Source organism: Suncus etruscus, chromosome X (genome assembly GCF_024139225.1).
Source record: "Suncus etruscus isolate mSunEtr1 chromosome X, mSunEtr1.pri.cur, whole genome shotgun sequence".
Classification (NCBI taxonomy): domain Eukaryota; kingdom Metazoa; phylum Chordata; class Mammalia; order Eulipotyphla; family Soricidae; genus Suncus; species Suncus etruscus.
Genome location: NC_064868.1, coordinates 55630526 through 55760722, shown reverse-complemented (window position 1 = coordinate 55760722; position 130197 = coordinate 55630526). Strand labels below are relative to the sequence as shown.

Here is a 130197-nt window from a genome sequence, read left to right as displayed (position 1 = left end):
CTTACCGGGTTTGAGTCCTAAAGGAATGATGGCCCTTGGTGTCTCTAGCTTGGCTCAGCAGAAAAAAGGCAGACAGCATGGCCACCATCCTTTTTAAGTCTCTGGGTGCCCAATCACACGGCAGGAATAGGCCATCCATTCGTTGGGTGAGGACATCTTCCCAGGTATAGGTCTTGGAGGGAACTATGGTCCTTGCTGTCTCTAGGCTGGCTCAGCAGGAAAGAGGCAGAGAGCATGGCCGCCATCCTTTTTAAGTCTCTGGGTGCCCAATCACATGGAGGAATCGGCCCCACATTCATTGGGTGGGGACATCTTATCGGTGTGGGTCCTGAAGGGATATATGGCCCTTGGTGTCTCTAGGTTGCCTCAGCAGGAAAAAGGGAGGAAGCATGGCCGCTGTCCTTTTAAAAGACTCTGGGTACCCAATCACACAGCAGGAATCGGCCCCACATTCATTTGGTGGGGACATCTTACGGGGTCTGGATCCTGGAGGGATTATGGCCCTTGGTGTTTCTAGGCTGTCTCAGCAGGAAAAATGCAGAGAGCATGGCCTCCGTCCTTTTTAATTCTCTTGGTGCCCAGTCACACGGCAGGCATCTTATCAGGACATCTTATCGGGTGGGGGTCCTGGTGGGATTATGGTCCTTGGTGTCTCTAGGCTGGCTCAGCAGGAAAAAGGCATAGAACATGGCCGCCGTCGCTTTTAAGTCTCTGGGTGCCCAATCACATGGCAGGAATTGGCCCCACATTCGTTGGGTGGGGACGTCTATTGGGTGTGGGTCCTGGAGGGATTATGGTCCTTGGTGTTTCTAGGCTGGCTCAGCAGGAAAGAGGCAGAGAACATGGCCGTTGTCCTTTTTAGGTAACCTTATTTCTACATGTGATCCCGATTGCTTTCAGGGATGACTCCTGAGAACAGTAAACCCAGAGCATCACCAAGTGTCAACCTCAAAGTAAGTCAAGAATATTTAAAAGATGCAAAATGTTCAGTGCTTTAAGAGCTTTGCCTAGGGCCCGGAGAGATAGCACAGTGGCGTTTTCCTTGCAAGCAGCCGATCCAAGACCAAAGGTGGTTAGTTCGAATCCCGGTGTCCCATATGGTCCCCCGTGCCTGCCAGGAGCTATTTCTGAGCAGACAGCCAGGAGTAACCCCTGAGCACTGCCGGGTGTGACCCAAAAACCAAAAAAAAAAAAAAAGAGCTTTGCCTAAAGGGAGTCCAGAATCGAGTCCAGGACTGCTAGAAGCAACCCCCAAAAGCTAGAGCAATACTGGCTATGGTCCCAAAACAGTTGCTAGGACAGAGAAATAGTGCAGAAAGTATATAGAGAACACTTGTCTTGCTATACAGCCAACACCACCACAGAAGGTCCCCCAAAGCACTGTCAAGAGAAGCAAAATTCCCTGCCCCCAAATAGTTGCAAAATTACCCATACAATAAGAAAGTATGAGACCCCTATGTATGAGTTTGGTACTGGATAATATTCAAGATATGCTGGGGAGCAGAAAAGGGATGCATTTGAGAAGTCACAGGCTTTAAACATCATGTTTTATAAGCTGGATAATGCTAGTACATGGGAATTCCTAACAGGTACAGGCACACTTGGGAGACACTACAGGTGTAGTTTCAGTAGGTCACTTTTGGGGGGAGGGTTTCAGGTAGAAAGGTTACATTCCATAATTTTTAAGTATGCAATAGCTTTATGTCGTGCAATGTACATAATTAAATGTGCACAGTCTTATCAAAATGACATTGAGGGGCCAAAGCGATAGCACAGTGGTAGTGCATTTTTCTTGTATGTGACTAACCAGAGATGGACCCAGTTCACTGAGTCTGCCAGGAATATCCCCTGAGTGCCACAAGATGTGACCCAAAAACCAAAACCAGAAAAAAGTGACATTGATGTTTTGTTTTGGTTTGATTTTTGGATCACACCCGGCAGTGCTCAGGGGTTACTCCTGGCTCTACACTCAGACATTGCTCCTGGAAGGCTCGGGAGACCATATGGGATGCCGGGATTCAAACCACCGTCCTTCTGCATGCAAGGCAAACACCCTACCTCCATGCTATGTCTCGGCCCCTGTTCAAGGTATTTTAATATTGGACCAGAGGGGCCCACAAGGTCACATACATCAACTGCAAGTCCAGAAACCAGGCTACGGCTGGGTAGGCAGAGGACTCAACCATAACAGCCTCAACACCGGCTGCAGCTCGAATAACTTGCCATTGCTGCTTAACTGGTTGGTGCTGTGCGGGGGTGGGGGGTGGCACTAGGCAGCAGCTGGGTAAAAAAATATTTTAAAATCCAGCAAATTTGGGGCCGGCGAGGTGGCGCTAGAGGTAAGGTGTCTGCCTTACAAGCGCTAGCCAAGGAAAGGACCACGGTTCGATCCCCCGGTGTCCCATATGGTCCCCCCAAGCCAGGGGCAATTTCTGAGCGTGTAGCCAGGAGTAACCCCTGAGCATCTAACGGGTGTGGCCCAAAAAACCAAAAAAAAAAAAAAAATCCAGCAAATTTTCATGCTGCAAGAGAAAAGAAAAGCTAACCTCAGGTTGGATTAACCTGCGTCGAGTTATCATTATCATTATTTTTACTATATACATGTTTGGTATTTCTGGCTGGGACTCAAATGGGTCTAGGTCTAGGTGTTGTGGGAACACACAGTCAAAACCATGGCCTGCTGACAACAGAGGATCTGGACCGCTCCATTCTCCTAATTCTGGGTTCTTCCAACAGGCCATCACTTGGAGCTTGACTGATTCCTTTTTACAATGTAAGGCAAAGGTCAACAACCCATTCTCCTTACTGTAAATTGAGTCAGCTAAATGTACAGGGGATCCTTATCATTCTGCACCTTGAGGAGAGAAGCTCTTCATGATACACCTATATATATATATATATCCTTGGCAAAAGGTAATGAAAAGCTTTCAGTTGGATGGCAGTAAATACAAAAGCTAATTAGACAAAACATGTCTAATTATGCCCAACAATTATTCACTTTGCTTACAGTTTATTCTCTTAGAACATATCCTTATGCTCTCTCTATCCTCTCTTGAGCTGGAGGCTAGTTCTAGCCGCATGGGGTTTGGTGAGACCCCATGTGGAAGGCCTTCTCCTTAACTTGGGTGCAATGGGAGCCTTGATAGGCCCCCAACCTTCCCCTCTTCTGACCCCGGCCTCCAGGTCTTCTGGGGTGGCAGCCCAGGCGGCCAGACAAGGTGGGTGTCGGGGGGTTCCCTCCTGGATGTGGTCCCAAGCTTTCCCCGACCTTCCCTCAGCTCTAGGGTGGGAAGGGCACAGGGTGTAGGGCGGGCAGATCCTGGCTTCTGGCTCTCCATCTTCTCTTGAGCTGGAGGCTAGCTTAGCCACATGGGGTTTCGGGAGACCCCATGTGGAAGGCCTTCTCCCTAACTTGGGTGTGCTGGGAGCCTTGATAGGCCCCCAGCCTTCCCCTCTTCTGCCCCCGGCCTCCAGGTCTTCTGGGTTGGCAACCCAGGCGGCCAGACAAGGTGGGTGTCGGCGGTGTCCCTCTTGGATGGGTTCCCAAGCTTTCCCCGCTCTCTCCAGCTCTTGGGTGGGAAGGGCACAGGGTGTAGGGCGGGCAGATCCTGGCTTCCGGCTCTCTCTCCATCCTCTCTTGAACTGGAGGCTAGCTCTACCCGCATGGGGTTTGGGAGACCCCATGTGGAAGGCCTTCTCCCTAACTTGGGTGCGCTGGGAGCCTTGAAAGGCCCCCAGCCTTCCCCTCTTCTGCCCCGGCCTCTGGGCCTTCTGGGGTTCCAGCCCAGGAGGCCAGAAATGGTGGGTCTTAACTTGGGGTGTGCTGAGATTGCTCGGTTGCGCTAAGTTTGTCACTGGCAATTTCTGACTAGTCCACATATGGAAAACCGTGCGGGGGGCCTATTGCATGTATTAAGAGTATCCCTTATCTTGTTTGTTGTGCGTATCCAGAATGTCCATTTTGTATTCTTCCCTTTCCCACACCCCTACAAAGCTCATTTTTACTCCTTAACTCTCTCACTCCCCCAAACAACACTAACCCACATTACTCTTTTTACCTTCAGTACTGCACAATCCTAATCACAGACCAAAGCCGTGCATTGTGTGTGGCAACCGAAACTGTTTCAAAAGACATAAAATGGACACGTATTTCTTTTGAATATGTTATGTGTTTTTTCTTTGACAGCTATAAGTCTTACTAAATATTCTATTATACAGTGACGATTCTAACCACTTTTTATCTTCTCTTTATGAGCTGTTCAACAAGGAATTTTGTTGAAATAGTCCGCCAGTTTAATGCTTATGATTGAACCATGTCATGGGGATTGTAGGACTTGTTCTTATGGCCCCCATATGCGCCAATAACGCCACGTGGCATTGCTCCTTTTTTTGCATAGGCACATTAAAATGGGAAATTACTATACATACAAATAAGATCCTATCTAATAGAGATTGGAACACACAAATCTTGTAGTGCAAAGGGACCTTACACCCTGAACATTGACATAACGACCTGGCACAGGCCTCAGAAGAAAGGGCACTTTCCATTCACCCCTGAACCAGAGAAGCCATCCATGAAACATCTAGGTTTGTTTATAACATCACCTGGAAGCGATTCTCTACCACGGAAGACCCTACCACTGCTCAGACATCAAACTGCTCCAAAGAGACTTCCCTTAAGACTGAGAAGACTTAACAACAACAACGACCTGCTTACAGGACAGGGATCTCTGCATTGCCCTTTAATGATGAGGTGAAACGAGAGGACGCTCCACATCCTGACTTCAATGTAGGATATGCAGATTCCAGGATATTTAATACAGAAACATGATACCAACAACAGAGACTGTGTGAAAAATAAAAGTGTGCTGGCACTACAGACAATGGACGATCTAGCTTGCCTGGAGCCTAGAGTTGGTCTTTTTTTTTTTTTTGGTTTTTGGGCCACACCCAGCATTGCTTAGGGGTTACTCCTGGCTGTCTGCTCAGAAATAGCTCCTGGCAGGCACGGGGGACCATATGGGACACCGGGATTTGAACCAACCACCTTTGGTCCTGTATTGGCTGCTTGCAAGGCAAACGCCGCTGTGCTATCTCTCCGGGCCCTAGAGTTGGTCTTATGCCAGGAAACTTCAGGGGTCGGGTCTCTTTGTATCTAGGACAAGGTTATTCCTTTCCATGCCCCTCATATTTTGGTGGGCTTATGCAAACAACAATTGCCACTCTAACACCGTTTTTACTGTGCTCCTTTAACTCTAATCCTTAAAAAAAAAAACCCACTTAAAATTTGAGGTTAACTTAAGCTAATATGCATGTACATGGAAATGTAAAAAATACTATGCCTCTAATGATTAAGGAGTTACGTAAGTTTTATGACTTTAGATTGCCTTGTGTGCTGTTAAGAAATATTATAATGTGGGCCCGGAGAGATAGCACAGTGGTGTTTGCCTTGCAAGCAGCCGATCCAGGACCAAAGGTGGTTGGTTCGAATCCTGATGTCCCATATGGTCCCCTGTGCCTGCCAGGAGCTATTTCTGAGCAGACAGCCAGGAGTAACCCCTGAGCACCACCGGGTGTGGCCCCCCCCAAAAAAAAGAAATATTATAATGTGTTACAATCTGGGGACTTGAGGAACAAAGTAATTGTACATGGATTCTGTTTTATTTATCTTAATGTTCTTTGGCTGAAAGTTCAAAGTTAAGATATCAGCAAGGGGACTTCTTCTGAGAATTATGTTATGAGTGATTGTCCTTCCACTGTAACTTTACCTTGTCCTCTTTCTTTGCATCTTTGTTCTCATAGTTAAAAATAAAAAAAAATTTAAAAAAAGAACATATCCTCATATCTTTCTGCACATTTCCTTTAAATTCACTCTACAAGCAAATGTTTCTACTTTTGGAGACATCAAGTTAATAATTTGTAAATTCCAATGAATTTAATTTTTGTTCTTTTTTTTTTTTTTTTTTGGTTTTTGGGCCACACTCGGTGATGCTCAGGGGTTACTCCTGGCTATGCGCTCAGAAGTCGCTCCTGGCTTGGGGGACCATATGGGACACCGTGGGATCAAACCGTGGTCCATCCAAGGCTAGCGCAGGCAAGGCAGGCACCTTACCTCTAGCGCCACCGCCCGGCCCTATTTTTGTTCTTTTAAGGCAAGTTTAGCCTATTTTAAATGCCTAAAAATAATGAGTATTCCTTTTTTAATTTGTGTTACATTTGAAAAGAAGACTTCTAGTTAAAACATTGAACCAAAATTAAATAAATTTAGAAGCTAAGGTCTCTTATTGTGCTTATAAGTAATTCATGTTAAACTTTAAGATGTCATATTAACAAAAATTTTAGACCATTATAAAATATAAATTATCTTAAAAGAATTCTCAAGATTTGTAATCCAGAGGAATTACAATTTTCAAGGTATGACCTCACCATACACATTATTAGTTACTTTGCTTTTTTTCAATAACTTAGTACATCATTCAAAATAGTTCTTTTTCTCTGTTTCATGCATATTATTTTGCAGTTTTTAAGACTATATCTTATTATTCCAAACAAAGGTCAAATACAAATAGATTAAAGATGGTATCAAACCTGAAACCATAAGGTATATAGAACAACACATAGGTAAAACACTTCATGACACAGAGTCTAAAGATCTTCAAAAAGGAAACAGCACTCTTCAAACAAGTGGAAGAAGACATAAACAGATGAAAATATATTAAGCTGAGAAGCTTCTGCACCTCAAAGGAAATAGTGCCTAGGATACAAAAGTCACCCACAGAATGGGAGAAACTATTCATCCAATACCCATCAGACAAGGGGCTAATATAGAAAATATACAAGGTACTGACAGAACTTAATAAGAAAAAAACATATAGCCCCATCAAAAATGGGGAGAAGAAATGAACAGACTTCCTTAAAGAAGAAATACAAATGAATACAAATGGCCAAAAGACACATTAAAAATGCTCCACATCACTAATCATCAGGGAGATGCAAATCAGAACAACAATGAGGTACCACAGAGACTGGCACACATCACAAAGAACAACAACGATCAGTAGTACTGGCGGAGATGTGGAGATAAAGAAACTCTCATTCACTGCTGGTGGGAATGCCATCTAGTCGGGCCTTTATTGAAAACAATATGGAGATTCCTCAAAAAACTGGAAATTGAGCTCCCATTTGATCCAGCTACACCACTCCTAGGAATATACCCTAGCAACATAAAAATAAATTCAAAAATCCTTTCCTTACACCCATATTCATTGCAGTGCTATTTACAATAACAGACTCTGAAAACAACCAAGACGCACTTCAACAGATGAATGGCTAAAGAAACCATTGGTACATATGCACAATGGAATATTATGCAGCCATCAGGAGAGATGAAGTGAAATTTTCCTATATTTGGATGTACATGAAATCTATTATGGTGAGTGAAATAAGTCAGAGGGAGAGAGATAGACACAGAAATAGTCTCACTCATCTATGAATTTTAAGAAAAATTAAAGACATTATTGTAATAAGGCCCAGAGATAATAGAGTTAAGCGCCAGAATGGCCCAAAGGACCAGCTCACAATTTGAAGCTCACCACAAAGAGTGGTGAACTATGTTAGGGAAATAACTACACTAACGACTAGCATGACAATGTTAAAGTAAGAGAGAAGTAGAATGCCTGTCTCGAATACAGACAGGGGTGGTTAGGGGGGCATTGTTGATGGAAATGTTGCACTGGTGGAGGGGGGTATTCTGTTTATGACTGAAAATCAACTACAATCATTCTTGTAATCATGGTGCTTAAATAAAGATTTTATACTGTATTAAAAATAAATAATGGCAATGAAAATAAAAACTCAGATTAATGGAATAGACTTGAGTATTCAGAAAATGAACTCCAGATGTACAATATAGTAATCTTCAATAATGGGGCAAAACACAAAATGGAGCAAGGAAAACCTCTTCAACAAATTGTATTGGGACAATTGCACATGCAAAAAAGTTAACAGACTCCTATCGAATGCCTTGCGCAAAGTTCAATTCAAAATGGATTAAATATCTTAATATCAGACCTGAAACTATAATGTATATAGAAATAAATGTAGGCAAAGCACTCCATGACACTGAGACTAAAGCCATCTTCAAGTAGGAAATAACCACTGTCCAAACAAGTGAAAGTAGAGATAAACAAATGGGACTACATTTAATGTGAAGCTTTTGCATCTCAAAGGAAACAGTGACTAGGATACAAAGGCCACCCATAGAATGGTAGAAACTACTCACCCAAAACCCTTCTAATAAGATATACAAGGTATTGGGGCCAGAGAGATAGCATGGGGGTAGGGCATTTGCCTTGCATGCAGAAAGACGGTGGTTCGAATCCCAGCATCCCATATTGTTCTTCAAGCCTACCAGGAGCGATTTTTTTTTGCTTTTTGGTTTTTGGGTCACACCCGGCAATGCTCAGGGGTTACTCCTGGCTCTAAGCTCAGAAATCGCTCCTGGCAGGTTCGAGGGACCATATAGGATGCCGGGATTCGAACCATCGACCTTCTGCGTGCAAGGCAAATGCTTTACCTCCATGCTATCTCTCAGCCCCCCAGCCAGGAGCGAATTCTGAGCATAGAGCTGAGAATAACCCCTGGGCGCTGCTGGGTGTGACCCAAAAACATAAAAAAAAGATATACAAGGTACTGACAGTAGTTAACAAGAAAAAGAAAATATAACCCCATCAAAAAGTGGGGAGAAGAAACCAACAGAGAGCGATAGCACAGCAGTAGGACGTTTGCCTTGCAAGCTGCTGGCTGATCCATGTGCTAACAACCTAGGACAAACTGTGGTTCAATCCCCAATATCCCATATGGTCCCCCAAGCCAGGAGCGATTTCTGAGCACATAGCCAGGAGTTACCCCTGAGTGTCACTGAGTATGACCCCAAACAAACAAACAAACAAACAACAACAAAAAGAAGAAGAAATACAGATGGCCAAAAGGCACAAGGAAACATGTTTCACATCACTAATCATCAGGGAGATGCAAATCAAAGCAACAATGAGATACCATCTCATGCCACAGAGACTGTTACACATCATAAAGAACAAGAACAACCTGTGTGAGGGAGATGTGGGGAGAAAGGAACTCTCACTGCTGATGGGAATGCCATCTAGTCCAGCCTTTCTGGAAAACAATATTCCTCAAAAAGCTGGAATTTAATCTCCCATATTATCCTGCAATACCACTCCTAGGGATATACCCTAGGAACACACACACACACACACACACAAACTCAATACAAAAAAATGCCTCTTCATTCCTATGTTTATCGCAGCATATTTACAATAGCCAGAATCTGTAAACTATCCAGATGCCCCAACAACAGATAAGTGGCTAAAGAAACTGTGGTATATTTACACAATGGAATCCTATTTAGCTATTAGGGAAAATGAAGTCATAAAATTTGCCTGTACATGGATAAACATGTAGAGTATTATGCTGAGGTAAATGAGGCTGAGAAATAGACAGAATAGTCTGAATCATCCGTGGGATATAAGAAAAATAAAATACAGTATGACAGTAATATCCAGAGCCAGTAAAGCTCAATGCCAGGAAGACCAGCTCATGACATGGAATTTGCCACAAAGAGCAGTTAGTTCAGCTATAGCACTAACTACAGTGACAACTACCATAACAATTATAGTGTGGGAGAGAGCAGAATTCCTGTTTGAGACAGGCAAGGGTTTGGGGTGGGAAGAGTAATGGGACATTGGTGGTGGGAAGATTGCACTGGTAAAGGGTCGTGCACATTCTATGACTAAAATTCAGTTAGAAAATTTTGGTAAATATGGTAATTATACAAAAAAAGATTCTGCATTTGATCTTATTTGGGAGAGAGGAGAATTGTCAGAGAAACTAGGTACACACTGGAGAGCTGGGAAACCCAAACCCTAGATATCTATCAGCTTTTGACCATGAACATAAAAGTAAGGGCCTAACTGATGCCTCGTTGTTCTGGATCGAGAACAATGTTTCATCAGCTTTGGTTGCGCTCCCCTCCTCCTGGCCCCCTACTGGAACAGCTGTCACTCATTGTGGTTCCAGCTGCATTCCAGATTTTCACATTAATTTTGTTTTATTTTGGAACCACATCTGGGGTTGCACAGGAGTCACTCCATAGCCTGCACTCAGGAATTACTCCTGCAGGTGCTCAGGGGGCCATATGGAATGTCGAAGATTGAACCCTAGTTGCCAGCATTCAAGCAAGTTCCCTAACTGCTGTACTATAGCTCCAGCCCCTCACCTTCATTCTTTTATTCAGCGGGTGAAAGGGTGCTGCTCAGGGATTACTTCTGGCTCTACATTCAGGAATAAATCTTTTCAGTGTTCAGGGATGCTGAGGGCGAATAAGCAGGACACTGACAAGATAAGGTTTTTCTGGAGACCAGGTTTAATAGGGGAAAGGCAAAGTAGGAAAGGTAGGGGCCTGACAGATCTAAGGTTGGGACCAAGGTGAAGGGTCAGTCAGAGAGAGGACCAAAGGAAAGAGCAACACAAGAGAAGCTATAGGGCAACAAAAGTAGGGAGTCCAGCCAACAGTTTTTCCAGTACACTGGAGGCAACCTTCCTTCCAGTGAAGCAGGCAGGGAAAAGCAGCCACCTGTGTTCTCAAGCCTTATATACCTCTGCTCCCCAGGCAACTTTCCCTAAAGGACAGTTATAAAGAGTCCCTCCAAACTGATTTCTCAGCCTTTAAAAGGAGAGACCCCGTGCATAGCTGTCCAAGTGCCATAGAAATCTGTGTAACTCAAGACTGAGGACAGAAATGAGTTAGCCCTGTGCAACGTGTTTCTCCATTCCTAGCTTATATCTTAGTGGCTTTTCACATTCAGTATTTCTGTGATCCTTGTGAGAGTGTTCCTTTTTTATTAATCACTGCCTCAACATATTTCTTTTTAAAAAGTATATAATTTTGGAGAGATAGCACAGCGGTAGGGCCTTTGCCTTGCACGCAGCCGACCCAGAACTGACGGTGGTTCGAATTCCGGTATCCCATGTGGTCCCCCGTGCCTGCCAGGGGCGATTTCTGAGCACAGAGCCAGGAGGAACCCCTGAGCGACGCTGGGTGTGACCCGCCCCCTCAAAAAGTATATCATTTTTATGTTTTATTTAAAAAAATAATCTTAGTGATTATTTTGGGGTCACACTTGGCGGCGCTCAAGAGGATATCTGGGGTGCCAGGGATATTATCTGGGTTCATTCAACCGTATTTCTCTTTATATGGTTCTCAGATTTTCTCCATCTCTTTCCTTCTTTTACTTTGTGTTTGTTCCCTCTCTGTCTTCCTCCCTCCCTTTCTCCCCTCCTCCACCCACGCTCTCCTCTCTTCTCCAGTCGTCTCCCCATTTCATCCAGCAATGTGCAGGGGGCAACCCGGTGGGCTCTGCCGCCTTGTACTATCGCTCTGGCCCCTGCTTATCTTTTCTCTCCCTTGTACTGTGCCCTCTGGGAAAACAGGAATCTTGTTATTTTCTGAGTATCTCCAGAGCCACTCACAGAACCTGATATAGATGTAGCTCTCAGGGAAGTCTAAAATACAGATACGCTTTTTTTTCCTGAGTAAACGTTGTTTCCCTTCAACCTGCCTCGTAGCGAGCAGCTTGGCCAAAGTTCACTGTATGGCGAAGAGCGCTCTTGTGATTCATTGTGCTGTCGCCTTTGGCTTATTTCCTGCGGGGAAATAATTGCGCTGTGCACTTCCGGTCAGGAGACTGTAGCCGGACCAGCGACCCTTACGCCCCTCCCACTTCCACAAGCCTCCTCCATCTTGGCCAATCAGAGAGCGCCCAGAAGCTGTGTTTGCGGCTGTGCTGTGGCAAGATGGCTTCCGCGTGTCGGAGCGTGAAGGTAGGTCTCTAGGTCTTTGCCTCTTCAGATCACCGAGCTCAGCGACCTGGACGGCATGGCCATGGAATTAAGGGAAAGAGGTCGGTTCTTGGAGACAGGTTCACTCTTTATATTGCAGGCATGGGATTGTGCTGCTTGGACTCGGGACATGAAGGTCAACTCGGCCACGCTTGCTTGTAGGGTAGCCGGGCTGGCTGCAAGTGGGTAACTGGGCGGACTGACAGAGGGCGAGACACCTAGTAAGGAAAGGAGTAGCACCACTGGGCCGTACCGCAGGCGCGACCGGAGCCTCTTTAGAAGAAGCCGGAGCGGGGCCGGAGCGGTGGCGCAAGCGGTAGGGCCGTTTGCCTTGCATGCGTCTGACCTAGGACGGAGCCCGGTTCGATCCCCCGGCGTCCCATATGGTTCCCCAAGCCAGGAGCGACTTCTGAGCGCAGAGCCAGAAGTGACCCCTGAGCGGCACTGGGTGTGGCCCAAAATAAAAATAAAAACGCTGGAGGAAAGGTGGAAGTGTTTTTTCTTCCTAATTATGCCCCTCCTAACAGGGCCTGGTGGCTGTAATAACGGGAGGATCTTCAGGCCTAGGTCTGGCCACTGCAGAGCGGCTGGTGAGGCAAGGCGCCTCTGCTGTGCTTCTGGACTTGCCCAGCTCAGATGGGGAGACTCAAGCCAAGAAATTAGGCAAGAGCTGTGCCTTTGCACCAACCGACGTAAGTGGGTCATCTCTCCTCTCCCGGAGTGTAAGAAGTCCCAGGCACATGTCTTGGAATCAATGAGACCCCAACAATATCTGTGCCATTTTTGTGGGGCAGGGAATGGAATCATCTCCTTGTCCATGTGGCCTGTCTTCATTTTTCAGCTTTGTCCTATTCTTGATTTTCCCCCCTTAACTTACAGTTACATTGTCTTTCAAAGCCTGCCTTTCCTCCCCCAGAATAATTGGCAGTGTGTATGTGTTCTGAAAGATGAGTATCTACTTTACCCTTTAAAGGTGACCTCAGAGAAGGACGTGCAAGCAGCTCTGACTCTAGCAAAAGAAAAATTTGGCAACGTGGATGTGGCAGTCAATTGTGCAGGCATTGCAGTCGCCATCAAGACATACAATTCAAAGAGAAGCCAGGCTCATACTTTGGAGGACTTCCAGCGAGTTCTCAATGTAAGCCTTGGAGGAGGTATATTAAGATTGGAGTAAAATTTGTATGATTGTGTATCTCCAGAGCCTTTAGGAGACAAAAGAATAGTAATCCCTGGGGCCATAGAGATAGCATGGAGGTAGGACCTTTGCTTTTCATGCAGGTCATTGGTTCTAATCCCGGCATCCAGGAGCGATTTCTGAGCATAGAGCCAGGAGTAACCCCTGAGCGCTCCCGGGTGTGAACCAAAAAAAAAAAAAAAAAAAAAAAAAAAAAAGAATAGTAATCCCTGACTTCAGTCTTCAAGTACTATACCATGTTTCTCCTGGTCTTCCAGGTAAATCTCATAGGCACTTTCAATGTGATCCGGTTGGTGGCTGGTGAGATGAGTCAGAATGAACCAGACGAGGGAGGACAACGTGGGGTCATCATCAATACTGCCAGTGTGGCTGCCTTCGAGGGCCAGGTGATTAGGTAGAAACAAGCGTTATGCCTCCTGTAGTGATTTGTTGGGGTTCTCCTACCTAAGATCTCTACTTTTGCAGGTTGGACAAGCTGCATATTCTGCTTCCAAGGGGGGCATAGTGGGAATGACACTGCCTATTGCTCGAGATTTGGCTCCCTTGGGCATCCGAGTAATGACTATTGCTCCAGGTACAGATATTTGCTCCATGGTATTACTGGGATTGCATGGAGGCCATGGGCAATTGAGTGGGGGAGGGGACTATTCACCTTCTCATAGAGGTAGTCCTTTATCTCTAAGCCATAGGGAAGCTTCAAGACTAGGGCTATGGTGAGACCAGGTAAATATAAAAAGCAAGGCTGGGACTCTAACTCTAGCTATTTTGTTTAGGCTTATTTGGCACTCCACTGCTCACCAGCCTCCCAGAGAAAGTACGCAACTTTCTGGCCAGCCAGGTGCCTTTCCCCAGTCGACTGGGCAACCCTGATGAATATGCTCATATGGTACAGTCCATCATCGAGAACCCATTCATTAATGGAGAAGTCATTCGTCTAGATGGGGCCATCCGAATGCAGCCTTGAAAGGAGAAGGCAGAGAAAAACCAATGATCCTCCTCTGTCCCTTTCCATGGGCTACTGTACTCCAGCTTGGGAGGAGGCTCAAGCCTCACCAGTTACCCTCTGTGCCTAATAAAGTTTCTGTTTGTCACAGGATGTAGGCAATTTTGTGTGTGGGGAATGAAAGTGAATTTTGAAGACTAAAGGGCTGGGTGCCCAGATGCCCTGGTTTGGGTGGGAAAGACTACACTTTGCTTCTTCTGTGTTCTGTTACAGTACATATACTTGATTTTATTGAATAGCTTTATTGTTAGGTTCAAAAGTAGGGTTATGGACTCAACTTTCTCCAATTGGGAAATGGATTCAGGAATAGATGTGTACTGTTTTTGCCTGATGCTTCACACTTTATATGAGCTCATCGTGAAAGAAAGGTATCCAAGCTTAATTATTTTCTCATGTGAGACTGTAGGAAGTACTGGGTTGCAGGCTTTTTGGTGTGGATTGTTGATTTAAAGTACTTGTGCCTGTGAAAGAAGTTTAGAGGTTTTAGTTGATGAGCTCTCTCTCTGGACCCTCACTGTCCTCCCACACCCTCCCCTTTTCATTCGACTCTACTGCCACCAACGCCCTAAGACTCACTGGACTTTTTGTTCCTTAGCCAAATGCTGGTTGAAGGAGCCTATGCCTCTCTGAAATTCATCACGTAGCTCCTTCTCCTGCTCTTCTAGCTTCAGTGCTGCCTGAGCCAAACATACAGCCTGCCTATCCCAATCTCTCTCCCTTGCATGGTCAACATGGCGCTGCATCTCCTTTTCATGGCGTTGTCTTTCCTGGACTTTCCTGATGACAGCAAGCTGCTCTGGAGTCATGCCCTTCCAGCAATAAGTCAGGACCCGATTGGGATCTGTAGGATGCCGGGCAACCTGTGTGTTCTCGGTTAGAAGATCACTGGTGACATGATTTTGGATATCCCAGAGGTTGGCAATCTGTTGGAGCTTATGCTCATGGTGCTGCCTCTCAGCTACCTCAGCTGCCTGATGTAGCAACCAAATGTCCAATATTAGTTACAGGAGGAGGGAGGGAGAGACATGTCCCTATTCTCTACTTCAGGGAAAGAGGAAAAGACCTAATGTGGGTGGAGATATTGTTCCACTCTCTTGAAGTCCATAGACTCAATCTGGGGGAGGGAGGGCTATGTTCTGTTTCCAAGATAGCCTGAGTCTGGAGGTAGGGAGAGACTTCTGTCCGAAGAGGGACCTTAATGAGGCTCAGAGGCCTCAGGTATATGAAAAGACTGGTGTTGATTTAGGAAGGGGTACAAGGATTTAAGATACAGCTAAATTTACTCTAAGGCTTGTTCAAGGGATGTGAGAAAACTACCTGGGCTTTGTTGGCATTGGCCAAGGTAGCCATCTTGGCTCTGTGACAGGACTCTTCCAGCCTGGCCATGTGGGTGTCCTGTATGTCCATGGCTAGGCGCACCTGATCATGGAGCATATCTACATAGAGAAATACAAACCAGAATACTGCTAGCCATTCACCCATTTGCTCAAGCTTTGTGGCTGTGTGTGCATATATGTTTGTGGGGGTAGGATTGCCTAATGTCTTAGTTGTATGGATGTGGAAGGAACTCCTCTTTGGGGCTAATAGCAGCAACAATTATTTAAGAGCTTGAGGGTCTGGAGTCATAATACAGCAGGTAGGATGTTTGCCTTGGATGCAGCAGACTGGGTTCAGTCCGGGGAACCCCATATGGTTTCCCAAGCCTGGCAGGAGTAATTCCTGAGTGCAGAGCCAGTAGTAAACCCTGAGCTCCACTAGGTGTCAATTAAGAACAAAAAAAGTCCAACTAAAAGATAGATACATCCAGTGGTTGTGGGTCCCAGTGATGACAGTTGCTTCAGAGCTAGGCGAACCTTATTTTCAGGGACATATATTAAAATTTTTATTTTTGGGCCACACCAGTGATGTTGGGGTAAGTCCTGGCTCTGTACTCAGGGATCACTCCCTGGTGGTGCACAGATCATATGAGATGCCTTGAACCAGATCCGGTACCTGCTGTACTATTGCTCTGACCAATGTGTCAGTTTCTGAGGATACAACTGAAGTAGATCCTGGCTTGAGGGATAGTGCAGTGGTAAGGCTTTGCCTTGCATGCACCTGATCCAGATAGTCCTTGGTTTGATCCCCAGCATCCCATATGGTCCCCCAAGTCAGGAGAGATTTCTGGGTGCATAACTGTGGCCCAAAAACCAAATAAAACAAAACAACTGAAGTAGATCCTTCCTCAGACATCTTCCTGTCTAGTGAAGAGATAGTTAAGTTTAATCATGCCACAATGTAGTAAATGTCATGTGTACAAAGAGTTAAAAAATTTTGTTTTTTTGGGCCACAGATAGTGATGCTCAGGCAGTGACTCATGGCTCTGTAGTTGGAAATCACTCCTGGAAATGCTAAGGGGACCATATGGGATGCTAAAGTTGAGTCAACTGCATAAAAGGCAAGCAAGTACTTTACCCCCTATACTATCTCTGGATTTCTCTGGCTCTAAAGCATTGAGAACTTGGGCAGCGAATATAAAAATGCTCCCCAGGAGTTGGTATACACAGACCAAAGAGCAAATGATGTTTAGGCTGATGGCGCAGCAAGAGCAAAGGTATTGGCAATTGCAATCTTTGTTTTGCGTTTGTTTTGGGGCTACAGCCAGTTGTACTCAGGGCTGACTCCTGGCTCTGTGCTTAGGTATCACTCCTGGTGATGCCCAGGGAAAATATGGAGTGCCAGAATTCAAACCCAGCCCCTCCCTATATATTTTAATATATATTTTTCCTTTTATTTAAACACTGATTACAAAGTTCTTCATGATTGAGTTTCAGACATGAACACCATCCTTCACCCCTGAAAATGTTCACCAATGTCTAGCACCAATGCCCCCAGTTTTCTTCCCACCCTCTCCTCTATCTGCCTCTGGGGCTGACATTTTACTTCTGTCTCCTCTCTCGCTCTTTCTCTCTCTATATTTGTATCTCTGTCTCTGTCTCTCTCCCTTTTGACACTGTGGTTTGCACTCTGCTTTGCCCAGGGCAAAGGTATTCCTTAATTTCCTCTTTCTTTTCACCAAGCACTTCGACTTGTAAAAGTCCACCTGTATCTCACTTGACCCTCCTCCTCTTGATTGAATTGGTACTGCTAGAATAAAGAGAACTTGGTTTGTCACCCAGCCCATATTCTTTGTCCTTTAAAAAATAAGTATGAGGAAACAAACATAGAGAGGAAAATTCAATTGTCCCAGGAAAAGCCATTCAGTCTATCTTCATTGTGCTGGCTTCAGGAAATGGAGTTCTAAAATGATGAGGGGGCCAGAGGCTCATTCAGTTACTGAAGGTCAAAGAAATTGGAGCATGCAATTTCAGCATGCACATACGGTTAACTGCAACTCTCCATCCACATGGTTTTGACCTATTTGTTATGCCTATTCCAGACCACTCCCACTAGGGTACAGGTTTCTGAGACTAAACCACCTGGCTGCTCACCTGCATACTTCTCCTGAGCTCTGGCTTGGTGTTGCTCTTGCAGCTGCCTCTGTAGGTCGCCTCTCAGCTGCTCCTTTTGCATTCTCAGACGTGTGGCCCTGTTCAGGTCCTCTCCAGAGAAACACTGAAGACTAGACGGACCGCAACGGGGATCATAGTCACCTACACGTGCTGGAAACTCCTTTTTGAGACGGTTTGGATCCCAGATGTCAAATTCACGCCGGTTCCTAAGCTGCTGCTTCTGCTCCCGAAATTCCTGGACTTGCTTGGCCAGTCGGTATTTTTGTTCAGCTTCTTTCTTGTCTAGCATCTGGGCTACCATATCATACTGCACCTGGTTGTTAGCTGGGAGTGTTGGGAAGGGTCTTTGAGAAAGCACCTGACATGGTTTCTGCTATTCGGTTCATCCTATATCATATGCTAGGCTTTGGGTGCCACTCTGAGGCACACAATCCTCCCTCAGCCCTTCAAGCCCTTCCCCCCTTGTTGGCCCCTTGACTTGAGCCTCTTTTACCAAAAGCTGCCTCCTTGCTTTGCTCCTTTTTCTTCTGAAGCTTTTTCTCCTCCACCTGTTTATTCAGGGCATTAATGTCCACCTGATCCCAAAGAAAGGAGTTAAGTTATGGTAGAAATACTGCAGAAAGCTTTGAGTTTCCCTGATTCAAAATTCTCTTCCAGATCACACATACTTAATTAGCAATGCTCCATCATCCCAGCTTTGTTTAGCCCCTCAGTGGTCTAGCCCGGTGTTTTCAAAAGTGATATTCCTCCCAGGGGTGGTGGAATGATCTACATTGGTGATAGTGGCCTCTGCTGCAACTGGTAGGGGTAGGGGCACTTTCTTTTTGTTTACTTATGGAACCTAGATTTTCAAAGGGGTGCTAATTTTGTTTTTGAAAAGGGGTTGGTTGGCCAGGGTCTGGAGAGATATTTCAGTGGTTAAAGCATATGCTTTGCATGCTGAGGCTTGATTTCATTCTCTGTTGTTCAGAGGAGTAGCCTCTGAATAGCTCCAGATGCAACCCAAAAACCAAAAAAAGGTAAGTAGGCCAAAATAAATCAGTGAATATTTAGTTTAATCTCTGCTTCTTTCTTCAACTCACCAGTACCCTTTCTGTTCCACCCTTAGGAGATGTAGGTTTACAGTATCCATACAGTTTTGACTTCTTTGAAGTGACAGAAGTTGCTCTGGCTTCTTTTTTTTTTTTTTGGTTTTTGGGCCACACCCGGCGGTGCTCAGGGGTTACTCCTGGCTGTCTGCTCAGAAATAGCTCCTGGCAGGCACGGGGGACCATATGGGACACCGGGATTCGAACCAACCACCTTTGGTCCTGGATCGGCTACTTGCAAGGCAAACGCCACTGTGCTATCTCTCCGGGCCCTCTGGCTTCTCCTTTTACTTGACACTTAGGTGAGTGCTACTCCCATATAAGTTACACACACACACACACACACACTCGGTTTTGGGCCACACCCAGTGGTGCTTAGAGCCTACTCCTGGCTCTGAATTTAAGGATCATGTCTTGCAGGGCTCTAGAGGCCATATGCCGGGGATTGAACTCAAGTTAGCTGCTTGCAAAGCAAGTGCCCTACCCTCTGTATTATTGCTCTGGCTTCTATATTTTATAATAAAGTTTATCTCTATCAATTATCTCCTATACCAGACTGTTAATACATTGTGGACAGAAATTGGCCTTAGTCAGCTTTGTATCTATTCCTACTGCCAAACCCATGCTTGGCACAAAACAGACCCTAAGGAAATGCTTGCTAGTTGGATCTCATTTACCCACTTATTCCTCAGTCACCTACTTACTTGTGCCAGGCACTATCCTCTGGTTTTCCATGATATGTTAATAATCATGTCAATACTTGCCTTATTTTTTTTTTTTTGGGCCACACCCTGTGACGCTCAGGGGTTACTCCTGGCTATGCGCTCAGAAGTTGCTCCTGGCTTCTTGGGGGACCATATGGGACGCCAGGGGATCGAACCGCGGTCCGTCCTAGGTTAGCGCAGGCAAGGCAGGCACCTTACCTCCAGCGCCACCGCCCGGCCCCTACTTGCCTTATTTTGCCTGCTTTTACAGGAAGTATGGAACTTAGAGATGACAAATTACTTTCTATAAAATGACAAAGTAATTACATTGTTGGGGAGCTTCTTCTAGAGCTCATTATCCAGTAGTGCTCAGGAGGCTATTCAGGGCTGTGGAGGAAGCTGAGGGCCCTGTGTCTGACAGGAATGCAACCCAGCCTCTAACCCTTGCTTAGAAATCTAATTTTATTCAGCCATCCATATAGTCTTTATTTGGATTATAATTCATTTAAATATCTCAAAATAATGCAAAGGAAATACAGTTGAGTAAGTATAGTCCCAATTTTTGTCATAGTTCTGTTAATAGGGTTATTTTTTTTTTTTGGCTTTTGGGCCACACCCAGTGGCACTAGGGGTTACTCCTGGCTCTGCACTTAGAAATAACTCCTGTCAGGCTCGGGGGTACCATATGGGATGTTGGGGATTGAACTCGGGTCTGTCCCAGGTCTACCACATGCAAGGCAAACGCCCCGTCACTGTGCTATCGCTCCAGCCCTGTTAATAGTTTTTTATGTTGCTTTTCAGAGAAAACATAGGCACCTGAAATACAAGTATTCCTAAGACTTCTTTTGGCTCCATGTTATCTGTCTATTAAGAACCAGGCCATTTTGGGGCTGGAGCGCTAGTACAGTGGTAGAACATTTGCCTTACACACGACTAACCAAGGTTTGATTCCTGGCATTACTTATGGTCCCTGGAGCCTTTTAGGAATAATTTCTGAGTATATAGCCAGGAGTAACCTGAGAGCCACCAGGTATGACCCAAAAACTAAGAAAAAGAACCAGCCCTTTCTAAGCTGGGAAGATAGTGGTCCATAGTGCAAAGGACTGGAGTACATGCTTTGCATGTGGGATCTCTTGATTGACACCATACTGACCCAAGAGAGCTAAAAGGGAGTATCCTCCAGGAATTGTCTAGTAGAGCCTAAACCTCTCCCCTAAAGAGTCAAGGACTGGAGTGATTTATATCCCAAAATTATCACCACAATTTAATTAAATTTTATAGGAACCATAAAGATCTATTTTTTTTGTTTGTTTTTGGGTCATACCCTGCAGTGGTCAGGGTTACTCCTGGCTCTATGCTCAGAAATCGCTCCTGGCAGGCTTGGGGAACCACATAGGATGTCGGGATTTGAATCACTGTCCTGCATGCAAGGCAATGCCCTACCTCCATGCTATCTCTCTAGCCCCTAAAGATCTATATTTTTTTTTGGGCCACACCTGGCGGTGCTCAGGGGTTACTCCTGGCTGTCTGCTCAGAAATAGCTCCTGGCAGGTACGGGGGACCATATGGGACACAGGGATTCGAACCAACCACCTTTGGTCCTGGATTGGCTGCTTGCAAGGCAAACGCCGCTGTGCTATCTCTCTGGGCCCTAAAGATCTATTTTTGAACTGGAGAAATAGCTCAAAGGGCTGGACGTATGTTTTGCATATAAGAGGCTTATAGTCTTCGGAACATCACCCAAAGCACTGAGCACAGCTGGGTGTAGATCCAAATCCTCTTGCCCCAAATATACCTTCTTAGCAACTTTCAAATTTACAACATAATATTAACCTCCAACCAACCACTATATAAGTAACTGCCATTCCATGTCACTTTCACAAAAACTTGTCTAAGTTTCAACATAGTAGAAATGACAATCAAAAGTTCTCTTCTTTTCTCCTTTTGCCTTTCACCTTTCACCTCTGGAATGTTTCTTAAGAGCAAGAACCATGTTCTTGCTCTTTCTTAAGAGCAAGAGCCATGTTTCCAAGAACATGGCTTGAGGCTATTCTCTGTAGTTTTTATGATACCTTGAATAACTCCTTATAAAATAGCATTCAACAAATTTGGTGAGCAAATGAGTTGTTGTTTTTTTCCAGTGGTCAGAAAGGATGAACTGGAGGCACCCCCTACCTCTGAGGAGAGTGAAGAGTCAGACACTCCAGAGACTCAAGCAGTCTCAAGTTCAAAAGTGTCACCCCCCCAACAGACAAATTTAAAAAAAAATAAAAAATTTGGAATGTACAAATGCAAAACTAGAGGAGGTGCTGGGCTTAGTCTGAAGTATACCAGTATGAACCAGAGGCTACAGGAAGACATGTAGTCACCCCACATCTGAAGGACTGAAACAAGTAGGGCAAGCAAGATGCAGGTGGCTGGGTAGGAAACTGCATGACCAGCAGCACAGGCTGACCCAGGTTTGATCCCTAGCACCCCATATTGCCCTCAAATTAATACCAGGAATGATTCCTGAGTTTAGAGCCAAGAGTAAGCCTGAGTACCACCAGGTGTTCAAAAACAAAACAAAAAAGAATCAGGCCACTTAGGTCATACCTGACTGGAAAAGAGTAAACTGTGATTATTTTTCCCTGTATCCTCTGTCGCTTCTCATGTCTCAGGTGCCTTCTCCTTTTTAGCCCTAGTGCCTGCCCAAATTAGGGATAAGTACTATAACACACACTGTTATGTTCCTCTCCAGGTGCAAGAGCGAAGTGGTCCTAAGAAAATCTCTGCAGCTCACTCACCCCTATGACTCGATTTCGCACATTGAGGAATCGGGTCTGTCGCTCCTTTTCTCGTTTTCTTCTAGCTTCAATGGCTGCCGCCTCTTTGGGATCTTGTGGCAGATTTAGCTTGTACATCTGGAGCCAGTGTGAAGTGGAGTAGACATTATTATCATCCCACTGTTAAGTTACACCTTATTTTACACCAAAACAAAAATCATTCCCATTTTCTTTGTATGTTTGTTTACAACTTGGATTTACCCCCAAACAGAGAGTGTCTTACTTGTAAACCTGAGGGGGACTGGCTCAGGATAGACTGAGCTATCTGTCCTTACTGCCTGACTCAGGGGTGGTCTATGTACTCAATAAAAACATAGTTCTGGCAAGAAGCTTGTTCTTGATACAAGGTAGAAGATTGCCAGACTATACATGTTTCACACTCAGCCTGTTTTGGATTATTTCATGCGTGACCCTGATTCAGACTTGTTCACCTGGGCTTGGAGATAAGGTGCATGGGGTTATTTTACAACCCACTCTATTCAATTTTCTCTTTCAATAATGTCTCACTACTTATTAATTCCCCTTTTTACTGTCATATATATATCTATATATATTTTTGTTTGCTTTTTGGGCCACACCGTTTGATGCTCAGGGGTTACTCCTGGCTAAGCACTCAGAAATTGCTCCTGGCTTGGGACCATATGGGACGCTGGGGGATCGAACCGCGGTCCTTCCTTGGCTAGTGCTTGCAAGGCAGGCACCTTACCTCTAGCACCACCTTACTGGCTCCCTTTCTTATATATTTTATGTTTGTGTATTCCAATCTCTGCCATCACTACCCTAATTCAGGCCTCACAATTAGGTGCCAGATAATATTCTCCTGGGTATCATTGGTCTTTCTCCCATGTTACCTTCTCTAATTCTTTCTCTAGTTACTAGAGTGATCATTCTGAAAGCTTAAAACATTTGAAATAAGCTTTAAGGACTGAAAAGATAGTAATATTTAGATTAAGGCATATACCTTGCATGTAGTTCACCAGGTTTGATCCCTGGCACCACATGGCCCCTGAGCATTGAACTATTGGTCCAGTAAGAAATGTGGGAGGCTCCTCTCCAAATAAACTCTTTTTTTGTTTTTGTTTTGTTTTGTTTTGTTTTGGCCTTTGGATCATACCTATCAGTGCTCAGGGCTCACTTTTGGCAGATCATGCAATGTTGGGAGATTGAATCAGGGTAGGGTCAAATACCCTACCAGCTCTACTATCATTCTGGTTTCTAAACTCAGTTTAAATTGAATGACTCATGGTGTTTATAAGTATAAGCCCCAGGGTTGATCCCCAGCATTGCATGGTCCAAGAAACACCTCCAAGGAGTGACTACCAAGTACCTTGCTAGGAGTAGCTCCTAATAAAGCCATTATGTACCCCCAAAATAAAATAAGAAAAAAGTACTCCCAGCTATCTAGGAGACACTAGGCAGAGGAAACAATAAATGCAGTGGCCTTAAGGGGATCACACAAACTATGCAGTCTATACACATCACTTCTTGATTATTCTTTTTTAGGGTGGGCTCTATTTTTGTGTGGCTAATATGGGCAGATATCAGGAGACCATTTATAGTGCAGGGGATCATATCAGGGTCTACCATAGGGAAATAAAATACTTCAATTTCTATATTATTTCTCTGGCCTCTTTTCTTTTTTCTTTTGTTTTAGTTTTTGGGCCACACCTGGTGACACTCAGGGGTTACTCCTGGCTATGCCTTCAGAAATCGTTCCTGGCTTGGGGGACAATATGGGATGCCAAGGGATCGAACCGCGGCCCGTCCTAGGGTATCGCATGCAAGGCAGACACCATACCGCTAGCATATGACAAACAGGGCCTGAGCAATAGCACAGCAGTGGGGTGTTTGCCTTGCACGCAGACAGTATGGGACAGACCCGGGTTCAATCCCCGGCATTCCATATGGTCCCCTGAGCCTGTCAGGATTGATTTCTGAGCGCAGAGCCAGGAGTAACACCTGAGCGCCACAAGGCGTGGCTCCCACCCACCCCCAAAGTGACACAGGCTGGAGAAATAGTACTATGGGTAGAGTACTTGTCTTGTGCTTGCACATGGGCAACCTGATTCTATCCTCAGTATTATATATAACCCCCAAAGCCCTGCCAGGAGTGACCCCCTTAGTGCAGAGCCCATAGCACTGGAAGGTGTGCCCCCAAAACAAACAAAAAATGTGGCAAACAGTGGGAATGTAAGTCAGTGGAAAAGCTGAAGCCTAAATTAAAAAATGTAACAAACTTCCAAATTTGAATTGTCTTTTCATGTTAATAATATTTTGTTAACGAATGATACATGCAAAAAAATAAACACATGTATGCTATAAAGCACAACAAATAAATGCCACAAGAAAAAAAAACAGAAAATAGATGATTGTCAGTGCATCTTTGTTTTGGGGCCATACTCAGCAAGCAGTACAGTGTTAACCCAAGATCACACCCCTGTGTTATATAAGGTCTCTGGGAACTCCCAGGAATGATACCTGAAAATAGAGCCACGTAAGCTATCTCTCAAGCCCCCAACATTGCCATCCTTTGATCATTTTATCTTTTGCTTCTCCTAATTAAATTTTATTTATGGCTTCGACATTATATTCCATCAACCACAGTTCCATGATTTGTCCTAAACCTTTAAAAGACTCTTCCCAGTGTACAAACACTATTTAAAAATAATTACAGGATAATTGGAGAGATAATTCCGTGGGTATGGCACTTGCTTTACATGCAGCCAACCTGGGCTCAATCCCTAGCACCCCTTATGGTCCCCCAAGCACTGCTGAGAGTGATCTGAGCACAAACCTAGTAGTAAGCCCTGAGCTGGGTGTGGCCCCCCAAAAACAACATGATTGAATAACTATGTCAATAATCAAACCTTTTCTAAGTTTAAGCACCTACCCTGGTTTACCCAATCCATGTTTTATACAAATATAAGATTGCTGAGAGAGGGGGCCGGGCGGTGGCGCTGGAGGTAAGGTGCCTGCCTTGCCTGCGCTAGCCTAGGACGGACCGCGGTTCGATCCCCCGGTGTCCCATATGGTCCCCCAAGCCAGGAGCGACTTCTGAGCGCATAGCCAGGAGTAACCCCTGAGCGTCAAATGGGTGTGGCCCAAAAACCAAAAAAAAAAAAAAAAAAGATTGCTGAGAGAAAGGTTTGGCAGATATTATAGCCTCTTAGACTTATATAGTCATTGATTTAGCAAATGTAAGGTAGGGGGCTGACAGTATGGACACAGGTGTAGAAAAGATGAGAAAAAGTAGGAAAAGGAGGAAGGGTGGAGGATAGATGATAGCAAGAGACGATACTGAGGAGGAAGGAATGGAGCTGAATGTGATGGAGGAGAGACATTGGGATGGAGATTAGGCATGAAGTGAGAAAGAGAAGAGAGCGAGAATAAAAAAAACAGGTAGGTCCTAATTTTTTGAGTCAGGAGCCGTAGCACAACGGGAAGGGCGTTTGCCTTGCACTTGCAGACCTGAGTTCAATCCCTGGCATCCCATATGGTCCCCATGCCTGCTAGGAGTAATTTAAGCACGGAGCCAGGAGTAATCCCTGAGCGCTGCCGGGTATGACCCCCCCAAAAAAACAAAGCAAAACAAAAAGGGTCCTAATTTTGAAGCCCCAGGATTAAAGAAGTGAACAAAGGACCGGAGATGAAGACGTCTTCCAGGGTATTATCTTGCACGCTGCCTAACCAGGTTTGATTCTCCAGCATCCCATATGGTTTCCTGAGCCCGTCAGGAATAATTTCCTGAGTGCAGAGCCGGGAGTACGCCCTGGGCACCACCGGGTGTGGCCCAAAAACAAAACAAAAGGAACAAACAAGAAAGTCACAAGTGGCGAAGATCCATGCTAGAGTTACAGAGACAGTCTGAATTGTTTGGTGGAACTGGTAGGAGAGAGGGGTTTGGACCAGTTCTAAACCCTTATCAATAGCACTTGAGTACCTTAATCTCACTTCACACTTTCTGCTAAGTGCAAACCCACAATAGCACTCCACCCTCAACAAGGTCTCCCAACTGGCTCCATCCCGTAGCCCTCAGCTCCACTTGTTCTTCCCATTCAACCCTCCCCCGCCCTTTTCGTTGGAGTCTTAAAACCTGCAGTTTGCATCGGAGTTCCTACCTTTTTGCCCAAGAGGACATCCCAGTCCTGTGACTTTTGACACAAGGGTGGGATCAGTCCCACTCTATTTCTCGACTTCGAACGCTGCAGAGTCGTCCGGCGCCGCCTTTCCCCAGATCGGGCCTGAGAGTGCCGTCGCGTTGCCAGGCGACCGGAAAGGCGGGCGAGGTCAAAGGACGGTCGAGTCCTGGCACCTTGGCGACGAATCAACGGTTCAAAGGCCCCGCCCTGGTCCCAGCTCGCGCCGGAAGTTGGGAGAAGCCGTGCCTCTGGCTTTAGGCTCGCGAGACTTGCGACCAGCCCGGCCTGCTTTGCGGTGTTTCCCGCGCGGGTGGCTCCAGTTCTGGGTTGCGCGGCGCGGCCTTTCGCACCGCCGCCGGCTCCTCAGCCATCATGGGCTTCCTGAAGCTGATCGAGATCGAGAACTTTAAGTCTTACAAGGGTCGACAGATTATCGGGCCATTTCAGAGGTTCACCGCCATCATCGGACCCAATGGTTCTGGTGAGAGAAACTCGGCTGCGGCCTTCCTCACGACTAGCCCGGACTGGCGTGTCGTCCCGGCAGCGCCTCGAACCCTAACCTTCCCTCGCCCCCCTCTGACGGGGTTTGCCCCAACCGCCTTGCCCGTGAGGCGGCTCTGCCTGGAGAGCCTCTCCTTCCGGGCTCCGCCGTCTTCTCTGGGCGCTGCCCCCCTCAGGCCCGAGTGGCCCCGGCCGAAGGGTCCCGATGCTGCTCACTGATCGGCCCGCCAAAAGCGGCGCGTGCCACGGGCGCCAGCCTTTGGTCGCGCCGCTGCCCACCTGCCGGCTGCGTCCGTTTTGCCCTGCTTTCAGCCCGCCGGGAGCTGTGGGCTTGGCTACGGGCGTCTGAGCGAGCCCTCCGCCTCCTCCAGCGGCGCGGCGGTACAGCCCTAGGGCTTTCTCAAGAGCAGGCTGCTGGGGGTGGCGGCACGTTGGAAGTTGGGACCCTCAGCTGCTGGCGTTTCCCATCCCATCTCCGGTCAGGGTGCTTCCTTTCCCACCACTGAAAAATCAACTCATTTGCTCACCAAATTTGTGGTGTGCTGTTTCATAAGGAGTTCTTCAAGGTATTCTAGGGACCACAGAGAATAGCCTTAAGCCATATTCTTGGGGAATATGCTCTTAAGGCGCAGTCAGAGGCGAAAAGAAAATAATTTTCCACTGTCCTAAGTAACATGTAGAAACTTAGACAAGTTGTTGTGAGAGTGACTGGGATGGCAGTTTCCTAGAAAGTGGTTTTTTGGAGTTTAAGATTATATTGTATGTTTGAAAGTTGCTAAGTGGGTAGATTTGGGGCTGGAGAGAGGTTTGGATCTCCACCCAGCTGTACTCAGTGAATGCTTTGGGTTGTGTTCTGCAGACCATAAACCTCTTGCATACAAAGCATCTGTCCAGCCCTTTCAGCTATTTTTCCAGTCCAAGAACAGATCTTTATAGTTCCCATCATGAGAAAGATTCAATTAAATTGTAGTGATCATTTTGGTGTATAAGTACATCAGATTATAAACTAGTACATGTTATATGTCAATTATTAGGATATTCCTTAGAGTCTATTAGTTAATATATATATATATAAATATATGTATTTACATATATACATACATATGTGTAAGTTATAGTGGTTTGGGGCTACAGTCAGCGGTGCTCAGGGTTTATTTCTGACTGCGCTCAGGGGTCATTTCTGGCTGGGCTCAGTGGACCATATGGGGGTGCCAGGGATTGAACTCTAGTTGACTGCATGCCACGCAAGTGCTCTATCTCCAGGTACAGGAGGGTTTTTTTTGCTTGTTTGTTTGGTTGGTTTTGGGCAACACCTGGTGGTGTTCAGGCCTTACTCCTTGCTCTATGCTCAGTCATCTTCTCTGTTTTATTGTTTGCTTGTTTTTTTTTTTGGGGGGGGGGTTTGGGTCATACCTGGCTGTACACTCGGAAATCGCTCTTGGCAGGCTGGGTGGGGGAACCATATGGGACTCCAGAATTCGAACCACCGCCCTTCTGCATGCAAGGCAAATGCCTTACCTCCATGCTATCTCTCTGGCCCCCCATATTGTGTTTCTTTTTTCTTTCCTTTTCTTTTTTTTGCATTTTGGGCTACACCCGGGTTACTCCTGGCTATACGCTCAGAAATCTCCCCTGGCTTGGGGGACCATATGGGATGCTAGAGGATCAAACCACGGTCTGACCTAGGCTAGCAAAGCAAGGCAGATGCCTTACCACTTGCACCACTGCTCTGGCCCTGTATTGTGTTTCTTGAAGAAAAAAGTGACAAGTAGGAAACATTTAAGAAATCCTGGTCTAATGGACTAATGTATAGGGTTCCACTTCAGTTTCTTTGGATTTGGTGTGTGTCGGCTCTTTTTTTTTTTTTTTTTTTTTTGGTTTTTGGGCCACACCCGTCAGCTCTTTTCTGTTTGTTTTTCTGTTTGTTTTTGGTTTTTGGGCCACACCCAGTGACGCTCAGGGGTTACTCCTGGCTATGCGCTCAGAAGTTGCTCCTGGCTTGGGGGACCATATGGGGCGTCGGGGATCGAACCCAGGTCTGTCCTGGGTCAGCCACGTGCAAGGCAAATGCCCTACCGCTGCGCTATCATGCCAGTCCCAGAGGTTCCAATCTTATTTGCCTATTTTATCCTTAAAAAATGGGGCCATTTTGTTTGGGGACTGCGAGCGGGAAGTCAGGGAAGGAAGGGGCACAAGCCAGGCAAAGCGGCAAGGCAGTCTGCAACCATGAACTTACCAGGCAATCTAGAGAGAGCTCACACATCTAACCAACTGTCCACTGGAAGCCCCTACAAAAAAATGGGTCCAGGGGGCGGAACAATAGTACAGTGGTTAAGGTGTTTGCCTTGCACATGGTCAACTGGGTTTGATCCCCAGCATCCCATAGGGTCCCCCAAGCCTGCCAGGGGCGATTTCTGAGTGCAGAGCCAGGAGTAACCCCTGAGCGCCACCGATTGTGACCTCTCCCAAAAACACCCCAAAAATGGGGCCAGACCAAGAGTACAGTGGTTAGAGTGGTTGCCTAGCATGTGGCTGACCAGGATTCGATCCCCAATACCACATTTGGCCGGTCCCCCTAGCTGAACACAAAGCCAGGAATAACCCCAGGGGTTGCCCAAAGACTAAAGCAATTACTCAATACCCTTCCCTGAAAATATAACTTCTTTAAGCAAATAACACCCCCAGTTGCACTGTAGGATGTTTCTTCCTACATCCTTGTCTGAGCCACACCTGGCCATACTAAGGCCATACTCCTCATTTTGTACTCAGGAAGCATTGCTGGCAGGGCTCCAGGAACCTTATGTGGTGCTGGGGATTAAACCTGGGTTGACTTAATGTAAGGCAACCTGGGTTGACTTTATGTAAGGCAAGCCCCTCAATTTTTCTAGTCTATGGATTTTTTCTAGGCCTTTTTTGGTGCTGGGTATAGGAGTTGCTCTTGGCAATATATTGTGGAGTACTCCCATGAGTACTCTAGGAACCATGAGATGCTAGGAAACAAAACAACCTTCCACATGCAGAACATGTTCTTAGGGGGCTGGCGAGGTGGCGCTAGAGGTAAGGTGTCTGCCTTGCAAGTGCTAGCCAAGGAAGGACTGCAGTTCGATCCCCCGGTGTCCCATATGGTCCCCCCAAGCCAGGGGCAATTTCTGAGCACTTAGCCAGGAGTAACCCCTGAGCATCAAATGGGTGTGGCCCGAAAAACCAAAAAAAAAAAAAAACCCAAAAAAACACATGTTCTTAGCCCACTGAACTATCTTGCTGACCCTGTTTCCAGCTTTTCCAAGTGAGACTATGAAAGCTCTGTTAAGAAGTAATGAAACATTTGAACCTGGTCTTTAGGACAAGTGCTCAAGCTCTTAATTAGTCATCTTTTTTTTTGTTTGGGGCCACACCTGAAGTGCTCAGGGTCTACTCCCAGAGATACTCAAGAGTTGTTAGGACCATGTGTTTAGGGGGTTAAACTTGAGTTCCTGCATGTAAAGCACCTTGCCTCTGAATTACACTTTTATTTTTAAATTTCTTTTTGGTTTTGGTCTACATTCAACAGTGCTCAGGGGGGTTACTCCTGACTCTGTACTCAGGAAATTAATTCTGGTGGGTTTAGGGATGCAAGGGATTGAACCTAGGTTGGACTTGTGCTATCTCTCTGGCCCTTTCTGTCAAAAATGTATAAAAGTTCTTTTTATTTATTTGACGCTTAGGGGCTACTTCTGGCTATGCGCTCAGAAATCGCTCCTGGCTTGGGGGACCTTATGGGATGCCGGGGGATCAGACCACTTGCACCACCGCTCTGGCCCCCAGAATTATTTTATTTATTATTATTTTTTTTGGTTTTTGGGCCACACCCGGTGACGCTCAGGGGTTACTCCTGGCTATGAGCTCAGAAGTCACTCCTGGCTTGGGGGACCATATGGGATGCCGGGGGATCGAACCGCGGTCCGTCCAAGGCTAGCGCAGGCAAGGCAGGCACCTTACCTCTAGCACCACCTCCCGGCCCCCAGAATTATTTCTTATTGAATGAAATACACTTAGGTTTGAGAGGAGAGACAGAAGAAATATGTGTTCAAGAGAAAATATGGGGGAAAAGAGCACATGTGCTTCTCTGGGGTAGGAAAAAACTGTAAGACTTAGTGACAGGCTAGTGCAATACATATTCAAGTGAAAACAGACATGAAGCAAGTCAGATTATACCTTTTTAAATTTTTTTAATTTGTTTTTATTTTTGGGCCACACCCGGTGACGCTCAGGAGTTACTCCTGGCTATGCACCCCGAAATCACTCCTGGCTTGGGGGACCATATGGGACACGTGGAAATCAAACTGCGGTCCGTCCTGGGTCAGCCGCATGCAAGGCAAGCGCCCTATTCCTACGCCATCACTCCGGCCCCTACCTTTTTTTTTTAAATGTGGTAAAGTAAATGTTGATTTTTTTTGGTTTGGTTTGGTTGGTTTTATTCTTTGAGCCATACCTGGTGGCGCTACAGGGTAACTCTTGGGTCTGTGCTCAGAAATCATTCCTGGCAGATTCTGGGGACCATATGGGATGTTGGGGATTGAACCTGGGTAGGCTGTGTGCAAGGCAAATGTCCTAACCGCTGTGGCATCTCTCTTACTGGTTAAGTTTTACAATCTTAATTATTTTAACTAGTTAGCTCAGTAATGCGAATTATTTGTTTTCCAGGTGAGAGATCGAAAGATCAGCTCATTGTTGTGCAACTGATCTTCTGAAACTTTTTTTTTTTTGGTTTTTGGGCCACACCCAGCGGTGCTCAGGGGTTACTCCTGGCTGTCTGCTCAGAAATAGCTCCTGGCAGGCACGCGGGACCATATGGGACACCGGGATTCGAACCAACCACCTTTGGTCCTGGATCGGCTGCTTGCAAGGCAAATGCCGCTGTGCTATCTCTCTGGGCCCCTTCTGAAACTTTTTATTACGCAAAACTGAAACTAGGGACTGGAGAAATTGTACAGGGGTTAAAGCATTCACCTTGCATATGACTGCAGTTTGCTCCCCAGTGCCACATATGGTGGTCCCCTGAACACTGCCAGGGAATGGTTCAAACTCCATCAAACAACAAAATCTCTGAAATTCTTTGTATATTAAGCAATAACTCCTTATTCCCTCTGCTCAGTTCCCTTTTGGGTGTGACCTAGTGACCCCCATCAGCTATGTGGTACCAGAAATTCAACTCTAGTTGGTTAGGTTATGCTAGGCAGGTCCCTAACTGCCTATCTCCCAAATCCAAAACATTTTTTTTTGGTTTTTGGGTCACACCTGCTGGCGCTCAGGGTTTTCTCCTGGTTTGGCGCTCAGAAATCTCTTCTGGCAGGCACAGGGGACCATATGGGATGCCGGGATTCGAACCACAGTCTGTGTGCAAGGCAAACACCCTACTGCTGTTCTATCACTTCGGCCCCCGAACCTCTTATTTATTCTATAACTTGGTTGAATTCTGTAATGAATTTTTTTATCTTGCCTGTTTCTTCTGTTTTGGGTAATTTCCCAGGTCATTAAATGATGTAGAATAACCCAGTTTGTGAATATGGTAATTGCCTAAAGGCACTCATTTGTTTTGGTTTTGTTTTTGCTCCTGGCCTTTACTATTTGTTGAACAAACTGATGAATAAAAAGATGATGGTTATATTGTAGGTGACTCGTGTGAAGTTTGGAGAGGTAGGTAGCATGGAGAAAACTGTTTTCATCTCTATTTGATTCACCTAGTAAGGCCATCCTTGGAAATACCTGGCTTAAGTCTGCTTCAAGCACCTACACAGCATGGACATTAGGCAGCTTCCAAGCTGTACCTGAAGTCTATTGGGTTTGTACAGTATAGGGACTGGTCCCCATCACTTGGGTAGCTGTGGATTTAGGCTGGAGTGAAGAATTGGTCTTTGCAAGATAAGGAAAGTTAATCCTAACCTCTATTCTGGTTTTCCAGAAATGCCACTTTTCCTTGCAGAAAATATTTAGGAGGAGTAAGAGTAACATAAGAGTTTTATTGATTGATTGATTGATTGATTGATTAATTGCTTTTTGGGCCACACCCTATGATGCTCAGGGGTTTACTCCTGGCTATGCACTCAGAAACTGCTCCTGGCTCAGGGCCCCATCTGGGATGCGGGTGATCAAATCAAGGTCCTTCCTGGATCAGCCGCATGCAACGCAAACACCCTACCACTGTGCTATCACTCTGGTACCTAAAAGACTTTTATTTTTAAAAATTTGGTTAGAGGGGCTGGAGCTATAGCATAGCTGGTGGGGCATTTGCCTTTCTTGTGGCCAACCCCTGCATCCCATATGGTTCCCTGAGCCTGCCAAGAATAATTTTTGAATGGGAGAGCCAGGAGTAACCTTGAGCACTGCTGGGTGTGCCTCTCCTCCCCCCCAAAAAAACCAAATATTTGCTTAGACAAAGAGGACAAAGGTACATGTTCAAGAGAGAATGTATTCTTTAGATTTCAGGTTGAGATATGGGCCAATCTCTAGGATGGAGAATAACAGGGCATTTTTTTTAAAACTGCTATAGTAATAACTGAAAAAGGGACTGCTTTTCTATTTACATTTGTTTCTTTTGGGGCCACACCTGGCAGTTCTTAGGGATTTCTTTCTGTTCAATGTGTCAATTGCTCCTGGGACTTGGGAATCCATGTGGTGCTCGGAGGGGAACATTACAAATGAATCTTACAATTCATGTGCTTAGGCATTGAGCTATCCCTCTGGCCCTTTTAAAATGTTTTCTTCTCCCCCCTTTGATTGTTGTTATAATGATGGGGAGGAGTTGTTGGAATACATGTTTGACTATGATTGCTCATTTTTCATTGTGATGCTCACGGAGGTCACATCTTGGGTTGTGGTACACATATGTGGCTTGCCAAGACTTGTACTCTAGTTGAGACATGCAAGGTCTGATTGTCCTCTGTCAGTGAGAAACTTTGCTGCTCACGCATGTGCTCTCTCTTTCTGTGGCATTCATATCTTTTTAGTTGTGGTGCTGGACATTGCAGACAGCAGAAATGCTATAAGCTCAACCAGCAGAGTCACCAGGGTATTTGTGGCAACACCAGGGATTTGAATATTGGCTTGCAGAGTAGGCTTGTTAAACCACTGCACTTTTCCTCTGGGCTTTGGTCCAGTCATTATGGGACCAAAGAAGTATTTTCTCCTATTAATCTGAGCACTGGCTACTTAGGAAAGATTTTGTTCTCATTGTCTCCTTATTTTTTCTTTTCATTTTTCCCTTCCTGACTTCTCTACTCTGTCCCTTCTTAGGTAAGTCAAATCTCATGGATGCCATCAGCTTTGTGTTGGGTGAAAAAACCAGCAACTTGCGGGTGAAGACTCTGAGGGACCTAATCCATGGAGCTCCTGTGGGCAAACCAGCTGCCAACCGGGCCTTTGTCAGCATGGTTTACTCTGAAGAGGGCACTGAGGATCGTACCTTTGCCCGCGTTATTGTTGGTGGGTGAGGTTGTTTGGAAGGGTCTTGTTGGGTGTTGAAAGGTGGGATAGGACAGACTTGACCCTTGACTGACTTATGTTTTGTCTTATAGGGGGTTCTTCTGAGTATAAGATCAACAACAAAGTGGTTCAGCTACACGAGTACAGTGAGGAATTAGAGAAATTGGGCATTCTCATCAAGGCTCGTAACTTCCTCGTATTTCAGGTGGGTTTTATTCTTTTTTTTTTTTTTTTTGGCTTTTTGGGCCACACCTGGTGATGCTCAGGAATTACTCCTGGCTATGCACTCAGAAATCTCTCCTGGCTTGGGGGACCATATAGGACGTTGGGGGGATCGAACTGCGGTCTGTCTGAGGTTAGCGAGCAACAGGCAAACGCCCTACTGCTTGCACCACCACTCCAACCACTCCTTTTTTAAAAAAAATCTTTTATTTATTTATTAATTTATTAATTGGTTGTTAGGCCACATCCAGCGGTGCTCAGGGGTTTCTCCTGGCTCTGCACTCAGAAATAGCCCCTGGCAGGCTGGATGACCATATAGGATGCTGGGAATCGAACTGGGTCCTTTCCCAGTCGGCTGTATGCAGGGCAAACGCCCTACCTCTGTGCTATCACTTTGGCCCCAGGTTTTATTCTTATTGGTTTATAATAACATGGACTTTCAGGGGTTTCACTGCATACCTCTCTATTTATGTGTAATACCACACCCACCACCAAAATTCGAGTCCTATTTCATCACCAAAAAGACTTCATCCCACCCATTACTTTTGATAAATACTGTAAATTTTTCCATGTGGGCATTTTATTTTAATTGTTTTGGGTTTTAGATAATACCCAATGGTGTTCAGGTCCTCTTTGCAACTCAGTACTCAGGACTGAATCCTGGGTTTCCCACATGCCAAGTATGTACTCCAGCCTATTGAAATATCTCTCTGGCCTCAGGTGGGAATTTTGTTTTATTGCTTATTTTGGATTTTGGGGCCATGCCCAGTAGTGCTCAGGACTTTCTCCTGGCTCTATGCTCAAGAACTATTCCTCATAAGGCTCAGAAGACCATTTGGGTTTGTGGATTGAACCTGAATCAGACAAGTGCAAGGCAAGTGCTCTACCTGCTGTACTGTCTCTCTGCCCCAACTTCATTGGCTGGGATTTTAAACAAGTTTTGTCTATCTCCTTTTTGCCAACTCTTTTCCATTTTTCCACTAGTCTTGTTCTATCCCTTGGCTTCTTACTCTGCAACCTAAATAATGTAGCAGCTTTCTCTTCAACTTCCTGATTTCAGTCTGGCCCCTTCCAGTTTCTGTACTCTATCTATGAGAACATAAATCTGATTCTTTTTTTAAAACATTTACTTATTTATTTAGGTTTTGGGCCACACCCGGCAGTGCTCAGGGGTACTCCCGGCTCTGTGCTCAGAAATCGTTCCTGGCAGGTTTTTGGGCCACATCCGGCGGTGCTCAGGGGTTACTCTTGGCTGTCTGCTCAGAAATAGCTCCTGGCAGGCACGGAGGACCATATGGGGCACCAGGATTCGAACCAACCACCTTTGATCCTGGATCGGCTGCTTGCAAGGCAAACGCCGCTGTGCTATCTCTCTGGGCCCGTTCCTGGCAGGTTTGGGGGACCACGTGGGATGCTGGGGAATTGAACCTGGGTTCGTTCTGGGTCGGGCACGTGCAAGGCAAATGCCCTACCCACTTTGCTATTGCTCCAGCCTCTTATAAATCTGATTCTTTCTGTCATCATGTTATATGTTTCAAAGCTGAGAGCTGGCTTAGCAGGCTGGAGCACATAATTTGCATGCAGGAGGCTGGGGTTTGATCACTGAAGGGTCGCCTTACAACTAACCAGGTGTGGCACCAAAGCAAAAGCATTTCAGTGATTTCTCACTGCCTTATAATGATGATTCTCATCTTGTTGTCTCCACATCAGTATTACCTGAGAAGTTAAATTTCTTAGAAAGACACATTCTCTTCTTTTTAAAAAGGTATTGTTAACTAGTAGAATAATTTATCTCTTTTTTGTTTGTTTTTGGACCACACTTGGTGCTCAGTACTTACTTCTGCATTTGTGATCAGGGCTTACTCTTGACAGTACTCTGGGGACCATATGGGGTATCACGGATTGAACTAGGATTGGCTACATGAAATGAAAGCACTTTACCCACAGTACTCGCTAATCCTAGTCTCAATTCTTTAGACCTGTAGACTCAGATTGGAATGGAACAGCAGTTTTTCTTTTACTAAGATCTCAAGGTTGTATACTGGGCAGGGTTGGGCCACAACCAGTCTTTTTTTTTTTTTTTTTTTTTGGTTTTTGGGCCACACCCATTTGATGCTCAGGGGTTACTCCTGGCTATGCGCTCAGAAGTCGCTCCTGGCTTGGGGGGACCATATGGGACGCCGGGGGATCGAACCGCGGTCCGTCCTACGCTAACGCTTGCAAGGCAGACACCTTACCTCTAGCGCCACCTTCCCGGCCCCCCACAACCAGTCTTGATCAGGGCTTATTCCTAGTGTAGTGCTTAAGGGAACATAAGCAGTGCTGGGATTGAACCCTAGCTACGCAGGTTAAGTGCCCTACCACTGTCTCTCCAGCTCCTGAAGTGTGAAAACCATTGTTTTAGCATAAAATTTAGATTTATATCATTCAGGAAACACCTACTTTGTTTCTGTGGTTTTTTTAACCATACCCTGCAGTGATCAGGGCTTACTCTGGCTCTGTGCTCCTGATTCACGCCTAGTGATTGGTACTCAAGGACCATTTGCTGTGTCAGGCATTAGAACCAGGATCAGCCATGTGCAAGTTAACTTTCTTACCCACTGTATTATCTCACCAGGCTTTGTTATCTTATTCTCACTTCTTATATGCTCCCCTTTCACTACTTCCACTCTCCTGGCTAATAAAATAATTTACATTTTTATAGATTTACCTGATTTATGTGGCTTGCTGATCTTTCCATAGTAATTTTTATCTATATTGAAGGAACTCTTCTCTCTTCTTGGTTCCTTCTTTCCCATCTTACAAATTCAGCTTACCGTATATACTCGAGTATAAGCTTAGTTTTTCCGGCACAAATTTTGTGCCGGAAAAACCCGAACTCGTCTTATTCTTGGGTCATACAGGTTACTTGATTCAGTGTGCGTGCGCTGAGTCTCCAGTCATCTTCTGCCATCTGCTGGAGGGGGGCGGTGCTTCAGCTCAGTCCACAAGTAGCAGCTGAGCTGAAGAGATAGGCGGCTGAACTGAACTCTATGCCACTGAACTACTTAACCCACAATATTCTGCGCTTTGTATGAGACCGGCAGCAGTGATGATGACCATGTCTATGCTGATAGCCTCACATCAGATGCAGCTGAAGCTCTCTGTTTGGGCATACAGATAATGATGAGGAGGAGGAATTCAGTTTTGAAGGATTTTAACCTTTGTGATTAAGCTTGATTACCTCTTAAGCTACAGTTTCTGCACTTTAAAGTTTTAAAGTTATTGTTGCTAGTTTAACAGTTTTTTTTAGCAGTAATATATATACGTTGTTGCTAGTTTACAGTTTTTCTTTAATAGTAATATATACATTTTAACAGTAATATATATACATTCTTTTTCTTTAGCAGTAATATATTTTATATATATATATATACATTGTTGCTAGTTTACAGTTTTTCTTTCTTTCTTTCTTTCTTTCTTTCTTTCTTTCTTTCTTTCTTTCTTTCTTTCTTTCTTTCTTTCTTTCTTTCTTTCTTTCTTTCTTTCTTTCTTTCTTTCTTTCTTTCTTTCTTTCTTTCTTTCTTTCTTTCTTTCTTTCTTTCTTTCTTTCTTTCTTTCTTTCTTTCTTTCCTTTTCTTTCTTTTTTTTTTGGTTTTTGGGCCACACCCGGCGGTGCTCAGGGGTTACTCCTGGCTGTCTGCTCAGAAATAGCTCCTGGCAGGCACGGGGGACCATATGGGGCACCAGGATTCGAACCAACCACCTTTGGTCCTGGATCGGCTGTAATACATATATATGCATTCTTTTTCTTTAGCAGTAATATATATATATACATTGTTGCTAGTTTACAGTTTTTCTTTAATAGTAATAGTAACATTTTAACAGTAATATATATACATTCTTTAGCAGTAATATATATATATACATTGTTGCTAGTTTACAGTTTTTCTTCAGCAATAATATATATTGGTTTTTGGGGTCACATGGCAGCACTCAGGAGTTTTTCCTGGCTCTGTACTCAGAAGTCGCTCCTGGCAGGCTCATGGGACCATATGGGATGCCGGGATTCAAACCAGGGTCCATCCTGTGTTGGACGATTGCAAGGCAAATGCCTTACCGCTGTGCTATTGCTCTGGCGCCTTGGGTATATATTTTTATTTTTGAAATTTACCAGTGGCTGCTGCATATTCCACCTCGGCTTATACTCAAGTCACTAATTTTTCCCCAGTTTTTAGGGTAAAATTAGGGAGGTCGGCTTATACTTGAGTGTATACAGTAATTTTCATCCTTAGGCTCCTTTCCTAGATAAATATTCTTACTATTCTTTTCTTTTTTTTTTTTTTTTTGAATTTTGGGCCATAACCAGCGGCGCTCAGGAGGGTTACTGCTGGCTCTGCACTCAGAAATCGCTCCTGGCAGGCTTCGTGAGACCATATGGGATGATGGGGATCAAATTCAGGTCTTTCTCAGTTAGCCACTTGCAAGGCAAAGCCCTACCACTGTGCTATCTCTCTGGCCCCTATTACTCTTCTACCCCTAAGCTTCATTTAGTTCTTTTCCTGCAATTAACACATTTCATTGCCTTTTCTTTTCTTTCTTTTTTTTTTTTTTTTTTTGGTTTCTGGGTCACACCCGGCACTGCTCAGGAGTTACTCCTGGCTCTACGCTCAGAAATCGCTCCTGGCAGGCTCGGGGGACCATATGGGACGTCGGGATTCGAACCGATGACCTTCTGCATGAAAGGCAAACTCCTTACCCTCCATGCTATCTCTCCGGCCCCATTCATTGTCTTTTCTTTTGTCTTTTTTTCTCACTGTGTGCCTCAAGAAACAAGGAATGTGTCCTCAGACTTCACTGTGAAAAGTGGTTACTGAGAAGAAGGGTTAGTGAGTTTATTTCTTAGTTAATGAATGGGAATGGATAGATGGAACTAGGCTGGGTAGAGTCTAAATGAGGAGAGTTTTTTGATATTTACTAGGGTGCTGTTGAGTCTATTGCCATGAAGAACCCCAAAGAGAGAACAGCTCTGTTTGAGGAAATCAGTCGCTCTGGTGAACTGGCCCAGGAGTATGACAAACGAAAAAAGGAAATGGTGAAGGCTGAAGAGGACACACAATTTAATTACCATCGCAAAAAGAACATTGCTGCTGAACGTAAGGAGGCCAAACAGGAGAAAGAAGAGGTAGGTATCCAGGCTACCTCTAGACTGTGAAGGGTTAGGATGGAGTCAGTACTTTACTGATGTAACTGCCTCCTTTTCTCCATTTGCACAGGCTGACCGCTACCAGCGCCTAAAGGATGAGGTAGTTCGAGCTCAGGTACAGCTGCAGCTTTTTAAGCTTTACCATAATGAAGTGGAAATTGAAAAGCTCAATAAAGAACTGGCCTCTAAGAACAAGGAGATTGAGAAGGACAAGAAGCGTATGGACAAGGTAGAGGATGAGCTGAAGGAGAAAAAGAAGGAACTGGGCAAAATGATGCGAGAGCAGCAGCAGATTGAAAAGGAGATCAAGTAAGAGCATGAGTGAGCCTTGAACTTGTGGGAAATAAAGAGATTGTAATGTTCTCTAGGACTTTTCTGTGCCTAGAGTTTAGTCTCTACTAGTTTATCTTTACCTTATTGTGCTTTGACCACAACCATGTACATCACTTGATTTTCATTTTAGACAAGTAGAACTTGAGAGTAGAAAGTGTCCTCACAAGAGAAGTGATAGGAGACCCCAACTACTAGAATTGCTAAGAACTTTTTTGAGGGGTTGAGGCCATATTGGGTGGCGTTCAGGGATCAAAACTTGGGTTGGCTATTTGCAAGGAAAGCAGAGATCTCTTTTTTTTTTTTTTTTTTTTTTTTGGTTTTTGGGTCACACCTGGCAGTGCTCAGGGGTTATTCCTGGCTCCAGGCTCAGAAATTGCTCCTGGCAGGCACAGGGGACCATATGGGGCGCCGGGATTCGAACCGATGACCTCCTGCATGAAAGGCAAACGCCTTACCTCCATGCTATCTCTCCGGCCCCAGAGATCTCTTTTTTAGAAGAAGAAAAGTAGAGCTCTAAGACTAAAGGAGAGAAATATGAAAAGGTTACTTCAGATGGGGAAAAAACTAAGTGAATATATGATGTTCTTTGGATTTGTTACTTTGGGGTCTGGCCTGACTAGGGTTGAAGTGTGTTGGGGAGCAGTAGCATTATTTTATGAAGTGGCTAAATGTCAATTCCAACTAATTATGTCCAGGGAATAGTTAGGCTTCCCATTTTGTGAATCTGTGGACTTTAAATAAATTATAGGCAGTTCAGTGAGACTGACTAGGGTGCTCGGACTGCTTCCCTTTCTTGGGGTGAAAACCATGGGAACCTTGTGTTTTTCCCCATTCTGTACAAAGAGAGAAGGATTCAGAATTGAACCAGAAGCGACCTCAGTACATCAAAGCCAAGGAAAATACCTCTCACAAAATCAAGAAGTTAGAAGCAGCCAAAAAGTCCCTACAGAATGCTCAGAAGCATTTTAAGAAACGTAAAGGTGACATGGATGAATTGGAAAAGGAAATGCTCTCAGTAGAAAAAGCTCGTCAAGAATTTGAAGAACGGATGGAAGAAGAAAGCCAGAGTCAGGGTAGAGACTTGACTTTGGAGGAGAACCAGGTATGCTTTAGGAGAGTTGGTGGTGGTGGTGGTGGTGGTGGTGGTGATGATGAGAGGGGAGGATTAGTATGTAGAGACCACTGGGCTGACATGGGTTGATTTGGTCAACTTTGTATTCCTACTCTGTCCTTAATACAGGTAAAGAAATACCACCGGTTGAAAGAAGAAGCCAGTAAGAGAGCAGCTACCCTGGCTCAGGAACTGGAGAAGTTCAATCGAGACCAGAAAGCAGATCAGGACCGGCTGGATCTGGAAGAGAGGAAAAAAGTAGAGACAGAGGTAGGCAGAGAAAAGGCAGTAATAATAGTTTTAACAATTATAATAACCAAAAGAAGTTTTTAATTGTAAAATATGGAATGCCTCATGAATATCCAAGTCATTGTTGCTCAGGTACTATGCTAATCCAAGCCAGGAGTGATTTCTGAATGTATAGCTAGGAGTATCCTCTGATTGTCATTGTGTGTGCCCCCCCCAGATGTTTTATTTAGAGAAATGTGAGAGAGGGAAAAAGAAAAACTTTGGACTTCTCCAGAGGGAAAAAAGGCAGACATAATAGCTTTTGTGCATTTATTTATTTATTTTTGGACCATTCCTGGCTATGCTCAAGGTTTATTCCTGGCTCTGTGCTCAAAGTTCATTCCCCAGCAGGGCTTGGGGACCATTTGGGGTGCAGGGGATTGAATTTGCATGCAAGACAGTACCTCTGTCCACTATATTTTCTCTCCAGTGTCTGTGCTGTACATTTAATGTAAATTTTGACGGTTATTTGGCTTTCCCAAACTAATAAAACTTTTCAACTCCTTTCAGAAATAAAACACTCAACTCTATTCCCTGAAAAATATACTTCTTTAAGCAAACAAACAGAAAGTACCCCTTCAGGGAGCTAGCTCACTGAGCAAGTATATGCTTTGAAATTTGGGTTAGATCTCCACACCTCATGGTCAGCTAGGAACACAATCTTAGAACTAGCACCCCCTTCTACCCCCAGACCGCCATTGTGGCGCATAAAACAAAAAGATGGCAGCTGTTACCTCAATTGCACCCATTATAGCTACTTCCCTACTGGGTCATACCAGCAATCACCTGGGGATTGTATCACTCACTTTGGAAACATTATTCTTTGATTTGGAGTTTGTTTTATAGATGAAAAAACAGGTCCAGATAGAATTGTGAGACTTTATTTGGCTTGATTTAAACTTCCCTGATTGAGAAAGATGATAGCCTCAGTTAGAACACCAGTGAGAGTGTCTTTGGGAATCTGAGAAGCATCACCAGTTACAGAGCTACAGTGAACACTGTGTGTGTGTGTGTGTGTGTGTGTGTGTGTGTGTGTGTGTGTGTGTGTGTGTGTGTGTGTGTGTGTGTGTGTGTGTAAGAGGAGGGATTGCTGGGAATCAAACACGAGCCATGTGCTCTCTACCACTGAGTCACATCTCCTGCCCTATGTGTCTATTTTTAGTAGGCCTCCTGCATTACTGACAGATTGTCTTGGACTGCTGGGCTCTTGGATGAGTGGGCTTGTAGGGAAAATGTAAGCCAAATCTTGTAATTAACTTGCTCATCTTTGGGTAATGAAATATATTTGCCTCTATGCTAGGCTAAGATCAAGCAAAAACTGCGGGAGATCGAAGAGAACCAGAAGCGAATTGAGAAACTAGAAGAATACATCACAACTAGCAAGTATGCAGTTCTACAACCTTCTTTTAGCCTGTTTTCATGAACCTTTTTTCCCTGGCCTTTGTAGGCAGGACCCCAGAGTCCTTCTCAACCAGGAATATTTTCTCAATAGCCAGGATAAATCCAGGATAAATCTATGTATTCTCTCACTATGTAGGCAGTCCCTAGAGGAGCAGAAGAAACTAGAAGGGGAACTGACAGAGGAGGTGGAGATGGCCAAGCGGCGTATTGATGAGATCAATAAGGAGCTGAACCAGGTTATGGAGCAGCTGGGGGATGCTCGAATCGACCGCCAGGAGAGCAGCCGCCAGCAGCGAAAAGCAGAGATTATGGAAAGCATCAAGCGCCTGTATCCTGGTTCTGTGGTATGAGTAGAGATGAATTTAATTTCCTAACCAGTTTCCTTTTTAAAACATTGATTTACTGGCCAGAGAGATAGCACAGTGGTAGGGCATTTGCCTTGCATGCAGGTGATCCAGGATGGACAGTGGTTCAAATCCTGGTATCCCATATCATCCCTCGTGCCTGCCAGGAGCAATTTCTGAGTGCAGAGCCAGGAGTAACCCTTGAGCACTGCCAGGTGTGACTCAAAAACAAAAAAAAAAAACAAAAAAAAATAGATTTACCGGGGCCTGAGTGATAGCACAGTGGTAGGGTGTTTGCCTTGCACACAGCTGAACCAGGATGGTCCCAGGTTCAATGCCCAGCACTCCATATGGCCTTCCAAGCCTGTCAAGAGCCATCTGAGCACAGATCCAGGAGTAACCCCTGAGTGCCTCCAGGTGTGTCCCAGAAACCAAAAAAAAATTGATTTAACAACACAATAGAACTTCAAGGCTATAGTTTATGTATGTAAGGTCATCATTACACCACTTTCAGTGCCACTCCATTTCCCCCACCAGAAAGACCACTTTACCCATTCTGCATTTCTCCCTTCCCTCTAATAACCACTATAGTTTTCACCAAGTCTTGGAGATAGTTCAGTTGCTTTTATGCTTGTTGATTTGCTTATTAATTTGTAATTCATATTCCTTGAGTGCAACTGTGGTAATTGTCCTTCACTTCTTTTCTTTTTTTTTTTTTTTTGGTTTTTGGGTCACACCCAGAGGTGCTCAGGGGTTACTCCTGGCTCTACGCTCAGAAATCGCCCAATGCAGGCTCAGGAGACTATATGGGATGCCAGGGATTCGAACCACTGTCCTGGATGCAAGACAAATGCCTTACCCCCATGTTACCTCTCTGGCCCTTTGTTCACTTCTTATTTAACTTATTTCACTTAGTTTAGTCACTTTAGGTTTCATTTATTTATTTTTTCTAAAAGGTTTTATTTATTTTTTTTCTTTAATGCCCCTACCCATATCTTCCTTTTCCGTTGTTGTTGTGGTTTGTGGGGCTAACATTTTTAGCTGTGCTTGCCTGGGCTTATTTATTTGGTTGTGGTGCATGCTTGCTTGGCTGTGGATGTTCCTTGTATGTTGTCTGCCATCCTTTAGTTGTGGTGCTTGCAAATGTGCTTGCTGGGGGTTACATTCTTTAGTTGGGGCTTACATACTCTGATTATGGTTGTGGTACTAATCACTGTTGTGGTCAACGCCAGCGATTGTTGAAGTTGCATTTCCTGGCTCACTCATTTCTATTTGTGGTACCCACACATCAGAATGTGGTACTAGCTCATCTCTTAATTTCAGAACTCACCAAAGGGTTGCACACATTTTTGTGTTGTTTACCCCATACCTTGCTATAGTGTGACTGAAAATAGTTTTGGGGGTTGTGAAGCTCAAACAGCAGGCTTAGACAGGAGAGCTGTGTGGACCATGCTTAGCACATGTTGGACACCAGGGTTTGAAACCATGACTATATACTTTCAGGGCAGGCACTTTAATTCTCTAGACCTTATTCTTATTTTGTCCTGTTGTGTTCACTCTTCCTTTTCTTTTCTTTTTTTTTTTTTTTTTTTTTTGGTTTTTGGGCCACACCCGGTGACGCTCAGGGGTTACTCCTGGCTATGCGCTCAGAAGTCACTCCTGGGGTGGGGGACCATATGGGACGCCAGGGGATCGAACCGCGGTCCATCCTAGGCTAGCGCAGGCAAGGCAGGCACCTTACCTCTTGCGCCACCGCCCGGCCCCACTCTTCCTTTTCTTTTCTTTTCTTTCTTTTTTTTTTTTTTGCTTTTTGGGCCACACCCAGTGACGCTCTATGGCTATGCGCTAAGAAATAGCTCCTGGCTTGGGGGACCATCTGGGACGCTGGTGGATTGAACCACTGTCCATCCTAGGTTAGCACGTGCAAGGCAGATGTCCTACAGCTTGCGCCACAGCTCCGGCCCCTGTGTTCACTCTCTGTAGTAGATGGGGAGGCCTGTGGACATGAGTGGTCTTTGGGGACAGTAAATATATCTCCCAGGAAGTAATTTTGTGTAGACTTTGATATGAGATCTCCTACCATGTCTCAACTGGCTCATTTTTGGGGGGATTGCTTAGATTTTTATCTTGAAATAAGTCTAGAGTTCTGAAGTTCCTCTTAACTCTCTATTTTTGGTAATCTCCCTGGATTTAGCTTCATTTGGTTCCACAAATATTTCCTGATACTTCTAGATTCTTCTGAGTTTATAAGGATGAATATTAGGCTCAGTCTCCCTGTCCTAAGGCTCAGTCTTAATCCCTTTTTTGTTTGTTGGACCATACTCAGAGGTGCTTGTGGGGTGGGGCTGTAGCTATTCCTTGATCTTTGCTCAGGGCTTGATCCAATGCTTGGGAGTTCTGCAATGACAAAGATTGAATTGGAGTCGACTTGGATTAAAGCAACACAAGTGCTTTAACCTCTGTACTATCTTCCCATCACTGTCCTTGAAGATCTTAATGTTTATATGATAAATAGTAAGGAACTATGGTTGATATGTGTATTGGGGTATGGGAAAATAAACTAGAGAATGAGAAATATATTCTTTGGCTTATGAGAATTTGACGTAATACATTTAAGGTATCTGGTATAGAAGCTGGAGGCAGTAATCTGGGAAAGGTGAAAGGGAGATTTAGAAAAATGATTTTGGATTAAAACATGATGGCCTGATGTCATTTAGGGCTTTTTGTTTGCTTTTTGGGTCATACCAAGTAAAGCTCAGGAGTTACCCTTGGCGGTGCGCAGGAGACCATATATGGGATTCCAGGAATCAAACCCATTTTGGCTCTGTGCAAGGCAAGCACCTTACCTGCTGTACTATCTCTGTAGTTCCTGATGCCATTTTTGTTTGGGGGCAGAGTATGCTTTTCTTCCATAGAATGGTGGTTGTGTTGTGTTCCTGATTCTATATCAGAATAAAAATACTTTTCCTTGGGGCCGAAGAGATAGCAAGGAGGTAAGGCATTTGCCTTTCATGCAGAAGGTCATTGGTTCGAATCCTGGCATCCGATATGGTCCCCCAAGCCTGCCAGGAGCAATTTCTGAGCGTGGAGCCAGGAGTAACCCCTGAGCACTGCTGGGTGTGACTCCCCCAAAAATAAAAAAAATACTTTTCCTTTTTTCCATACTGAGGATTGGTTTTTCTCAGCTGGCTTTCCAAGGCCTAATGCTTCATTTTTCTGTTCTTCTTTACTCAGTATGGGCGTCTTATTGACCTCTGTCAGCCCACACAAAAGAAATACCAGATTGCTGTAACCAAGGTCTTGGGCAAGAACATGGATGCCATTATCGTGGATTCAGAGAAGACAGGCCGGGACTGTATTCAGTATATCAAGGAACAGCGTGGGGAGCCTGAGACTTTCTTGCCTCTTGACTATCTGGAGGTAAGCCTGGTGGGAAATGGAGACATTGTGAGAGGGTAGTTCCCCTTTTCCTAACCCACCAAGTTCTGCCACTTACTAAACTTTTCCCATAGGTGAAACCTACAGATGAGAAACTTCGGGAGCTAAAGGGAGCTAAGCTGGTGATTGATGTCATTCGCTATGAACCACCTCACATCAAAAAGGCCCTGCAGTATGCTTGTGGCAATGCCCTTGTCTGTGATAATGTGGAGGATGCCCGCCGCATTGCTTTTGGAGGTCACCAGCGCCACAAGGTATGGTTTCTTTTGCCGGGATTGGGATTAGTATTGAATATTCTTCTGTTTATTTTCTTCCTCTCTCCTCTATTCTCTTATTTATTTATAGACAGTGGCCCTAGATGGTACACTGTTCCAGAAATCTGGTGTGATCTCTGGTGGGGCCAGTGACCTGAAGGCCAAGGCAAGACGTTGGGATGAGAAAGCAGTAGACAAATTGAAAGAGAAGAAGGAGCGGTTGACAGAGGAGCTAAAAGTAAGTCTTAGACAACACTGAATCTAGGAGTAGGACTCCTAAATCTGGGCCAGCTACTTTCTTACAACTGATCTCCTTTTTCTTATCTACTTCAGGAACAAATGAAGGCAAAGCGAAAAGAAGCAGAACTGCGTCAGGTGCAGTCTCAGGCCCATGGACTGCAGATGCGACTCAAGTATTCACAGAGTGACTTGGAACAGACCAAGACACGTCATTTAGCCCTTAATCTACAGGTGGGGCCTGGCCATCAACCCTACTCTCCAAACATTCCTCTATAGATTCCTGGTTTGGATTTCTCTGTACATGGGGAACTTACCCCAATTCCTATTCTTTTTCAACTTGCTTCAAGGAATGAGTCCTGGCATAGCCAGGAGTTCATATCTGTGCTTCTTATAGCTTTTAAAAAAATTTCTATTTCAAACCTCTTCTTTTAGTTCTTTTTTTTCCTTTTTGGTTCACACCTGGCAGTGCTCAGGAGTTACTCCTGGCTCTATGCTCAGAAGTTGCTCTTGGCAGCCTTGGGGGACCATATGGGATGCCGGGATTCAAACTGGGGTCCATCCTGTGTTGGCCACGTGCAAGGCAAACGCCTTACCACTGTGCTATCACTCTGACCCCCCTTTTTATTATTTTTGTTGATTTTGCAATTTCTAGAGTTTCTACACATACTGTCTGCAGTGCTTACCAAGGTATGCACTTCTTAAATTGAGGTATTTAAACATGTGCTGAAAGGGGAATACAGTTCTTGTTTTGTTTTTGGTTCATATCCAGCTATACTCAGGAGTTACTCCTGGCTATTTACCTAGAAATTACTCCAGGCAGGTTCAAGCAACCGTACGGAGTGCTGGGGATCAAGCTTGGTTCAGCCATGTGCAAGGGAAATGCTCTTTCTGCTATACTATCGCCTTGATCTCAAGAGTTAGTTTTTATTTGAGGCAAATATGTTGTAGTGCTTTCAGTGAGTCACTGTGGTGCTCAAACATATTTTTTTTTTGTTTTGTCTTTGGGTCACACCCGGCGGTGCTCAGAAATAGCCCCTGGCTGGCTAGGGGGACCATATTGGATGCCGGGATTTGAACCATAGTTCGTCCTGGGTCGGCTGTGTGCAAGGCAAACATCCTACTGCTGTGCTATCTCTCCAGCCCTACAAACATATTTTCACTAGGGATAGAGCTCACTTATTAGTTGTAGTGCTTGGGCAGGTGGTATCCCAATGCAGTGCTTATACTCATCTAACTGTGTACAGCTGGAAATCACTTATGGTGTCAGTGAGTGCTGCCAGCAGAGCTGCCAGGACTGCATTCTGTGCATGTGGGACACTTGAGAATTTGACCTAGTGACCATGGACTATTGCTGTTCATCTGACCCTGGGGTTCAAATTTTGGCAATGAATGTAACAAGTTTCTTTTTCTTTTTCTTTTTTTGGGGGGGTCATACTCAGCACCGCTCAGGGGTTACTTCTGGCTCTACACTCAGAAATCGCTCCTGGGGGCCGGGCGGTGGCGCTAAAGGTAAGGTGCCTACCTTGCCTGCGCTAGCCTTGGACGGACCACGGTTCGATCACCCGGTGTCCCATATGGTCCCCCAAGCCAGGAGCAACTTCTGAGCAGACAGCCAGGAGTAACCCCTGAGCATTACCGGGTGTGGCCCAAAAACCAAAAAAAAAAAAAAAAAAAAAAAGAAATCGCTCCTGGCAGGCTTCAGGGACCATATGGGATGCCGGGATTCAAACCACTGTCCTTCTGCATGCAAGGCAAACACTTTTCCTCCATGTTATTTCTTTGGCCCCGTAACAAGTTTCTTGACCTTTCTCTATCAGTGTTTTCATCTTTATCTGTAAATGGGTGTCAGACTTGCTTTATAGGGTCATTGTGAAGACTGAGTAAGTACAGTGCTTAGATTGAGTCTTTGAGTAAATATTAAGTACAGTTAGCTTAATTTATCTGACAAATATTTGAGCTTCTTCTGAATTAAAAGTTTATTCTAGGTATTTCAGTTCCTGTTGGTTGGGTACTTTACTAGTTAGATGCTACTTCCCAAGATTATCTTGCAGGTGTGACATAAAATATTACAGTATATATGTGTGTGTGTGTGGTGTGTGTATAACCTTTTTTCTAAAATTAAACCAGAATTAGAAATCTGACCCCGGGCCTGGAGAGATAGCACAGCGGCGTTTGCCTTGCAAGCAGCCGATCCAGGACCAAAGGTGGTTGGTTCGAATCCCGGTGTCCCATATGGTCCCCCGTGCCTGCCAGGAGCTATTTCTGAGCAGACAGCCAGGAGTAACCCCTGAGCACCGCCAGGTGTGGCCCAAAAACCAAAAAAAAAAAAAAAAGAAATCTGACCCCAAGGATTTTGGATAAGAGATCATAATCTGTAAGTAATGTTGTTTAATATGTTTTTAGTCTATGGATGGAAGCTTGCTGACCTGGAAATTAAGGAGGTCATGTGAGGTTTCAAATGAGAGAAGATGAAAAATTGATGGGGCATTGCTAAGTCAGGTGCTTTAAGGCTACTCATGGGATTAGTGGTCTTGGATTAACTCCAAAGAATGGATTTTCTCCGAAAAGCTTCATTTCACAATGTATTATAGACACTTGAACTCCTATGTTAGTTGTAGTACTATTCACAAATAAGCAAAATCTGGAAACTGTCTGAGTGCTTGAGAACAGATGAATGGATAAAGAAACTATGGTGTATCTACACAGTGGAATTCTATTTTTTTTTTGGTTTTTGGGCCACACCCATTTGACGCTCAGGGGTTACTCCTGGCTATGTGCTCAGAAATTGTCCCTGGCTTGGGGGGGACCATATGGGATGCCAGGGGATCGAACCACTGTCCGTCCTATGCTAGTGCTTGCAAGGCAGACACCTTACTTCTAGCACCACCTTCCCGGCCCCCACAGTGGAATTCTATATAGCTGTTAGGGAAAAATTAAGTCATGAAATGTGCTAATACATGGCTAGACTTTGGACAGTATCATGCTGAAAGAAATGAGTCTTAGGGAAAGGGACAGACAAAATGATCATACTTATTTGCGGGATATAAATATATTGTATGAGAATATAGTCAAAAACAATAGAAATGAGGACCAGGAGTACAGGTCCACTTTAGGATGCTTGCCACAGAAGGGGGTAGTGCAGTAAGACAGAAGAGACCATTATGATAGTAGTTGGAAATAATCACTTTGGACAAGAACTGAAAGCTGAAAGAGGTAAGCTGATGATGCACTTGATACCCTTTCAGAAATACTATTTAGGGAAAGTAGCAACAGTTTCTAAAAGGGAGAGGAAGGCAGTGAAGAAGGGATACAGAGAGCAAGAGATGTAGGTAGTAGCAGGCTGTGGGGATGTTAACGGGGTGGGGGAGAGCTTTGGTGGAAGTGAACATTGATGAAGGGATGGGTGTTGGAACATTGTATGAATAAAGCTTAATTTAAGAAAATTTTAAAGAGAATTTGGTTTCTTTTGTCCCCACAATTGCATTCTACAGGAAAAGTCGAAGCTGGAGAGTGAACTAGCCAACTTTGGTCCTCGCATCAATGATATTAAGAGGATTATCCAGAGCCGAGAGAGGGAAATGAAAGATTTGAAGGAAAAGATGAACCAGGTTGGTAATTGATTAGTCAGAATTAGAAACAGGTGCAGTAGACCTTTGCTAACTCACTCACATTTTCACTTCTTGCAGGTAGAAGATGAAGTTTTTGAAGAGTTTTGTCGAGAGATAGGTGTGCGCAACATCCGAGAGTTTGAGGAAGAAAAAGTGAAGCGTCAGAATGAAATTGCTAAAAAGCGGTAGGTTGAACTGTGGGTAGGAAATTGGAATTCCCTTGTATTTTTAGCTTGATATTGTAAAAAAGTCAGTTATCATCATAGGGACTATATTGTAGAATAATGTGTATTTATTGTACTTCTGCCTATAATAGGGAGAATTTTGGAATACTATAGTGGTTGAGAATGTCAGTTTGAAAGTGGTTTACCTGGATTAAAATCAGAGCTCCATAATTCATCTTGTACAGTGACAACCTCTACCAAAGCTCCAGTTTTCTTCCTCTTCTTTTCCTTTTTGACTACACTTGGCAGGGCTAGGAAATACTCCCAGCTTGTTGCTCAGGTGTTGCATCTAAAGTACTGGGGGATCATATGTGTTGCCAGAAATCAAACTCAGGTTTTGCACCCAGGCAAAGCATGCTCTCAGCCCACTGAACTGTCTGTCTCTATGAGTTACTTCTATTTTATTTTCTTATTGTGATCCCACTGAGCAAGGTTGGGTAGGAGAAAAATTCTAGATTGGAAGAATAATAAGTAATAGAAAAGTAATACTTCTCCTCTCATCCTGAATAAATCTTTTGTGCCAAGTTGTAATTTGCTGGATATTATAGGGGTAAGGTTCATCTATCTATATCAAATAGATGAACACAAAGTCACCCCACACCCAGGGCCTTAGTCAGAACTTCATGTAGCCCATTACTCATGTTTATTGTTCTATCCTTAGTCAGGCTCAAGGGATATAGAAATCGCAAAAAAATGTTACAGAAATGGAATCAAGGACTCTCACTCTCTGAATTTGTGGAGTAGTCGGAGAGATAAACAAGTAAATCAACAATTTCAGTACAGTAAGTGATGTTATATTTGAGGTATACACAGAGGACATGTTCAAGGAACTGCAAATCAATAAGAGGGAAAAAGAAAACAAAAGATTCAATAGGAAAATCAGATGAAATGATAGTATTCCATGAAATGAAAAGCTCAAAAAACTGACAGCTACGTGAATTGAGGCTCCATCTCATTCCTATTCAGAGATAGGTAAACTAAAACTATCTAGCGATATTTGGTGAAAACAGAAGCACTATGGGATAGTGTCAATGCTAGATTTATATAGGAAGTCTTGCCTTCGGGGTTGCATGGAGAAATATTCAGTGTTCATCTTTTTTTATTTGTTTTAGGGCTACACCCAGAGATGCTCAAGGGTTATTCTTGGCTCTGTGCCCAGAAATCACTCCTGGCAGGCTCAGGGGACCATATGAGATGCTAGGGTTCGAACCTGTGTCCATCCCGGGTCTATTGTGTGCAAGGCAAACACTCTACTTCTGTGCTATCACTCCCACCCTCAGTGTTCAGCTTGACATACATTTGGTAGTGGATATTGGTAACATAATGTTATCACTAGGAGAACATATCACTTACCGTATATACTCGAGAATAAGCCAAATTTTCCAGCACAAAATTTGTGCCCCCAAAACCCGAACTTGGCTTATACTCTTGGTCATACTGGTTATTTGATTTGGTGTGTGCACACCGAATCAAATGCACGTAGTCTTCAGTTGTCTTCTGCCATCTCCAGAGAGGCCAGTGCTTCAGCTCAGTCCACATGTCGCAGCTGAGCTGAAGAGGTAGGCGGCTGTCGTGCACTGTATGCCACTGAACTATTTTTTTTTGGTTTTTGGGCCACACCCGGCAGTGCTCAGGGGTTACTCCTGGCTGTCTGCTCAGAAGTAGCTCCTGGCAGGCACGGGGGACCATAGGGGACACCGGGATTCGAACCAACCACCTTTGGTCCTGGATCGGCTGCTTGCAAGGCAAACGCCGCTGTGCTATCTCTCCGGGCCCTTCCACTGAACTATTTAACCGATAATATTCAATGGCACATTTAATTGAATGCAAACCCCATTTAAGGCAGTAAAGTTGTGTAAATAAATGTTTATAAATCCTGAATCCTTATAATCAGGGGTTTGGAGTATAAGGATTCAGGATTTTTTTTGGGCCACACCCGGCAGTGCTCAGGGGTCATTCCTGGCTGTCTGCTCAGAAATAGCTCCTGGCAGGCACGGGGGACCATATGGGACACCGGGATTCAAACCAACCACCTTTGGTCCTGGATCAGCTGCTTGCAAGGTAAACGCCGCTGTGCTATCTCTCTGGGCCCAGGATTCAGGATTTTTAACCATTTATTTACAATGCCTTACTGTCTTAAATGGTTTATTCATTTTTATTAAAGTTGCCGTTGAATACTATGGGTAAATGTGGTATGTTAATAGTATATAGTATATCAAACAATCGTGTATTGTAAATTTTATTATTGTTTTTGGGTCACACCCGGCAGTGCTTAGGGTTTACTCCTGGCTCTGTGTTCAGAAATCGCTCCTGGCAGGCTCAGGGGACCATATGGGATGCCGGGATTCGAACCACAGTCCTTCTGCATGCGAGGCAAACACTGTACCTCCATGCTATCTCTCCGGCCCCTGGAGTATGCTTATTTTAAGGAAGTTAAAATCTTGCTTTGAAATAAAGTAGCAAGGGAAGGATCTTACATTAGACAGTGCTCTTTTTTTTTTTCCTTTGGTTTTTGGGCCACACCCGGTGACGCTCAGGGATTACTCCTGGCTATGCGCTCAGAAGTCGCTCCTGGCTTCTTGGGGGACCATATGGGATGCCGGGGGGTCAAACCACGGTCCGTCCAAGGCTAGCGCAGGCAAGGCAGGCATCTTACCTCTAGCGCCACCGCCCGGCCCCATAGACAGTGCTCTTAAGTGTGTTTTCTTTTTAATTTTTATAGTCTGGTTGGAAATTGAGAAATGCTTTCTATCCAGTCATTTCCCCTAGTTCATGTTTTAATGTCCCAAAGTTTAATAATAATCAGAATAGTGAAGCAGCCATGACTGAACTAGACTCAGCACTTATTGTATTACATCTTTGTGTGTGTATATAGTTGAACTCAGGAAGCCAACAAAGTAATAGAAACCAAAAAATTTTTCTTTTTTTTTCTTCTTTTTTTTTTTTTTGGTTTTTGGGCCACACCCGGCGTTGCTCAGGGGTTACTACTGGCTGTCTACTCAGAAATAGCTCCTGGCAGGCACGGGGGACCATATGGGACACCGGGATTCAAACCAACCACCTTTGGTCCTGGATCGGCTGCTTGCAAGGCAAACACCGCTGTGCTATCTCTCCGGGCCCCCAAAAAACTTTTCACAACCACCAGAATAGGTTTTATAGAAAAAACAGTAATGATGGGGGCCGGGCGGTGGCGCTGGAGGTAAGGTGCCTGCCTTACCTGCGCTAGCCTAGGAGACGGACCGCGGTTCGATCCCCCGGCGTCCCATATGGTCCCCCAAGCCAGGAGCGACTTCTGAGCGCATAGCCAGGAGTAACCCCTGAGCGTTACCGGGTGTGGCCCAAAAACCAAAAACCAAAAAAAAAAAAAAAAAAGAAAAAAAAAGAAAAAACAGTAATGAACTGAGCTGGAGACCTATAGAGTGAGTAGGATTTATCTTACCAGGCAGCAGACAGAAGAGTTCCAGGCAGTGACAACAGCATGTTTGGACGTTTTAGAGAATATGCCTTGTTCTGGAAACTTAAGTAATTTTGAATGTCAAGCATAAAAATGGGGTCAGGAAGAAAGTTGGGTGATAGGAAGGTCAGCAGGAGCTAAATCACAAAGGGCTTTATGCTTCATAATTAGGAGATTAAACCTAAAATTACTTACTATAAAGTTATGGCATTAATTAATTTGTATTATAGTGACTATTAGGTTTTAGCTATTGCTGTGATATCTGGCTGCAACTGTTATATCATTGAATGTAAGAGGACCTATTACTGGTCTGCTACTCCCTATATATAAAGAGACTTTGTACTCTAGTTTATTTTTTGGGCCACAGCTGATGGTACACAGGTTACTCCTGGCTCTGTACCCAGGAACCAGATCTGCCGGGTTCAGGGAAAGCACATGGGATGCTGAAGATCGAACCTGAGTTAGCAGTGTGCAAGACAAAGCTATGTATTCTTGAATTTCTGAAGAAATGGAGAGGAGGGCAATAATAAGAATTTAGTATTTTCTCTACATTTCTGTATTACCCAAGTTCTGCTCCTTAGAGATTCTGGAATCTCAGGGTGAGTTTGGGTGTGAGATGGGGGTAGTTGGGAAAAATTAAAGCCCATAGACAAGTATGAGCTAAACATAACTAGTGTTTCTGGTAAAGATGATAACAATAGTGAGATTATGATGACAATTAGAATTTGAGTACTTACTGTGTGCCTTGTATGATTCTAAGAACATATATAAAGTGCTGTTACTAATTTCCATTTAAAGATGAGAAAATGGAGGCCTGTAGACTGTAATTAACTTGTTTGAGATGACACTACTAGCAAATGGCAAGGTTGGGATACCTGTGTTTTTAATTCATTATAGGAGCCCAGGCTTTGGTGTTGGACTTTTGGGTTCCAGTCTCTTATGTACCTTTTACTAGCTGTGTAACTGAGCAAGGCCTTTTACTGGATTAAGTTTTCTCATTTGTAAAATTAGGATAATAACACCTACCTATGGAGCTGTTGATTAGAGGATTAGAGGTATTGTATACTAAGAATCTAAGAGCTTAATAAGTAGGAATTATTGTCGCTGGTGGATTCAGGTGGGCCTTTTTGTGCTTCATTCTAGGAAGTTTTGAAATTTGCCTGTGCTTACCAGGGGATTATGGTGTCGGCCTTCCCGCCCCTGTCTTGTGCCATATATACAAAATTGGACTGAAAACAGTTCTCCAAGTTTCAGGGGACAGTTTTATGTGGATCGAGGAAGGGGGATGAGCTGAGTAGTGATTGATAAAGTATTGGGCTTCTGTGCCCTGGACCTTTTTATTCTTTCTTTCTGTAGTTTGGAGTTTGAAAATCAAAAAACTCGCTTGGGTATCCAGTTGGATTTTGAAAAGAACCAGTTAAAAGAAGACCAGGATAAAGTACACATGTGGGAACAGACAGTGAAAAAGGATGAAAATGAGATAGAGAAGCTCAAGAAGGTAAGTAAGGAAGAACAACATAAAAAGATAGTCTAAAACCTGAGAGGCAAAAGGTCAGATAGAGTGATTGATGTGTATGTGTGTATGTGTGTGCATGACATAGTATAGTAGCCATAATTTATAAATATCTTTTTTTTTTTGGTTTTTGGGCCACACCTGGCAATGCTCAGGGGTTACTCCTGGCTCTCTGTTCAGAAATCACTCCTGGCAGGCACGGGGGACCACGGGGGACCAAATGGGATGCCGGGATTCAAACCACCATTGGTCCTGGGTCAGCGCTTACAAGGCAAATGTGCTACCACTATGCTATCTCTCCGGCCCCCAATTTATAAATATCTTATCAAAATAATAAAAAATATGGATCTAAAGGAGGGAAAGAGGCACAAAGAGTTTAAGAGTTTAAAATAACACAACGAATAAATAATTCAGCCTTACAAGAAATCAGAATTTTTTGGTATGTGGTGCCAGTGTTCAACCTAGGGCCACACACATGCAAGATGTGCTCACCTAAGCAACCAGGATTCTTGCACTGTATAAAACTGTTCACTGAGTTTTCAGTATAGCTGATGTTTATTCAGATAACTCTTTGAGGATGGAATTTACCAATTTATGCTACATTTTACGAATATTTATATAACTTATTGGTTCTTAAATTATAGTAATATACAAACCATGTCTTTTTTGTATTTTGATTTTGGTCCACAAATGGCCGTGCTTGGCATGCTGTGTGTGGGATCTAAGTATTGTAAGCTAGTATCATTGCTTACAAAGCTAGTACTCCAGATCTTTGAGCTATATTCCTGGTCCTTGAACTCTATTTTTGCTTTTACTTACTTACTTACTTACTTACTTACTTTTTTTTTTTTTTTTTGGTTTTTGGGCCATACCCGGTGACTCAGGGGTTACTCCTGGCTAGGCATTCAGAAATCGCTCCTGGATTGGGAGACCATTTGGGACACCAGGGGATTGAACCGCAGTCCGTCCTAGGTTAGCCACATGTAAGGCAAACACCCTACCTCTTGCACCACAGCTCCGGCCTCTACTTACTTTTTTTTTTTTTACTTAAATTTAGAGGTGCTCAGGACTTATTCCTGGCTCTGTGGTCAGGGATCACTCCTGGAAGGGTTGAAGGGAATATGGGATGCCAGGGATTGATTATGGGTTGGATCAATGCAAGGATCCTGGGATTATTCAAGGCAAGGCAAAAGCATCTACCTGTATATCACTCTGGGCCCCTGAATCCTTTATCTGTTTATTGTTTTGGGGCCATACTAAACTGTGCACAGGGCTTACTCCTGGCCCCAACCACTGACCTGAACCCTTTTTAAAGAAAATATTCCTGGGGCTGAAAAAAAATTCTTGGGGCTAAAGTGACAGTATAGCAGGTAGGATATTTGCCTTGCATGTGTCTGACCTGGTTTGATCCATGTTATATGGTTCCCTGAACTTCACCAGGAGTGACCCCTGAATACAGAGTAGGAAATAAGCTATGAACATCTGTGGTTGTGGCCCAAACACACACACACACACACACACACACACACACACACACACACTTAAGATCTCTTGTGTTTGGGGCTAGAGAGATAGCATGGAGATAGAGCGTTTGCCTTACATCCAGGACAGTGGTTCGAATCCTGGCATCCCATATGGTCCCCCATGCCTGCCAGGGGCAATTTCTGAGTGCAAGGCAGGAGTAACCCCTGAGCCCTGCTGGGTGTGACCCAAAAACCAAAAAAAAAAATCTCCTGTGTTTAAAGAATTCTTATCTTGGGGCCAGAGCGATAGCACAGCGGTAGGGCTTTTGCCTTGCAAGTGGCCGATCTAGGATGGACCATGGTTCAATCCCCCAGCATCCCATATGGTATCCTGAGCCAGGAGCGATTTCTGAGCTAGTAGCCAGGAGTAACTTACCCCTGTGCATCACAGGGTGTGGCCCAAAAGTAAACAAATAAAATTCTGGGGCCGGAGAGATAGAACAGCGGCTTTTGCTTTTTGCAAGCAGCCGATCCAGGACCTAAGGTAGTTGGTTCTAATCCCGGCGTCCCATATGGTCCCCCGTGCCTACCAGGAGCTATATCTGAACAGATAGCCAGGAGTAACCCCTGACCACTGCCGGGTGTGGCCCCAAAACAAAAAAAATAAAATAAAATAAAATGCTTAGCCTGGCATATACAAATGTGTACTATGAAATCAAAAAGCCAAAAAACAGTTACAAATTGAAATTTATAAAATTCAGTGCAATAGATCATGGTAATTTTTTTTTAATAGAAGAAGGGTCATATCCTGTAATTCTCAGCTCAGTGTTCTGAAGAATCATGTATATTGGGGTTTAACTTGGGCATCCTGAATATTCAGTGTGTTCCAGACCCATTTGAGCAATCTCTCTAGCCCTAGACCATAGCATTTTGCTGAAATTAATTTCACAGTGTACCTGTTTTTTTTTTAATTTGGTATTGTTTTTGGATCACATCTATCTATGGTCAGTTTTTACAGCTGCGGATCAAACCCAGGTCATCTGGGTACAAGCTATGTTGTACTATCTCTCAGGCCCTGAATCTGTTTTATTGACTGTTTTGGCTTCGAGTCAGATACACCTGTGCTAATGGCTAATGTTTAATGATATAGGTGTCCCACAACCCTTTTCTTCTGATGCCAGTGAAATTTGTGTTTTTCATAGCATCACCTCCTGAGGTGATTGGTCTTGGTTTATTTATTTACTTATTTTAGTTTGGGGCCCACACCCAGTGATGCTCAGGAGTTATTTCTGACTATGCGCTTAGAAATCGCTCCTGCTTGGGGGACCTGTCTGTCCTGGATCAGCTGCGTGTAAGGCAAATGCCCTACTGCTGCGCTATCGGCTCTGGCCCCTGGTCTTGGTTTAAACATGGGATTTCATTTATATATCTGCTTATATTATTGATTTGTATGAGTATTTTTCCATTAGGCCCTGATGATTAAAGTGTCACTGGGAGCTTAAATGTAAATGTAGATCATGTTGGGTATTGCTTATGGATACATAGAATGCAGAATCATGTATTTTTCTGATTTTCCCCTTTTTAAAAATTATCTTAAACAGCACAAAGTTGCAAGAGCAGTACTAAGAATTTCTCTCTGCCTATCACTAAAATTAATCATGTTGGTTTTTTTCTTTTCTTTTTTTTGGGGGGCGGGGGGGACACACACCTGGCAATGCTCAGATCTTACTCCTGGTTCTGCACTCAGGAACTATGACAGCAGTACTTGGCGACCATAATGGATACTGAGGATTGAACCCATGTTGGCCATGTGCAAGGCAGTTGCCCGTTCTATCTCTCTGACTATTCATGTTGATATTTTTGATTTCTTATTCTTTAGGCACTTTTGTTTCGCTTTTTTGAACCACACCTGACAATGCCCAGGGATGTTTTTTCCTGGTTTTACATCCAGGAGTTACTCTTGGAGACTATATAGGATGTCAGGAATTGAACTTTGGTCAGCTACAGGCAAGGCAGTCTCCCTATCTACCGTACTATCTCTTCAGCCCCACTTTATGTATATTTTGAAGAAGAGGCATGCTTTGGTGGTGGCTAGGGGCTGTTCCTGGCAGTGGGGACCTTGAATATTGAACTCATAATCTTTGACACATAAGCATAAACTTCAATCTTTTGAGCAGTCTCCTTGGTCCTGTATTTCTTTTGAGTTGCAAGGCATATCCCCTGTACAGTATTTTAAAAACAAAATGAAAGAATTCTTAACAAGTTAGAATGTTAAAAATAAGACTACAACTGCCTTTGAGTAATCACTTTTCGTTTTAGTTCTTTTCTGTTTTTTGGGGGGGGGTTTGGGGCTGCACTTGGCAGCGCTTAGGGGTTACTCCGGGCTTGGGCTCAGAATTCAAAAATTGCTCCTGTCAGGCTCTGGGGGACCATATGGGATGCCAGGAATCAAACTCAGGTCAGTCCCGGGTCGGCCGCCTTCAAGGCAAATGCCCTACCGCTGTGTTATCTCTTCAAACCAGTTTTAGTTCTCTTTTTTTCTTGCACCAACCTCATATATTTTTCCAGATCTTGTAGATAGAATTAAATGCTTTAATACTTTCTATATTTACTCTGTATTCCTAGAAAATAAACAGTAGTGTTTGTGTTGTTTTGATTTTATCTGAAGCATGTGGTGCTGGGCATCAAACCTATGCCCTTGTGCATCTAATCTTCTGAGTTACTTCCCCAGTATTGTGAGTTAAACTTTGTTTTTTGAAGTGTCAGGGATCATACTCAAATTTTATGTTTTCAGTGGTCTGAGGCACATCACCTGCCCTCTAATTTTTAAATTATACTCCTTATGACAGTAGATTCAACATGGAAAATTGCTCTAATACAACATTAAGTCATAATGTAGACTTTGTGTGTGTGTGTTCAGCATTGAGCACGGGACCTCACATATGCAAGGAAAATGCTTTACCACTAAGCTACATGTTTAACTATATTATTATTATTATTATTATTTTGGTTTTTTGGCCACTCCTGGCAGTGCTCAGGGGTTACTTCTGGCTATCTGCTCAGAAATAGCTCCTGGCAGGCATGGGGGACCATATGGGATGCCGGGATTCGAACCAAACACTTTAGGTCCTGGGTCAGCTGCTTGCAAGGCAAACACCGCTGTGCTATCTCTCCGGCCCCTTAACTATATTATTTTTATTGTTGTTATTAAGGTAACAATTTATAATAGTGTTAATGTTTATGCTTTGGGTAAACAATGTTACAGTACCACAGATATCACCAAAGTGCCAGTATCCCTTCACAGAATCTAGTTTCCAGTCTAGTCTTCCATTTATAGAACTATTAATAGTTGTATTAGGAGAAAATAGGCTGAAATGTTAACTCTTAATCTCTGATGAAATTATACGTGATTTTGCCCCACTACTGTCGGCTTTGTACATTTTCTATGCTTAGAACTTTTCTACAGTTAACAACTTGTCTTTTTCGGTTTGGGGGCCACATGTAGTGGTACTCAGGGTTTATTCTTGACTCTGCATTCAGAATCAAACCTGGAGATTGAACCCGGGACTGACACATGTAATGCAGATACCCTACTTGTATGTACTACCTCTTCAACTCTGGCAAACAAGTTTTGTTTTGGAAGCCATACCCAGAAGTGCCTAGGGGTTACTCCTGGCTCTATTCTTAGAAATTAGTTTTGCTTCACAAAAGCAAATTGGGAATAATAATAACTGGGGTGGGAATGTTGCACTGGTGAAGGGGGGTGTTCTGTTTGTGACGGAAACCCAACTATAGTCATGTTTGTAATCATGGTGCTTAAATAAAAAATAAAAAAAATTACTTTTGGCAGGATTGGGGGACCATATGGAATGCTGGGGATTGAATCTGAGTCAGCCACAAAATAAGGCAAATGTCCTACCTGCTGTGCTATCTCTCTGGCCCCTCAGCAAATAACTTTCATAATGGGTATGTGGTAGAGGACAATCACATAATTTTGAAAAGTTTGAATGAATCTTGAAGGGTGATGGAGATTTGTGAAAGTAGGTTTATTTAAGAAAGGCTCCAACAAACCTCTGTGTGGAAAGGGTGGTGATGTAAGTGGACGTCAAAGGGAAGATGGGCAAAGTCTTCACCTCTTATCCTGTTCCCCTGGATGCTCCTCCCCAGGAGGAACAAAGGCACATGAAGATCATAGATGAGACCATGGCCCAGCTCCAAGATCTGAAGAATCAGCATTTAGCCAAGAAGTCAGAGGTGAATGACAAGAATCATGAGATGGAGGAGATTCGGAAGAAACTGGGAGGTGCCAACAAGTGAGTGGGCTCAAGCCTAGGGTTGGGGAAAGTAGGTACAATAGGCAACCTTTTAGATTTGTGTCTCACTTGATTTCTTGCATCTTAGGGAAATGACCCATTTACAGAAGGAGGTGACAGCTATTGAGACCAAGCTTGAACAGAAACGCAGTGACCGCCACAACCTTCTACAAGCCTGCAAGATGCAAGACATTAAGTTGCCACTGTCTAAGGGTACCATGGATGATATTAGTCAGGAAGAAGTGAGTATTAAGCCTGGTGTTGGGAATGAGCTGGAAAGAATTGGAATCAGAGATGGGATTAAATTGTTTAGAAAGGAAAGAGTTTTGGCGAGGGGTAGTGAGGGACCTAAAGGATACAGTAAAGGTAAGGCAGATAAGATGAAAGGTAATAAATATCCTTGTTGTAAGAAGGAAATTGAATTTTGGATAGAGCTGCATGTTATTAGGTGGGGGCAGATGTAAACCAGAATAGGAAATCATTGACTAAGCTCAGGGATTTGAATTATGTTGACTCTAACAGGTGATGGCAGCTTTTGGTAGGAATGAGAATTAAGGGATATTAGAAAATGAAGACAGGAACTGGGATACTGAAGGAATGATAGCTGTAATGAAATTGGTTGGCCAGGAGAAGATTGTGCAATACAGTAATAAGAGAGGGACACTGACCAATAGAGGAGTCAAGATGTTTTATCCACTGCATGGAGATTGGTTTGTGATTATCTTTTTTTTTTTTTTTTTTTTTTTGGTTTTTTTTTTTTTGGGCCACACCCTGTGACGCTCAGGGGTTACTCCTGGCTATGCGCTCAGAAGTTGCTCCTGGCTTCTTGGGGGACCATATGGGACGCCGGGGGATCGAACCGCGGTCCGCCCTAGGCTAGCGCAGGTAAGGCAGGCACCTTACCTCCAGCGCCACCGCCCGGCCCCCCGTTTGTGATTATCTTAATTCACATATCTGACTTCCTCTTCCCTGAATAGTAAGTACTTCAGTTTAATTTAGCAAAAATATCTTGAACAGCAAGATAGCTTGATTATTTCTAAACCTGACCACAGTCTTGTCACGCAGGCATCATCTCATGTTACAGATAGGGAAACTCCGGATCTGACAACCTGTCTTGCCGAGGACCATGCCATTAGTGAATGGTAGAATCCAGTTTTATCTCAATATTTTTGCCTTCACAGCCACTGCTCTGCAATAATTGTTTTCTTTAAGTGATTTTCTTCAAAGATACTGAAGGTTATAAAGCAGCCTGCAATCCCTTCTTAGAGGGGTACTGCCATAACTAGGCTGCTTCCTTAGACTCTTCCTCTTGCCACTGCAGGGTAGTTCCCAGGGAGAAGATTCAGTGAGTGGATCCCAGCGAACATCAAGTATCTATGCACGAGAGGCCCTCATTGAGATAGACTATGGTGACCTGTGTGAGGATCTGAAGGTGAGAATCAGCTACTGAGGGGATGGTGAGGTGGGAAAATCTTCCTAATTGACTTGAAATGGTCAGCTATTGGGGACTCTGGATACCAAGGTTAGAATTGGGGAGAGTGGCATGTGACAAGCTGTTGAGTTGTAATCCAGGGTTTTCTTTCATAGGCACACAGACATAGCACAACTTCCACCTCTAGTCCTAGTTGCACATGTCTCATCCCAGATACAAGGGGAAAATGGGCTCATTTTTCCATTTTTTAAATATTTTATTTAAATCATTGTGATTTACAAAGTTATTCATAATTGGATTTTAGAAATATAATGTTTTAGCACCAATCACACCACCAATGTCAACTTCCCTCCACCAGTATTTTCAGAGTCCACCCTCAGGCATTTTTTTAAGTTTGGTTTAACTTTAATGTTTGGGTCTCATGATTTCAGTGTTGTTGACTCTATGGTTTGGAATTTAGTTCTGTCCTTCCTTAACACCACTAATGTACCTGAATCCCCGTGAACCTTCTTCCCTCATTGTTTCACATCTGTCATTCTCCCTCTCAATTATATTTCTTTCCTTATTCTTTCTTTCTTTTTTTTTTTTTGGTTTTTGGGTCACACCCGGCGGTGCTCAGGGGTTACTCCTGGCTGTCTGCTCAGAAATAGCTCCTGGCAGGCATGGGGGACCATATGGGACACCGGGTTTCAAACCAACCACCTTTGGTCCTGGATCGGCTGCTTGCAAGGCAAACGCTGCTGTGCTGTCTCTCCGGGCCCTCCTTATTTCTATACATGGGGCCCAGGAGTGTTTTAAGCAACCCACACTTAAATCTTTGCATTTCCTTATGCAGTTATTCTAAATATACATATAAATTATTTTTTATTTATCTTCCTTCTGGAGTACTTTATTTAACATGATATCTTCCAGTTCCATCCATGTTGCAGCAAATTGCATGATTGGGTCATTTGTTAGAACTTTGTAGTATTCCATCATATTATCTTTATGATCTGTTGTACATGTAGGTTTATTCCAACTCTTAGCTATTTTGCTGAGTGCTGCAATGAATAGTGGTATGTACACATCCTTTTGAATGAGTGTATTTTTGTTCTGGGGATAGATTTCCAAAATTGGAATTTCTGCGTTATATGTCAACTCAATTCTGAGTTTACTGAGAATCTTCTATACTATTTTCCATAGGGGTTGAACCCAGACAACATTCCCACCAGAGTGGATAAGAGTTCCTTTTATACCACCGCCAACACAAACTGTTCTTAGTATTTTTGTCTGTGCCATTGTCAGTGTTGTAAAATGATATCTTATCATCTTTATTTGGATTTCCCTAATGCCAGGCATTGCCTCAAAACCAAAAATAAAATGACACATGCTCAGTCTTATTTTCATGCCCTTCCCTCTCCCCACTGAACTATTTTATTTCTATATATCTCTCACAAATAGACAATTCCTTGTTTTTGGTGGTTTTTTTGGGGGGCCACATCTGGTGGTGCTCAGGGGTTAGTCTTGGCACTGCACTCAGAAATCACTACTAGCAGGCTTGGGGGACTGTATGGCATGCCAGAGATTGAAATTGGGCCAACTGCATGCAAGGCAAATGACCTTCCACTGTGCTCTTGCTCTGGCCCCACACTTAACTATTTTAAATAAAATTCTATTCAAATTTCAAATGAACCTTACCATATATATCTCTAGGATATAGAATTAAATTTTTGTTTGGGGTCAAATCCAGATCTGTTCATCACTTTACCACTGAGCCACATCCCTAGTCTTGACTATAAGGACTCAAAAAAAGGTATGGTATCATACCTCCTACATTTTCATAGTTACTATATTATAAGGTATCCAGAAAATTTTTGGATTTTAATGACTATACCAGAAGTTACTGAAATTCAGTAAAATTATAACTTAGTTATTGAAAAAATAATTTTCAAAAACTATTTAGTAATGTAAATTTGAACAATAATAATTTGAATGATCCTATACATTTAAAAATTAACATGAAGTAGATAAATCCTACAAATATACAATTTCATCTGTAGGCTACTTGCCTTGTACATTACAGACTCAGGTTCAATATCCTGTACCCATTTGGTCCCCAGAACATCAGTAATAGGAAGAGAGAGGAATTAAGGAAATTTTAAGGAAAAATACTAGTGGCGTTCTTCTGTTCATAATGCAACTTGGCTTCTTATTTGTTTTGTTTTGGGGCCACATCTGCTGGTGCTTAGGGATTACTCCAGGCTATGCGTTCAGAAATCACTCCTGGCTTGGGGGACCATATGGGTCGCCAGGGTCATCTGCAAGCAAGGCAAATATCCTACTGCTACACTATTGCTCCTCCCCACAATTATCATTCTTACCAGTTTCAACTACCATTGTAGAAGAGCCTTCTCTGCTCTAACTGCACTCACCACATTTTTTAGGAAGCGTCCTACCATGAACTGATCCTTCTGGCCCTCAACTCTATTGTATATTGTCTCTGGATATTATTACCACACTATTTTTTATTTTCCTTAAAGCCCACAAATGAATAAGATTATTCTATGTTTAGCCCTCTCCCTCTGATTCATTTCACTCAGCATAATACTCTCCATGTCCATTCATGTATAAGCAAATATGAATTCCTAACAGCTGATGCATTGTGTAGATATATCACAACTTCTTTAGCACTCATCTGTTTTTGGACACTTGGGTTGTTTCCAGATTTTTGCTATTGTAAGTAGTGCTGTGACAAAAATAGGAATGCAGGGGCATTTTCTGGTGTTCCTAAGTTATGCCCTATGATCATATGGAAGTTCAATGTCTAATTATTTTGAAGAATATCCATATTGTTTTCCAAAAAGGCTGAACTAGTTTGCATTTCCACCAGCAATGAAGGAGAATCCCTTTTTCGTTGCATCTGTATCAGCACTGGTTGTCATTTTTCCTTTTTTTTAATTTAATTTAATTTAATTTAATTTTTTTGGTTTTTGGGTCACACCCGGCGATGCTCAGGGATTACTCCTGGCTGTCTGCTCAAAAATAGCTCCTGGCAGGCACGGGGGACCATGTGGGACACCGGGATTTGAACCAACCACCTTTGGTCCTGGATCGGCTTCTTGCAAGGCAAACGCTGCTGTGCTATCTCTTCGGGCCCAGTTGTTATTTTTCTATCTTTTTTATTTGTTAGTTTTTTGGAGGACACACTTAGTGGTGCTCAGGGGTTATACCTGGCTTTGCACTAAGAAATTGTTCCTGGCAGGTTTGGGGGACTACATAGAATGCCAGGAATCGAACTCTGGTCTGTCCCAGGTTGGCCACATGCAAGGCAAACACTCTACGGCTGTGCTATCGCTCCAGTCCCTGGTTGTTATTTTTCTTTGTTATGTTTGCAGGTTTTTGGTGTGAAATGATATCTTATTGTTGATTTGATTTGAAGCACCCTGATGATTAGTGATGTGGAACTTTTTTTTTTCCTGTGCCTTTTGACAGTCTATATTTCTTTGAGGAAAATGCCTGTTAATTTCTTCTCTTCATTTTAGGATGGGGTTAGATTTTCTTCTTGTTAAATTCTATCAGTGCCTTGTATATCTTAGATCTTAACCCCTTATCTGATGGATATGGGATGAATAGTTTCTCCCATTTTGTGGATAGTCTTTGTATTCTAATCACTATTTCCTTTGAAATGCAGAAGCTTCTTAGTTTAATGTAGTCCCATTTGTTTACCTTTGCTTCCACTTGCTTGACCAATGGTGTTTCATCCTTGAAGATGCCTTTAGGTTCAGTGTCATGGAGTGTTCTGCCTAATTGTACTTCTATGTACCTTATGTTTTCAGGTATGATATCATGTTCTTTCATTTATTTTGATTTAACCTTTGTGCAGTGTTAAAAGAAAGGTCTGAGTTGACTTTTTTTGCATGTAATTGATCAGTTTTCTCAGTGGTTGGGTTTTTCTCTCTTTGTGAGTTTTGGTTATAGTATATTGATCTTGTTTAGTTTTTTTCAAAGAACCAGTGCGTACTTTCTTTGATCTTTTAGATTGTTTTTTTGGATTACTTTCTGCTCTAAGTTTTATTTTCTTCTGTCTGAATAATTATATTTGTCATTTTCAATTTGTTTTCTTTTTTTTCCTTTTTTTTTTTGGTTTTTGGGTCACACCCGGCAGTGTTCAAGGGTTACTCCTGGCTCTGCGCTCAGAAATTGCTACTGGCAAGCATGGGGGACCATATGGGATGTCAGGATTCGATCTACCGTTTGTCCTGGATCAGTTGCGTGCAAGGCAAAAGCCCTACCACTCCGGCCTATTTTCCAACATATTTTTGGGGGGTCACACCAGTAGGACTCAGGGGTTATTCCTGACTCTATGCTCAGAAATCGGTCCTAGCTGGCTTGGGGGACCATATGGGATGCCAGGATTCGAACCACCAACCTTCTGCAAGGAAAACGCTTTACCTCCATGCTATCTCTCCAGCCCCTATTTTCCAACTTTTTAAGTTGTGCCATTAAGTTATTTCTGTGCCTTTTCCTTCCTGATGAATGTTTGCAAAGGTATAAATTTTCTGCATACTTCTCTTACTGTGTCCCACTAATTTTGATAAGTCATATCTCATTCTCATTTGTTTTCAGGAATCATTTGATTTTCTCTCTAATGCAGTGGGTATTCAGTAATGAGCTATTGAATTTCCAGGTATTAAGGTTATTTCTTTGTATCTGTTTGTAATTCACTTCTAATTTCAGTGCATCATAGTCTGAGAAGATAGTTGATAGATTTTCTATCCTCTTGATTTTATGAAGGTGTATTTTATGGCCTGGTATGTGGTCTATCTTGGAGAAAGTCCCATATGCATTGGAGAAGAATGTATATTCAGCTTAGTGGTCATGAAAGGCCATATATACATATAGTTTTATATAATATGTAAACTTTTATATAATATATAAAATCTGTCTACCATACTACTCTTCCATTTCTTCCTTCAAAGCCAATATATCCTTATTGAGTTTTAACCTGGTTGATTTTTGAAGAGGTAACAAGGCAGTGTGAAGTTTCACACTATTATTGTGTTGCTATTGATATCTTTCGTTAAGCCTATTAGCAGTTTTAAATATTTTGCTGGCCCCTCATTGGGTGCATATATGTTTAAGAGTGTGATTTCTTTTTTTTTTTTTTTTTTTTTTTTTGGTTTTTGGGTCACACCCAGTAACGCTCAGGGGTTACTCCTGGCTATGTGCTCAGAAGTTGCTCCTGGCTTGGGGGACCATATGGGACACCGGGGGATCGAACCACGGTCCGTCCAAGGTTAGCGCAGGCAAAGCAGGCACCTTACCTTTAGCGCCACCGCCCGGCCCCTAAGAGTGTGATTTCTTCCTGATGTACACATCCCTTGATTACCATATACACTCAAGTATAAGCCGACCCTCCCTCTCAAATTTTACCCTAAAAATTGGGAAAACTTAGTGACTCGAGTATAAGCCGAGGTGGAAAATGCAGCAGCCACTGGTAAATTTCAAAAATAAAAAATATCCTCAAAACAATGACGATAATTGAGGAATCAGTAGGTCAAATATTTTTCAATATTTATTGCTAAAGAAAAATGTAAACTAGCAAAAATAACTTAAAAAATTTAAATGAAGTGCAGAAAACCATAGCTTAATAGGTAATCAATCTAAATCACAAAGGTTAAAATCCATCAAAACTGGATTCCTCCTCCTCATCTGTATGTCCAGACAGAGTTTCAGCTGTATCTGATGTGAGGTTATTAGCACAGACATTGTCATCATCACTGAGTCAAAGATATCATAATTGCTGTCTGTCTCATGCAAAGCGCAGAATATTGTGTGTTAAATAGTTCAGTCGCATACAGTTTAGTTCAGCAGCTTACCTCTTCAGCTCAGCTGCGACTTGTAGGCTGAGCTGAAGCACCACCCCCTCCAGCAGATGGCAGAAGACGACTGGAGATTACATGCATTTGATTTGGTGTGCGTTCACCGAATTAAATAACCTGTATGACCCGAGTATATAGGGTATTAAGAAATGTCCTTCCCTCTCTCTCATAACCTTTTTTGAGCTTAAAGTCTGTATTGTCTTATATTAGTATGGCCACCTCAGCCTTTTTTGTTTTTATTTTTGGGCCACACCCCGCGACACTCGGGAGTTACTCCCAACTCTGTGTTCAGAAATTGCGCCTGACAGGCTTGGGGGACCATATGAGATGCCAGGAAACAGCAAACGCCCTTCTGCTGTGTTATTACTCCAGCCCCCACACTCCAGCCTTTTTAAAGCAAGTTGTTTGCTTGAAATATTGTCTGTCAGCCTTTGACTTTGAATCTACTTCTGGTTCCAAAAAGGCTCCAGAGATGTCAGCCTCCTAGAGGGTTGGAGGTGCCAGCCAAGATTCAGGAGATATGGAGGTAATCTGCTGAGAAGATCGTAGAAGAGGTCAGGTGTTTTTCAGTAGCTGAATAGCCTCTATTGGTTGCTCAGAATTATTTTGTGGATAAAACTATTATCTTTTTATTTTTTTGATGTTGTTGCTGTTATTGTTTTGAGCCACACCTGGATGTACTCAGGGCTTACTCCTGGTTCTGTACTTATGAATCATTCCTGATGGGACTTGGGGCACCAATTGGGATACCAGGAATTGAACCATGTCAGCCTTGTGCAAGGCATGTACCCTACCCACTGTGCTATCATTCTGGCCCTATTATCTTTTTAAATAGTTTCTAGGAGAGTTGCTGTTAGAAAATATTTTTAATTTATCTTTTGAGGTGGCACTCCCAGTGGCACTCGGGTTACTCCTGACTTTGTACTCAGAAATTGCTCCTGGGAGACTCGGGGGACCATATGGGATGCTGGGGAGCAAACCAGGTCCATTCCTGTTTGTCTGAGAAATTTAATGGCTTTTGTTTTGTGACCAAGGGGCCTGCTACAACCTATAAATAATAGCTCTTTTCAAAAGCATATGTCTGCAGAATATCTTTTTATACTTGGGCCACAGCTGGAGGTGCCCAGGGCTTGCTTCTAGCTCTGCACCCAGCAATCACTCCTGGTGGGATCTGTATGAGATGCTGGGGATCAAACCTGGAATGTTTGCATGCAAGGAAAGCACCCTACTATCTATCTCTGGCCCCTGAAGAATATATTTTTGTTTGTTTGTTTTGAGCCACACCCAGTGACACTCAGGGGTTACTCTAGGATATGCGCTCAGAAATCGCTCCTGGCTTTGGGGACCATATGGGATGCCAGGGATCAAAATGAGGTCCATTCTGGAATCAGCCGTGTGCAAAGCAAATGCACTACCACTGTGCTATTGCTCCAGCCCCAGAACATCTTTTTAGTGGGTCTAACAAGGATCTCAAAAGTCCAGATGATTATCATTGGATATAGACAAAAACCCCAATTATCACAAGATGTCAGGATAGAAAGATTATTTTTTTTTTTTTTTTGCTTTTTGGGTCACACCCGGCGGCGCTCAGGGGTTACTCTTGGCTCTGTGCTCAGAACTCACTCCTGGCAAGCTCGGGGGACCATATGTGATGCTGGGATTTGAACCACCATCGGTCTTGGGTCGGCTGTGTGCAAGGCAAACACCCTACCACTGTGCTATCTCTCCAGCCCCAGGATAGAAAGATTTATTACCTTCTGTCAACCAAACTTAAAGTCTCAGCCAAACAGGTGCAGAACCTAATAGGAAATAGTCTTCTTTGAATATTTATGGTCTTGTGTATTCAATTTTTAAAAAAAAATTTGTGTGGGAACCACCCCCATACCTGGCAGCTATTTCAGGACTACCATCGATGGTATGCGGGGGTAGTGCATGCAGTACAAGGATGGAACCCAAGGTCTAACACATATAAGGCATTTGCTGCATCACTCAAGCACATCCCCCGACCCCAAATTGGTGTTTTTAAATCAGGATTCTATTGAGGTCCTTATGTTAAAATCAGTCTCTTCTAATCAGTAGCATTATCTTATCTTTTTTAAATTTCTTTCTATTTATCGAAGTAACTGGGTCATTGGTCCTGAACAATTTTCTGCATATTGACTGCAGCTGATTCCATTTACTTTATTTCCTGCAAACTGATAATTATTGCCAAGGTTTGACTGAATTCAGGCTTTTTTGTTGTTTTTGGGCCACAATAGGTGGTATTCAGAAATCACTCCTGGCTTTTCGCTCAGGGGTCATTACTGGCAGTGCTTGGGGAACCATATGGGATTCTGAGAATCAAACCTGGATCAGCTGCTTATAAGGCAAATGCCCTACTTGCTGTACTACTGTTCCAGCTCCAGAATTTAGATTTATTTTTTATTTTTGGCAAATATTTCATAAGAGGTGTTCTGTTCTTGTGAAGTTCCTTTACATCAGTAGACACTAAATGTCAATTCTTTCTATCTTTGTAGTAAGATTGATCAGTATTCAGCATTACTTATGAAATATTCTTGAAAAATTCAGGCAAAGATTTTATCAAGATTTTACATCCATCAATTATATAACATATGAGTGCCAAAGGAGTATATTAAATAAAAGCATGGGTATGTTGTTAGCTAAATCTAGATTGTAGAACACTAAAACAGCATTTGCAGCTGCCAGTCCAGAGACTGTTGCTTGCACACAGTTTTATTGGTTTTGAAATGTCAGTCTGTGGACCTGTGCTGACCCACAGGTATAAAGAGGTTAAAATTAGTGCTCTAAAAGGACAAAAAGACATAATGGTTTTCATAACTGAATGATAATAAGAATATAAAGTAAGAACTTGAGGCACTAATTCACCAATTGGAATTTGTGGCCCTCACCAATTTATTGCAAAGCAAAGAGAGGAAGGGGAACTTAAATGGCTTAAGAGAAATGCCAGCCAATCAGTGTTTTTACCACATTTAAAACCTGCATTGAGGGGCCAGATTAATATTCAGGTTTGACATTCGCCTTATGGCCTGAGCCAGGTTCAATGCTCAGCATTCCGTATGGTCTTCTGAGTACCACCAGGAGTACTTCTTAGTGCATAGCCAGGAGTAACACCTGATCATTACCAAGTATGGCCCAACCCCTGCCTCCACCCCAAATACTCCGCTTTGAAAAGCCCAGAGCCATAGTACAATGGGTAAGTTTGATCACCAGCATCCCTTGTGGTCCCCTCAGTGCAGAGCCCAGAGTGTACCCTGAATACTGCTGGGTGTGACCCAAAACCAAAAAAAAAAAAAAGGAAAGAAAATCCAACAACCCAAAACCCAAATCCTACTTTGAAAAAAATCTGTAAAAATTACTTTTGTGAAGAGAGAGAGAGACAGAGAGAAGAAGAAAAGCTTATTAAACCTTCTGCTGGGCCTTTAATGAGTTAATTGGTCATTCAATGACTTTCACAAATATACTTGCTACTGAACCCTTTCTTTCTCTTCTCTCTCTTTAGTCTATTTTTAAATAACTTTGCCTTTGTTCTTCCTGAGACAAATGTATTATGATCAATTGTGTCAACTATGTGATATATTTTCTTTAAATTTAAAAAGTCAAAAGCAGACTAATATAATAGTATTAAACTTCAAATCAGGAAGTCTCAAGGTCTATCACTTAAACTTTTTTTTTTCACTTCATAATTCTTTTTTTTTTAAACACCTTGATTACATACATAATTGTGTTTGGGTTTCAGTCATGTAAAGAACATCACCCATCACCAGTGCAACATTCCCATCACCCAATGTCCCAAGTCTCCCTCCTCCCCACCCGACCCCCGCCTGTACTCTAAACAGGCTCTCCATTTCCCTCATACATTCTCATTTTTAGGACAGTTCTATCACTTAAACTTTTGAGGTTAACTTAAACTAATATGCATGTGCATGGAACTGTAAAAAAAAATACTATGACTTCAATGTTAAAGGAGTTAAATAAATTTTGTGGCTTTAGATTGCTTTGTGTACTGCTAAGAAATGTTATAATGTACTACAATCTGGGAACTTGAGGGACAGAGTAATTGTGCATGTGTTTTGTTTTATTTATTTATTTATTTTATTATTATTATTATTATTATTTTGGTTTTTGGGCCACACCCGGTGGTGCTCAGTGTTTACTCCTGGCTGTCTGCTCAGAAATAGCTCCTGGCAGGCATGGGGGACCATATGGGACAACGGGATTCGAACCAACCACCTTTGGTCCTGGATCGGCTGCTTGCAAGGCAAACACTACTGTGCTATCTCTCCGGGCCCTGTTTTATTTTTCTTAATGTTTTTTGGCTGAAAGTTCAAAATTAAGGTGTCAGCAAGGGGATTTCTTCTGAGAATTCTGTTTATAGGTGATAGTCCTCCTACTGTAACTTTACCTTGTCCCCTTTCTTTGCATCTTTGTCTCCATAAAATAAAAGAAAAAAATTACTTTTATGATAAGGGGGTATAACTATCGGGGCTTGGTGTCACTCTTCATGTGTTCCCTGGACCATACATTTGCTGGGGATTAGTCCCAGGGCTTCTGCACACCACCTCTCTTAGTCCCAAACCTGTCACTTTTTCTGTCACTTCTCTTTTATTAAATAACTTTTTAACTGAATTACCATAAGATAAACAGTTACAAAGTTGTTTGTGATTTAGTTTCAGTCATATAGTGTCCAACATCAATCTTCTAACCACTGCATTTTTTTCCTGCCACCAATGTCCCCAGATTCCCTCTTGCCCTGACCTCCACCTGTCTCTATTATGGAAGGCATTTTTATTTTCTCTCTCTCTCTCTCTCTCTCTCTCTCTCTCTCTCTCTCTCTCTCTCTCTCTCTCTCTCTCTCTCTCTCTCTCTCTCTCTCTCTCTCTCTCTCCCTCTCTCCCTCTCTCCTCTCTCCTCTCTCTCTCTCTCTCTCTCTCTCTCTCTCTCTCTCTCCTCTCTCTCTCTCCTCTCTCTCTCTCTCCTCTCTCACACACACACACACATTCCCACTCCCTCTCTATCCTCCTCTCCTTTACAACCTCTCTCTTTTTTTAGACACTGAAGGAAACCTTCAAATTTTATTTTATTTTATTTTTTGGTTTTTGGGCCACACCCGGCGTTGCTTAGGAGTTACTCCTGGCTGTCTGCTCAGAAATAGCTCCTGGCAGGCACGGGGGACCATATGGGACACCGGGATTCGAACCAACCACCTTTGGTCCTGGATCAGCTGCTTGCAAGGCAAACGCCTCTGTGCTATCTCTCCGGGCCCTCAAATTTTATTTTAATAGAACATCCAGAAAGGGCAGAGTAATATTATAACAGATATAGCAGTCACCATGCATGTGCTTGACCCCTGTTGGATCTGAAGCATCCCATTTGGTTCCCAGAGTCCCACCAGGAGATGGTCCCTGAGTGCAGAGACAGTTGTAAGCTCTGAGCACAGCTAGATATGACTAAATACCAAACCAAACAACTATCGGAAAAAATCAGATAACCACTGATCTATAGTTTTGGGAAAATTCTTTTATTATTTTCAATGAAACTTATACTGTGGCTTTATTTGGTTTTGAATTTTTTTCTTTTGGATCAGACCTGGTGGTGCTCAGGGCTTACTCCTGGAGCGTGGGGGACCAATGAGGTGCTAAGGATCAAATCTAGATCAGCTACTTATAACGCAGGCATATACACATATATACTATCTTTCTGACTCCTGAAGTTTTATTAAGTTTCTCATCATTTGTCATTCTTATTAAGATCCAATCATCAATGTGGGTCAATGTGGAATGGCTTGCCTTCCAAGGTACACTGGATAATGTCTGGGAATACTCTTTTTTTAATCTTTATTTAAGCACCATGATTACAAGCATGATTGTAGTTGGGTTTCAGTCACAAACAGAACACCAGTGCAACATTCCCACCACCCTTTCCTCCCCCACCCCTGCCTGTATTCGAGACAAGCATTCTACTTCTCTCATTCTTTAACATTGTCATACTAGTTGTTAGTGTAGTTATTTCCCTAACAGCATTCACCACTCTTTGTGGTGAGCTTCATATTGTAAGCCGGTCCTTCTGGCCCTTAACTCTATTGTCTCTGGGACTTATTACAATAATGTCTTTAATTTTTCTTAAAACCCATAAATGAGTGAGACTATTCTGTATCTATCTCTCCCTCTGACTTACTTAACTCACTATAATAGATTCCATGTGCATCTACATATAGGAAAATTTCATGACTTCATCTCTCCTGACAGCTGCATAATATCCCATTGTGTATATGTACCACAGTGTACCACAGTTTATTTAGCCTTTCATCTGTTGAAGGGTATCTTGGTTGTTTCCAGAGTCTGGCTATAGTAAATAGTGCTGCAATGAATATAGGTGTGAGGAAGGGATTTTTGATTTGTAAAAAATTTGTGTTCCTAGGGTATATCCCTAGGAGTGGGATAGCTGGATTATATGGGAGTTCAATTTCTAGCTTTTTGAGGAATGTCCATATTGTTTTTCATAAAGGCTGGACTGGATGGCATTCCCACCAGCAGAGTTCCTTTCTCTCCACATCCCCGTCAGCACTGATTGTTCTTGTTCTTTGTGATGTGTGCCAGTCTCTGTGGCGTGAGATGGTACCTCATTGTTGTTTTGATTTGCATCTCCCTGATGATTAATGATGTGGAGTGTTTTTTTCATGTGTCTTTTGGCCATTTGCATTTCTTCTTTGAGGAAATGTCTGTTCATTTCTTCTCCCCATTTTTTTTTGTTTTTTTTTTTTGGGGGGGGGTCACACCTGGCAGCGCTCAGGAGTTACTCCTGGCTCTACGCTCAGAAATCGCCCCCAGCAGGCACGGAGGATCATATGGGATTCCGGGATTCAAACCACCGTTCTTCTACATGCAAAGCAAATGCCTTACCGCTGTGCTGTCTCTCCGGCCCCCGACTCTTCTCCTTATTTTTAATGGGGTTAGATTTTTTTTCTTGTTAAGTTCTGTCAGTACCTTGTATATCTTAGATATTAGCCCCTTATCTGATGTGTGTTGGGTGAATACTTTCTCCCATTATGTGGGTGCCTTTTTTTTTTTATCCCTGTCACTATTTCCTTTGAGGTGCAGAAGCTTCTCAGCTTAATATAGTCCCATCTGTTTATTTCTGCTTCTACTTGTTTGGAGAGTGCTGTTTCCTCCTTGAAGATGTCTTTAGTTTCAATGTCATGGAGTGTTTTACCAATGTGTTGTCTATATACCTTATGGTTTCATGCCTGATATCAAGGTCTTTAATACATTTAGATTTGGTCTTTGTGCATGGTTTTAGATGGGGGTCTGAGTTCACTTTTATGCAAGTGGCTAGCCAGTTGTCCCAACAAACACCACTTTTGTTTTGGTTTTGGTTTTTTGTTTTTTTTTTTTTTTTTTTGGTTTTTGGTTTTTGGGTCACACACGGTGGTGCTCAGGGGTTACTCCTGGCTCTACGCTCAGAAATCGCTCCTGGCAGGCTCAGGGATCATATGGTATGCCGGAATTCGAACCACGGTCCTTCTGCATGTGAGGCAAATGCCTTAACCTCTATGCTATCTCTCCGGCCCCAGCCAACACCACTTTTTAAAGAGGCTCTCCTTGCTCCATTTTGTATTTCTTGCCTCTTTATCAAAGATTAATTGTATGTCTGGGGTGGGAATACTCTTGTTACATCCACTTCTTATAAATGGGGCAAGGGTTACCACTAAAGCAGTATTTCCCAAAGTGGAAAATAGTACACTTCAGGTGGAGTTGGAATGATCTAGGAAGATAATAGTATTGAGCCCATTGAACTATTTCTCTAGCCCTAGATGGTTGAATATTGACCATGATTTGTTAATTATTAAGGCTAGGTAATAGGAATGTATTCATTATACATATATTTGTTTTCATATATTTGAAACTTTACACAATTAGAGTTAAAAACTATGGTAATTAGGCTTAGCTGTTGATGGCACCATTAGGTAGGGTATTTTTTAATTTTTGTTTTTATAGACAGGCACACACAACAGTGCTCAAGGACTAACACCTGGTGGTTCTCAGGAGACCATGTGGCATGCTACAATCAAACCCAAATAGGTCACATGTAAAACAGGTGTCTCCTACTGTTCTGTCTTGACTGGATTCCAGAAAATATCCCCACCCAAAAAAGCAACATGGAAGACTAACAGAGAACTATAAAAAATAATGTGGGGTCAGAGTCATCAAGACTTATGCCGAAAAACCGAACCCAGTTTATACTTGGATCATACAGGTTATTTAATTTGGTGTGCATACACCGAATCAAATGCACATAGTCTCCAGTTGTCTTCTGCCGTCTGGTGGAGGGGGCAGTGCTTCAGCTCAGTCCACAAGTCGTGGCTGAGCTGAAGAGGTAGGTGGCTGTATGCCACTGAACTATTTAATCCAAAATATTCGGCGCTTTGTATGAAACCCACAGCAGTGATGATGACCATGTCTATGCTGATACCCTCACATCAGATACAATTGAAGCTCTGTTTGGACATACAGATGAGGAGGAGTGTAGCTCCACCCTGGATTTAGGCGTATCTACCTGAGACCCACCCATTTCTGGGAGGGGTCTTGGGAACCGGATATTACGTGTAACCTTACCTGCAAGTCCCCTCCCATTCCGGGGAGTGGTCTTGGAAGGTTATATAAGGCCTTTGCCGCAGGGATTAGGCCCGTTTGGTCTTTTGCCAGCATGGAGGTCAAAGGGAAGATGGCTGAAAGGAGTTAATACACAGGGCTAGCTAAGAATGGCTGAATGCTTGATTGGTTATGATATAGGCCACACATGTGGTGGATAGGGTATGAATAAAGCTGATACTTCCTGATGCCTGTCTCTGGATGAGTCTGATTCCACCGTTCACCTAAACCTGGGACCCGCCAGCTGAATGGGGATTGCGGAGCCACGTGTCCTGGGATGGCAGAGAAAGGCCTCCATCCATCTCCATCCAGCACCATCATTAATTATTTGACTCTACAACTGGCGCCTGGAACTTAGATGTAAACCCTGGACCCAAGAAAACAGCGATGATGGTGAGATTTCTGCTTTTCAGTTTCATTTTGGCTCTTTTCAGATGCACTGAGCCCAAAACCCTGGGCCACGTGCCACAATTTTCAAAGGTGGCCAACACCCCATCTGGGGGCTCAAAGGCCATTGAAACAAAGGTGATGGAAGCTTGTATCACCTCCATCCCAGGCCCAGGCCCAGGCCCAGGACGGAAACTTTGTTACAAGAAACAAAAACCTAAGCCTCCTCAAAGACTGATTAAAAGCCTAGATTGGAAACGGAGGAGAAAAAAGACTGTATTTAAAGTGGACTGATTTTCTGAGAACAACCTTCGGCTTGAATTTGGATTTTGACTTTGAAAATTTCGGACTGGACTTTTAGTTTAAATCACTTAGAACCGGGGCCAGGAGAGATAGCACAGCGGCGTTTGCCTTGCAAGCAGCCGATCCAGGACCAAAGGTGGTTGGTTCGATTCCCGGTGTCCCAAATGGTCCCCGTGCCTGCCAGGAGCTATTTCTGAGCAGACAGCCAGGAGTAACCCCTGAGCCCCTCCGGGTGTGGCCCAAAAACAAAACAAAACAAAAACAAACAAAAAAATCACTCAGAACCCTGAACATCCAAAAGCCCCCTGCAAAAAAGCTGTGGCTGAGAAGCCGCAGCGACTGCAGGACCTGTAATCACATGGTCAACAACAGCACGAGCAAACTGTCTGCGGGGCCCAAGACTATGAAAGTGAAACCACGTGGTAACAGCAGCATGGGACAGATTCAGCATCTGGACAGTTGGTTTTAGGTGAAGGAATTTCACAATTGGTGTTGGTAATGGGAAAAATTAGTAAGTAGTATAAAAAAATTTTTAAAAAAGGGAGGTAATACAGCTTAGCCCAACTAAAAGATCTGATTTCTAACCGCCTGCATCTTTGTCTTCATTAAGTCATTTTCTTTATAATTTAATGTGCTTTATTGTTTTCCATAGTTAATGTTTCAATTGGTATAATGTTTTACTGTGTGTATTTTAATGTACTTAGCCTGTGATTATGCTTTTGTGCTTGTGTTTAGGAAAGGTTTTTTAGGAACAAAAGTTCCCCAAAATAGTTTAAAAGTATAGGAACAGAAAGTTCCCCCAATATAGTTTAAAAGTATAGGAACATGAAAGTTCCGGAATAGTGCTTGGTAAAAAAGCATTAAGAGAATTTTAAGTTACAGGTGTATAGTATATTTTGCAGAAATGTTATATTTTTTAAAAGGGCTGGTATGTTAATTTTCACTTTATTACGTTGTTGTTATGGAAATATTAACCATCTTTGGCTAGAGGCGGAGTCAGAATGACAAAAGCTTCTATATTTCAGAGAAGGGGGAGATGTAACTCCACCCTGGATTTAGGTGTATCTACCTGAGACCTGCCCATTTCTGGGAGGGGTCTTGGGAACTGGATATTACGTGTAACCTTACCTGCAAGACCCCTCCCATTCCGGGGAGTGGTCTTGGAAGGTTATATAAGGCCTTTGACCCAGGGGATTAGGCTTTTTGGTCTCTTGCCAGCATGGAGGTCATAGTGAAGATGGCTGAAAGGAGTTAAGATGCAGGGCTAGCTAAGAATGGCTGAATGCTTAATTGGTTATGATATAGGCCACACATGTGGTGGATAGGGTATGAATAAAGCTGATACTTCCTGAAGCCTGACTGTGAGTGAGGTTTCTACCCGCCGCTCTCATGAACCTCCAGACCTTCCAGTGAAGGGGGTTGCGAAGGGGGTTGCAGAGCCACGTGACCTGGGATGGCAGAGAAAGGTCCCTCCATCTGTCCATCTCCATCCAGCACCATCATTAATTATTTAACACTACAGAGGAGGAGGAATCCAGTTTTGAAGGATTTTATCCTTTGTGATTTAGCTTGATTACCTGTTAAGCTACAATTTTCTGCACTTCATTTAAAGTTTTAAAGTCATTGTTGCTAGTTTACAGTTTTTCTTTAGCAATAAATATTGAAAAATGTTTAACCTACTAGTCTCTCAATTATTGTCATTGTTTGGGGCATATATTTTTATCTTTGAAATTTACCAGTGGCTGCTGCATTTTCCACTTCGGCTTATACTCGAGTCATTAAGTTTTCCCCGTTTTTAGGGTAAAATTGGGGAGGTCAGCTTATACTCGAGTATATACAGTATATTGATGTGTGTGGCCCCAGTTATGCTCACTCAGGGTTTACTCCTGGCTCTATGCCCAGGGTTCATCCCTGGCAGTGCCAGAGATTGAACCCGAGTTGACTATGTGCTTGGCAAGTACCTTTCCACTGGTTGCTTTTTTTTGTTTTTTGTTTTTTTGGGCCACACCCAATACTGCTCAGGGATTACTCCTGGCTCTGTGCTCAGAAATCACTCCTGGCTTGGGGGACCATATGGGACACTGGAGGATTGAACTGCAGTTCATCCTAGGTCAGCCCGTGCAAGGAAAACGCCCTACCACTTGCGCCTCCACTCTAGCCCCATATTATTTACTTATTTATTATTATTTACTTATTATTTACTTATTTATTTGTTTATTGGTTTTTAGGTCACACCCAGCAGTGCTCAGGGGTTACTCCTGGCTCTACACTCAGAAATCGCTCCTGGCAGGCTCAGGGGACCATATGGGATGCCGGGATATGAACCACCAACCTTCTGCATGCGAGGCAAACGTTTTACCTCCATGCTATCTCTCCGACCCCTATTTATTTATTTTTAATTACTTTATTTAAACACTGGTTAAAATGTTGTTCATAATACACTTATTTTTTACTGATATAAAGTTGTTCATGATTGAGTTTCAGTGATATATAACACATGTCCAGTGCACATGTCCAGTAACCAATATCCCCACTTCCTGCCTTTGGAACATTTTTCTCTTTTTCCTCTCTCCTGTTCTTTTCTTTTCTTCTTTTCATCCCCCCTATAGACACTGTGGTTTACAATTCTGTTACTGAAAGATATCATGCCTATCACTTTTATCTCCTTTCAGTACCCAATTCTTGTTCAGAGTGACATTTCCATCTATGATTATCATTTGTGATCCCTTATCTGCCCTAAGTACATTTCCCTGCTAGTTGTGGGAAGCTTCCTACTTTGGGCTGGTTCTTCTGACCCCCATATCTGTTGTTTCTTTTTATTATAACCATACTATCTTTTTTAAATATTCCACAAATGAGTATCATCATTCTATGTCTATTGCTCTCCCTCTCATTGCTCAGCATAATACTCTCCATATTCATCCATATATAAGAGGGTTTTTGGTTTTTTTTTTGGTTTTTGGTCCACACCTGGTGACGCTCAGGTGTTACTCCTGGCAGTGTGCTTAGAAATTTCTCCTGGCTTGGGGGACCATATGGGAGGCTAGGGGATTAACTGCGGTCAGTCCTAGGCTAGCACGGGCAAGGCAGATGCGTTACCTCTTGTGCCACCCTTTCAGCCCCCTTTTTTGCTTCATATATAAGAGGTTTTTGACTACATTGTTCCTTAAAGCTGCATAGTATTACATTGTGTAGAGGTACCAAAGTTACTTTAGCGAATCTTCTGTTATAGGGCACTTGGATTGTTTCCAGATTCTGGCTATTGTGAATAGTGCTGCAATGATAATAGGAATGCAGAGGGGTTTTCTACATTATATTTTTGAGCTCCAAGGGTATATTCCTTGGAGTGTTATCCCTAGATTATATGAAAGCTCAATTTCTTTTTGTTTTTTGTTTTTTTTGGGCCACACCCGGCGGTGCTCAGGGGTTACTCCTGGCTGTCTGCTCAGAAATAGCTCCTGGAAGGCACGGGGGACCATATGGGACACCGGGATTCGAACCAACCACCTTTGGTCCTGGATCGGCTGCTTGCAAGGCAAACGCCACTGTGCTATCTCTCCGGGCCCCTGAAAGCTCAATTTCTAGTATTTTGAGGAATATCAGTATTGTTTTCAAACAATGGACCAGGCAACATTCTCACCAGAAATGAATGAGGGTCATTTTACCCTACATCTGCTCCAGCATTGATTTTTCTTGTTCTTTCTGATGTATGCCAATCTCTGTGATGTGATATGATATCTCATTGTTTCGATTTGCATCTCCTTGATGATTAATGATGTGTAGCTTTTTTTTCCTGTGCCTTTTGGAAGCATCTGTATTTCTTTTTTTGAGGAAATGCCTATTCATTTCTTCTCTCCATTTTTTTTGATGGGGTTAGATGGTTTTTTTAAGTCCCAGCAGTGCCTTGTGTATCTTAGATTTTTTTCTTTGTGTATCTTAGATTTTAACCCCCTTTCTGATGGGTATTGGGTGAATAGTCGCTCCCATTCTGTGGGTAGTCTTTGTATCCTAGTCACTGTTTCCTTTGAAGTATAGAAGCTTCTCAGTTTCATGTAGTTCTGTTTATTTATTTTTGCTTCTACTTCCTTGGCCAGTGGTGCTTTCATCCTTGAAGATATTTAGCTTCAATGTCATGGAATGTTCTGCTACATTTTCCTCTATGTATTTTATGGTTTCAGGTCTGGTGTCAGGTTTTTAATCCATTTTGATATTACCTTTCGTGCATGGTGTTAAAGAGAGTTCTGTGCTCACTATTTTGCATGTATTTAATCAGTTTTCCCAACACCACTTTTTAAATTTTTTGTTAATTTAAGTACCATGGCTACAAGGTTGTCCATATTAGTTTTTCCCCCCACAGATAAAGTTGTTCATATTGAGTTACAGTCACATAGTATACAACAACCTTCATCAGTGTACATTGTATAGATGCACCCCAGTTTCTTTAGCCACTTATCTGTTGTTGAGCCCCTAGGTTGCTTCCAGATTCTGACTATTATAAATAGTGCTGTTATGAAAGAACACTATATATTGAAGAGGCTTTCCTTGTTCCACTTTGTATTTCTTGTCTCTTTAACAAATAGTAATCATATACCTAGGGGTTAGGTTCAGAATATTCAAGTAGATCCCATTATCTGAGGGTCTGTCTTAATTCCAGTACCATGTTGTTTTAATGACTACTGTTTTATAGTACAGTTTAAAGTTGGGGAAAGTGGTGCCTCCTTATCTTTTTTTTTGCCAAGGATCATTTAGTTATTTGTGGATGTTTATTGTTCCAAATGAATTTCAAGAGTGATTTAACCACTTCTTTGAAAATTGTCAGTGGGTATTCTTATAGAGATTGCATTAAGTCTGTACAATACTTTAGAAAGTATTGCCATTTGGGGCCCGGAGAGATAGCACAGCGGTGTTTGCCTTGCAAGCAGCTGATCCAGGACCTAAGGTGGTTGGTTCGAATCCCGGTGTCCCATGTGGTCCCCCGTACCTGCCAGGAGCTATTTCTGAGTAGACAGCCAGGAGTGACCCCTGAGCACTGCTGGGTGTGGTCCAGAAACCAAAAAAAAAAAGAAAGAAAGTATTGCCATTTTTTTTTTTTGGTTTTTGGGCCACACCCGGCGCTGCTCAGGGGTTACTCCTGGCTGTCTGCTCAGAAATAGCTCCTGGCAGGCACGGGGGACCATATGGGACACCGGGATTCGAACCAACCACCTTTGGTCCTGGATCAGCTGCTTGCAAGGCAAACACCGCTGTGCTATCTCTCCGGGCCCGAAAGTATTGCCATTTTAATGATGATCTTCCCAATTCATGAGCAGTGGTATGTGATTCAACTCATTGTGTCCTCTTTTATTTCTTGAAGCAGTGTTCTGTAGTATTCTTTGTATAGGTCTCTCACCTCTTTCCTTCCCTTCCAATTCCTTCCATACCCTTCCCTTCCCTTCTTTTCTTTGGATTTTGGTTTTTGGGCAAACTCTGCAGTGCTCGGGGGTTACTCTTTGTGCTCAGAAATTGCTCCTGGCAGTACTCAGGAGACCATCTAGGATGCCAGGGATCGAACCCAGGTTGGCTGCATGCAAGACAAATGCCCTCCTCACTGTGCTATTACTTCAGCCCTGGTCTTTAGTTAAATTGATTCCAGCATACTTGATTTTCCAAGGCACAATTGTGAATGGGATTTTTTTGTAATTTCCTTTCTTCTCTTTCATTATTTGTATACATAAAAGCCATGGATTTTTACATATTAATTTTAGCCTGCCATGATACTATACAAATCTATTGTTTATAGCTCTTTGGTATTCTTTAGGATTTTCTAAACATAGTATCAAGTCATCTGCAAACAGCAAAAGCTTGACTTTTTCTTTTCCTATCTGGATGCCCTAGATATTTTTTTCTTGCCTAATGTTATGGCAAGTCTTCCAGCAATATATGCAATAGAAGTGGCAAGTGTCTTGTACCATATCTTAGAGGAAAGACTTTTAGTTGGTCCCCATTAAGTATAATGTTTGCTATGTGCAAACATGGCCTTGACTATATTGAGAGAAGCTTCTTCAGTTCTCTACTTGTTGAGCATTTTTATCATGAATGGGTTCTGGAACTTGTCAAATGCTTTCTCTCTATCTGTTGGTGATCATATGCTTTTTATATTTTCTCTTATTCATATGTTGTAACATTAATTTACTTCGTATGTTAAACTATCCTTGCATCTCTGGAATGAATCCTATTTGGTCATGGTGTATAACCTTGATGAACTGTTTGATTCTATTTTCTAGTATTTTATTATGGATCTTTGCATCTGTGTTCATCAGGGATATCGACCTGTAGTTCTCTATTTTTATATTGTCTTTATTTGCTTTTGGTATCAGGGTGATGTTAGCTTTGTTTGTTTGCTTGTTTGTTTGTTTGGGTCACACGTTGCAGCACTCGGGTTACTCCAGGCTCTACACGCAGAAATCATTCCTGTCAGTCTCAGGGGACCATATGGGATGCTGAGATTCGAACCACCATCCTTCTGCATACAAGGCAAATGCCCTACCTCCATGCTATCTCTCCAGCTCTATGATGTTAGCTTTATAGAAACTACTGTGCATGTTTCTGTTCCTTCACTTCCCTAGAAGAGGCTGAAAAGGATCAACAATTGGCCTCTTTAAAGGTTTGAAAGAATTCAGTAGTGCAGGGCCCGGAGAGATAGCACAGCGGTGTTTAACTTGCAAGCAGCCAATCCAGGACCTAAGGTGGTTGGTTCGAATCCCGGTGTCCCATATGGTCTCCCTTGCCTGCCAGGAGCTATTTCTGAGCAGACAGCCAGGAGTAACCCCTGAGCACCACCGGGTGTGGCCCAAAAACCAAAAAAAAAAAAATTCAGTAGTGCATCTACCTGGGCCTTTATTTTTGTTTTTGGGAAGCATTTGACTACCATTTCAATTTCCTTAATATTGATAGGTCTGTTCAGATATTCTGTCTGTCTGTCTGTCTGTCTGTTTTGGGGCCACACCCAGCAGCGCTCAGGAGTTACTCCTGGCTCTGTATCCAGAAATTGGTCCTGAGTCTGCTGCATGTAAAGCAAACACCTTACTGCTAAACTATCACTCTGGTCCCTGCTCAGATATTCTAGATCAGTGGTTGGAAACCTTTTTTTCAACTGAGCCAAATCTCGCCAAAACCACGATTGGAATTTATTTTGAGAGCTGCACAGGGGTGCACTGACAGAGGCTAGGAGCAGAGTCCTGACTCCTGGAGCTGCTGCTGGGGACACAGAAGAGCCAAATAAAAAGTGTAAAGAGCCACATGTGGCTCACGAGCCGCAGGTTGCCAACCACTGTTCTAGATCATCTGAGTTCAAACTTGGAAAGTTCAAGAATTTAACTAACGCTTGCAATCCTATGAATTTTTCTTTTTTAATATATATTAATATTACATTAACATATTAATACTTGTCAATAATATCAATATATAATATATTAATATATATCAACATATTGACTATATTTAATATATTCACATTTAATATTTAATTATATAATATAATATATTAATATAATCTAATTAATACTATATTCAATAAATTTATAATGTATAATATAAATACAATATGTTTATGATTATATATTTGATATATTAATATTCAATGTATTTATATATAGCATATTTATATGATTGATTAATATATATTACTATATAATGTATTAATGTATGTATTGGTTTTTGAGTCACACCCGACAGCGCTCAGGGGTTACTCCTGGCTCTATGCTCAGAAATCACTCCTGGCAGGCTCTGGGGATCATTTAGGATTTCGGAATTTGAACCACCATCCTTCTGCATGCAAGGCAAATGCCCTACCTCCACGCTATGTCTCCAGCCCCCTGGATATTTCTCTTTTAATGCTACTTTTGCTGTGTCCCTCAAATTCTGATAAATCACGTATTCATGTTCATTTGTTTCCAGAAATCATTTGATTTTTCTCTTTAATTTCATCTGTGATCTAGTACTAGGTGTTCACTAGTGAGCTGTTTTATACCCAAGTGTTAAACTATTTTTGTTTCTTTTCTTAATTCACTTCTATTTTCAGTGCATCTGGGTCTGAAAAGATAATTGGCCCAACATGTAGTTTGTGCTGGAGAATTTCCATGTGCACTGGAGAAGAATGTGTATTCAGTTTTGTGGGGGATGAAAAGCCATATATGAATGTTCTTTTGGCAATTTGCAAATAAACATGGATATTTGAATTGAAAAAAAAAATAAAAGCCATATATGTATATGTGTGTATATTTCAAGTCTATTAGCAGTTGCTTTAATTATTTTGCTGATCCCTCATTCAGTGCATATATGTTTAGGAGTGCCATTTCTTGATGCACCCTTTTGAAATTACCATCTCTGTCTCTTACAACCTTTTTTTTGTTTTTGTTTTTGTTTTTGTGTTACAACTGGCAGCGCTCAGGGGTACTCCTAGTTCTACGCTCAGAAGTCGCTCCTGGCAGGTTCGGGGGACTATATGGGATGCTGGGATTCGAACCACTGTCCTGTGCCATGAAAGGCAAACACCTTACCGCCATGCTATCTCCGGCCTCAACATTTTGTTTTGTTTCGTTTTTTTTATTTTGGGCCACAGCCGATGACACTCAGGGGTTACTCCTGGCTCTGCACTCAGAAATCGCTCCTGGCTTGGGGGACCATATGGGATGCCGGGGGATCAAACCTCGGTCTGTCCTGGGTCAGCCACATGCAAGGCAAACGCCCTACTGCTGTGCCATCACTCCAGACCCCTCTTACAACCTTTCTGAATCTTAAGTCTGTGTCATCTGATATTAGTTTGGCCACCCCAGCCTTCTCAAGGGAGTAGTTTGCTTGTGTGATTGTCTATCAACCTTTGAGTCTGTGTTTATTCTGAATATTATAATGTGTTTCTTGCAGGCATAAAAATGTTGAATTTAATTTTCTGATCCATTTTGCTACTCTGTGCCTCATTTTTGATACATTTAATTATTTAACATTGAGAGATGTTTATCATGGGATTTTGTGCCATCTTTTAGTAGAAATTTGGTGTGTTTGTAGGGGTTGTCTTGGCTTAAATTAGACTCAAGTCCTTTTTTTTTGTTTTTTTTTTTTTTTTTTTGGGTGCTCAGGAGTTATTCCTGGCTCTGCACTCAGAAGTTGCTTCTGGCAGGCTTGGGGGACCATGTGGGATGCCTGGGTTAGAACTGGGGTCCTTCCTGTGTTGGCCACTTGCAAGGCAATTGCCTTACCGCTGTACTTTCTCTCCGGCCCCCTTGAGTACTTTTTTAAGGTTGGTTTTGAGTGTGTAAAGTTCTTGAGCTGTTTATCTGTGAAACTGTGTATCCTTCTTTCAATCCTGAATGAAAATCTGGCTGAGTGAAGTATTCTTGTCAAGGCATTAATTTTATTGAGGTTTTTTTTTTTACATTATATCTTATTACTGCATTCAGGCCAAGAGGGTTGCTTGTAATAAATTTTCTGTAAATCTTTTTTGGGGGGGTCACACCTGGCAGCACTCAGGGATTACTCCTGGCTCTGTGCTCAGAAGTCGCTCCTGGCAGGCTCAGAGGGCCATATGGGATGCCGGGATTCGAACCACCGACCTTCTGCATGCAAGGCAAATGCTTTACCTCCATGCTATCTCTCCGGCCCCATTTTCTGTAAATCTTAAGGATGCTCCTTTGTATATATTTTCCTATTTTGATCTTGGTACTTTTAGTCTTCTCTCATCTATGGTTTTCATCATTGTATGTAGGTTGTGCTTAGGGTGTTTTTATTTTAATCTCTTTTAGGTAGTACTCTTTGAGTGTCCAGGATGTGTGTGCAAGCACTTTTCCACTCTGGAACTTCTCAGCAATGATGGCTTTGACCACTGCTTCTTTATAGATTTTCTTCTTTGAAGAAAAAAAACCTCCTTAGTTTTTCCTCATAGGTTTTTTCCCTGAGTCTCTGGAATGATTCTTATGTTGTATCTGTTGAATTTATCAAAGGTCTATTGTCATCTGTTCACTTATTTTGAATTTTTTTAATTATCTGTTGATTTATTTCATGCCTCTTTTCCAACTTCTTCTGTTGTGTGCTGGTGGTTTGCAGCTCAGCTTCTAACTCACTTATTCTGTCCTCAATAGTTTTACTGTGTTGGTGAGGCTTCCAGTACAGGTGTTACTCCTGATTATTCACTCAGAAATCACTCCTAGTAGGCTCTGGGGACCATATGGCATGCAGTATATTGACTTCATATCTGCCACATATAAGGCAAATGCTCATCCACTGTACTATCACTCTAGCCCTCCTGTGAGTTTTTAATTTCACCTATTAAATTTTTCAGTTTTGTCATTTGTTTGATGTTTTCTCATTTCTATTATTGTATCCTCTTGGATCTTATTAGCAGTCCATTCCATGGTTTCTTTGAGTTCTTTGAACATACTCAACATTTCCTCTCTAAAATCTCTATCATAGAGTCTATATTGGTTTCTTATCAGTATTTTGGTCTTCAGAACTACCATCTTCAAATAAAAAGAAAAGAACTACCATCTTCGTCCACTAATTGCTGTGGTCTGCCTTGTTTTCCCATTTTGACCTTTGTGGTATGATGGTGTTTTTTATTGCTGTGGTGAGGCTCTTTGTCTAGAAGAAATGTGTGGCTGCTCCACTTCTCTTTTTTAGCTGTGCTCTTTTCAGGTGCACAATCTTGAGATAATTGGTTCTTTTGAGTCAAAAAGAAGACCACCATTGCCACAGGTTGCAGTTGCCTGCCATGTCTTATGACTATATTCTTTTCGTGTTCCACTATCTTCTTTTTTTTAAGTACTCTAGGAACAAATCCAAAAGGTTTTTGTTGGGAGGGGGGGTCACACCCGGCTCTATGCTCAGAAATCGCCCCTTGCAGGAACAGGGGACCATATGGGATGCCGGGATTCTAACCACCATCCTTCTGCATGAAAGGCAAACGTCTTACCTCCATGCTATCTCTCCGGCCCCTTCTTTTTATTTTAAGGGTAGGAGAGAGAAGAGAGGGAGAAGGGAGTGGAGGAAGAGGAGTAGGAGGGGCAGGAGGAGGAAGAGAGAAGAAGAGGGAGAGGAGGAAGGGGAGCAGGATGGACAGGAGGAACCCAAAAGGTTTTCATTTTTTATTTTGTGTTCTTACAGAGGGATTCACGTGATATATATAGTGTAATACTGAGCTAAATTCCCAGTCAAAAACTCTTTCTTTGTAAATCATATCTATTTAGTATGGATAAAATGTCACACATGGCCAGAATGACAGTACAGTGGCTAGGGTGCTTGCCTTGCATGTGGACAAACCCTGGTTCAATAACTGGCATAGGTCCTCCAGCTGTCAGGAGCGACCCTTGAATCCATATCTTACAGCAAGCCCTCAGCACTGTTGTTATGGCCCGAATAAAAAAATAAATTATTCAAGGGGCTATCATGTTTTGCATGTGGATGACCCAGGTTCTGTCCTCAGCATCTCCTGTGGTCCCCCAAGTCTCAAAAGGAGTAATCCTTGAGCACCACTGGGTATGGCTGCAAAACAAAAGCAAGCAAACAAAAATATGTCATTCAAACTATGTATATAATCTTGAGAATGTGGAATTAGTTTATAGTTTATACTGAGTTCAGAATCTAGTGTATATTTTATAATTATTGCACATATAAATGTTTTTATTTTTTTATTTAAACCATTGTACTTACAAAGTTATTCATAGTTGAATTTTAGACATACAGTGTTTCAGGACCAATTCCACCACCAGTTTCAACCTCCATCCACCAACATTTGTAAAGTTCACCATGTGCCACTACTTCCCACCTCAGGCCGCCATCATAACAGGCACATTTTTAAGTTTGGTTATTAAATTTGGGGTCTCATGATTTCATTGTTGTTGACTCTGGCTTGTATATTTAGTTCTGCCCTTTCTTAACACAACCAGTGCTACGCTCCTGAGCCCACTTGATCTTTGTACCCCACTATTTCACATCTGTCTGTCTCCCTTTCCTTCTCCTCACTATACTCTGAGGGCAAGAGAGTTCTAGACAACCTACGTTTAAACCACTATATTCGTTTACGCAGTTATTCTAAATGCCACAGTTAAATGATATTCTGTATTTATCCTTTTTTCAGCCTACTGCATTTAACATAGTATCCTCCAATTCTATGTTGCAGCAAATTGCATGAATTCCTTATGCATTCCTTATACCTATGTAGTATTCCATTGTATGTGTATATATGTATGTATATATATGTATACACACCACATCTTCATAATCCATTCATCTGTTGTTGGACATCTAGGTTGATTCCAGCTCTTAGCTTATTGTACCAAGTGCTGCAATGAATATTGGTGTGCATACATCCTTTTGGATGATGACTTTCTGTTCTAGAGATTTTCTGTTCTGAGTTTACTTAGAATCCTCCATACTGTTTTTTATTGAGGTTGGACCAGGCAGCATTCCCATTAGCAGTGGATGAGAGTTCCCTTTTCAGCACATCCCTGCCAACACAAATTGTTCCTAATATATTTTTTTTTGTTTTTTGGGCCACACCCGGCGGTGCTCAGGGGTTACTCCTGGCTGTCTGCTCAGAAATAGCTTCTGGCAGGCACAGGGGACCATATGGGGCACCGGGATTCAAACCAACCACCTTTGGTCCTGGATCAGCGGCTGCTTGCAAGGCAAACGCCGCTGTGCTATCTCTCCGGGCCCGTTACTAATATTTTTGATATGTTCCATCATCATGGTGTAAGCTGATAAATCATTGTTATTTTGATTTAGATTTCCCTAATGATAAGTTATGATGTGCATTTTTTTGTGTCTGTTGGCCATCTGTTGGTCTTCCTCAGAGAACTGTCTGTTCATTCCTCTCCCTGTTTTTTGATGAGTTTTTTTCATTTTGTGGGGTTAACCTTTATGAGTACTTTGTATGTCCTAGATATCAATCCTTTATCTGATGTGTTGAATGAAAATAATTTCTCCCACTCAGTCAGCTGTCTTTTAGTTTTTGCCTGTATTTCTTTTGCCATAAAGAAACGTTAGTAGTTTGATGTAGTCACATCATACCATTAAAGACTCCTTTGAAGCCCAAGTCTTGGAGTCTTCTGCCTGTTTTCCCTCTGTACTTTATGAATTCAGGTCTGATATCAAGGTCACAGATCCACTTTGAATTGACTTTTGTGTAAGGTGTGAGATATGGATCCAGCTTTAATTTCTTACATGTGGTTATCCAGTTGTCCCAACACCATTTGTTGAAGAGGCTCTTTTTATTCCATTTCATGTTCTCAGCTCTTTCATCAAAGATTTATTGAGGGTTTGTTCGTGGATATTGTATTCTGACCCATTGATCTGAAAGTCTGTCTTTGTTCCAATATAATGCTGTTTTGATCACTATGGCTTTGTAGTACAGCAACAAGTTAGGTATGAGATGCCTCCCACTTTCTTCTTTAAAGTATGGTTTTGGCTATTCTGGGTCTTATTTAAGTTTGACACAAATTTTAAATGGACTGTTCTAAGTCCTTGACGAAATGTCTGAATTTGGATAGGTATTGCATTAAATCAAGACAGTAATTTAGGAAAGATGATCATTTTGATAACATTGATTCTTCCGATCCATGAACATGGATTGTTTTTTCATATCTTTAGGTATTTTTCCATTTCTTTCTTAGTGTTCTTGAAGTTTCTGTGTATAGGTCTCTCTCCTCTTTTGTTAAGTTGATTTCTTGGCATTTGATGATTTTGGCAATATTTTAATGTGGATGTACACCTAAATTTGAATACTATGATATGAGTCAGGAGATATAATACAAAGACTATGATGCTTGACTATGGGTACCCCAATGCTGGCTTTATTTTTTTTTAATAATTTTTATTGTGACCAAAGTGAATTACGAATCTTTCACAGTAATATTTAAGGTAAATAGTGATAATGAATCAGGGTCATTTCTATGACCAGTGTTGTCATCCTTCCACCCCTGTCCCCAGTATGCATCCCATATATCCCTCATTCCCCTTTCCCCTGGATTACTATTGTAACTGCTCCCTTCTGTGTATAGCTTGTAGTAGAGTGGGTATCGATTTTGTCTTTGATTTTGGGCTTTGTATTTGAGTCTGATCATTTTTTATTTCCACTCAATGTTCATACAACTGTTTGGTCCTGGTACTGTCCATTTTTTCCACCCTCAATTCATGTGGCAGAACAAGATGATTCAAGTTACATAGTTCTGTTGGAAAAAAAAAAGGAAAACTGAGAGATTCCATCTAGAGATTATAAGTATCAATTTAAAAGAAGAAAGGGGAAAAAAGAAGAAAAAGAAAAAAAACCCAGCAACCACAAAAGAACCACCCAGTTTCATATAATAACCATGAGAATGAAAGAAAATAAAAAGAAATAAAAATAATTTTAAAAAAGAAGAAAAGAAGAAAAATAAAAAGAAGAAATACAGGGCCAAAGAGATAGCACAGCGGTAGGGTGTTTGCCTTAGACTTTGAAGGACGGTGGTTTGAATCCTGGCATCCCATATGGTTCCCTGAGCCTGCCAGGAGCGATTTCTGAGTATAGAGCCAGGAGTAACCCCTGAGAACTGCTGGGTGTGACCCCCCCAAAAAAAAAGAAGAAGAAATACAAAAAAAAAAGCCTGAAAGAATGGTGTGGCAAAGTTTTGTGCCTTTTTTTCCATAGGCACAGTAAGTACTGGGGAAATTAGAAAGGGAATTCCCTTGGCCTAAGACATACAGAATTTCTCTGCTCTTTGAAGCATACTGCCATGGGAACAACTACAGGCTCCGTACATGCTCACTTTCTCACCCCAAGGTCTTTTATTGGTGCCAGGAAACTTTCCGCTCAGTTGTGGATGATAAAATCAGGCTTCTGTAGCTAGAGATCTTGGTATTTGCACAGGTCATAGGATGAAGGCTAGGATAGAGTCTTTCTTTACAGTTCTAGAAGTTCTGTTCCATTACTATTGTTGTAATCAGGTTTCTATAATTAGTGGTTTTGGTTTTTGCTCAGATCCTAGGACAAAGCCTAGGATGGTGTCTTTCATTGTGGTTCTAGGAGTTCTGCTCAGTCGCAGTTGTCAAAGTCAGACTTCTGGAATTATTGGCTAGGATCTTTCTTATTGGTCCCATGATAAGTTCTGCCCAGTCATGGTTGTCAAAGTCAATCTTCTGTAGTTAGCAATCTTGGTTTTTGCACAGAGCAAAGGATGATGTGATGAGATAGGGCAACCTGCTCTTAGATCAAGTTGTTGTTTCCTCATTGTCAGGATGCCATATCAAAACTGGTGCAAGTTGGTGCCAGAGCTGTATTAGGAATTTTCCAGGGGAGAGTTTGGTTCCAGGTGCTGTTGCAGGGAACTGTGTCAGTTCTACATCTGGGATCTGGGGTTCTGGGTTGGATGGTCACTGTCCGATAACATGGAATCTAAGTTGGGTCCACATGACACATGTTCAGGGTGGGGGGTGCCCCTATATAATAAAATGTATGGGTTCTTACCCCTAGTAGATAAGAGCTTGTCTATGCATAAGATTTCTCCTTTTTTTAGAGTGCCTATGCAAAGGGGAATGGTGTCATATTATATTGCTGGTGCATTCGGGGATAAGAATGACAGGCTACACAATCTCTGTGCCCTGATTTTGACTTGAGCTTTTATCCCAGGCAAGACTTTTTGTTGTAGGTTTTTGTACCAAGCAGAATCAAAACAGGTGAAGTTAAAGAAAAAAAGAAAAAAATATATATAGAAGAAATAAATAAAAATAAATTTGAAAAAGAAGTAATTAAAGAAAATAAGTGATAGAGGAGACTGTACTCTGTCCCCAGACTACATTTGGAATAAACTAAGAGGTATTATTATAGAGGTATTAAACATATAGAGGAAATATAGGCATTCCCATTAAGTCTTTTGAGATACTCTTGTGTGTGTGTTTAGGGTGAAATCCAGGGCACATTTTTATCGCACACCATGGTCTTGTTGAGTTTGAGAAATGGTTTGCAGCAGTAAGGGATCAGGTAGTGTCCTTGAGCTGGGGGTCTTTCTGGAGCTGAGTTCAGTAGCATGCAACAGTCCACATTTCATGGTGGGGTGGGGGGTGAGAAGAAGGGCCACATAGCATGAGTCAGCAAGAGTACTGGTTGTAGTTTCTTGCCAGGGTATGAGATGTGGGACTGAGAAGGTGTTCTTTTGCTTTGGGAGCTGGGTGATGGTTTATTGTGGCAGGAAGTCAGTTTCAGTACCTAATGGATTAAGAACTGAGGGTAAAGAGATTTAAATAAGGAGGGATAATGGATCAGGTTTGGGGGGGTGAGAGGATAGAATAATTTCTGAAGAGAGGAGGAGGGATAATATATAAGAGGGGTTATATACACTTTAGGCATGGATTGTTTATATTTTACGTTTGGCAATCAGAGGAGTCCACTGTATATAAACTCGTGCCCACATATAGACAGACTAATGAGATCTATTCCCAATGCTGGCTTTGATTCTATCATTTAGTGTCTCCCCTGAGCATAGAGCCAAGTATAGCCACTCAGTATTCTCTGGCATTCACCCCTTTCCCAATTTTTATCTTAAAATTTAGAATTGAAAAAGAATAACCAGGGGCCAGCGAGGTGGCGCTAGAGGTAAGGTGTCTGCCTTGCAAGTGCTAGCCAAGGAAGGACTGCGGTTCGATCCCCCAGTGTCCCATATGGTCCCCCCAAGCCAGGGGCAATTTCTGAGCACGTAGCCAGGAGTAACCCCTGACATCAAATGGGTGTAGCCTGAAAAACCAAAAAAAAAAAAAAAGAAAAAGAAAAAGAAAGAAAAAGAAGAACCACACACCTAAGTTGTTTGAAATGTACTTCAAAGTTGTCTACTAATGGAATTTTTACTTTTCAAATAAAGTTAGAGTTTGGAGTGATAGTACAGCAGTTACAGCGCTTGCTTTACCAGCAGCCAACCTAGATTTGATTTCCTAGCACTCCATATAGTCCCCAGAGCCCCACCAGGTGTGATCCTTGAATGCACAGCCAGGAATAAGCCTTGAGTATAGCTAGATGTCATCTCTGGCCCTTACAGAAAGAGTAAAGTTATCCAAGATTTTAATAAAATTGATAATGGTACTTCTTAGTCATACTAACCATAGTTTTGTGCTTATTTTTGCTTGTGGCTACCGTAAATGATGGCTCAGATCTAGAAATTTAATTAGATTCAAGTTTGGTTTCCAGGGAAATAACTGAAAGAGCTCTAGTACAGGCCTGGGTCCCTGGCTTCATTCCACAAAACACATTGTTTCTTCAACACAGCTGCAGATGCCAAAACAATTAAATTATGTTTTGGATTTGTATTGGTCAGTAATTCATAGATATTTACTTCCTTTGTGAGGTTTTTGTAGTGTATGCTTATAGTTGTGTGACTTTGCAGCCATGATAATCTTTGCCTAGTTAATTTGGCAGGAGCTATAAAATGATCTTACAGATTCTTTTTTTGTTTGTTTGTCTTTGTGCCACACCCAACAACGCTCAGGTGTTATTCCTGACTCTTCAGAAATTGCTCCTGGCAGGGAGACCATATAGGATGCCGGGATTCGAACCAACATCCTTTTGCATGCAAGGCAAATGCCTTACCTCCATGTTATCTCTCTGGCCCCAATGCCAAGTCTTTTACTCAGCAGTTACTCCTACTTGTTCTTGGGAGCCTGGATGGGATAACAATGGATTGAACCTAGGTTGTCTGTGTGCAAGGCAAACAACCTATCTGCTGTACTATTGTTTCAGCCTCCTGATCTTATAGATTCTATCATTTAGTCTTTATTAGTTTGATTTTCTGCTTTGGGGCCACACCTAGAAGTGCTCATGGCTTACTCTGGTTTTGCACTCAGGAATTACTCCTGGTGGGCTCTGGTGGCCATGTGGGATGCTGTAAATCGAACCCAGATCGACACTGTGTGCACGTCAAATGCCCTACCCACTGTACTATCATTCCAGCCACTACCTTGAATGTTTTATTTTATTCTGAGGTGCCCGAGACACTCAGGGAGACTGAGGGATTCTTGAGGGTCACCAGACCTGCATCTGATAGCGCTTAGAGTATCTGTCATTGAACCCAGGGCCTAGCACAAGAAATATACTCCAACCCTTTGAACCCTTTGAATAAATTAATTTAGGGGCTGGAGCTGTGGTGCAAGCTTTAAGGCATCTGTCTTGCCTGCACTAGCCTAGGACAGACCACAGTTCAATTTCCCAGCGTCCCATATGGTACCCCAAGCCAGGAGCGATTTCTTAGCGCATAGCCAGGGGTAACAAAACAAACAAAAATATTGAAAAAAAAAAGAGAATAAATTAATTTGGGGCCGCACAGTGCTAGGGCGTTTTCCTTGCACGCAGCCGATCCAGGACAGACGGTGGTTCGAATCCTGGCATCCCATATGGTCCTCTGAGCCTGCCAGGGGCGATTTCTGAGCACAGAGCCAGGAGTAACCCCTGAGCCCTGATGGGTACGACCCAAAAACAAAACGAAACAAAAAAGAATAGTTTATGGGGGTTAGGGGAGCCACACCCAGCAGTGTTTGATGGCTACTCCTGGCTCTGTTTATAGGGTCACTGGTGATCCTGAGGACTAGGGAATAATTAGGGTCCCAAGGTATGTTCCTTAACTTCTGTGTTATCTTTGTGGTTTTCTAGATTTGTTTTGTTTTGTTTTTGGTTTGGGGCCATACTCGCAGCACTCAGGTGTTACTCCTGGCTCTGTGTTCAGAAGTCACTCCTGGCAGGCTTGGGGGACCATATGGTATGGTGGAGATCTAATCTAGGTTGGTCTCAGGTTGGCTGCCTGCAAGGCAGACACCCTACCTGCTTTGCTATTCCTGCTTTGCTTTGTCCTCCAGGGTTTTTTTTGTTGTTTGTTTTCTAGAATTTTTTTTTTTTTTTGGTTTTTGGGGCACACCCGGCGGTGCTCAGGGGTTACTCCTGGCTGTCTGCTCAGAAATAGCTCCTGGCAGGCACTGGGGACCATATGGGACACCGGGATTCGAACCAACCACCTTTGGTCCTGGATCGGCTGCTTACAAGGCAAACACCGCTGCGCTATCTCTCCGGGCCCTGTTTTCTAGAATATTTTAAAGAAATTTACTCTCATAATTATTTGGTTAACTCGAGATATGACTTATATAAGAAGGGCGGGATATATGTCTCTGAATCTCTCCCTGTTTTGGGGGGAGGATACGTCATACCTAGCAGTACACGGGGGCTCTTCTTGGACCTTTGTTTGGGATAACACCTGGTAGTGTACAGAGGTCAGTAAGTGGTGCTGAGGATTTGAATCAGGGTTATGGACACTGCAGCCACATGCAAGGTAAATGGTTTACCTCTTGTAGTCACCTCTTTTCTATACCATTTGTAAATATGTAAAATAACTTATTGGCTCTTTGGCATTATCACGGTTTGTCCACTGAGTTAAAATCATTTTGAATTTGTAGGGTTTAATTTGGTGGGCTGTTTATTACATTCTTGATCAAATTGCTAAGTATCTTTCAACAATCATTCAGATTAGCTTGTTGTTTTGATTTGGTGTCACACCTGGTAATGCTAGGGGTTACTCCTGGTTCTGCACTCAGGAATTACTCCTGTCAGGGCTCAGGAGACCATATGGGATGTTGGGAATTAAACCTGTGTTAGCTGTGTGCAAAGTATCAACTCTTTTCCCCTCTAAGGTTGGCTTCTGAACCATTTTTTTTGTTTTTTCGGGCCACACCCATTTGATGCTCAGGGGTTACTTCTGGCTAAGCGCTCAGAAATTGCCCCTGGCTTGGGGGGACCATATGGGATGCCAGGGGATCGAACTGTGGTCGCGATCTTTCCTTGGCTAGCACTTGCAAGGCACACACCTTACCTCTAGCGCCACCTCGCCAGCCCTCTGAACCATTTTTGACTCAGCTTTTTAGTCTTTGATATACTACTTGCTTTCTGCTTTATTCAGTTTTATTCTTGACATTTCTCATCCCAGGCCTGGAATTAACCATTTCCCTGAAAAGGTTTAACTTAGTATTGAAATATTATTAACCAGCTAGCATCTGCTCACTAGAGTGTATATGGCTGCTGAGTTGGTCTCTGCTTCCTGAGAATTTATGTGTAATCTGGGCTACAAAATATATTTTTTATTTTAAAGGAAAAATATATCAGTTTATGTTGATTGCTAATTAGGGTTGAAATTATAAATTCACAATTTAATACCATTGATTTGTTTAAGTCACCAGTAATTCTTAAAAATTTTGGTTCTTGAGGCCAGAGAGATAGCATGGAGGTAAGGCGTTTGCCTTTCATGCAGAAGGTCATTGGTTCGAATCCCGGCGTCCCATATGTTCCCCTGTGCTTGCCAGGAGCAATTTCTGAGCATGGAGCCAGGGGTAAACCCTGAGCACTGCCGGGTGAGACCCAAAAACCACACAAAAAATTTTTGGTTTCTTAGCAACATTTTGTATATCTTGGTCCTTTATCAAAGATTATTTGATCATATGCCTGAGGGTCCATTTCAGAATATTTGAGTCTATTCCACTATTCTGAGGATCTATCTATATTCTAGTAAAATGTTATTTTAAAGACTACTCTTTACAGAACAGTTTGAGGTTAGGGAAATTGATTTATCTTATCTTATTCATTATTGATGAATAGGTAAATCAATCCAAGGATGGACATTTATTGTTCCATACAAATTTCAGGAGTGTTTAATCCACTTCTGTGAAAATGTTATGCGTATTCTTTTTTTTTTTGGTTTTTGTTTTTTGGGTCACACCAGCAGCACTCAGGAGTTACTCCTGGCTCTACGATCAGAAATCGCTTCTGGCAGGCTCGGGGGACCATATGGGATATCGGGATTTGAACCACTGTCCTTATGCATACAAGACAAACACCTTACCTCCATGCTATCTCTCCAGCCCAGTCATGTGTATTCTTATAGGGATTGCATTAAATCTGTACAGTGCTTTGGAAAGTATTGCCATTTTAAGGATGTTAATCCTCCAAATCCATGACCAGCGTATACGTCTCCATTTCCTTCTGTCCTTTTTTATTTCTTGAAGCAGTGTTTTGTAGTTTTCTCTGTATAGGTCTTTATTCTCCATAGTTAAGTACTTAATTTTCTTAGTCACAGTTGTGAATGGGATTTTTTGTAATGTCCCTTCTCTATCATTATTTGCATATAGGAAAGCCATGGATTTTTTTTACCTATTAATTATGTATCATGCTACTTTACTGTACAAAACATTTTTTTCTAGAAGCGTTGTTGTGGACTCTTTAGACGTTTTTATATTATCATGCCACCTACAAACAGTGAAAGCCTGACTTCTTCCTTCTGTATGCCCTTTATATCTATTTCTTGTCTAATTGCTATGGCAAGTACTTTCAGTACTATATTCAATAGAAATGGTGAGAGAGAGAAACCTTGTCTTGTACCAGACCTTAGAAGAAAGGCTTTTATTTTTTTCTCCATCTAGTATAATGGCCTTATGGTAAATGGCTGTGACAAATAGCTTTGACAGTATTGAGGGAAGTTCCTTCAATTCCCATCTTTTTGAGAATTTTTATTATGAATGGGTCTTAGACATCATTAAATGCTTTCTCTACATCTATTGATATGATCATATGATTTTTATTTTTCATTTTTTATATAGTATATTATATTGATTAGTATGATATTATATTAATTGACTTGTGTATATTATCATCCTTGAATCTCTGGAATGAATCCTACTGGTCATGGTGCGTAACCTTCTTGATGAGCTGTTGAGTTCTCTTTGTTAGTATTTTGTTGTGGATCTTTGCATGTGTGTGCATCAGGGATATTGGTCTATAGTTCTCTTTATGGTGTCTCTGTATGCTTTTGCTATCAGGGTGATGATGTTAGCTTCACAGAAACTATTTGGGAGTTTTTCTTGTTCTCCAATTTTCTGGAAAAGCATGAAAGGGATTGGCAGTAGGTTTTCTTTAAATATTTAAAAGAATTTTCTAGGGAATCCATTTGGGCCTGCATTTTGTTTGGGGGAAGCCTTTATATTACCATTTCTATTTTCTCAATAATGATAAATCTGTTCAGGTATTCCAGATCATCTTGGTTCAAATTTGGGAGGTTATTGGAGTTGAAAAATTTATGAATTTCTTTGAATGGTTTAAATGGAAGTTGTTGCAAACACCCTTGACCTCAGAATATAGCAATAAATAAACTGTGGAGGAGGTAAAAAAAACAAGTATGAAAGGATGGGGACCAGGGGCCAAGCAGTCTCAGGTTCATTGTTGGAGATAAAAAAAAGGGACAGAACTAAATATCCAAGCCAAAGTCAACAACAGAATCAAAAGACCTACACTCTAACAATATAAACTCTAAATGAGACTATTGTACTGGCAGGCTGGGGGAAAAGATGGAATACACTCTAGGAATATGGTGGATGAAGTTTGACATTAGTGGTGGGATTGGAACTAATTTATTGTATGTCTGAAACCCAACTATGTGAAGGACCATATAAATAACTATGATTTCAATAAAATAAAACAAAATGTATCCATTTCTACCAAGTTCACTTGTTTTAAAGATTCTCAAAGTAATCTGATTATCTTTTGTGTTTCTGTACTATCTGTAGGGGCATCCTCCTTTTCATTTCTTTTTTTAAAAATAATTTCTTAAGCACTGTGGTTATAGAAATGTTCATAGTTGGGTTTCAGTCATTGAATATACACCACCCTTCACCACTAACTTACCCACCACCAGTGTTACCCATTTCCCTCCTCCTCTACTTCCTGCCTATCTTCAAGACAGGCATTCTACTTCTCTCTTACTATCATTGTTATGGTAGTTGTCAGTGCAGTTATTGCTCTAAGTGTGCTCACCACTCTTTGTGGTAAACTTCATAATATCAGCCCTCATCTCTCTTCTCTGGATATTATTACCATCCTATATTTTATTTTTATTATATCTCACAAATAAGTGAGACTATTCTGTGTGTGTCTCTCTTCCCTCTGGCTATTTCAGCATAATAATCACCACGTCCATCTACATATATGCAAATTTCATGACTTCATTTTTCCAAATAGCTGCATCGTATTCCATTGTATAGATCTTGGTTTGTAAAAGAAACCAATTTTTTTAGCCACTCATCTGTTGTCAGGCACCTGGTTTGTTTCCAGATGCTGGCTATTGTAAATAGCACTGCAATGAAAATAGTGCAGAGGGTGTTTTTGTATTGTGTTTTTGTATTGTGTTTTTGTGTTCTTTGGGTATATCCCTAGGAATGGTATCGATGGATTGTAAGGGAGATCAATTTTCAGTATTTTTGGAGGAAAATCTATATTGTTTTTCAAAAAAGCTGGACTAGACAGCATTCCCACCAGCACTGAATTAGAGTTCCTCTCTCCCCACATCCATGCGAGCTTTGGCTGTTCTTGTTCTTTTTTTGGTTTTGGGGCCACACCCAGCAGTGCTCAGGGGTTACTCCTGGCTATCTGCTCAGAAATAGCTCCTGGCAGGCAAGGGGGACCATATGGGACGCCAGGATTGAACCAACCACTTTAGGTCCTGGGTCGGCTGCTTGCAAGGCAGACGCCACTGTGCTATCTCTCCAGCCCCGGCTGTTCTTGTTCTTTGTGATGTGTCCTAGTCTCTGTAGCATGAGATGATACCTAATTGTTGTCTTGATTTGCATCTCCCTGATAGTAATGTGGACATTTTTTCATGTGCCTTTTTGTCATCTGTATTTCTTCTTTGAGGAGATATCTGTTCATTTCTTCTTCCAACTTTTTTGATAGGGTTAGATTTTTTTTTTCTTGTTAAGTACTGTCAGTACCTTGTATATCTTAGATATTAGCTCCTTATAAGATGAGTACTGGGTGAATAGTTTCTCCCATTCCGTGGTTGGCCTTTGTGTCCCAGTTACTGTTTTCTTTGAAGTGCAGAAGCTTCACAGTTTAATGTAGTCTCATTCATTTGTTTATCCTTGCTTCTGCTTGCTTGGACAGTGATGCTTCTTCCTTGAAGATGCTTTTAGTCTCAGTGTTATGGAGTGTTTTGCCTTTGTTTTCTTTTATATCTTTTACAGTTTTGAGTCTGATATCAAGGTCTTTAATCCATTTTAATTTGACCTTTGTGCATGGCGTTAGATAGAGGTCTGAGTTTGCATTTTGCATGTGGCTGACCAGTTGTCACAGCATCATTTGTTGATGAGACTTTCCTTGCTCTATTTTGTGTTTCTTGCCCCTTTATCAAAGATTAATTGATTGCATGTCTGGGGGTCATTATATGATTGTTATATCTCTCCATTGTGTTACTAAAATCAGTGTCTTAGAGATTTACTAGGTTGTGGTTGTTGTAATTGAGCCTTCTATGTTACTGGTTAGAAAATCAATGAGGTTGGTTGATTATTGTAACTTTCCCATCAGATTTCTTTTGATAACACTGGGCTGACACTATTCTAAAATATTGAGGTGTTACATGATTGCATATAGCCCCAATATTTATAGAATTAAAGCAAATTTGGTGGCTTGGAAGGCTGATAAGGTTAATTGACAGAGCTGGACCGTTTCTCTTAGTGTAGGGCATTGGGTGTCACTTTGGGCTACAATAGTTAATGCAGAAATGAAAATCTGCCCCTCCCCCAAGAGTATCACAGAAGCATCAGCCTACCTGGGATCAGGCTACTTGGGAAGTATTAGTGGCCATTATTTTCTTATGGAGCTAGGTGGAGAACCTGGGCCATTTTCTGCTGAGAAGGTGGCAATGGTGGGTGTGGGCTGTTGGGTTTTCTGTGGTGGAGTGGGTATGGGGGCCTCTGCCCAGTCTCCTTCCAAAAGGAAAATTCCAGAACTTTCAGCCTTGTCCTATCTCAACTGAGAGGAGTTAACTGCTTGTATTATTAGATTTCAGTTGCAGAGCTAGGCTGTTCCTATTCAAGGATGTAGGGATGACATTGGGTTGTAGTTCATGCAAAAAGGGGAATCTTTCACCTACCCCTTTCTTAGAGCACCACAGTTATCAGCCTGGACCAGGCTACCTGGAAAGTATCAGTGGACACTATTTTCTTTTGGAGCTTGGTGGAGGAACTGGGCCATTTTTCTGCTAGGAAGGTGGTGGTGGTGGGTGGGGACTACTGGGCTTATTTGTGTGTCTTCACACAGGATCTTTTCTCTTGTTGTACGTACATCTTTGTACACATATATTTATTACTCTGTCACATTGTTGGTTTTGTGGGAGTTTTTGGCTTTTGACATTTATTGAAGTTGATTAATCTTGAATTGGTTGATTTCCCTGAATGAATCATGAGCATCAACCCACTGACCTGCACCCCAGTTTTGTCTGCAGTGCTTCTGTCTGAATAAAAGATTGTACTTTTTCTCTGTCTTCACATTCATTCTATAAGCTTGAACTTCAACATTTTCTGAAAACCTTCTCTAGTTTCAGATTCAGAGTCTTATGTCCCTTTGTACTAACCTAGAAGTCTGTTTATCATTGTTTTGACCTTCATAATGCAATGTTCAGTTTACCTATATGTATTTTTTGTTAATCTTTTTTTGTGTGAGCCTAGGAACTGTGGCTCACAGGATGAGATCCCCAGTGCCTGGCACTAAGCAGACATTAGTAAACATTTGCAAACTAAAAGTAGCAGAAAAGCATAAATCCAAACATGCACTGTAATATCCATGTCCTAAAACCATAGTCAAATAGAATTTGATGTCATGATCCAAGTAGAAAACATGAGTTACTTTTTTAAATTATGTAACTATAAGTTGTCTCCAAAAATCAGCCTCCAGGGAAGCATCTAGATCATCCTGTGGTGATGCTGATATAAGACTTGGACTGAAAGCCAGGCTTGGGCACCCTCAGCTAGCTGTTCATCCTGTGATACAAAAATCTGCAGGGCCCAGAGAACCTGGGATCAGCCTATAATTTTTGGGGATGGTGGAAATGGGTACTCTTGGTAGGACATGGTTGGTGGAATTGAACTGGGAAATAAGACCCTGTTTGCATAGAAATGGACAACAGGATGTTACTTGATCAAGCATCTCTGCATGAGCTCAGAGTCTTGGCCCTTCTTGATGTTTTATATGTTTGCCCTGGGTTTTATAGGATGCTCAGGCTGAGGAGGAGATCAAGCAGGAGATGAACACACTGCAGCAGAAACTGAATGAGCAGCAAAGTGTGCTTCAGCGTATTGCTGCTCCCAACATGAAGGCCATGGAAAAATTGGAAAGTGTCCGAGACAAATTCCAGGAGACCTCAGATGGTGAGTTTTCTTTTTCACTTGAGTCTAAGATAAAGATAGAACATTGGAGAAATGCTAAGGGTCTCTCATTACACATCACAGTGCTCCTTTTTCTATGTGCTTTATTTTTGTCTCCCAAGATCTCTAAACTATAGGGGTTATTGAATCTACTTTATAGAATAGAAAGCTTAAATTCGGGGCGGCATGGTGGCGCTAGAGGTAAGGTGTCTGCCTTGCCACGCTGGCCTAGGATGGACCGTGGTTTGATCCCCCTGCGTCCCATATGGTCCCCCAAGCCAGGAGCGACTTCTGAGCGCATAGCCAGGAGTAACCCCTGAGCGTCACTGGGTATGGCCCAAAAACCATTAAAAAAAAGAAAGCTTAAATTCAGTGAAAGTGAATGACCTGCTGAAGACTACACATCAAGTTGCTGGTAGAGTCCTGGAGAAAATTCATTTTTATGTGTTTCCAGGCCTGTGCTTCCTCTGCACAATGTGATAGGCTTATTAGATACAGTTGGTTGTGAACCATCTTCATTGGTCTTTCTCGCGTATTCCTCTCCCCCTGCAAAATCCTTGTTCTCAGTTGTCATTTGCATGTCATCCTTATCATGGAGTCAACTTTAGACATGTTTGGATACTGATGAGGCATCTATCTTTCCTGTGACAGAGTTTGAGGCTGCTCGTAAACGAGCCAAAAAGGCCAAGCAGGCTTTTGAACAAATCAAGAAAGAGCGTTTTGACCGCTTCAATGCTTGTTTTGAATCTGTGGCTACCAACATTGATGAGATCTACAAGGCCCTGTCTCGCAACAGCAGTGCCCAGGTAGGCTGGAACTCCTTCTTCAAACAGCCCCTAACATCCTCATTCTAGATTTTCTGGCCCACCCACATCCAGACCCAGATGCCTACCCATTTGCCTTCCTGCTAGGCATTTCTGGGTCCTGAGAATCCTGAGGAGCCCTATTTGGATGGCATTAACTACAACTGTGTGGCTCCTGGCAAACGATTCCGGCCAATGGATAACTTGTCAGGGGGTGAGAAAACAGTGGCAGCTCTGGCCCTACTCTTTGCCATCCACAGGTAAGACTGCACCCTATGTCCTATCTTCTCCAGAGGGTACAGCCAGGTGTACACAGAAGAGGTACACCTACCCAGTCTTGAGGAGGATATTGATGATTAGAGATGGTTTCAAGATAAGGTAGCACTTAAAGAGGCAATGCACAAAGGGTTAGTAGATCAGGTAGAAGGTGTGGCATACATAGTGTGGGTGGAACTCTTAAATATTATGAACAGGACCTAGGACAAGATTCAACTCTTCAGTCTAGAGGCTCCAGAGAGAACCTTATCTTCTGGTTATGTAAGCTACTGGAACTCAGAACTAGATATAAAGTAAGGTTGGATACTGTATTGGATACAGTGCCTCAGATAGCATTAATACCTGGGCTTTTCAGTCTCTGACGGAGTGGAGTGGGAAGCTGGCAGGGGTCCTGGGGCTATCCTGCCCTGCCTTTGTTGCCCTCCCCATCTTTATCAGTGTTAGCTCACTTACTGGTTCCTTCCCAGCTACAAGCCAGCCCCCTTCTTCGTTCTGGATGAGATAGATGCTGCCCTGGATAACACCAACATTGGCAAAGTGAGTGCAAGGAAAGTGGGTCCCTGAAGGGAGGCTCCCAGGTTGGGGCTGGATTTCAAGTAGTAACTCTTGGTTGTGCCCTTGTCTTTCCAGCTGTGTCTTCTCTGGGCCTGACACCATACATGCTGTCTTAGTATTTTTCATAGCTATTCTTGCTCTACCCTACCCCCTGTCCCATTCCCTTTGCAGTTGGTTTTTGACTAAAATTGGCAAGGGGAAGTGTGAGGTCTTCAGCCCTGCTAAGTGCCCTGTGGACTTTCCTACAGGTAGCAAATTACATCAAGGAGCAGTCAACTTGCAACTTCCAGGCCATTGTCATATCTCTCAAGGAGGAGTTCTACACCAAAGCTGAGAGCCTCATTGGAGTCTACCCTGAGGTAAGGCGGACCTAGCTTAGGAGCTAGCCCTACTTCTGCCCAACTCCACAGGGAAGACCAAAGTAGAAGGGCATGGGGTGGGAGAGCACAGCAGCTTGGGTCCTGAATGTTCATCTGGATTTGTTGGAACCCTTCCCTAGAAGTTTAGCCAACCTAGTTAGGTGTTCCCATTGTATTTGAGGACATTTGGAAAGACTAGACAGAGATAGTCACAGCAGAGAAAAGGAGAGTGCAGACAGGTAAGGAGAGAAAGTACATGGGACTTAAGCACATTCTCTCAAACCCAGAGAGAACCATGGCATAGGATTTGGGTGGATATATAGGGAGGCCCCAGTCCTGGGGTACTAAATCCCTCTCAATTCTCCTTACGATTTTCTTTTTCTTTTTCTCCTTCCTCCTTCAGCAAGGGGACTGTGTGATCAGCAAAGTCCTGACCTTCGACCTCACCAAGTACCCAGATGCCAATCCCAACCCCAATGAACAGTAGCAGTAATTTGCCTTCTGGTACTTTCTGGTCCCTAAAATTCCTCCCTTTTCATCCTCTGGATGTTACATCCATTGGGCCTACTTGCATTTTGCTTGTGTGTTGGGTATGTATCTGTATAAGTGTGCACCATGTGTGTATTTGAAAACTAATAAAGTTGGAGTCTTATTTTAGAAAAAGCCTAAGTAAATTTGATTCAAAGAGAGCGTTGTATGATAGTACCCCAGACCTGGACAACGCTATTTAAGAACTCTAAGAGGCAGTCACATGAAAAGTACCCTCATTCACTAATTTGTGTTTTCACTCATTTGTCTATTCATCAAACACATACTGAACAATCTCTGCTGTCAGATTCTATGCTAGAAATGCAGTGCTGAATCATGCATAATCTACATGCTGCTAAGAATAAAGTAAATTTACGAGTTTCTGTAGTTAGCATAATGTCATGTGTATAGATACTTTGAAGAGGAGGCTTCCGAAAAGCTCACATTTGAACTGAACTTTGACTGATTGGTAGGATTTGGTAAGCACTAGAGAGCTCTGGGAACTCTTGTGGGTTCCAGTCCCATTTTAATCACTTATTAGTTGCTTGGCATTGGACAAGTCATTTGATCTTTCTGTGCCTCGAGTTGCTTCATCTGTAAAATGGGGCTAACAATATTACATACCTCATAGGATTAAATGATGTCAAGTTTATTGCTGGAGGCCTTAGTCCTGCTTGAAGCTCACTAGGTACCAACTGTCTCCTAATATGGCTTTCTTGTGCTTGGACCCCCTGAGAATTTCTCATCCTAAATCTGGGAAATTCTGAATGCCTTTCTTATTGGGAAAGTTTTAGGACACTGATGAGGTTTTAGGTAATAAATGGAAGACCTGAGGAAGCCCATAGTGTCAACTACATATGGTAACTTGGTGCATAGGTCCCAACTTGTGTTATAAGAAAGTAAGGGAGAAGTATCCTGGGCCATATTTTGGTGGGCTATATGTGACCTTTTTGGGAATTAACCATATTAATTTTACAAACTGCTCTGAAGCAGCATAGCCTGCCTGCTGCCATGAAGTTAGCTTTTGTTCACTGACTTACTGTCAGACCCTATCCTGATGTGTATATTGCATTTTTGGTTTTAAAACAAGTGGACTGCATCCTCATCACCCAAGTAACACACAAATTAATTCTCTTTAGAATTATATTTTTGGGGCAGAGAGATAGCACGGTATGGGGGAGGCATTTACCTTGCACGTGGCATTCATATGATTCCCCAAGCCTGCCAGGAGTTAGTCATTTCTGAATGCAGAGCCAGGAGTAACCCCTGTGCACCTCCAGGTATGGCAAAAAAATGTATATATTTTACAAATAAAACTAGTTTTATTCATTATTAATTTCTTCCTCCTAATATTTTTGTATTTTTCATCTAAACTTACATTTCCAAAGATAAATGAAAATATTGTATTTTAAGGAATGCAAATTAAATTTGCTTTCTTTTTCTTTCCTTTTTTTTTTTTTTTTTGGTTTTTGGGCCACACCCAGTGACACTCAGGGTTTATTCCTGGCTATGTGCTCAGAAGTCGTTCCTGGCTTGGGGGACCATATGGAACGCCGGGGGATCAAACTGCGGTCCGTCCTAGGCTGGCGCTGGCAAGGCAGACACCTTACCTCTAGCGCCACCATGCTGGCCCCTTAAATTTGCTTTCTTATTGTTTTTGAGATCTATGCATGTTTCTACATGTAGATGTAATTGCTTTCATATGATTCTACTACATTTTACTTAACCATTTCTCTTGTGATAGTGTTTTCTCTCTTTTTTTTAGTTTTACCTATGACAGTACTACACAGTAGTATCATGGTGTTTTTTTTTTTGTGTGTGTGTGTATGCAAGTTTACCTATGGTTGATTCCTAAAAGTTGAATCACAGTATCATAGGATATTGTATATTTTCAGTAGATACTTCTAAATTACCCTCTTGTACTATTAGTGTTTTTATTGTAGCTGTCTTAGGTCTAGCATTGTTTTCTACTTCAGTTTTAGTTATATGTGAACCACAGATTTGGTGTGCTAATTATGAAATTTTTCTAATACAAAGTAAAAGGTCCTTGGGGCTGGAGAGATAGCAGAGTGGTAGGGCATTTGCCTTGCATGCAGCCAATCCAGGATGACTGGTGGTTTGAATCCTGGCATCCCATAATACCATATGGTCCCCTGTGCCTGCCAGGAGCGATTTCTGAGCACAGAGGTAGGAGTAACCCCTGAGCACCACCAGGTGTGACCTGAAAACAAAACAAATGTAAAAGGTCCAAGAGTCAAAATAAACTTGTCCATATTCAACCAAAGAAGACACATACTACTGGAGGTTTATGTGCTATAGTTTGAGAACTGCTGGTATAAATGGAAGAACAGTTTGGGATTCAGCTGTGGTTCAAATCTTAGCCTTAGGAATTTGAACCCCATTACTTCCTCCTGGATCCTTGATTTCTTCTTGTAGAAAGGGAAATAGTATATGACTACTTCGTAAGAGTGTAGATGAAATATGCTTGAAGCATTTTGGCACCTAGATCACCAGGCTTTTAAAGGCAGTGGTTGCTATACTACCTACTTACAGATGAGGAAACCGTCTAGGAAGGTTAAGTTACCAGATAATACCCAGACTCCCCAGCTCAGTCTTAAGCTTTATCACTGTGAGTAGTAGTTCCAAAACTTGACTTTACACCAATAAAGCACTTGTGAAATATTTTCTTTTTCCTTTAAAAAAAATCAAAGCAATACAAGCACAGGTTAAAATATAAAATTGTACATAAGGGCTTATAATGAAAGGGTTGTTCCCACCTCTGGAAATCTTAATTCAGTAGATGTACATACTAATCTGAATAACTAATCCCTACTTCAGAGGGGTGGAAAAGATTATATTTCAGTCTGACTTAAGGCCCTGGTGAATGAGAGGTCAAATGATTGATATCCAGTGGTTCAGTGACAGAACTTTGATTTCATCTTAGATTTTCCTCTGTGATACACTACACTGAATCATCACATATTTAAGGAAGGCTGTTCATAGTAGACCAGACACCGTGGTGTTTTTTCACAGTAAGCTGAGCAAGTAGAAACCTCAGTTTGCATAAAGACACTGAGGTTGATTTATACTCTGGACCATTAACCTTGTTCTTGGGGAAAAAAGAATACTCCATGATAGGCTGTATCTTTAATTGAGCACCTAAGTCTAGAAATCATGGTGGTGTGCATCAGGGCTGTGAATCACTTCAAATATTTTTCTTGCCTTTGAGTGTCTAGTTGGGAGAAAATTCTTTGTTTAAACAGCTATTGGGGGCACAGAGTGTTCAGCATTTTGATAGGAGCTGGCACTTTGCTGAACTAAAAGTTCAGGGAAGGCATCATCTAGGTTGTTCCTAAACTGAATCTTGAACTGATAGGAATTTGGTATGGTATAAGTAATTTTAGGGTATTTGGAGCACTATGGACAAAGACCTGAAAGCCAAGAGAAGGTGACCTGAAGACCACCAACCTAGAAATACTGAGCCCCAGGGTTCCTTAGTTGGGAAGAGCAACAAAACATGAAGCTAGAGAAGCGATCAAAGTGGTCAAGGACAACATTAAAAGGGTTCTTAGAGACAAGCTGGCTAGATTATATTTACTTCATGGAAATACTGAAACTGAAACACCAGAAACAGGCCATCTTGGACTGCCAGGACATGCATAAACATCTCCATTTTAGGGGAACTCAGCACACCAGATGTATTCCCAGATTTACCTGGTGTGGAGAGCTGAAATAACCCCATAGGGTTCCTCAAAAGACCCGCTGTGGATGCTTCTTCTTCTGCATGAATAGTTGAGGAATTCCCGAAGAGATAAATCCATTCTTGGTATTACATTTTCTGCCATTATTTGGCTATCTCTCCTTTGTAAATCTCAGGTAAAATTATGGCCTTTATGAAATAATTTGGCTCAGATATTCCAGCACCAAAGATTACTTAGAGAACCCCTTTTCTGGATAATATTTAGCACCAAGATCAAAGACAATATGTTTTCTCTTTTTCAAATATGTCCTTGTAGATAAGTCACTGGTAATCTAGGGCATAGCCAGAATGCAGATCTTAGGCTATTGATTCTTCCCAGAAAATGGGAACTTCACCTTAGTGGATATAGCTCTTTCCTCCCTGTACTTCTAAAACAATAGAGCCATGTCAGCGAAGATCATGTGCCTAGATTTTTCTACTTCTTTTTTTTTTTTTTTTTTTTTTGGTTTTTGGGTCACACCAGGCGGTGCTCAGGGGTTACTCCTGGCTGTCTGCTCAGAAATAGCTCCTGGCAGGCACGGGGGACCATATGGGACACCGGGATTCGAACCAACCACCTTTGGTCCTGGATCGGCTGTTTGCAAGGCAAACACCGCTGTGCTATCTCTCCGGGCCCATTTTCCTACTTCTTAATATCTCTTATTTTGCATTTGAAGTTAGCTTGCAAAGAGCTGCCTTGAGTGGTGACCTTCTCCTCTGTAACTCAGAATTCTTACAGCTCACACCAATAGCTTAAGTACTGTTTACTATTAAACTTTGCTTTGTGATTGTAAACATTCCTCTCTATACCTATTACTGGCTTTACTGCTTATAAACCCCACTGCTTAAAAATTAAACTTGTCACACTCCTGCCAGAAGATGTGTTGACTCCACATATTCTGTGTGTGGTTTCATTATTTCATATTTCATATTCTGCCGAGCCGCTTGTGTTACCAGTTTTCCTCTAGTGAAGGATTTTTTCCCCACTAGAGTTGCTGAAATACAAGATGCCTGCAGCACTGGACCCACTACCTTTAAAAATTCAATTTCTGCAATGTGAATAAGGCCTTGGGTTCTTGAGTTTGTAAAGGTTAGTATATGACTTTAGGGTACAGACAGATTTTAGAGTGGTTTTAAGCAGGGAAGACACTTGTTAAATTCATATAAATTTTAAAAAACCCTTTTCTGACCTGCCTATATGGAAATAGGTTAGGTCAGGTGTACATGTGTGCTCCTGGGCCTATAGTTTTCCTAGTTCTTAAACTATATTATATTTACTTGTTTTATCTGTGAATAAGCAGAAAGCACCAAAAAGGTGATCCTGAGGTTATCTTGCTATTGCACAGTGCCTAGTAAAACAGGCAGCCAGTTAATTTTGAATGAATGTACATGATTGAATGCATTTATGGGGGAGATATTAGAGATGGAGATCAGTAAGGAAGCTTGAATAAAGACCAGGAAGTCTGCTCTGGGACTGGAGGTAGTGGGAGTGAATTGGATGTAATAAGTAAAAGCTGTTAAAGAAAATTGATGGACTAAGGTATTAGATGTGGATGGTGACTGAAAAGGATAGAATGAGTACACATTAATAACCAAGATTCCTACCCTATCCTGGTCACTCTTCCTCATACATCTGAGAATTTTCCAGCCTCCTCAGCAGCTAGAATTTCTTCTTCAAGTGAGTTAAACATTCTGTGTGCTGTGCCATCCCCCTTTCCAATCCTCCTATCCATTGATTTATATATCCAGTTCAATAAACCTTGTCTGAGTATCTTATGTACTCAGTGAGGCTTTTCCAAGTCACTGTCTGACTTCCTTTTTCCTACCTCAAGAAATTTTAAGGGATTTCCTAGGTAAGAGTAAAATCCCATATACAGTAACCTAAAGGGAGATACCAGCATATGAGACCTATAAGGAAATTTGCAGGTTTTCTCTAGCTTACCCTCCTGAGGCCCTTTTGGGGAAAGAAACTAGCCCAGGGTCCCACTACTAGGAATTGAATCTAATGTCTTCTGCATATCATCCCTAGAGTTTTGATCTCAATTCATCACAGATCAGGAGTGATAGTTGTGGACAGGGTGAAGGTGGAACTTAGATTGAACCTAGGTTGATGAGGTTGATGGACAGGTCAAAAAGCTTGCCAGTTACTGCCCTGGTCTGGATACTCCAGTAAAATCTGATATACCCATAGTCCCTATGTAGGAGTTTTTATTGTTTTGTTTTTTGGGAGGAGCTACACCCAATGTGTCTCAGGGGTTGCTCCTGGCTCTGCAATCAGAAATTGCTCCTGGCTTGGGGGACGATATGGGATGCTGGGGATCGAACCCACATCCATCCTGGGTCAGCTGCATGCAAGGCAAATGCCCTACCATTGTGCTAACACTCTGGCCCTGTAGGAGTTTCTTAAGCGTAATTGTCGTGCTCTTAACCATGTACCCTAACTATAGGTGGTTAGGTTGAAAGTTTTTCACTATTGGCCAGTCTCCAGGCTGGCCAGCCCCCTATTAGGTGCATCACAGGGAAATGGCCTGTATCAAATTGCCAGTGCGTGAATGAAATCCTTTTTCAGAGAGGCTGAATGTCAGGCATTCAGAAGAATTAAACAGAATTTAGTGAGGCAAAAGCTGAGAGTGAAAGGAACCAGAAACTAAGCAGCAAGAGCAAGGGGGGAAATTGCAGAAACCTTAAAACATCTGTATCAGGAGATCATGAAACCACCTTAAAACATTCATCATGGGCCGGAGAGATAGCATGGAGGTAAGGTGTTTGCTTTGCATGCAGAAGGTTGGTGGTTCAAGTCCTGGCATCCCATATGGTCCCCTGAGCCTGCCAGGAGAGATTTCTGAGTGTAGAGCCAGGAGTAACCCCTGAGCGCTGCCAGGTGTGACCCCCCCCCAAAAAAAAAAACATGCATCATGAGATTATGAAACCATAAGCCAATAGAAGCTATGAAGTAGCAAGACAGTAATGGGCCAAAAGGATACAGAATCCATGAAGCAATAAGAGCTAAAGTGTAGCAAAAGCCAAGAACAAAAACTATGAAAGAAACAGAAAAAGGGGGGTGGTGGCAGAGAGATAGAATGGAGAAAGGGCGTTTGACTTGCGTGCAGAAGGACGGTGTTTCAAATCCCGGCATCCCGTATGGTCCCCTGTACCTGCCCAGGGTGATTTCTGAGCATAGAGCCAGGAGTAACCCCTGAGCGCTGCCAGATGTGACCCCCCCCAAAAAAAAAAAACTGAAAGAGATCCATGAAGCTGCAGATGACTTGAACAGACAAGAACCAGGAGACAATGTAAGCAAGCAAGAGAAGAGCGGTAAGGTAGCTGAAACCATGTGGAAACAACTATAGGGATCAAAACTGCAGGAATGAGAAGTGAAAGAAGCCCTGAATTAGTAGGAACTGAAAGTTCAAGAGTAAGGAAGTTGGGGGAACCTGGAGGCCCTGAAAGGTTTGGCTTTTGAGGAGAGCAGAAATAATGGTGTGGTCAGTGGCAGTAGAAGTATAAATACAGCTAGTAAGAAGTTATCCCCATTTTTGTACTAGAGAAAGGAGCAACAGAAGCCTGTGGCTGAGGGGATAACAAGAGAAGGCAGGTAGGCTCTAGAGCTGCTTTGAGTCCTGAACTGCTTTCAAGTTTCTTTAAAAAAAAAAAAAACTATTGGTTGATTTTGGGGCCACACTCTGCAGCACTCAGGGTTACTCCTGGCTCTGCACTCAGAAATCACTCCTAGCAGGCTCGGGGGACCATATGAGATGCCAGAAATCTACCTGGGTCCCCCCCACTCCATCCGCCCCCCCAGGTCAGCCACATGCAATGCAAACACCCTACTGCTATGCTATCTCTCCAGGCCCTGCTTTCAAGTTTCTATTTTCCTGCATAGCTGTTTTTTCTTCCATATTTACTTCTAAATAAATAAAATCTCCATCACTAACTTGAGTGTGTCTGTTCCTTGTCACTAAAAGCTAACATGGAAGTCTGCATTTTAGATGAGTCTTCCAAGTGGGTTGAAACCAATTACAAAGATGAGAATTCATTCAACTCATTCTTCCTCATGCATTCACTGTCAAGGACACTTTTTGTTTATTATTTTTTTCTCATTCAGCTAGGCATAATTCACTTTGAACATTCATTCAGGCATTATTGTTTTGTTTTGTTTTTGGGTCACACCCGGCAACGCTCAGGGGTTACTCCTGGCTCTACACTCAGAAATCAATCTTGGCAGGCTCGGGGAACCATATGGGATGCCGGGATTTGAACCACCGTCCTTTTGTATTCAAGGCAAACGCCCTACTTCCGTGCTATCTCTCTGGCCCCCTCATTCATGCATTATGATATAAACATTTGCTCATTTATTTCTTCCTATATCTATAGACTCACCACTTTTCCATCCATTTGTTTAACAAGCATACATTAGGTTCCTTTTACATGCCAAGCCTGGGCCAGTCTCCTGAGACTGTTTTGGTCCACTTCTAACTGGGTTCAGGGACCGTATCTGGTGCCCCAGATCAAACTTGGGTAAGCTGCATGCAAGGCAAGTGCCCTCCCTACCTACTGTATTCTGGCCCCAAGATAAGGAACTGTCCAAGCAGAGGGGCTGCTGTCTAAGCAAATTTATGTAAATAGTAAAAGTATGGATCTGGGGGATTTGGGGCATTATTCCATAAGGTGGGAGAGGTAGGAGTGAAGTGATCAGTTTTGACCCAGTAGAATATAGAACACTCAGAAAAGGGTTGAGGGGCTGAAGCAAGAGAGATTACAGTGGGTAAGACTCTTGAATTGGGGCCAGAGAGATAGCATGGAGGTAAGGCGTTTGCCTTGCATGTGGAAGGTCGGTGGTTTTAATCCCGGCATCCCATATGGTTTCCCCCCCCCCCCCGAGCCTGCCAGGACTGATTTCTGATCGTAGAGCCAGGAGAAACCCCTGAGCGCTGCCGGGTGTGACCCAAAATTCCAAAAAAAAAAAAAAAAAGAATTTTAAAAAGGGGCCGGGCGGTGGCGCTAGAGGTAAGGTGCCTGCCTTGCCTGCGCTAGCCTTGGATAGACCACAGTTCGATCCCCCGGCTTCCCATATGGTCCCCCAAGCCAGGAGTAACTTCTGAACGCATAGCCAGGAGTAACCCCTGAGCATTACCGGGTGTGGCCCAAAAACAACAACAAAAAAAAAGACACTTGAATTGCATGAGGTTGAACAGGTTTAATCCCCAGCATCCAGGCCTTGAGACCCCCAGAATTGATTCCTGAGCATTGTCAGGAGTGGCCCAAAAGTCAGAGGAAAAGGTTTGTGGAGGGTTAGAGATAGAACAGTGGGCAAAGTGTTTGCTGTGGATACAGTGGTCTCTGGTTCGATCCCTGGCATCACATATGGTCTGCCAGAAGTGATTCCTTAGCAGTCATGAGTAAGTTCTGAGCACTGCCAGGTGTGTCCAAAAAACAAACCTAAGAGATTTAAGGGAAGGGAGTTAAGACTGGCATTATGAAAAGAATGTGAAGATTGGGGCCATAAAACGAGTACATATGTGTGTCATAATTAAAGACATGAAGACAAATCTGAAAGGAAAGTTGTATTAGTGGTTTAAGGAAGACAGGTGGAATTTGAACTGAGCTTAGTGGTGGTTTCCAGTTGGTGGCGATAGAAGGCTTTCCAGGCCTGAAAGACATACAAACAAGGCTGTAAATAAAGCGAATTTGGACAAACATTGCAGTTTGTAGCAGAACTGCATGTATGGAGAGGAAGGAAGTGAATGAAACTACAAGGTTTCCAGAAATGGGGATTTGAGGGAAAGTGCTACATATCCTTACTGTTTGTTTCCTTTTGTTGAGGGTGGGCATGCCCATTGGTGCTTGGGGGCTGCCCCTGACTGGGTGCTTCTTGTGCTGATGAACTCTGGTGCTCAGGACAAAACCAAGTGCTCATGTATGCAAAACATGTGCTTAGTCCTTTGAGCTATTTCCCTGGTCCCTTACTCTGTTTTTAAAAAATTAACACGCTCATTTTAGAATAGAGAAATACCGGAGTCGAAGCACTTGTTTTATCTGCAGCTTAGCCTGGTTCAATCTTGGGCACTTCTGGTAGCAGTCCAGAGCACCATTGAGTATGGGCCCAAATGCCCAAAGTAATAAATAAGTAGAAGTCTTGTGCACATTATTTAGAAAACAGTGAGCTGAAAAATCTACACAAAAGACATGGTGAATGCCTTACAAGCACCCTCCCACACACTCAGTTTCAGCAACTACTTAATTCCTTTTGATATTGCCATATCTAGATAATTTGCTGTGTGGGCATTCTTATTTTATTAAATTCAGATATTACCTGTTTTTCTCTGATAGATGGGGGTTTAGGTGTTTTGCTTTGTTTCTGGGCCACACCTGTTGTCACTCAGGTTTTACTCCTTGGCTCAGTGCCGGGACGGGAGTGTTGTATTGTGTGCCGTACTAGGAATTAAACCAGAGCCTCCTGCTTGGAAAGTATTCATTCAGCTCTTTGAGCTGTTCATGGGCTATTTGTGTGGTTTTGGTTTTTAGTTCACACCTGGTGAAGTGCTCAGGGGTTGCTCTTAGTAATATCCGGTACCATACATTATCTGGCATCAAAACTGACATCCTCTCCCCAGTCAAACCTCCCACATGAAAAGCATGGGCTCCAGTCCTTGGCCTCCAAATTATTTTTTTCTATTAGTTTTCTACTTCATAGAGACAATATGTCAGATTTGGGGGGATTGTGTTTGGTTTTGGGCCACAACCTATGGTGCTATCTAGGGATCACTTCCAGTACTTTGTTCAAGAGTTTGAACAATGGAGTTTGAGTACTGGGTAGTGCTAGGAATTGAACCATGGTCTCCTGTATGCAAAGCATATGTAATGACACTTTGAGCTAGCTCTTGACTCATTATCTACCAGAACTTTGTTAATGAGAAAATAGTTTCTGTTTCTTCTTTCCTGTTAGTCTTTTGACTATGTCATCTAGTCTTATAAAAAGACTTATAAAAGTTAACACTAAATTCTATTCTATAAACATAATTAATTGGTGTATTTTGCCTATAGTTTGGTAGTTTTATTGTGAAAGTTGAAAAGCAGTGATCAGTTTTATTAATATGGCTAGATATTCAGAGTAAATGAGTTTAACATGTTTTTCTTGTAGCAATTTAATTTTCTTGACTTTCCACTTGTTTTTCTTTTGAGAATCTTGATTACATTAAGTCTTCCATCAAGTACCCTTCCTGTAAAATAAAAATTCCATGGGTTGTGAGGCGCTTTATTTCTAAACCCCACGCAATCGGGTCTGAAGAAGCAGAGTAGCAGCAAAGAAATAATATACCAAGCAGTCAGGAAAGGATGAAAATCTGTTGTAGCCTTTTGCCTTGTGCTCTCTCTGTCTCAGCTCCAAGCCAGAACTGCCCTTTCTTTATTCAAACCAGTTCCCAATACTTGGAGGGAGAAGGTTGAGTAATCCAGGTGGACTTTTACATACCAAAAGAAAGGAGGAAGTTGGGAGGAAGACTTTTGTTTGGGGTTGGTAGCTTGATATCATACCTTCCCACTCCCCATTCCCTCAAAATACTTCCTGGAGCCCTTTCCATCTCTCAAATCTTGATGCTCTCTAATCCTGATACATTGAATGTCATTTGGGAGGGGGTTAACTTCTCTCCTTGGTTATATTCCATTATTTACTGGTTCATAAGATGTTTATTCTGCTTGATCGTTTCATTGTATTTATGACACACATCTTTTCTCAGAATGGTTGTAGTGGAAGTCCTGAGTCTTCGCCTATTTTTAGTATATTATTAAATTTTTCTATAAAGGTTTGAGATTTAAGGTCTTTTTTTCCCACAAAACTTTGATAATATTGCTCCTTTGTCATCTGAAATTTAGTTTTGATTTTTTTGGATGATAAGTTTCATATTAATATGGCCTGCGTTTTGTCCCTTTAGTGTCCTATTATTCTTTTCTCTTTACGGGACCTCAGCATGAATGTTAGATCTCTTGTTATGTAGTCACAGATTCCTAAGGCTCTACTCATGATTACCCCATTTTACTTTCTGGCTTATTGTGTAATTTCAAGTCCATTTTAAAGTTGATCAGTTCTTTTATCTATCCTCTCCATTTTGCAGTTAGTTTCTTTTTTTAATTCACATTAAGGCTTTCTTGGTATGGGGCTGATTTTATTTTGAATTAGGTGTTTGAGAGTGTTGCTACGAGGCTCTAGATCTTACCTAAATATTCTGTTTTGGCTTACCTCCGAACTCCACTTAGTTTTCTATTGACAGTCCAGGGAAGGGTGTCCTCCCTCATTCCTGAGTGAGGGTACAGATTTCCACTCTCCATTCAATCTTCTTTAATGCAAAGCCAGTAGGAAAGATATGATGATACTTTACATCTAATGAGGATGGGAGTCTAGGTCCCTTTTATGACCTTTGCTGGTGAGATTGCTGTTTTTTCTGTAGTATTTTACTGAAGTAGAGTGGCTATTATTTAATTGACACCTCTAGCACTAAATCTGGGGTTATTGAAACTAAAAGCACACTCAGAGAACTCACTGCAGTCACTCTTCTGCTGCTGAGTTCCTCAGCAAGTTTTTATTCTACCTCTCAAAGTCTTTATGCTATATATAAGTATATAGTTTACATGTAGCTTACAATGGCCCATGATTTTAGCTGTGCTTAGTGAAAGGAATAAGGAAAAGTAATTTAATTCCATCTACCCCCATTTTAATTATTTTAAAAATTGTATTCTTAGTGTTCTGAAATGCTAGGTTTGGGATTTTTTTCATTTATTTGTTAGGTTCCTAAATTTTGAAGTTATATCATGCTGAGAAATTCCGTATTAGTTCTTCAGCATGCTCCTCTCCTATTTTCTTTGTTCTCTTGGAACTCCATAAATTTGGATGTTAGAACTTCTGAATTAATCTTTTGTATATTTTATCTGTTCTCTTCCTCTAGCCTCCCTCCCTTCCTTTCACCCCCTCTTTTGTTTTAGTTTACTTCCTGGGAGAAGATTTAACATAGTATTATAATTCTTTGATTACATTTCTTTAAATTTTTACAATTGCATTTTAAAATATTGAAATTTCCATTCTTCTCTTAACATCCTGTTTTTGTTCAATATTTCTTGTGAACTATTGAACCTCTCTGAAAATAATAATTTTCTTTGAAATACCTATTTTATTTGGGATTCATTTTATGCCTTCAATTTGAAGGGTTTTTTTTTCTCATGCCTGGTGAACTACCATTTCTATTTAGGAATGTAGCAATAAAAGTCTGATTGGATGTTCTATATATGGGGACCACCACCAGTGACTGGTGGATTTCTTTTAGAATGATTGAGGATCTGATTGCTATGCTACAGAAATCTTTTCTCTGAGGTTGTTTCTCTTTATTGTGTCTTTTTTTTGGGGGGGGCCACACCCGGTGGTACTCAGGGGTTACTCCTGGCTGTCTGCTCAGAAATAGCTCCTGGCAGGCACGGGGGACCATATGGGACACCGGGATTCGAACCAACCACCTTTGGTCCTGGATCGGCTGCTTGCAAGGCAAACGCCGCTGTGCTATCTCTCCAGGCCCTTGTTTCTTTTTATTTAGATGAGAAACTTATGAGTTTCGTTTAATGGTTTTTACTATGAATTGTGCAAAAGAGAATGGTTCAGTAAGCAGCTTTCCAGTTATTCTCCCTATTTTCAGTCCTATATCTCAATCCCACTATACATCAGATTCCCACCATACAGCATTATTAAGACCTCAGACACACTTGGTTTCTACAGAGAAAGATCAGCTCCATGCATTCTGTAGGCCTCCTCCACTGTGCTTCATCATTCCTCATTCCTCCAGTGACTTTCTATCTTCTGATTTGTTCAGTTTTCTTTTGCTAAAGCACTACTCATTTTCTTCATCACTGTACTTTAAACTTAAAAAAATTTTGCAGTCATTTTAGCAGGGTCTCAGGTGGGAGTGGAGATATGTACTTGGTAAGTCAGCCATCTTGACCTGGGAATCTGCTAATCTAGAACATTTTTCTGGTAATTATCTTTCAATAATCAGATTTTTTAATTTATCTATGTCCATCAACTTATCTATCACTTTCAGACATTATTTATTAACTCCCTGGTATGTATATCACCCACTGGGCCAGTGGTGATATTGGATACCTCCAATATCCCCAGAATAGCAGTATCATTAATGACATAGCATCCATTCCTTACCTTTATCCTTTAAATTTTTTAATTAAATTTCTTTATTTTATACACTTTGGTTTACAGAGTAATTAATAATACAGTTATTTATGACATTCATTATTTCTTTTTGGGGAGGGGGGGTCACACCTGGCGGCACTCGGGTCTGCAATCAGAAATTGCCCCTGGCAGGCTCGGAACCATATCGGATGCTGGGAATCGAACCAGGGTCCATTCTGTGTTGGCCAAGTACAAGGCAAACACCTTACCGCTTATCTATCGCTCTGGCCCCATGCCATTCATTATTTTAACACCAGTTCCATCACCAATATAACATTCCCTCTAACCTGGTCATCAGTTTTTCAACTACCCTGAAGACTGTCCTCTTGGCCAGTATGCCCTATCACTGTGCCATCACTCCAGCCCACCCTCACACTTTTAAATAACAAACTTATTGTCTCTCAGTATCTCAGCTTCTGTTATTTATACTTTTATATTGACATTAATTTTGGTACAGGTCATTCAAACAGTTTAAAGTCAATTAAACATTAATGTTGGGGCCAGAGAACTCGTACAGCAGTAGGGCATATGCCTTGCACTCAGCCTAACCCAGAACTGATGGTGGTTTGAATCCTTGCATCCCTTATGGTCCCCTAAGCCAGCTGGGGATGATTTCTGAGTGCAGAGCCAGGAGTAACTCCTGAGCACCGCCAGATGTGACCCAAAAAAAAACAAAAATGAAATAAAAATAAAACATTTAGGTTGTTATAATGATATAAATATTGTTCCCTAAAACTCTAATTCATTTACTAGAATTACATATATTTTTCTACCTGTACTTTCAAATTGTCTTTTCTTTTTCTTCTTATTTTTGACTTTATCTGCTTCTTAAATTGTTCCACTTTCTCATTGATGGATAAAATCACTTGATTTTTTTCCAAGTTTCATTTCTCCTGGGGCCCTTTGTCTTCCTGCTTCAGTTTCAACTGATTGCTCTGTAGGCCTGTAACACAACTGTCATCCTCTGATGCCCCTTTGTAACTCTTCTGGATTGGACCCAATGTTTCCTTTATCCCAATATCTCCCTCTTTCTTTATTCCTTTGTAGTGGACTTTGTAGTTGTTTTTCAACATCAGTTCTACTCTTTTCCTGTTGTATAACTGTGCAATTTGAGTGGAATTGACCTCACCACCAGCTCAGGTATAGGCCTTTATTGGTGTACAGCCCCAACAATGGATTCATACATCTTCCTTTTACATAAATCCCTATCTGGTTCTGGAGTATTTCCTCCTCCTTAAGTCATTTGTTTGTTTATTTGTTTGTTTATGGGTCACACCCGCAGCGCTCACTCTGCACTCAGATATCGCTCCTGGCAGGCACAGGGGACCATATGGGATGACTGGATTCGAACCACTGTCTGTCCTGAATCTGCTGCCCATCCTGAATCTGTTGCATGCAAGGCAAATGCCCTACCACTGTGCTATCTCTCTGGCCCCCTCCTTCTTAAGTCTTGAAGGTAAGGTATCACTTCCTACTACAGAATTGAATATTGTTAGAGACTTCATTTTCCTGCTCACCAGGCAACAATGAATACTCTGAATATTCTGATCATGACTTTGAATCCAGAGTCATCAACATAAAAGAGACAAATATACAAATTAAGTAATAAGGAACTGGAGAGATAGTATGGGGGTTAAGGTACTTGCCTTCCATGCAGCTAACCCCACTCTGATCCTGACACCACTATATTTCCCTAAGCACCACCAGGAGTGAAACCTGATTATAGACAGAGCCAGAAATAGCTTTTGAGCAATGTTTGGTGTGGCCCACCCCATCCTCACCTGACCCCTGCCCAGTAAAAAGATGTGTGGATAGGGTCAAAGTGATAGCATAGCAGGTAGGGCATTTGCCCTGCATGCAGCCAACTCAGATTCAATCCTTGGCATCTATGGTTCCTCCAGCCTGCCTGGAGTAATTTTTGAGTGCAGAGCCATGAGTAACCCTTGAGCACTGCTGGATGTGTCACCATCCCCAAGATGTATGATCAATTAGGATACATTTTCAATATGTAAATTTGACAGTTTATTAACAACCTAGAACAAGAAGATAATACAATAGGTAAAGGGCAGAAAAACTTGAAATTAGATGATGGGAAATGCATATATTGAGATTTTCAACTGCTAAATTTGGGAAGGAGAAATTAAAACAAATCACTACAAGAATGGTACCTTGTAGAAATATAGCAAGTTTTGGTGAGTGAAGAAAAAATATTGATTGGGAGTGTAAATAGGTAAAAGTATTTCAGAGAGTTAATTTGGGAGTACTTCTTGCTTGGGCATATCCTTATACAGGCCTTTAAAGAAATAGACTTAAGGTGGTTTATTTTAGCATTATTTGTGGTAGTGAAGAATTGGAAGCAACTTGGGTGGCTATCATCATGAGACCAGCTACGCAAACTGATAATATGATGGAATATATGAAGCAAAAAGATATGAGGTAAATTTATTTATAACCACACATATCACCAGGCCTAGTATTAAATGAAAAATTTAAGGTGAAATTTACAGTATAATACTATTTAGATAACATTTTTCACAAATATGAATATGATAAAATTTGGAAGATGGATTAGGAGTCTATATATAAATTAAGTGAGCAAGCCGATGAGGATGGGGACTGGTAGCAAAAAATTCAATAAAACAGCAGTAGGGTGTTTGCTTTGCATGTAGCCAATCCAGAACGAACGGTGGTTTGAATCCCAACATCTCATAGGGTCCCCTGTGCCTGCCAGGAGTGATTTCTGAACACAGAGTCAGGAGTAACCTCTGAGCGCCACCAATTATGACCCAAACCCCCCCCAAAATGTATAATGAATGAAGGCCCCAAAAAGGGAATTGAATGGACTAATGGAAAATAATATGTCTGAGATTGAAGAGCATGATCAACACAATTCTGAAGTTCAACTGCAAATTAAAGAGAATAAAGAGAGGATGGTTAATATTAAACTACAGTCATTTATGTTAGAAAGTCATCCAAATGTCAGTACTGGAGTATTGACAACACAAGTATTCTGTTCCTCTGTTTCTGCTATGTGGCCTTAGTTGCTATCTGTTCTCTAGACTTGCACATGACTGACCTTGGTTTTATCCCAAGCAACCCATAGATCCCCCAAGCTCAGCCTGGATCACTGCTGGATGTATCCCTCAAAAAAAAAAAAAAGAAGAAAAAAGAACACTGATCAATGCACATGTTTTGTTGCATAATATCTCCAAGCAACATTTTTTTTTTTTTTTGGTTTTTTGGGCCACACCCGTTTGACACTCAGGGGTTACTCCTGGCTATGTGCTCAGAAATCGCCCCTGGCTTGGGGGGACCATATGGGACGCCGGGGGATCGAACCGCGGTCCTTCCTTGGCTAGCGCTTGCAAGGCAGACACCTTACCTCCAGCGCCACCTACCCGGCCCCGACATTTTTTTTTTTGTTTTAGAGCCATACCCATCGATGTGCAGAAGTTACTTCTGACTCTGCACATAGAAATTCTCCTGGCAGGGCTCAGGGAACTACATCATGGGTCGGCCAGGTGTATTGTCTTTCTAGCTCCACAATCAACTTAAGAAAGATAAATTGGGGGCCCGTAGAGACAGCACAATGGTGGGGCATTTGCCTTGCATGCAGCTAATTCAAATAGATGGTGGTTCAAATCCCAGCATTCCATATGGTCCCCTGTGCCTGCCAGGAGCAATTTCTGAGCTCAGAGCCAGGAGTAACCCCTGAGTGCTGCTGAGTGTGACCCAAAAACCAAAAACAAACAAACAAAAAGAGGGATAAATTTACAAAAAAAGGCAGGGGGTGTTGGGAAATAATACAGCAAGTAGGGTGCTTGCCTTAGTTGCTACCAACTGAGGTTGGTTGCACAGCAAGTCCTGAACATAGCTAAGCATGTCTTCTCCTTCAAAATGTGAAATAATAGTAAAATTAGATAAAGTAAATATCACAGTGAGGTGTCCAGGGGTTAGTTTAAAGGCTTAGAATTACCTGCCTTGCAAGTGTAAGGTTGTGAGTTCAGTTTCTGGTGCTGCCACATGTGCTCAGCTCAGTAACTCAGTTCTGCTGTCTGGATTCCTAGTAATACAAGCCAGTTATGAACACAACTTAAGGGGTGTGACCCCTTGTGAGCACCATTAAAAGACATGCTCACATTGATGGACAGACCCAGAAAGAGGCCTATGCCTCCCTGCCAGTGCCCAAAACACTGTCCCCACCAGGTGAGCTGACCCCGCCCTTACAAACAAATCCAGAGAGGGGCCTCTGCCTCCCTGCTGATGTCTGGAACACCATTGCTCACAGGTAAACTGACTCCACCTTGATGGACTGAACCAGAACTGCCATACACTACTCTTAGTCAGTAAACCCCAGCACAGCACATAGAAAACACCATACTGCAAGTGTGACAATGAGGAAACACAGACCTCCAACATGCTTAAAGAATGAAGATGATAGTTCAGATGACCTGAAACATACCAACCACCTATTTAGCCTCTCAGATAAGGAATTTAGAGAAGAAATATGGAGGATGCCCAAAGAATTCAAAGAAAGCATGGAATGAACTGACATGTCAAGATGATTATTAGCTGGGTGCCAGAGTGTACCTTGCATGCAGCCTCCTCAGGTTTGATCTCCAGTATCCCATAGGATCCCCTGAGCACCAGCAAGAGTGGTTCCTGAGTGCAGAGCCATTAGTAATTCCTGATCATCACTGGGTGTGGCACAAAACCAAAACAAAACAAAAATAACTATTAAGCAATTGGATGGTTTGAGGCCATGTACTCTATCTGAGACCCACATCTCTGTCTTACATTGACTTCAGAAAGAGGAGGTCACCTTTCTGTTCATCACTCTTATGCTAACCATTTCCCTTTTCTAGTATAATGCTCATATTCATGTTGTGTTTGGAGCACTTTCACACTTGCCTCTTACAGTGGTCCTGTTGTCCACAAGGCAATTACAGTAAACAGTACATTTTACAAGAGTAGATTTTTTTTTGTTTTTTTGGGTCACACCCAGTGGCGCTCAAGGAACTATATGGGATGCCAGGAATTGAACCGGGGTCTTTCCATGGTTGACCATATGCCAGGCAACACCCTACTGCTGTGCTATTGCTCCAGCCCATAGAGTAGTTTTTTTTCTGTTCTGGGAATGGAATATAGGGCTTCCTTCACACATGCAAGGCAAGTGCTGTACTCCTGAGCTCCATCCCTGATCCTACAGAGTGGATTTTATTTATATTTTATATTTTAATTCTCCTGTTTCCTTACTGAACTTTCTCTTCCCTTCATTTTCATTATTGATGGTCAGGATACACATGGATGCTTGTCTGGGGTGATATATTCGGTTTTGGTGCTCACAAAGTTGTCCATGATGTTCTCTAAAGGTCATCACCTTATAGTCCTGGTGCTCATGCACATTGATGCATATTGGTGGATGTCTATTTGATGTTCACGTAGTGCTCACCAAGACTTACTGTCCAAAATGCTCTGACATTTTTTTCAGTTGTGATGCTCGCTGCAGACTTTACCCCTCTATTTGTGGGATTTGGGTGTGTCTTGATAGAAAACTCTTGTGGTGCTGGGGTTCACAAAGCAGAAGCCACTTGGATCAAGTTTTGTTCTTCTGGAAGCATTGGGAATAGAACACACAGATTCATGTTTGCAAGCCAGGTATTCTTTTTTTTGGGTGGGGTGGTTTTTGGACCATACCCAGTGATGCTCAGGGGTGACTCCTGGCTATGCGCTCAGAAATTGCTCGTGGCTTGGGAGACTATATGGAACGCAGGGAGATCGACTGCAGTCCATCCTTAGTGCATACAAGGCAGACACCCTACCACTTGCGCCACCGCTCTGGCCCCAAGGCAGATATTCTAAGCTAGTGTTCTTCAACCTCTTTACATCAGTCCACAGATGTTCCTGGCATCTGTCCTACATACTATTCTGTGGACTGGCAATTATAACCAAGGTGATACCTGAAGACACACCCCAGTCCATGTACTAGTCAGTGGTTGAAGATATCTGCTCTAAGCCTCTAATTTTATTTTTTAAAGTTGACTTTTCAGGCCTTCCCCAGGATTGCTTGGAGACTTACAAGCCACCACTCCCAGCAATACCCTGTGGGCCTGGTAACTTGGTGCTTGGCCTGGTGGCCCTGTAATTTTCTCTACCCCCTTGAGCTCTCTCCTTGTCCCTCTGTGTTATTTTTAATGTCAAATAACAATATTTCTACTGGGGGGAATCCAGTATAATTAGTTCCTTTTCAGTATTTCCTCTATGGGAGTCAATAGCAATCCAATCCTATAGATCTCATGATATGATCCAAACTGTGAACAAAGGCATGGGAAGAAATTTCTTTTATGCACATCTCTCAAAAGCGGTGGCACAGCAGTAGGGCATTTGCCTTGCATATGGCTGGCCTAGATTGGACAGCGGATCAATCCCCTGGCGTCCCATATGGTTTCCCAAGCCAGGAGCAATTCTGAGTGCATAGCCAGGAGTAAACCTTGAGCATCACCGGGTGTGGCCCCCAAACCAAAAATAAATAAATAAATTCAATTGAAACATTATAGTATAAAAGAACACTTTAATTATGTTATTACACAGAACACCTAACCTTTCTATCAGAGTGGATATTTGAAACTATCAGAAACACGCATATTATGTGTCAGGCATTTGAGTCACCTTTATTTAATAAAAGCAATGTTCTCAGATGTCACTTGTCCAGGGTCACAGAACTAATAAATGACATGTTGGAAATTGCACCAAAACTGTCTAATCACTGTCAACTCAGACTCTATAGGGCTATAGTGATTTCCACCAGCCACCTTCAGGTTACAAGTGAAAGTACATTTTTCTCTAAGATCAAATGTTACCACACCATCTAAGTGAAGAGCATATTTTGGTAAGTTTACTTCTATGGTGAATTAAAGTCTCTAGTGGCATAAAACCACTATGAACTTTATATTTGTGGGCTGGAATGATAAATAGAGTTGGTAAAGTGTTTGGCTTGCATTTGGCTGGCCCGCATTCCATCCCCAGCATTCCTTGTTTCCCTGAGCACCATCTGAAGTGATTCCTTGCACTGCTGGGTATAGCCACACAAAACAGAAACAAACCCCAAACCAATTTAAAATATTTTTTCATGAACTGGAGAGGCAATGGACTGAGTGAACCTTTTGCATGCAGACAAATTCAGATTTAATACTTGGCACTGCATGGCCAGGAACAACCTCAAGACTTAAAGTTTGGAATAGGCCCTAAGCACCATGGTTGTGATCTTCCAAATGAAAGAAAAATATATACATATGTTTCATAGAAGCCAAAACAATATTTTTTGGGGGCCACACCCAGCTGTGCTCATAATCCTTGCTCTGTGCTCATCGACCACTCATGGCAGGGCTCAGCAGACCAGCGATCAAAACCAGGTCAGCAATGCTCCCTTTCCACTGTTCTATATATCCAACCTCAGAACTTATTTTTTTCTTTTACGGCCACATTTAATGATGCTCAGGTGCTTCTCCCATCTCCGTGCTTCAGGAAACATCCAATGCCTCCACTCCATGCACCCTTTGACTTTTCTCTCTGGCTCAGGGACCATATGGGATGCCGGGATTCAAACCACTGCTCGTTCTGAGTCAGTCCTGCATGCAAAACACCCTACCGCTGTGCTATCTCTTTGGCCCCATGGCATCTTGTTTCTTAATTTTTATTTTTCAACAAAGTTGCTAATGAGCTAACAACAGAACCCAGCCATGTTTTTCCTCCTCCTTACCACTATAAGTTCTGTTCCCTTGAAGCAATAACTTTAAACTACTTTAGTTGACTTGAAACTTTTTTGCTGCCAGTTACCATGACAAACGCCCTACAGCTGTGCTATCTCTTCGGCCCCATGGCATCTTGTTTCTTAATTTTTCTTTTCTTTTTTTTTGTTTGTTTTTGTTTTTTGGGCCACACCTGGTGACGCTCAGGGGTTACTCCTGGCTATGCGCTCAGAAGTCGCTCCTGGTTTGGGAGACCATATGGGACGCTGGGGGATCGAACCGAGGTCCGTCCTAGGCTAGCGCTGGCAAGACAGACACCTTACCTCTAGCACCACCACACTGGCCCCTGCTGGCCCCTAATTTTTATTTTTCAACGAAGTTGCTAATGAGCTTACAGCAAAACCCAACAATGTTTTTCCTACTCCTTACCACTATAAGTTCTGTTCCCTTGAAGCAATAACTTTAAACTACTTTAGTTGACTTGACTTTTTTCTGCCAGTTACCATTCCCAGCCTCCTTCTCTTGCCATATTCCACTCAAAAGAAGAGTTAGTTAAATTCTTAGTCATGCTTGTGGGTAAAAATGGCTCTATTTCTCAATTACTGCCATGAATTGTTTGTGAAGTTCTTTCTCTTAAGGTATTTGCCGTATAAGGCTTTTTTCTTACACACAATTTGCTACCTTGATTATAATTGTGCTGCCTGGGTCATCAACAGCAGTAATTGTGACTGGGGATAGGCATGGAATGAATAGTCAACATCTTAAGGAAGAAAAATTTTTTTTTGGTTTTTGGGTCACACCCAGTAGTGCTCAGGGGTTACTCCTGGCTCTATGCTCAGAAATCACTCCTGGCAGGCTCAGGGGACCATATGGGATGCCAGGATTTGAACCACTGATCTTTTGCATGCAAGGCAAACGCCTTTCCTCCATGCTATCGCTGGTCCCAAGGAAGAAAAATTTTAGAAGAGAATAGTTCCTTGAAGACATTATTGAGCAGCTGAATTCACACCATACTTCTGTTAATAATGAATTAACTTCCCTTCAAAAATAATACCATATGTATTTAAGCCATAAAGCCATGTCAGTGAATTTTTTGTTATTTATTGAAAGGATTTTATGTAATGGATCATTATGTTTCTACGATCTACACATACATAGAAATCATTTTTAATTTTTTTTAAGGAACAGGATTTTGGTTGGGGGCTTGGGCCACACCCAGTGGCATTTAGGAGTTACTCCTGGCTCTGCACTCAGAAATCCTGGCAGGCTTGGGAGACCATACAGGGTGCTGGGGATCAAACCTGGATCAGTCGCGGGTCTGCTGCATTAAAGGTAAATATCCTATTTTTGTGCAATCACTCCAGGGCCTTATACAAAGAATTAT

The 130197-nt window shown here is 42.5% G+C and overlaps 3 protein-coding genes across 4 annotated transcripts; 2 read left to right on the top strand and 1 right to left on the bottom strand.

The window, feature by feature from the left end:
• The first annotated feature begins 11826 nt into the window (after positions 1-11826).
• On the top strand, positions 11827-14130 carry HSD17B10 (hydroxysteroid 17-beta dehydrogenase 10). Of its 2 annotated transcripts, none has more exons than XM_049767333.1 (6): positions 11827-11898; positions 12444-12608; positions 12890-13054; positions 13369-13497; positions 13577-13685; positions 13885-14130. In XM_049767333.1, exons 1-6 carry the CDS (start codon positions 11872-11874, stop codon positions 14073-14075), a joined length of 786 nt encoding a protein of 261 aa, XP_049623290.1. In that variant the 5' UTR covers positions 11827-11871; the 3' UTR covers positions 14076-14130. The 2 variants fall into 2 exon arrangements, with proteins under 2 accessions (XP_049623290.1, XP_049623289.1); XM_049767332.1 differs by lacking the exon at positions 11827-11898 and adding an exon at positions 11938-12052.
• Positions 14131-14668: 538 nt separating this feature from the next.
• On the bottom strand, positions 14669-22300 carry RIBC1 (RIB43A domain with coiled-coils 1). The gene is made up of 4 exons (XM_049767359.1): positions 22184-22300; positions 18099-18180; positions 15432-15550; positions 14669-15085 (listed from the first exon to the last, which is right to left on the bottom strand). The coding sequence occupies exons 1-4, from the start codon at positions 22298-22300 to the stop codon at positions 14687-14689; spliced, it is 717 nt and encodes a 238-aa protein (XP_049623316.1). The 3' UTR covers positions 14669-14686.
• Positions 22301-26657: 4357 nt separating this feature from the next.
• SMC1A (structural maintenance of chromosomes 1A) lies at positions 26658-107127 on the top strand. The gene is made up of 25 exons (XM_049767158.1): positions 26658-26842; positions 34135-34323; positions 34416-34528; positions 39506-39709; positions 39801-40039; positions 40907-41165; positions 41304-41444; positions 42763-42845; positions 43000-43207; positions 46442-46627; positions 46720-46899; positions 46991-47137; positions 47233-47370; positions 50631-50747; positions 50826-50932; positions 55782-55923; positions 61569-61714; positions 61803-61956; positions 63036-63146; positions 104427-104583; positions 105232-105386; positions 105492-105643; positions 106127-106196; positions 106463-106573; positions 106977-107127. The coding sequence occupies exons 1-25, from the start codon at positions 26734-26736 to the stop codon at positions 107058-107060; spliced, it is 3702 nt and encodes a 1233-aa protein (XP_049623115.1). The 5' UTR covers positions 26658-26733; the 3' UTR covers positions 107061-107127.
• The last annotated feature ends 23070 nt before the right edge of the window (positions 107128-130197 follow it).

What these genes read in the sequence shown, in the direction of transcription:
- HSD17B10 (XM_049767332.1), top strand. Translation starts at nt 11,954, where the DNA reads ATGGCCATGGAATTAAGGGAAAGAGGTCGGTTCTTGGAGACAGGTTCA. An exon ending in GTGCCTTTGCACCAACCGAC is followed by an intron (nt 12,609 to 12,889) that starts GTAAGTGGGTCA and finishes TACCCTTTAAAG; the next exon opens with GTGACCTCAGAGAAGGACGT. An exon ending in AGTAATGACTATTGCTCCAG is followed by an intron (nt 13,686 to 13,884) that starts GTACAGATATTT and finishes TATTTTGTTTAG; the next exon opens with GCTTATTTGGCACTCCACTG.
- RIBC1 (XM_049767359.1), bottom strand. Translation starts at nt 22,300, where the DNA reads ATGTACAAGCTAAATCTGCCACAAGATCCCAAAGAGGCGGCAGCCATT. An exon ending in TGCGAAATCGAGTCATAGGG is followed by an intron (nt 18,181 to 22,183) that starts GTGAGTGAGCTG and finishes CTTTGGGATCAG; the next exon opens with GTGGACATTAATGCCCTGAA. An exon ending in CCAATGCCAACAAAGCCCAG is followed by an intron (nt 15,086 to 15,431) that starts GTAGTTTTCTCA and finishes TTGCTACATCAG; the next exon opens with GCAGCTGAGGTAGCTGAGAG.
- SMC1A (XM_049767158.1), top strand. Translation starts at nt 26,734, where the DNA reads ATGGGCTTCCTGAAGCTGATCGAGATCGAGAACTTTAAGTCTTACAAG. An exon ending in GAGGTCACCAGCGCCACAAG is followed by an intron (nt 46,900 to 46,990) that starts GTATGGTTTCTT and finishes ATTTATTTATAG; the next exon opens with ACAGTGGCCCTAGATGGTAC. An exon ending in CTCGCAACAGCAGTGCCCAG is followed by an intron (nt 105,387 to 105,491) that starts GTAGGCTGGAAC and finishes CCTTCCTGCTAG; the next exon opens with GCATTTCTGGGTCCTGAGAA.